Source organism: Periplaneta americana, chromosome 9, assembly GCF_040183065.1.
Source record: "Periplaneta americana isolate PAMFEO1 chromosome 9, P.americana_PAMFEO1_priV1, whole genome shotgun sequence".
Taxonomy (NCBI): domain Eukaryota; kingdom Metazoa; phylum Arthropoda; class Insecta; order Blattodea; family Blattidae; genus Periplaneta; species Periplaneta americana.
In genome coordinates this window covers 67478248-67593920 of record NC_091125.1, presented here as the reverse complement: position 1 = coordinate 67593920, position 115673 = coordinate 67478248, and the positions used below count along the sequence as shown (strand labels likewise).

At 34.1% G+C, this 115673-nt stretch overlaps 2 protein-coding genes across 2 annotated transcripts; both read right to left on the bottom strand.

Moving 5' to 3' along the window:
• Positions 1-37588: 37588 nt before the first annotated feature.
• Positions 37589-88097, bottom strand: LOC138706046 (dnaJ homolog subfamily C member 10-like). Its single transcript, XM_069834951.1, has 12 exons — positions 87982-88097; positions 87699-87861; positions 83746-83959; positions 74188-74399; positions 69971-70171; positions 68361-68579; positions 61415-61763; positions 58647-58919; positions 56286-56422; positions 52125-52264; positions 47284-47485; positions 37589-38530 (listed from the first exon to the last, which is right to left on the bottom strand). Coding segments are annotated over exons 1-12 (2346 nt in total). The 5' UTR covers positions 87984-88097; the 3' UTR covers positions 37589-38296.
• A 12703-nt stretch (positions 88098-100800) lies between these two features.
• On the bottom strand, positions 100801-114780 carry LOC138706045 (alpha-crystallin A chain-like). Its single transcript, XM_069834950.1, has 3 exons — positions 114663-114780; positions 114035-114265; positions 100801-111078 (listed from the first exon to the last, which is right to left on the bottom strand). The coding sequence occupies exons 2-3, from the start codon at positions 114263-114265 to the stop codon at positions 110755-110757; spliced, it is 555 nt and encodes a 184-aa protein (XP_069691051.1). The 5' UTR covers positions 114663-114780; the 3' UTR covers positions 100801-110754.
• Between the last annotated feature and the right edge of the window lie 893 nt (positions 114781-115673).

Below are 115673 nucleotides of genomic sequence, written 5' to 3'. Positions count from 1 at the left end.
TAAAGGCTTAATAGAGAAGAATATGAAGAGAAAATAGAGGGATATTGGGGGAAAAATAGCAAAGAAAAAATAGAGAATATAGAGGAGATTATAGAGATGAAACTAGAGAGGATAATATAGAAGAAAATAAAGGAAAAATATATGAGAAAATAGGAATAACAGACGAGAAAATACAGGGAAAGTGGAGGAGAATATAGAGGGATAATGGATGAGAAATTAAAGTGGAAATAGAAAGATAATAGAGGAGAAATATATGGGAAAATAAACGAGCAAATACAGGAAAAATAGAGGGAAATTAGAGGAGATTATAGAATGATAACACGGAGAAAATAGAGAGAAAACGGAGGGGACAATAGAGGGAAAAATAGACAAGAAACAAAGGGAAAATAGAGGAAATGATAGAGTGAAACTATACGAAAATATAAAGAGAAACTAGAGGATAAGTAGAGAGAAATAGAGGGGAAAATAGAGGAGATCAGAGCAGAAACTAGGAGGAAGGCGAGGAAAGAATAGAGGAAACTAGAAGAAAAAATAACACGAAAATAGAGAACAATACAGAGAGATAGTAGGAGAGAAAGTGGAGAGAGAGAAAATAGAGGGGAAATAGAGGGATAATAGCGGAGAAACTAGAGGGAAAATAGAAGAGAAATTGAGAGATGACAAAGGAGAAAATAGAGGCAAAAATAAGTGAAAAAATAGAGGAGAAAAGAGAAGGAACATACAATGTAATTGGAGAGAAAATAGTGGGAACATAGGTGAGAAAATAGAGGGACAATAGAGAGAAAGTAGAGGAGAAATAGAGAGATAAATAGATGTACAATTGAGCAGAATATTGAGGGATAACATAGAAGAAAATAGAGGAATAATCAGGAGAAAATAGAGGGACAGTGAAGGAAAAAAGTAGAGAGAAAGTAGAGGACAAAACAGATGGAAAATAAAGGAGATATAGGGGAATTAAAGAAAATAGAGAAACATACAGGAAAAATAGAGGAGATAATATAGAAAAATATAAGGAAAATAGAGAGAAAATAGACAAAAAAATTAGAGGATCAAATAGAGGGTGAAGAAAGGAGAAACAGAGGGTTAATAGAGTAGAACATATTGAAAAAATACAGGAAAAAATATTGGAAAAATAAAGGAGAAAATAGAGAGGAAGTAGAGGGAAGAGTAGAGGAAAAATAGAGAGAAAATATAAACAATATATAAGGATAATAGAGGGGAAAATAGAAAGGAAAATGAGGAGTAAATATAGGGATAACAGAGAATATAATAGACGGGACAATAAAGGGATAATAGAGTGGAAATAGAGAAAAATAAAGAATATAAGAGATAAATAAAAGGAAAATAAAGGCAAAATAGGGGAAAATTAGTGGAGAATGTGAGGAGAAAAGAAGAATAATCAAAAGAAAATAGAGAAATCTAATCGAGAAATGGTGGAATACTAGAGGAAAAAGTAGGGGGGGGAGGAAATGGAGGGATAAGGACGAAAAATTAGAGGGAAAATAGAGGAGAAAATATTGGGATATTAGAGCAGAAAATAGAGGGATAATAGAAGAGAAGATAAATAAAAAATAGATGAGAAGATGGAAAATAGAGCAGTAAATAGAGGGTTAATGCAGGACAAAATAGATGAAAACTGCAGTGCAAAAGAGAAGGATTATGAGGAAAATAGGGGTAAATAGAGGAGTAATAGAGCATAAAATAGGAGGAAAATTAAAGAAAACAGATGGAAAATTGAGGGAAATATTTGAGAAACTTTAGAGCAAATACAGGTAAATTAGACGAAAAAATATAAGGATAAGAGTAGAAAATAGAGAAAAATAGGATAGGATAATAGATGAGAATAGATGTTAAATAGGGGAGAAAATAGAAGGGAATTAGTGTAGAAAATTGAGGCACAGTATAAGGAAAATACTAAGTAAACTAATGGAGAAAATAGAGGAAGAACGGAGGAGAAATAGGTGAAAGTAGAGCACTTTGAGGTAAAATAGAGGAAAATTAGAGAAGAAAATAGAGAGACAGTAGAACAGAAATGGAAGAGAATTTGAGGATAAATAGAAGCGTAAACAGAGAGAATACAGAAGAGAAAATAGAGGGACAATAGAGAGATGAAATGAGATAATTGATTCAATATAGAGGTTAAATGAGGGATAATTGAAGAGAAAAGGGGGGAATATGCAGGAGAATATATGAGAAAAACAGAGGACAAACTGGATGAGAAAGTACAGAGAAAATGTGGAGAAACAATAGAGGAGAAATAGAGGAAATACAGGGATATAAATGGATAACAGAGAAGAAAATAGAGTGAAAGTAAATGAGAAAATAGAGGGATAACAGAGAAGAAAATCAAAAGAAATAGAAGAGAAAAGCGAGGGAAAATAAAGGAGAGAAAAGAGTAAATAGAAGGATAATAGAGGAAATAAAGGGGGGGGGGGGGGGGGGGGGGGGGAAGACAAAAAATAAAGGGATATTAGGTGGAGAAAACAGAGGGGAAAATAGATGGAATAGAGAGAAAGTAGAGTGATAACAGGGAGAAAAGAGAAAAAATATACCAAAAATAGATGCAAAGTAGTGCCGAAAAATAGGGGGATAGTATAAGGAAAATATTAGTGCATCTGACTGCGAAACCAAGTGTCCCGAGTTCGAATCACGGGCGGGACAAGTTACCTGGTTGAGCTTTTTCCGGGTTTTCCCTCAACCCAATAAGAGCAAATGCTGGGTAACTTTCGGTGTTGGACCTCGGACTCATTTCACCGGCATTATCACCTTCATTTCATTCAGACGCTAAATACCTGAGATGTTGATACAGCGTCGTAAATAATCCAAATAAAAAAATAAAGGAAAATAGCGGGAACTAATGCAGAAAATAGAGGAATAGAATAGCAAATGGGAGAAAGTAAAAGGAAAAAAACGAGAAACTAGAGGTAAAACAGAGGAGAAATTAGAAAGAAATAGAGGGAAAGTAGCGGAGAAAATATAAGAAATTTTGGGGAGAAATAGAGGAGAAATTAGAGGGAATATAGAAGAGAAAATAGAAGGACAACAGAAGAGAAAATATGTGGAAAATAGAGAAGGAAACACATGGACAATAGAGAAAATAGAGAGGAAAATAGAAATACAATAAAGAAAATAGAGGGAAAATAAAGGGATAAAAGGAGAAAATGGATTGAATATATAGATGACATGCGGGATAATAGAGGAGAAAATGTAGAAGAAAATAGAGGAAAACAGAAAATGGATAAGAAAGTAAAGGCAAAATATGTAGGGAAAAGAGGAGACAATAGAGGAAAAATAGAGGGGATATAAGGATAGAGAGAAGAAAATATAGGGAAAGTAAATGATAAAATAGAAGAAAATTAGAGATATAAGAGAAAATACAGGAGAAAAACGAGGGAAATAGAGAAAAAAACAGACACTAAATAGAGGACAAATAGAAGGATAATAGAGGGAGATATGAGGAAACAGAGGAGAAAATAGGATATTAGAGGAGAATAAGACCGGGAAATAGAGAATATAGAGGAAAAAATGATGGATAATAGAGGGAAAAATGGATGAGAAAATACGGCACAATAGATGAGAATATAAAGAGAAAGTAAAGGGATAATGGAGTAGAAATTAGAGGAGAAAATATTTTAAAATTAGGAGAGAATAGAGTTATAATAGAGAGAAGGTAGAGGAATAACAAAGGAGAAAATAGGGGAAAATGTAAAAAATATGAGTATAATAAAGGTGAATATACAAAGAAAATTGAGGGATAATAGAGGATAAAAACGAGAATAGAGATAATAGATAATAAAGATGAAAACAGACGAGAACATAGGGGGAAAATAAAAGGAAAGTAGCAGGGAAATAAGAGGATAAATTAGAGATGGTACAGCAAAAAAAAAAAAACAGAAGGAAAATAGAGGAGAAATTAGAAGCAAAATAGATTAGAAAATAATAGGAAATTAGAGGAGAATATAAAGGGATAATAGTGGAGAAAATAGAGAGTTATTAGAAAGAAAGTGGATGTAAATGGAGAAGAAATTGGAGGGAAGATAGTGATAATACAGGAGGAAATAGAGATAAAATAAAGGATGAAATAGAGTTAAAATTGAGGACAATAAGGATAAAATGGAGGGAGTATATATGAGAAAATAGAGGAGAAAGTAGAGGGATTATGAGAGAAAATAGAAGGAAAATAAATGAAAAAATAGACGAAACATAGACGAAGTGAGGAAATAGAGGAGAAGACAGAGAGGAAACTATAGGTATAATTGGGGAAAAATTAGAGGGAAAATAGAGGAGATATGGAGGGATAATAGGAGAGAAAGTAGAGGGAAAATAAAGGAAACAAGAGAGGTAATAGAGGAGAAAATGGAGCAGAAAGTAGAGGAAAAATATATGATAAAATAGAGCAGAAAATAGCAGCACAATAGACGGAAAATAGAGGGAAACATAAGATAAAGACCAGAAAGTAGACATAATAGAGAAATTAGAGGGAAAATAGAGGGAATGGTAGAGGAGAAAATAGATGAGATAAAGATGGAAAATAGAGTAATCATAGAGGAGAAAATATACGAAAAACAGGAGAAAATAAAGGGAAAATTGTGGGATAGTGTGGAAGAAAATTGAGGAAAGAGAGGGATTATGGAGGAAAAATAGCGGGAAAATAGAGTAATAATAGAGCAGAAAATAGACGGAAACAGACGAGTAAATTTAGAGCAAATAGAGGTAAATTAGACCATAACATAGGACAATAGGGAAGGAAATAGAGGAAAAATAGAGGGGATAAGAGGAGAAAATAGATGAATAGGGGAGAAAATAGAGAAAAAATAGACCGCAAAATGGAGGGAAAGTAGTACAGAAAACAGAGGGATAGTATGAGGGAACTAGAGAGAACTAATGGAGGATATAGAGAATAATAGAAGAAAATAGGCGAAAAGTAGAAGGATACAAGACGAAAAATTTGAGGGAAAATAGAGGTAAAATAGGGTATAAATTTAAGAAGAAAATAGATGAAAAATAGAGCACAAAATACAGGGAAAATAGAAGAAAATTTGAGGATAACTAGAGGAGAAAACAGAGAGAATATAGAAGAGAAAATAGAGGGAATATAGAAGAGAAAATAGACGAGAAAATACATGGAAAACAGAGGAGAAAATAGAAGTAAATAGAAAAGAAAATAGAGGGATAAAAAGGAGAAAATGGATTGAGTATATAGACGATAAATGAGGGATAATAGAGGGGAAAAAAGGAGAAAAATAGAAAAAAACAGAGGAGTAAATGGATGATAAAGTAGAGGAGAAAATGGAGTGGAATATAGAAGAAAAATAGAGGAGAAAATAGATGGGAATATGAAGGGATAATAGAGAAGAAAATGGAAGGGAAGTAAATGAGAAAATAGAGGAAAATTAGAAAAGGTATTAGGGGAGAAAAAGAGGAGATAGAGGTATGACAGAAAATGAAATAAAGGGAAATTTGAGGAGAATAGAGAGAAAGTAGAGGAGAATATAAAGGGAATGTAGAGGAGAAAATAGAATGGAACATAAATGGATAATAGAGAAGAAATGGGAAGGAAAATAGAGATAAATGCGAGGAAGATATACAAGGATTACAGATGAGAAAATAGAGGAATAGAGGGGAAAATTGACAAGAAGATGAAGGGAACTTAGAAAAGAAGGTAGAGGGAAAATATAGGATAAAATAATGAGGAAATTATGAACAATATAGAGGGAGAGTATGGGAGAAATTGGAGGGAAATAGAGGGTTAATAGAGGAGAAAACATACTAATACTAAGGAAGAAAATAGAGGGGAAATAGAGGAGAAATTAGAGGGAAAATAGGGGATAAAAAGAAGGGAAATTGAGGAATAATAAAGGAGATAATTCAGCAAAAATAAATGAGAAAATAGAGGGGGAAACGAGGGATAATGGAGAACATTTAAGAAAATTGGAGGGGAAAATGGACTAGGAAATAGGGGGAAAATACAGGGAAAGCAGAGGAGAAAATAGAGGGTAAAACAGAGGAATAATTGATTAGAAAGTAGTGTGACAATAGAGAAAAAATAGAGGAAAAGTAGAAGAAGAAAATAGAGGTGGTATAGAGGATAATAGTGGAGAAAATAGGAGAAAAATAGAGGAAATAGAGAGAAATTAGAGGAGGAAATAGGGGAAAATAGATTAGAATATAGAGAGACAATAAAGAAGAAAATAGAGGAGAAAATGTTGGAAAAATAGAGGGATTATAGAGGAGAAAATAGAGAGGAAGTAGAGGAAGAACAGAGGAGACAATAGACGGAAAACTCAAAACAAAATAGAAAGATAATTCAGGAGAAAATAGAAAGAAAAAAAGTATAGTGAAGGATAATGATGGAACTTGTGAAGTGGACAGACAGAATAAGAAATGAAGCTGTATTGGAAAGAGTGGGTGAAGAAAGAATGATTCTGAAACTGATCAGGAAGAGAAAAAGGAATTGGCTGAGTCACTGGATAATAGAGGGGAAATGAGGAGGAAAATAGAGAGAAGTGAGAGGAAGATATAGAAGGATTACAGAGGAGAAAATAGAGGGGAAATTGACAAGAAAATGAAGGGAAATTAGAAAAGAAGGTATAGGGAAAATATAGGAGAAAATAATGCGAAAATTAAGAATATAGAGGGAGAGTAAGGGAGAAATTGGAGAGAAAATAGAGGATTAATAGAGGAGAAAACATACGAATAATATGGAAGAAAATAGAGAATAAATGGAGAAGAAGTTAGAGGGAAAATAAGGGATAAAAGAAGGAAAATTGAGGAATAATAAAGGAGAAAATTGAGCACAAATAAATGAGAAAATAGGAGGGAAAAAGAGGGATCATGGAGAACATTTAAGGAAATTGGAGGGGAAAATAGACCAGGAAATAGGGGGAAAATACAGGGAAAGCAGACGAGAAAATAGAGCGTAAAATAGAACTATAATTGAAGAGAAAATAGAGGAGTAATTTAGCGTAAAATAATTGATTAGAAAGTAGTGTGACAATAGAGAAAAAAATACAGGAAAAGTAGAGGAGAAAACAGAGAGAAAGTGGAGAAATTACAGGGATAATTCAGAAGAAAATAGAGATAATATAGAGGATAATAGTGGAGAAAATAGAAGAAAATAGATGAGAAAATAGAGAGAAATTAGAGGAGGAAATAGGGTGAAAATAGATTAGAATATAGAGAGACAATAAAGAAGAAAATAGAAGAGAAAATATTGGAAAAATAGAGATTATAGAGGAGAAAATAGAGAGGAAGTAGAAGAATAGAGGAGATAATAGAAGGAAAACTCAAAGCAAAATAGAAAGATAATTGAGGAGAAAACAGAAAGAAAACAGGAGTATACTGAAAGATAATAATGGAACGTTGAAGTGGAGACAGAATAAGAAATGAAGCTGTGTTGGGAAGAGTGGGTGAAAAAAAGAATGATGTTGAAACTGATCAGGAAGAGAAAAAGGAATTGGTTGAGTCACTGGCTGAGAAGTAACTGCCTACTGAAGGATGCAATGGAAGTAATGGTGAACGGAGAAGAGTTCAGGGCAGAAGAAGATATCAGATGATAGACGACATTAAGATATATGGATCATATGAGGAGACAAAGAGGAAGGCAAAAAAATAGGAGATTGGAGAATGCTGGGTTTGCAGTGAAAGACCTGCCCTTGGGCAGAACACTAAATGAAATAAATGAAATAAAATCTATAAAATAGACGGAAAATAGAGGGATAATTCAGGTGAAAATAAAGGAAAAATACGGGAATATAGGGTTAAAATAAAAGGAAAATAGAGGGAAATTAGAAGAGAAAACAGAGAAATAATCGATGAGAAATTGAAATGGTGGTGAACAAGAAGTGCAAGTTGGTCCGAAGAAATGCTTTTTTGACAAAGCCATCAATGTTGTAGGAAATGTTTGCTGGAGATTCCATAAATGTTGAAGTTAAGTTTATGAGAAGTTACAGAAACACTTCTGTAAATCAGCTTAGTGTAGCCTCATGAAGTGAAGCTACGTTTATTAACTTCCAGCAAACTTACATAAGTTTCCAATGAATGTTCAATATTTATAATATGAGTACAATGTAAATTATGTGTTCTGTTTCATATGGAAACCCCAACTTTTTTTTTTTAAGTTATGTATAAGTACATACAAATTAAGGGTTTATTTATAATAACCAAGGTAAAATAAAAACAAAAATTGTCTTTGTCTAATGAAATCCTGGTTCAAAGATCTCAATTCTAACATAATATGAGTACCTAGTAGCCCCCAGGCAATAGCGACCTGATATACTAATACGAATATAAATCTATACCCATTCCAAATGACCCGACCAACAGGAAGAATTGATACCGTGTCACATTTTTTTTTTTTAAATATGCTATTCATGATGTTTTTCCATAATGCTTCATATATCGTTCTTCACTACATAAACTTATGAGCCATAAATAAACACAGCTTTAACTGTTTCTTTGTAAAGTTTATAAAATATATAAAATCACCCCATTTTACAGTAGGTAACTCCAGTATACAGTAGCACTCAGAAGTATTTTGTAGTTAAGGTTTTATGTTGTCAGTACTGTTTGCATGCAGTTACAACAACGCAAAGCACACAGCTGTGTCATTCTATGAGTAGCATCACGTTGATGTGGTTACATATCTAGGAAACAGGCAAGTTCATACAATAACAATATAAATGTATATTCCATTAGCTCATAAGTATTTTGTGGTTCGATTTGGTGGCATGGTATACATTAAATATTGGTGTTTAGGTATTTAGACAGTGCTTGTTTATTTGTAAAGACCATTGCAAGCATGCCAAAAATAAAAGGAATATTCTGTGGATGTGAGATAAGCTGTTTTAAACACTTTGAAGTGGGGAAAATCACAGTATAGCATTGCTAAAGATTTTGGTACATCACAACAACTCATAAGTGTGTGGAGTCGACGGCAAAAACAAGAAGGGTCAGTAGAGAATAAGCCAAGGTCTGGTCGTCCTCGAAAAACAACAGTGAGGAGGACAGAAAGATTTGTAAGCAGTCAGTTGCTGATCCACGAAAATCAGCTCGACAAATTAGAGATGATGTACAGCAGCACCATGGACTGAACCTACATGTCTCTACTGTGAAACGTCGCCTAGTAGCTGGTGATTTAAATAGTAGATGACTGTCACGAAAACCACTCATAAATCCAAAAAATAGGAAGGCCAGGTTAGAGTTTGCAAAAATGTATCAAACATGGAACAGTACAGACTGGTATAAGGTGTTATGGAGTGATGAGAATAAATTTAATTTATTTTCTTCTGATGGTGTGCAGTATGTACATCGACCAAAAAACCAGAGAGACAACAAAAAATACCAGGTACCGACCATTAAGAACGGTGGTGGTAGCATCATGATGTGGGGATGTTTTTCTAGAAGTGGAGTTGGTCCTCTAGTCCAAATAGAAGGGAATATGGATTGTTTCATGTATAGTGACAGTTTGGAAAAGAATATGATTCCACATGGGAGGAAGAATATACCACGTAATTGAATTTTTCAGTAGGACGATGATCCAAAACACACTTCCGATCATTTAAAAAGATTCTTTGCAGATAAAAAAAAAATCAAACTTTTGGATTGACGTGTTCATCTCATATAAGGATCAGTTCTTTGCTGCTTTATTGGAAGAATGGTCACAACTTCCACTTGAGCGATTGCAAAATCTTGTGGATTCAATGCCAAACAGATGTTCTGCTGTGATCAAAGCTCGGGTATATGCAACGAAATACCAGTACTGATTTTTTCCTCATAGTCCAGAATATTTTTGTTTTATTATTGCATACTTGGACTTAAAAATTACTTTTGATCCAGAAGAATTTTCAATTATTTTTTACGCAAAACTAAACCAAATGTATTTTCGTACTAAATGGATTAGAAATACATACTTTTCAATTATCCACTGGAATTTTTTCTATTCAATATTTATCTTTATGTAACTGTAACATATGCTTTCTACAAAATATTTTTGAGCACTACTGTATGTATGCAAATATATACATAGTTTTGAGAATGATCACATTTTTATGCGAATATATACATAATTTTAAGAATTCTCACATTTTTATGGGAATATAAGGCGCATCTCGGTTTTGAGTAGCCAATAATTGGGAAAAAATATGCACCTTATATGCGGAAATATATGGTACTTTTAATAACACTTCCTTTTATATATACTTTACTCACAAAGAAAAAATAACACTGTAAATGCATACCAGTACTACAACAGTTAAATAAAATGAGGATAGCCTATTAACAAAGCCATATCTTAATGTGATTCATAAAATTTCCACATAGTTGAGCAAGCTTTATTTATTTATTTATTTATTTATTTATTTATTTTTAAAGATATGTGATTCTTACGATATTAGTTTCTTAAACATTTTAAATCACATTTCAACAGTAGAACTCCACTAAACATGATTCCAGTAATTAATTTGCAGTCTACATTGCAACCAAATCTCTCGACCCATGCACTATTTTTATTATTATGCAGGCACAAAAGAGTATCATTATTGGTACTGTACAAGTTAAAAATAGAATCTAAAAATAAACCTGATACAGAAAGAGGAAAGGGCAATTGAATATACAGAGTGATTCACGAGGATTTCCCGTCACTTACGCAGCTTATTTCCGAAGACATTCTGAGCAAAAAATGTCATAAAAGCATGTGCCATAATCTCAATATTTACAGAGTTACATTAATTTGAAATTTTTTGTAAAATACCATTATTCTTTACTTTTAAGGGTGAAAGAATGTTACAAATGAAAAATGAAATATTCAGGAGTATCATTTCTTTAATTAGCCAGTATTCTGAAGCTAAAATTGTGTTGTGAATTCCATAGTTGCTTCGTACAGAATTTTTTTTAGATTTTTAACTGCAAAATTACATTTTTCTTACGCATTTATCACAATTGTTACAAATCATGCCACTCTTGTAAATTTTTCAAGACTGCACATTAGGATGCATAATTAAGCTGTAAAGAACCAAGTTCCTAAAGTCCTATGATTTGTAACAATTTTTTGGTAAGTACGTAAGAATAATGTAATTTTAGTTAAAAATTGAAAAACGAAATCTGTACCAAAGCAGTTAAAAACACATTTTTGCTTCAGAACATTAACCAATTATAAATAAATGATACTTCTGAATAGTTCATTCTCTATTTGTAATATTCTTTTACCCTTAAAACTAAGAAAAAAGGTATTTTACTAGCAACTTCAAATGAGTGTAACTCTGAAAATATTAAGATTAAGACACATGTTTATATGACATTTTTTGCTCAAAATGTCTTCGGAAATTAGCTCTGTAGGTGACTGTAAATCCTTGTGAATCACCCTGTATTATATTATTATTATTCTGAAACAGTCATATGCAAATGCAGACAATTCTATTGCATTACGTTTCTGAATAGATATCCCCAGTTGTAAAATAGGAAATTTTCCTTAAAATAGTTTAAAAATGTTATTTGTTTCAAACTGCTGCACCAAAGAAAGTACCATATATCCACATGAAAACTAGTATAAACAGTATATTATTTACATCAGAATTTCAAAAATGTAATTTCATGTAATAATTTTATATAAGATTACTTTCACTGAAATGCAATGAATTAAATGTGATTATAGTTGAATAAAAATTATTCAACTTTTTAGTCTAAAGAATTCATTTAAGGGGGTAGGTACAGTTTAACTCCTTAAAAAAATCGGTTTTCAATATAATTTAAAAAATATGCACCAACTATTCAAGTTTATTTTGGTAAAATAGTTATTTCAATATCTGTATTACTTTTAAGTTACGAACTTTAATGTAAGATACTTCACATGGTACTACATTGCATTAATATATATCTTGCAACTCTCTTTTCCTGCTAACTACATTTTGAAAATCCATTTACATGATAATTCTGAAACTACTTAACACAATTTTATGAATTTTTTATTGCACATTTACATACATATTATCTACAAAATTAAGCAGACTGAAGCCCCTCTGTTAGATAGTCTATAAAAAATAATTTGAACCAAAATGGCTTGAAAACTTGTTACATTTAATTTAAAGATTTAAGTTGAAAATAATATATGTTTATCTATAAATCCGATTGTGGTCAGTCTTGTAAAGCTATATTTTAGATTTAAAACGAAAGTTACTGAACACTGAAATGTTGAAATGTGGTTGAGTCGAGGAGGAAACTATATTCTGACAATGCAAGTAGCCGTAATTTTGAAAAATTAAATTATCCACTTAAATTCATGTTAGAAAATTGAGAATCATTTTAGTATATTGTAAAAAAAGATAGGATTTTCTGTATGTTCATTTCCAGGGTGCACACTAAGAAAAAAGTATATTTCATATCCTAAATTCTTCAGAGCTCGAAGCTGTACCTAACCCCCTTCATGTCAGTAAGTTTTGGCAAGGTCTGTTGCTCAGAATTACAAACTGTTGTTATATCACAACCTACAATACTGAATAAGAAAGAAAAAAAAAGCAAAAGAAGTTACCTATTCTTATAGGAGACTCAAGTATGAGGTGGGATTCAGATGTCTTAACAGGACAGCTTGATTATTGAGTCACCCAGGTAAACAACAGTATGAGGAATGTGTACAAAGAAAATCTTACCAAACACCCATCTTTGCCAATTACAAATTTTCTTAACACATATCGGTTTATAAACCTGTGTATCCTGACAGTTGGATAAGAATATCACAGGCTACTGAGTATCTTCGTTATCCCACAGAGGTCCTTTTGGCATCTATCACAACACACACTGGACTACATCAACTTTCCCGTGCCAGACCTTGGATAAAATCTTCAAAAGTTTTTAACAAAATTAAGAAGAATGTTCTCATAAACATGGTTTGAATTATGAACCAGGGATAAGTAACAATAGCAACAGGAACATGAATAGTATACATTCAGAGACTGAATTTTTTTTAAAAGGACAAGGATTTCTTCAAATGCTGATTTTAGTACGAAAAAAAAATAATTTTCATTAACACTTTTATTGCATAAATAATGTAAAGGCAAAAGTGTCCACAAACACATCATTGAAGTCCCTTCGATATCTAGGGGTAGGGCTATGCTTTCTTGACCTTGGCAATAGAAGCTGCTGTGGTAGGCATCACACTTAGGTTCCCTTTGAACCCTGTGATAGACACAGGACTCAATTTGACAGAAGACTGAATGGACTCTGGAAGTTGTTATGGGATGAAAATTCCCACATTGCTCTGAAGCTTTTCCTTCCGCAGTCTGTTGATTTACAAACATAGCCAACTTGGCCCAAGCATGCGGGTAAAGATAATATGATTGTGGATATGAGTATTTCCCCCCCTCCTCACACTTCATTATGGTTCAAAGTTATTACGTGAAGTGGAGTTCTATTGTATTTAGTCTTCAGTAGAATCATAGAATAAAATTATAATTTAAAAATTTACCTTAGTTTACTGCAAAAGCATATGAAAATCACCAGCAGCTATATAAAAAAACTGTAATACAAATGACCAGGTTAAACAAAACAGAGAACAGTAAATTGGAGAGAGTTTGCATCCAATGTTTTGTTTAGCCTATTTCACTACTTACTAGGTCATAGTTCTTTTTTATGTGCAACACAAGATGGTCTTAATATGAGCAGCTTGGTAATTCTTTTCTCTGCAGATCCCAATGTCACTAATAGTAGTGCAAGAGGATCTGGCTTGAAACACACTCAGGGTCCACAAAGTAAAGAATCCCAGCTGCATCCTTTTAATTGATCAGTCATACTTAAAATTTTAGGATGATTTTATGTTCACATACTCAGTATACAAAGATCTTTATTGCAAGTTCATTATGAAATCTGAATATATTTTTGGTTCATTATTCTATGAAATGTCATCCAATTAGTGGAACATATCTCTAAAATAAAATTGTATATTGTCATTTTTAATAACATAATATTTCTCAAAGTTTTCTTAATCCTATCATCTAAGAGTTTCTATGATATGTGACTCAAATTCATTTGTCATTTTACTGCAGTTGACAATGATATCTCTGTACTCATTTTTAGTATTCAATTCGAAAGTTACTAATTAAAATACTCATATTTTATGAAAAATACAGTGTAACATAATTGCATTTAATAAAACTTCGAATTCATCAACAAAGTTTTTATAACAGAGTCAAATATAAGAGTACTAAAAACAAGTCCATAGGTCCAGAAGAGGAAATGTGCTTATGTGGAAAGACATGCGATGAATAATGTATAGTACTTTTCATTCATGCAAAACATACATGTATCATTTTAATCTCTTACTAGAGAACTTCACTAATAATTATATTGTTGAGCAATTTTATCGGTTACTTCTACTAGTAAGTAACCGGCATTACAAGGAAATGTCACATTACCACAAAAAGTACACATAACAATTGAGGACCATTTTCACAAAACTCAACAAATGCCATTCTTCTCGAATTGAGTTTTCATGGATTCTGTCAATTGTAATGAGAGGAAAAGGATGCAGTCCTCATTATATCATAAAACTCAACATTTTCCATTGAAAAGAGTGCCTCAATGTAGAGAGTTTTCACAAAACTCAACATCTCCAAATATATTCTATAAGTTACTTATTATTTAATTATTTTGGCCACATTTGATTATATGGATATATCATTTAACATAGTCTCATTTAGTAGACAAAAATATATAAATTAGGTACCCATATGAAAGAAAATACTGTATAACGTTGTTGTTCCTGCAATAACTCCTACGTGACATAATTATCGATTTTCAGATTTTTGCTCTATTAAATAACTTAAATAGTGATACAGCAAATAATAAAATCTCCAACATGTAATTATATTTCTTTCTTTCGAAAATGTAAGAATTCACAATTTCCTATGTACCACTGCCATAGAATGAATAAATGTTTTATTTTTCTTCCCACTGAAAATTTTTATATTTTGCACACAGGAGTTATTGCAGGAACAACGATGATATATAACAAAAAATTTGCAACACTTATGCAATTTTTATCATTTGCGCATACTACGCATAGACTAACATTAACTATATAGACACAATCTGCACATAATGGAAGTTAGGGCAAAACCAGGGTATGGCCAGACCTCGGTAGCCTACTTGTGGCTATATAGATGAGCCTGAGGGTGTCTGTAGTTCGCTCTTGAAGGCTTAGCTTCTAACCAGTGACATGGAGTGGATTTGAAACCCCCTCTGAATGGTAAGTATGACTAGTCGCACCTGGAGCGAACTACAATCGAGATGGGAGGTATCTTGAAATGGCGAAGGCTCTGGATTAGGACGGAGTTCATCTGCATAGCCATAGGGAGCATTTTGCAATATTCTGCAACTTCTTTTTTCTCTCTATTACTATATAGATCTATATACTATTATTTATTCTGCACGATTTTAATTTTCAATGATTAGAAAAATAATTAAACATTTAAAGGTATGTGCATGGCTATGTTGATTTTAGTGAAATTCTTAACTTTTGTCATTTTTTTTTCAAATAAATAAGATAATAACAGTTGCACATTCTATCAATTAATGCATCTCTGAAAGAGCAGCAATGTCTATTTTTTTTTTTTTTCAGAATTACTATATCAAAGGTCTGGAGTAAACTTAAAAAACGTTTCCTGTAAAATTTTTAAATTGGCGTTTGTTGAATTTTGTGAAAACGGTCCTCAATTTGAGTTCAAATAACTTTAGCTGACACTCAGGTTATATATTCACAAGACACAAAGCAGATTATTGTTAATTAATATTTAATCGCATATTAAAATTAGATTTTCTTAATTGTTATATTTCCTATTATTCTATCCTATATCCATCACTGGTTACTTTCTATGTATAAACATTTAAAGCCGACACTAATTAATCTCATATTTAAAGACAGAGAAATTCTCTAATTTTCTCTTATTCACCAGTATCAGGTTATATATATATATTTTTATAAATTAACAAATGTAACTAGTATCATATATACAGTACATGGACACACATACACACACACACACACACACTATGCTTGCTAATAGAATCCAATCATATGTAAACAAATGCACAAGTATCTGTTGGGATGGTAGGAAAACAAGAGGCACATTCGTACTGCACTGTAGCCAACAGAATTCCTGTTTACTAACAGTGACCTACTGATATGTAAAAAGTGGCACATATTTCTGATGTATATTTGTTATTCACTAGTACTGTGTCAGTTACATTATATTTTATTCAATAGAAACCGTAATGTTCCAATTACACTTTTCTGTGTTAATGTAGTGACATTTAAGCAGATTCTTTCAAAACAGTGTTTAGTACAACTGTTCCTTTCCCACCCTGAATGCATATTTCTAGCAACTTCTCCTGCTCCAAGGTCTGTTGTCACAATAAAAGTTTTTTTAATTGGTTATTTTATGACGAAAAATATCCAAATTTATAAAAATCATTGGAGTAATCAACACCACCTTCAAACCCTTCCAAGTTCAAAAGCATATGAGGCTAAATGTATATAAAACACTAGCTTGACCAGTTCTGACTTACGGCAGTGAGGCATGGACAATCAGAAAAGCTTATGAGAAAAGGCTAATAGCAGCTGAAATGAAGTTTATGAGATGGACAGCAGGATGCTCATTGCTCGAACACCGTAAAAATGAAGACATACTAACTATTTGACATACTAAAAGAACTAAAATAGATCCTATAGTTTATTTTGTTCAACAATATAGACTTCAGTGGAAGAAACATGTCGAAAGGATGGATAGCACTAGATGGCCTAACAAATTCTTGCCTATGTACCAAGAGGAAGTCCACACCTGTGGAGTAACGGTTAGCACATCTGGCAGCGAAACCGGGTGGCCCGGGTTCGATTCCTGGTTGGGGCAAGTTACCTGGTTAAGGTTTTTTCCGGGGTTTTCCCCTCAATCCAATATGAGCAAATGCTGGGTAACTTTCGGAGCTAGACCTCAGACTCATTTCACCGCCATTATCACCTACATCTCATTCAGATGCTAAATAACCTAAGCTGTTGATAAAGTGTCGTAAAATAACCTACTAAAATAAAAAAACCAAGAGGAAGGAGATATTTGGGAAGATCACGAAAATGCTGGCATGAGACCATAATGGATCCAATAGTGTCTAAGGGTAAGTACACGGAGCAACGATAAAAGAAGCAGTGATGCTATATCAGAGAGAATTGAAGCATGCATTGTCATTGGGGTGTGCATATTGGAGTAACGATAAAAGTGACAAAAAAGAAACATTCCATTTTCTTTGCTCTTGTCGTTTATATGATCTCTGACTAAGATAATATTAATCTGTATAATGACTGGTGGTTATCAATATATTCGAATATTAATCGATTTATTATTATTTCGACATATTAAATTAATTATTACAGATATTGGCAAATTGATCAGTAGTGTTTATTCGTAATATGTTATGTGATCACAAGAACTAATCACAATACAATGAATTTATACTACCTTTGGGATGAGAAACGGGTAGAATTTGGTACATATTTAAGTTTTATTAACCTTGAACCTAGCAGCTGATATTTCCTATATATCTTCTTTCATTAAGTGGATGTATAGAATATCTTCTACTGATAAATCAAAATGTCGCTAGGTCATTTCTTTTATTGTTTATCATTGGTCCAATGTGTACGTACCCTTACATGTGAAGGACAAGATGATGATGAAGATGACAATGCTTTATCAACTGCTATGGGTGATAATGCTAGCAAAATGAGTCCAGGGTTCAACATCGAAAGTTACCCAGCATTTGTTCTTAAGAGGTTGAGGGAAAAACCCGGATAAAACCTCGACCAGATAACTTGTCCCAACCAGGATTTGAACCTGGCCCACTTGTTTCACGGTCAGGTTTGCTAATTATTATTCCACAGCAGTGCACTACAATAAATATAAATGATAAAAATGAAACATTTCTACACCTCATACACCGTAATTCAAAGCAATACGCTGAGTAGTGTGTTGTTGCTAACCCCAGATATGTTCACTCTGCTTAGTTTGGCAGCATGAAGAATTCATTCCTGAGATGGGTGCACCTGTAAGGCGAAATTCATTATTCCTAACAAAAGGATGACGAAGATCATTACTAGCAGAGTTGAATGTTTAATGCAGTGAGAAATAACGGTAAATTTTGCCTGGAGCCTTCTCACTAAGGAACAGTGTTCTTTCTCATACCATAAATCTACTTCATGAGCTTCTCAGACAAGTGCAGCTAGGTGCACACAGAATCAAATGCGACACGACATTTTGCTTTACAGTGTCTCACAATGCCTCGTGACAGCTTAACACTGTCTGTTTGTGACAACTGATGTGCTGGTTGTGTGGGTTTGGAAAACTGCACTAGCATAGAAAATGGCGTCAATGAATGAGACCATCTATATCAGAAATTCTACTGTACAGTATCTTGTAATTATTTCCTAAGGACGTCCAATATGCTTAAAAGTCTATACAATAAGTTGAAAGTGAATTAAAATTAGATTCTACTAATGTAGTACACTCGAGAGGAAGGTACTGAGGAGGATTTTGGGAGCGGTTTGTGAAAATGGTAACCGGAGGAAGAGACATAATGATGAATTAATGGCCATCTATGGTGAACTTGATATAGTATCTACGATTAGACTTAGCAGATTGAGATGGATAGGACATGTTGGTAGAATGACGATCGAAAGGAAGGCATATCAGATATTCCACAGTTAACCAGAAGGGAGAAGGAGGAGAGGAAGACCGAAGAATAGATGGTGGGATTCAGTTCAGGAAGATATGAGGAGGTGCGGAATTACTGGATGGCTACAGTTGGTGAAGGATAGAGCAGCATGGAAGAGGACATTGCAGGAGGCAAAGGCCCACTTTCGGCTGTAGAGCCATGAATGATAATGATGAATGTAGTACACAAACGTCATTTTGTATGTTTATGACTACTTCACGAGTCACAATAATGAAAAATATATTAAATTAATAATGAGTGATAGTATAGAGCAAAGAAACAGACCTACTACAAATTATTATTCGTTATTACTCACCTTGTGTTTTCATCTCATTTCCAATTTCCTCTCATATTTTAGAAACCACATTATTGTCGTGATATTGTTTCAAAGTGTGACAGTACAGAACATACGTTTCCTGTACTAAAACAACTAATTTATCTGCATCGAGCTCCATTCTGAATAATGTGCACTATACAACAATAGTATCTGTAGATGGTGGAAGAACAATAGTATCTGTAGATGGTGGAAGCATGCAATCATACATATGGCTACTCACGCATGTGCAGTACACTGCAGGCATCAGATAATCTTCTCGCAACCAAGTTCAAGCAGTCATTCAATGTTGTCTACCCATGTCTCCTCATGTCTGCTCGTGGCTGTCTCATCGCATCTGATTCTGTTTGCACCCCATCATAAGAAATCAATTGGAGACAAGTACCATCCGACAAAATGTTGTGTCGTGCCATGCCGCATCTGATTCTGTGTGCATCCGGCCTAATTGAGTAAAACAATATCAACAGAATCATGTACATCTGTTTACATTAGAATTCCAGTAAGAATAATATTTTCAGAGTGGATATTTTATAGATTATGCTCAAAAAGTGTTTAATAACTTTAGTAAAACCATAGTAATGAAACGACTGAGTTTTAAGAACATATTTTAATAATCTCACAATACAAAGATATAACTTTCTGGACTTGAAGACATGAAGCAACTTACATATTAGCACTATCGCTTTCACATTAAAGAAATATTAATTAATAAATTAACCAATGCGTAATAATTTATTACTTATCTTGTGAATTTTAAGAAACAATTACTTTCAAATTATTATGAAGGAAAAAACAAAAGAACTATAAATATAGAACAATTATTAATATTGGTATAAGCACAGCTCTTGTTCTGAATCAATCAGATTCACGTTAATGTATATTACCTCAATAGAAAATACAAATAAGATATACAGGTACTAATCATGGAACCACGTTTTTCTTATAGTCTAACGAACTTAATTTTAATGCATAAATACACCTACACTAAATTACACTAAGATTTGAGACATTTTACCAGGAGCACTCGCAACTTTTAATCTCAGTACAAAAAAAAAACAACACTTGATACTCATGATGTTAATTTTAAGAGTAACATTCCCAATGTATTATAATGAAACCAATGCACATAGAAATTATACATAGCAGTAAACATAGTATGTTTTAAAAAATTCTATATAATATATTAAAAAGTAAAAAGGTCTGATTTCTCAACAAGGGCACTTGTCTCTGCTGCTACATGTGAGTGCCTCTGGAATTCACAAATTATGTTATCAACTTAACTAAGCAGAAAAAGATAAATATTTCTCTGTACCTATGTCGCCTAGTATAAAACAGAATAATAATCACTACAACAAATGAGCCTGATTCATAAAACTTCCAATCCTTTGAGGTTAAATTTTTAATAATTTTTCTCAGTGTTTTTCCACAGTTGCAACTTCTTAAAACCACCCCACTAAACCATCCATTCTACTGAATATTCTGAGCTGTAAAAATATTTCGAGTAATAAAATATCACACAAATGCAGACGATTTTCGATAATCCACATGAGGTTAATTCACGATCCTTTTGGAAAGGGTGGGGAAAGTAACGTAATTTCCGTTTTCACTGAATTTAGGCTCTTTCTTAAGAGATTTTCGATCTAAAATCAGAAAAAATGAACAATTTTCTAAAAACAAAAAAAGATGACAAACTGTTTTTGTTAAAGTAGTGTCTTATGATATTTTTCTAAACTTGTATTTTTTGTTTTATGCACTTGATTTTGAAGTGTATTCTAGTAAATGAAACTGTCAGAGTAACTTTTACTGGGCTTTAAATAATGGTAAAAAAATTTTGTGGATAATTCGTGATTTTCGTTATTTCGCTGAAGTTCGTGCTTTAATTCGCGCGGATTATCGGGAATCGACTGTAATTCAGACATTTACGTAAAAAAATGTTATGTTCCTTTGTGAAAATGTAACAATCTGTTAGTATGGAAATTTCATTAAAAATTTAATACAACAAAAAAAAAAACAGAATACCAAAATGGTAATAACTATAGTAAATGTGATGTTCGATAACTTGTCACAGGGTTAAGACGAACAAAAATATCTGTATACAAGTCACTGAGGTCTACCAGTCTACAGGATACAGGGAAGCAGAGCTCCTGAGCTTTCAGGACTGCACTGCAACAAGATGTGGTTAATATCATATTCTGGCTTTTACTCTGGGAAAGATCCGGCACTTTATTTTATACAAAACTGAATGAATTCTAGAGTCATTCTGACAATTATAATGAAATGAAAAACACCACTTCCGGTTGTATGAAGATGAATATCATAAATAATAATTATTGTTATTACTATTATTATCATTATTATTATTATTATTATTATTATTATTATTATTATTATTATTGTTGTTGTTGTATGCATATATTTTTTATTTGGTTATTTAACGACACTGTATCAACTACTGGGTTATTTAGCATCAATGGTATTAGTGATAGTGAGATGGTATTTGGCGAGATGAGGCCGAGGATTCGCCATAGATTACCTGACATTCGCCTTTTGGTTAGGGAAAACCTCGGAAAAACCCAACCAGGTAATCAGCCTCAGCAGGAATCAAACCCATGCCCAAGCACAACTCCGGATCAGCAGACAAATGTATTACCGCCTGAATTACACCAATGGCTGTATGCATGTATGCATATATTGGTTGTAATAATGTACGTATTGGTGTGATAATGGCAGTAGCAGAGATAGTTTTGATAGTGATGGTGTTATATTATCCACTGAATAAGCAACTGTCGTAATCTGCAAAGGTACTGACACTGTTCTGGCAAAAAAATGACTGGAAATACAAAGAATCGTAGACATGTTAGCTAGCTTCTAGGATAGGACTTTTAGTGAGATGTAAATAATGTATAATATGAAATTCAGTGTTACAAACTGTTAATGATATACACTTCTTATCATTAATGTTTTCCAATGGAAGTTATGAATAGGCTATGTATATATACTTTTTGCAACAAAATAAGATTCAGATAAATATATTATACAGTCGCAAATGTTATTAAAATAATTTAATTTGCCTTTAATTTTCTCATATTATAGAATGTGAGTATATAAATATGTATTTTATTCACAGAGATTTTATTCAATTGGTTTCAATCTTAGCATTCTAAAATCAGATCAGAATACATAAATAATGTCTAACTTAAATCATTTATCTAAAAATGGCAATCGAGTGAAAGAATCTACAGTAATTCCCATGTATAGTGAAGTATTTATCTTAATTGAACACAGACAACAAAAAATCTCAATATACTCTGTATTGCAAGCATTTTCCTGCAGTGAAGATTCTTCAAATGCATAAAAAAATGTTGAACTGATATTATGATCATTTAAAATGATGCAGATCAACTAATCCCCAGTGCCACTGGACTACTACTATTATGAATATTCGGAACTGGGAAGGTCTCGAGTTAATGAACAATTTTTGCTTTGAGTATCTCTTGAAGTGACGTCATCAATTCACAGGAAGTTAAAATGATATCAGGTTTATATTTTCACCATTCTATCATTAAAATCATATCAGTGGATTTCAAACTCTAAGTACAGGAACATATTCCAGGTTTCATGCAGAACTCAAGAGAAAATCAATCCAAAAATAGGAAGTTGCGTTTTTAAGGAACCCATAAATTGAGGCAACTGTATAGGATAAAATATCTCAATTCTGTTCTCTGCAAATGTGATGTTTCTGAAATAATTTATACTATATATTTTTGGAATAAGATGTAATGTATTAATTTCATTTGCAGGTATCATATTAAAACTCAAAATCGTTTTCAGACATTGGAGTTCACACAATGTGATCTTAGTTTTGGAACTTATTTAAGGTATGCAAGTGTATGCATTCGTGTGTGTGCACGTGCATGTATGCGGGCACTCGTGTGCACGCTTGTGTGTATATGTGTTTTATGCACACATAAGAACATCTGTACAATATCAGTACTTGTCAGATTTCAGTAACAACAAAGTTGCAACTTGAATTGTTACTTACATGTAAATTTTAATTTTGTGTTTTGGAATAGGACATGTACCACTCTAGCTGACTGCTTCAGCAATGTAATAAATTAATATGTATTACAAATATGGGTCAAAGAATTCATTAATTCGAGAACAAAAGTTCTGAATTTAGAAACAAATAGACATTATGTATGGGTAAATTATGTAAAGGAGCATTTAAACCCAACATTTCATGATTATACAAAAATAACTTTTTTCCAAAGCAAACTCTTAATGTTAAACGTAAGAAAGAAAAAAAGTATTACTTTATATCGAAATTAATTTTTTTAAAAGAGTTACATATAACAATTTTTAGATCACGATTTTTCAATGCTCAATTGAAGAAATTCTGTAGCATAAAAATAGAAGAATAACTTTTTATACATTTGGGCTTTATTTTGAATAACCGAAGAATGTTTCTTGGACAACATAAATTCTTGCTAAGATATTTACTCTCTTTCTTTTAAGTCACATCACTCAGAAAACTCCAATACATACAATAATATAAAATAATGGCAGTAAACAAACACACAATGGAACCCCTATTTAAACTTTCGTAATATTAAATTTAATGTTACATGCATAGCCTCAGTAGTTGCCTACTTTACTATAAAAAATCTCATCTGTGTAGTTCCAAATCACACCATTCAGATCACAAAATACATACCGGTATGTACTTACATAAAAGTTCCTGCATATTTTGAGATTCACGATCCTACAGATCTCTTTATTGACTAAATAGTCACTGCACACATGTATCATTGCCTGTCTACGAGATATTCAAGGCCTGACAAACGAGAGAGAGTATGTTGAAAAGTATCACACTATGTCTGTTTACAAAAATCTACAATGTGGTTCATATACAATTGGTAGTTACAATGTAATTTTCAAGTATTAGAACATTACAGTTGGTATTGAAGATTTTTTATCTCACTCTCTGAAAACATTGCCGCTTTCTTGACTTGACTTCTTTTCAGATACAATAAGCAGCACACTGAGAGAAGTTTTGCAATTTAAATCACAGAAACTGAAGTATTTAGAAAAATTATCAGTTATTCATCAAAAACTCAAAATTTTTACTGCACATTACTAATGTAAAGAATTTTACCAAGAGAAAATCACTGGTATTGTTCTGACGAAATTATTAAAACTTCTATTTGACAATTGCGAAAGGAAAATTGTCAATGAGACTCATTTTTCTACAAAATTAAGGAAACACTTCTCAGTCATAAGTGTTGATTTATTTACGTGACCTTTTTGATTACTACAGCTTTCAATAACGTGGAATGTACAAAAGTAGAGTGACTTTAGAAATTAGCATTAATAGTAATTTATAGTAAAACAGAGTAAAATTAGATTTTATCCACGAATGAAAAGTTTAACACAGTGATCATTTCCACAAGCGCATAAAATCTGTTTACTCTCATGTGCTATTCAATATTTATTCCATTACTGGTATCTACACAATTGCTACAAAAGTAGAGCGACTTTCGAAATTAGCATTAATAGTAATTTATAGCAAAACAGAGTAAAATTAGATCTTATCCACGAATGAAAAGTTTAACACAGTGATCATTTCCACGAGCGCATAAAATCTGTTTACTCTCATGTGCTATAAATATTTATTCCATTACTGGTATCTACATTTAATTTTGAATTGTAGGTCTTTTCTTTGTAATGTGTTGTTTGTGAAGAAGTTATAAATTAATGAATGTATAAATTATATTATTGCTAATGTGTTGGTTGTCAAGGAGAAGGTGATTTAAAAATGTATTTCAAATTTAAATTAAAAATCTTTATTTAATTCACTAGTGTTCAATAAAGTCATTCTTTAGGTTGCTAAGGACGGTGAAATAAAGACCAGTTTAGATACCAGTCATGGATAAACATATTTTTCAATTCACAAACTTTTTTCATTGAATATAAACTTAGTTTAACCTAAATCATAATTTAAATTAATCTCCTCTTCATGCAAATGTAATGAAACTACTGGTATATTCAAGTTCACAGTTCAATCGAAACAAATCTGGTATCTGAATTGCTAATTTTAATTGGTTGTAAACAGTACCAATAATAATCATATTTGATTACATATTCATAAAGTGCATACTAATTGTGTCATTACATCCTTAAATGAGAATGTACTATGAATACATTTATTTATTTATTCATTCATTTATTTATTTACTCCTACAATATATATTTGTTCATTGTTATCTGCTAAAGAAAATTGTGGCAACCATATCCACAGCTAGAGGTTCCAACATGTACTTACTTGCTAAGATATTGTTTTGCGATCATCACACACAGGTATACACAAAAATAAGTAACTCTATAATTCGATTTATACAATTGAAGTATTTTAATTCTATTTAAACTAGTTAAACAATTTTAAATATGCTGCCACAACTCGACAATATCGTGTTAAAGACCAGATGACCTTCTACCATTTTGTTTCGATTGTTAAGTTTCATTTCGGTACAACAGAATAGCCTGAAAGAGAAAACATGAGTGGCCTTCAGTACGAATGTTTGTTTGCCTTCCCTAGTTATTCTGGCTTTGAATATCTCGCAAGCAATGATTAAGTCAAAAAGGATAGAATAATCACCCTCATTCTGGATGATTCAAAAGATTGAGTTATATTTGGTGTGAATGCTTCAGCTTTTCTAAACTATCACAAGAGTTTAAACAAAATATATTAGCTATAACACAATTACATCTAATGTTTACAGAAACACAATAAATTTCTACATCAAATGAATATAACAGACTCTACTGGACACAAAGGCCCAGATTTATATGCACTAAAGTTAATATTTTTACTTGGCATAATTTATAAACTTACAAGCCATGAACCCTTCCCTCTTGGATGCCACGTTTGTCATTCAACGATTCCCTTTGGTATCATTAACAGACTTAACCCCACATACACATCAGCATGCAGTTCCCTCAGTACATTCTCTAGTCAATGTTACTCAGTTCTCTATTGTTAGATTTCGAAGTTTTGTAAATCAGGCCTAGAAACTCTTCCAAAAGAAACCACATCCAGAGTAATGTACTCAATGCCAGTCCTAACTATCAGTGCATATAAATCCGAGCACTAAGTATATGTAAGGAAAAATGAGCCAATTTTTTCCAATAAATTCTTCACTACATCTCAGCCGCCATAATAACGTAAACAACAGTCTCAATACTTTCTTTATATCTTACAAACTTTTTTTTCCATTTATAAGTATATATTCCTTCTTACAGGGAAATGCTAAATGGAGGCTTCATTGTGCTATAACGTAGAAGAATTAACTTCACAGAGCCACAATTACTCTTAAAAAATAAAATATTAAATTAATGTCCTTGTAAGGATTGTTCTTAACATAACATATTCATGTAACAGTTTAATACACCTCTAATTAGTTCCAGCATCTTTTACACAAAAAAAAGTAAATATTTAACTATGAGAAAATGTTCTCAAAAAGGAATAAGTTGTTTTTTCTTTAATTAAAATGCATTAACGAATTAAATTTAAATTACTTTTTATTTCGATAAAACTTTCAATTTAAGTTTCTGTTATATTACCTCACAAAATATTTAATAGAATTTATCAGTGTTTAACGAATGAATGATAACATAGTGTAATATAACTTTAAGTAGGTGTTAAATGTACATAAAATGACGACCTGCTTTGTACTGGGCTGTAGGGCAGGTTATGGTCAGTCTAAAGAAGAGCATTTATCTTACCTTCCTAATGACTAAGAATAATTTCGTATGTGGGTTAGTGCAATTCTTAGAAAGAATAGAGACCTCAACAGGAATAAGTTTCATATGTGATTCTCATTCTTCAGAAGACATAATAATAAAAGTGGTCTTCTATTAACGTGAAACTGTCGAAATTCCTGGGATGAGACCGAAGTTAAAACCAGTTGCAATATTCCATTTAATTCCGAATCTCCATAAATATTTCACAAATAATTAAGTATAGGGTTTATTAATAAAGTATTCATTATTTAATCTACCTTGAATAAGAAGCAATTATTTAAAAAAACCTCTTAAATAGTTCAAAATACCTCAAAATTAACAAAATGTAAAAAAATGTCTACCACTTCTGCATAGAAAATAAAAAACCGGACAGCAAGATTTACTCTAATCAAGACTATGGAACTTCCTTCGGAAATGCATACCGAATCTAACACGTCCTTCACAAGATATTATGTGAGAGGTTAAAGATATGATTAGTGAAAAAAACTCATGTTCCAGTTAGTTATGTGGAGACATTATCTTACAATCAGAGTGGTTAGATGTCTTCACAAAAATTGGGCTAGAACCTTCTCAGATGAGGTACTGTGAAAATCATGTGATTGATAGACTGATTTTTCTTCATCACAAAACAAATCAGGACAGAAACAGAAACATTCAAGTGTGTCAAAATCATCACGAAACTATGCAAATTGGCTGATCATAACTTTGAAGTAAGCTATTAGCTATTAATAATTTTTTTATCACTGGACTGTATTTTTCCCTTGAAATATGTTGTTGTTAACTAATACTAAGTGCTTGGCAATCAATTCATTAACTCTCTGGCTCTCCAATAGGACAGTGATGTGCGTAACAAAAAGCATAACCGTTTTAATGTAGCCAACATATTTTTATGTTATGGCAGTTATATCACCTACTTCCCTTGAAATATTTGTTGCACAAACTTCCAACATAATCAACATTACTTAGATTTGTGTAACAAGATGTAGAAAAGGCTAATGCAGCTTTCCCTGCAACATTATTTCAATTATTAATTTCATAGGCTGGAGGAAACTTAAGTTTCATTTGGTATGATAAACCGCAGTTTTATGTTTATTTGTATTTGAATAGACAATTAGAACATTAAATTTTGCCTTTAAATTTCATCGACAAAATCTCATAATAATAGATTTCTCAGTCTGCTAAAAGCCAGTCTTTTAAAATAACACTTTTCAACCACTCGTTTCTACATTTCTGAACAAACGACACTTTCATGTTTTCCCATGATGCCATAATCACAACACAGACACTACCACAGCGATTAATAATCTTTAAAAGACATGACTATAATGATGTTGATGATGATGATGATGATGATGATGGTGGTGTGATGGTAGTGGTGTTGATCAGATGATGATGGTGATGATGATGATAATAATAATAATAATAATAATAATAATAATAATAATAATAATAATAATAATAATAATAATAATAATAATAATAATAATAAAGAGAAATGTGCACATTCAGGCAGAGAAGGTGAAGGTTTTACTACAGCTCAACCATTTTTGCAGAAGATATCAATGATATTGTCCTTTTAGGACACCATAAGATATGTCTTATCACACAGTCTGTTGCGTAAAAGGCACACGCAATTTTCATTTGGAGAATGAAATCATCTGACACCATAGATTTTATTATGAAGCTATGCATTGCTGTCCACATTATAAGATTATAGTTTCCATGTGTTCAAATGTTGAACGTCATGGCTTCTGTGCAATAGATATCAGGTCAGATGTTTTCTTTCTTCTTGATGCACCTCTATACGAATTCTGTGCTAGCTCTGGTAGATGGCGGGAGAAACTCGATCCTTAGATCTTCTACTAAAAAAGATTCTCTGGTTAGTACCTGTACCAGTCTCAATGATGTTGAAGGAGAGAGATAAACTGCTTGAGGTAGGTTGCTTTGACCTTTTTTAAATCTTTAAGGCTAACTTCTATAAGGTGCTTCCAAATGATTTCTATGCCACAGTTCAAGACACTGCAAGTACTTTCACTTTGAAAAGATCGAGCGTTATTTCCAGTGAAATTTTATTCCAATTTGCTATGTTATTTAGCTACTACCCTGGGTACAGTACTTCTGATCTCCTACACATATTTAGTGAAGGTTGTCCCATGTAGTTGCAGGGTAATGCAAGATAGTAAAAATGTTTAACACTTGTCAAAAGGTTTCCATTGCATTAAATGTTGTCTTTTGACGTTATTTTGCCTCTTCTTCTGAAGAACATCATCATGGTCTTCCCTTTGTTTATTGATGCTGGACTCAGTTGTCCATTTTGAAAGGTTCATTGAAAGCTTCCTGCAGCAGGTCTTGGGATTTGGATAGAATGTCCATGTCATCTGCATAAACATATACTTTTACGTTGTCCCTTTTCACTATGTTCATGGCGTCCATGCTTATTAAATTAAGAGCAGCAGGCTTACAGTGTCCCGTATCCTCTTGTAATACTCTTTGTTTGCTTTATGAGCCTGGATGTTGCCAGGTTGTCATTCACTTGGACATAATTTCTTGCCAACAGACGACTATAATGTTACTGCAATTGCTGATTAACTGCAACTGTTCATGGGCCACCTGCTATAAATTCAGAAAAACAATCTTCAATTTATTTTTCCTTTCTTGCTATTAGATAATTCAAGAGAAGCACAAAATGGAGTAAACAGAAATTTTTTAATGGAAGTACTGTTATTAATTGTACAGATTTATTTACTGGCTTTCTCGTCAGCATCGACATTGCAAATGAAGATACAAAATATATATTTAAAAAAAACTTAAAAAATCTCTGAAAATTCCTCTGACCACAGACGCCAGTTTTATCTATCTGAATACTACCTAAAAACGACCAGACTGAGTGGGAAACCACTGAAGTTGGCAACACTACACATGAGTTGCAAAATAACGGAGTTCTACATTTAAATATCTTAATTCAATGAAATGCCCCAGAGGGATCTCTTCCTGCATCATGCTCATTTGTTTTTATGTCCTCCTGCTTGCTGCCTGATGTCATGTGGTATGAAGAGTGGCACACAAGAAAGCTATGAATTGAAGTGCAGCGCAGTGGGGAATTAATTAGGTACCCTTGCAAACTTTTCTTTCTCTTCCTACAACTGCTGTTTTCTTATCTCTTATCTGTTATGACACATCTTTCTCAATCCCTTTGGAATCTAAAAATAGAACATAGGCATGAACATTATTAGAGTTTGTTTCCAGAAAAAATACAGGTTCAGTTTGCTGTGATTTTCTCAAATGTTAAGACGTCTCATTCTGTCTTGTCTATGAGTTGAGAATGAGTGAATTCGTTAAAAGCCATATTTATTGTGCTGTAGCACAGTACCATAATTATAGATTTAAAAGTGCTGGTGTTATGTATCACAGGTTTAAAAAAAATTAAGAATTAAGGTGTTTATGGATTTCTCATTGTAAGCATAGAGATGAGTTTAATCCAGACAATTCTCGTGTGTGTTCCATGCATTTTCTTCCTGGGGATTATGAACGGGATTTGAAAAATTAAATTTTAGGTTTGTCTAACAAGAAAACGATGCTCCCAAATGCTGTGCCTTCACAGTTTATTCTGAACTGGCACAGAGACACATTTACTGAGGGTCCTAGTACAATCACAAGTTAAACCACACCACAGATATTTATTCCTTACTTTCATATTAATTATACGATAATACTAAATGCTGCTTTAAGTACTTAATGTTCTCTAGAATTCAAATATAGCATACAGGTACAATATTTGAATATTTTATACTAGTATTAACATTCTGTTCGTTCTACAGGTCTCCAATCGATGAGATGTAAGACACGAAGCCAGAAACATAAGAAAACGAGCAATATCAACTCTGACTACATTATCACTAAAGAAAAGAAAGCTTGATCAATCAACTACAATGGATCCAATTGTAGATAACGAGGACAAAGAAATAGAAATTAAAGTATTACAAAAGAAAAACGCAGTTACTTTGGCGGCACTAAAAGAAAAATATGCAGCTCTTAAAAAAATTAGCACTCCGCAGTATGTCGTATCTATAAAAAGATGATGTTAAGAAAGAAGTGGATAGAAATCCTTTCGAAATGTTTCACACCAGGACAGATTCGTTGTCTTCTACGTGGAAATAAAAGAGTGAAATAGTCCTCAGAAGACATCGCAAATGTCCTTGCATTAAGAGCACTTTCTAAGAGGGCTTGTGAATATCTGAGAAAGCGAAACACCCCTTTGCCTACTCGTTCAACTTTACAAAAATGGATAAGGCATTTTGAAAGAAGTGCTCCATCTATTAAAGTGTAAGGCAGTGAATTTTGAAGGATTAGAAAAATTCGCTGTCCTTACCTTTGATGAAATTATTATTGATTCACACATTTGTTACGATATGTCAGATGATATAATACTGGGCCCCCATAGTAACATCCAAGTTGTCATGGTTCGAGGTCTGTTTTCCCAATATTTTATGATCTTAATTTAACAATAACATCAGGGCTGCTACAGGATATTATTACAAACACTGAAGCCTGTCATATTCCGTAGTTGCTGTAACATGTGATATGAGTGGAAAAAACGCGAAAGTGTGGAAAGAATTAGATGTGCATATGGAGAAAACATTTTTCTATAATCCAGTGGGTAGTTCAAGAAAAGTGTGGGTGTTTTGTGATATGCCACATCTCCTAAAACTTTTGCGCAAACTTTTCCTAGATGAAGCCTTGTTTTGCATGATGGCACTGAACTTGATAAGGAAACCATACAGGATTGTTAGGACATCAAAGTGGTGATTTGAGAATGATGCATCACATCAGTGGTGCTCATCTCAGTGTACGTCCAAATGTATGATCAGCCGCTCAGTTGTTTTCTCGGCAAACTGTTCAGACAGTAAAGTGTGTTCTAAATAAAGAAAAGGAAAGCAATTTCATTGAGCTGGTTAACGACGTTTTCGACGTGATGAATTCGAGGTTCCCCAGGACGATAAAACACCACTGAGAAGTGGATATGGACTTCTTCTCTATAGTTAAGAAAATACCTTAAAAAGGATTCTGGACATAATATCCACGTACAGGCGGGGAAAATATCAAGTTTATTGCATTTCGTTTAAATCATTGCTTAGACTTTTTGAAAACTTAAAAGGACAAAGGATTTCTTACGTGTTAACATCTAGATTAAATCAAGACTGTTTACATAACTTTTTTCCTTGTGTCCGTGGGTTCGGAGTTTTTTTTTATAACAATTCAACTCCATTTGAAGTAAGGAATCGCGTTAGGCTCCTGTTATTATCAGGAAATGCAAATGCGATTCCTTTATCTGTAAGTGCATCAGTCTCAGAAGAAATAAGTGGCCCATCTACAAGTGTTGTGGAACCCAGTGTGATAGAAGATTTAATTGGATTCGTTACAAATGCATTATGCACTGATACTGTTGAGAAGTCCCCGGGTGCAAAATGTTAGTGGAGGATACAGAACAAACAGAGCTGTTGATGGAGAGCTCATGCCAGTCGACCAGGACTGAGGACTGAGGACATCGCACAAGATGCCCTAAAATACCTTGCAGGTTATGTGGCATTCAAATGTCAAATTATTGACAAAAGATTAAGTGCCTCTAAAGAAAGCTATTCAGTTCCGTGAGAAGAGACCAGTTATTGGATCTCAATTATTTCAAAAGATGGTCTTACATGTCCCAGCGAAGAGTGGTTGGAGAAGTGTGTGCAATTTGAAATGGTGTTTGGTGTGTTTCATGAAGCGACCTTTCCAAAAAGAAAAAATGTGATGAAAACTCTGGCTTCATTAATTAAATCAAAATTCCCAGAAGTTCATGACAAAATAATTAACTCGTATGTAAGAACCAGAATGGCGGCCGGGTAGCTCAGTTGGTAGAGCAGCTGGCTACGGACTGGAAGGTCCGGGGTTCAAGCCCAGATGGTGACAGGATTTTTTCTCGTTGCCAAACTTTCAGAACGGCCCCGAGGTTCACTCAGTCTCCTATAAAATTGAGTACGGGTCTTTCCCGGGGGTAAAAGGCGGTCAGAGCGTGGTGCCGACCACACCACCTCATTCTAGTGCCGAGGTCATGGGAAGCATGGGGCTCTACCTCCATGCCCCCCAAATGCCTTCATGGCATGTTACAGGGATACCTTTACCTTTTGTAAGAATCAGAATATTTATTAGAATAAGACATCTGAATGCAAGGAGTAAGCAGCAAATAATAAAAAAATGTGCAGCTGAGAAAAGTAAGCTTTGGGTTGCTTCATCCTCAACTCATCAGACACGTAAGTTTCAGTGCCATACTTTAATCAATATAAATCCATAAGCATGTCAATTTAATGCCACTTCTTATATTTTCCTTAGAGTAAATATTCTATTACTTGATTAGTGTTTTCCTTTATTACTAAATAAATTAATGCAACTAAAAATTTCAATGACCATTTAAGGTCGAAAACATTCGTTATTCATTAAAATATGTAGTGGATTATATACCCCACATATAAGTAATAAGTTAATAGACGAAATATATCCCACAATCTCATTGTCTTTACATAAAACTAAATGTATATTATACCTACTCTAGAGCTATCTTTTTTCGTAATGCAAGAGTATTAGATGTAACTCTATAGTTTGTTTTGCCATAAGATGTACTACCAAATAAAACGCAATTAATGCTCTCATAACTTTTGAATCCCTTTCAAGTGTTTATCAAATCAGCTGGGATGGCATTAAATCTAGAAAAATGCTCACATACAATTCGCAGTCGCGAGATATTGTAGGAATAACAACACTTTGAACTATATCTCACGCACCCCATCTTTGCATGCTTCATACCGAGTGATGTCAAAGCGATGCAGCCAATGGGAGCTTCAAATGTCGAAGTGGCATACCTAAGCTGTCTATGTACAGGGTCCGGCAGAAATAATGAACACATTTTTAAGTGGAAAATATTTTAATTTCTACAACATAATCAAGATGTATTCACATAACCTGAAACTACACTTCTTAGAGATTCAGAAGCATTATTCATTTTTTGAAGACAACATCTGTTAGATGAGCATCTTCACTGTCAATGCACTGCTGTATGCGGTGGCGGAAGTTGTCCATTACCTTTCCTAATGTCTCTGGCAGTAGCCTGATTATTTCCTCCCAGATTCGCTCCTTTAGATCTTGCAGGTTCCGAGATCTGTTGACATAGACTTTCTCTTTGAGATAGCTTCAGAGGAAGAAGTCAGGGGCTGTTAGGTCTGTAGAACTAGGTGGGCATGACACAACATGCATCTTATAGAGATGAAATTTAAGATCTTCATGCAAAATCCACTGCATGCTTCTATCTGACATTTACAGAGCAATGGTGTGCTTGTTTACTGATCTGCATGGACTCCGCTGCAATGATTCCCGTATTCGTGCTACATTTTCTGCAGTGGGCACTGAACGCAGCCGACCAGGTGGAGATTTGTTTTTTTACACTTCCTTCCTCACGCCATTGTCGCACCCATCTATGAATAGCAACATGCGAAGGAGCGTAAAGTGCTCGGGTATATTCATATTCGTAAAGGTACCTAATAAGGTTGGTTTTATTGGTATTTTGCAGCCTTTGAGTGTCACGTCGATTCAACTGTTATCGAAACAATCTCTTAGTTTCCGTAATTCCGTGAGAATGAAATTCTCAACTGCACAAATGCGCTCCCTTGCTGTCCAATGCTCCATGGCTCACTAACACATTGAAACTAAATAAACTAATCTCCAAGGGCAACTGTACAGGCTAACCACACATACAGAACAATAAACAATTTCTTACAGAAAGACCATTCCTATACAGCTTAAGTAGGCATAAAAATAATCCCAATAAGGGCTATTTTTGGTATTTCCTCGCCCACAGACACTCAAGTATCTTCCACCCTTCTAAAACATTATATACTAATCAATATTATTAATTTACATGTTAGTCTAATGGTTAGCATGTCTGACCGTGAAAGAAGTGGGCATGTTGGATCAAGTTACCTAATTAAGATTTTTCCAGGGTTTTCCCTCAACCCATTAAGAGCAAATGCTGGGTAACTTTCAGTGCTGGACTCTGGACTCTTTTTGCTGGCATTATCGCCTTCATTTCACTCAGACGCTAGATCAACATTGCAGTTGATAAAGCATCGTAAAATAAACCAATTAAAAAAATTTACGTGTTACATAAGTGTGGACTCATTTCCGTTGGTTTTGACAGCTTAAAATTTAACTCTTCATGACCTCTGAGCTGTGAAGTCGTTAATGATGTCTTCAAATGAAATGCTGCAGGTAAGGTTGGACTCGATGGCAAGAAGAGCTATGTAATTCAAGGTATCCTCATTAATTCAAGACCGTAGACAGTTCTTAACATGTTTCAATGTTGAGAAAGTCCTGTATCGCTGCTGAAATATAACTAAATCAATCTCGAGAACTGCCAGGTTTTTTACAATCAAACTGTAAATATAAAACTGCAGCCCTTCAAATTTGCCACCCAGACCAGTGCCTACTGTGGCCTACTGAATAAAACAGCACTGGTCCAAGTGACTAGCAGAGCAAACAAAAAATACAACAAACTCGAAAATGTAAGTTAAAAAGTTAGCCTATTAACAAATCGTTATATGCATATATGTATATAGACCTTATTGATCATTAATGCTTGAACTGATATGTTACAGTTATGCCAATGAACAACTCAAGTAATGACATTAGTTTATTTTACTTGTTCTGAATAAAGTATAAATAATAAAAAAAATATTGAAAGAACTCTACAAAATTCTATTGCCCTACCTTCTTAGTCTTTCAGAATGAAAGAAAGGAAAATTATTAAGACACAATTCCTTTAAGGAATGGTATTCTTACATTGTATGGGAATTAAAATTAACTAGATTGGAAACTAATTTTAAATTAATTTTTGATTCTGAACAGCAAAATATAAGATTAACATTACAAGCACATAAAACAATACCACAAGCCAAATATATTTTCTACCAATGCACGGAAAAGAGTAAAACAATGGCACTGTGAAGTTATTCCACATACAGTAATACGTTTCAAAGTAACTATTGTCAATAATGCCAGGCCTCCAAACTGTTTTAAAAGCAACACAAATTAAATATTTATAGAAATGAAGAAGCTCAGTGATAAATATTTGTTCACCCTAAGTAAGTGACTGGCATTATTACCAACAGAACCATAATAATTTGTAATACATGACAAGCTTACTAAACTAACTTACACATACCCTATGAAAATGGCTAGTGTGACATCATGCCATGTCATATCCCAGGTGTTACGGGTAACAAAAATAGTGTAGGTAGTATGCCTTAAAATAATTATTAATATGAAAACAACAGAAAATAAATCAAATGCTAAAAGAAAAAAAAAAATACATCATTAGTCCAAGTTCACTTTATATAAAATAAATCAGGATGTAAATATTTTAAATCAACATAAACTCAAATTGGAATAGACCAAATAAGTACGATAAATACACTTCCGTCATTGTTCCTATGTCAAGATCTTTGGACTCTCTTCTTTACCATGGACGCCAGCGCCCTTTTTTGAGTCTTTGATAAAAGTCCTTAAATATAAATAAATTACTTACAAAGGGTAAGAAGGATTAAAAATAATTCTCAATTGATAGTATTACCGAATTTCCTGTTTATCAACCCCACAACTTTCTGTGTGACATGTTTAATGTTATTATAACACTGTCCATTCTTGAAGTCAATTATGGATATACATAAAAACTTACACAAATAATAGAATTTATTCATACCACTGCTGTCATCTAATAATCATCTTCATGTCTCTGGGCTAAATTCTTCAGAAATTGTAACATATTTCAATTTCTCACTATAAGCCCCTATTCTTCTAACATTTTACAATTTTTGGGGTACTCCTACTTCTTCCACATATAAAGGAGCTCCAAACTTCAATAGTGCCTTGACCAAAATACAAAATAAGAGAAGAAAGAAATTAAAATTCCTTTAGTCTGTTTTTGTTGTTATAGATTAAAATAGCCAATGTCATAAAGTTTCCCATTCTTTTACTATTGCCGCTCTAATGTTAATTCATAGCCCTATAAAGTATCAATGAGCTGACAAATCAAAAAGAAATTCGAATACAACCAGCTAAGAGTTATCAATCATATAGAATTATTGTATTTACTATTTCAAACTTTATTTTGTCTTTCAATCTGCATCCAGCTATACTTTTCTTAAATATCTCATCTCCACTGTAACAGAATATTAGTTTATCATGTTGGCTGCAATATGATATCATTTGGTCGGCCCAATCACTGATTTGTCATTTGTGCATGCATGGTTCTGTTCTGAATTTACTTTCATAGCTCTTGCTTAAGACAGAGGATCAGTTTGAAGACGAGTTTCAGATTGGTAAATGCCCTCATTAAGGCCAGTCATACATCAAGGGAGGTCAGGTAAAATGTTCATTTAACATGAAGAAATGACTGCTCTTGGACCGTGACTAAAAGGGAAAATTATTTAACCTTTAGTTTGTTTCATTTTCCAAATTCTAAATTTAGATATATTATGTTCCCTCCGTCGATTTTTCAGTTATTAAAATTTCAGCTCAGTGATTTAAATTGGGGCAATTAAGTCAGCTCATCACGTACATTAATTTACATAAATATTAACTCTTATTAGGTTTCAAACTTAATTATTGATATTGTATAGTTGCTATTGTATTACTTTCAGAAGCTAAAGTTCTATCTTTTTTTTTTTTTTTTAAGTAAGTACTGCGTGATGTTCATATGTTACAACGGTCATTGTGTAATCATGTCTCTGTTACTACTTAATGGATTCATTCACATGAGTTATTATTAATAAATTTTATCTTAAGCAATCTAACTCTGTGTAATTGGCCTCTTGGGGGTGTTTTTCCAGAAGCTTCCTCTATTGCATCCAATCACTCCATTATCCCCTTAGTATTTATTTCGTTGGTGCGCTATTAGATCAAACGAGATTGTGCACTGGTCATATTGTGACTGATTGTGGGGAATGACAGAGGGCAGTGGCAGTGCACTACTATTCAAATAATGTGTTTGCTTTGTTCTCCTAGAACCCAGGCTTCATTGACAAAAGAAGATTGCGGAAAAGCAATTATTCTGTAAAACGTATGTTTCTTTCATGGTTTTCTTTAAAGTTTTTATGTGATAGATAGTACAGATGACTAAAATGTGAGAGTTAATTTATTTTATTTCCCTTGAATAATCAATAGGCACAGCCAAGTTAACGATCAAGAACTTGCCTCATTTAGTGACTCCTCAATTACAAAAACTGAATGCATCTAATAAAGATACCTGAATGTAAGCAGGCATGAGCCATCTCCATAGGGTATCACATATCTTACAAACATGTTATCACAGTATAAAATGATGATGAACTATTAGAACTCATCATGGGGTAACCAAGATTGTTCATGATGCTGTTGTGACAGAACCTGTTCAGTGTGCGAGATGATATAGTCTCCTGACTGACTTGGAATCTCTTCACCATGGTAATATCGATCTGGACCATAATACAGCATCACAGTGGGATAGCCAGTCACACCAGCTCGATTGCAGAGTTGCCGGTATGCATCACAGTTCACTTTGCCGGCTTGTACTCTGCCTTCCAGTTTCTGCAGGACAACAAAGACAGACTCGCACACTAAATCACTATTAACTGAACAGCTGTATTATCGTCTTGCTATATGGAAAACCAGGGTTCAGTAACTCATGAATCTTCAAATAATAGAAAATAAATTAATAATAAATAGTATGTTCTCATCTTACAAACAATTTCAATATTAAATTGAATAACTATTTAATTAGATATTAATCCCCATCCAACTACTCGTATTAATTCTGGGGTAATTACTTTCACGCCATCAGTCATCAATCAATCATTCCATCATCAACTCATTGATATCACTCCATGTGAAATTTTCCAACATTGCTAGCCAGTACTGTACCATGGATGGATGGATGGATGGATTGGATGGATGGATGGACAGAGGGAGGGAGGGAGGGATAAATGGATGGCTGGAGGGTATTTTACTAAAAAATTACAACAGTTACTTCACAATAATGATGATAATCAGGATTCTTTTACAATAACTCATGTAAGTTAAATATACTTCATTTCAATATAGACGTTCACCAAAAATTGTTATTAGAACAATGTTTGGTCTAGCTCGAATTGTGGATATGTCTTGTGTTGGTCCTAAGATATACACTCCTCTACATCACACTGACTTGTAATCAGTGTCAAAAAAAGCTTCTAATTACACGCAATATATTTTCTAATCTGCTTAAAGTGTTCCATGAACTGAGGTAACGATTAAGAAGTAATGTTGTTACATCTTGTTGTAATCTCAAAATACAAAAATCTAATCTCACATTGTACTACAAGAGGAAGTACAAATTACAATGCTAACCACCAAGTCTGGTATTATTAGGTTTTTAATTTTCATTAAGGATACGAGATACTAATTCCCTGACGAGATTGTGGGACGTATCATATAATTAATTTCACTTATTATGCAAAAAAGTATTTTTTAATTAATTTATTTATAGTCGCTTTAATAACTACGTCATATCACCAGTAGTCATCAAAATACACTTGTGTCTGAGAAAATTTCTCGTTTTCAATCAGAAATGATTTAAATATTCACCATTATATGACTGTTTTCTTGCGAGAACCTAAACAATGAAAATATTAATAAAAATTATAAATTTGAACAGATTCTTCTAATTATTAAAAAAAATGTAATTCATGTTCCACACAGATACCTATTAGAAGTTTCATAGTTCGAAGTAAAGAAACATATGGCTTATATGTATAATATTTCTCAACTGATGAACACAAGAAACGATATTGATTGGTTGAACACTTGTTGTAATTGGTCACGACAATCCATGTTATCCAAATGGTTTTCGCTGGTGTAGATAGATAATAGGGTTTAAAAAAGGTGTGTCAGCAACTATGGCTATTTGCACCCTTATCAATAATTCTTTAAAAAACATGTTGTTGTTGTTTTCTAATGCCAGGCATTTGACAATAAAGTCATTTGACCTCTTGCACTCCAATAAATAATACCATAAGCTAAAATCCGAACACGAACTAAAAACACGTTGTAATACTAAATCAGGTACACATTCTCTGGTGTATATACAATAATGAATAGGAGTACAAATGTTATGAGCAGTAGCGAGGCGTGAAAAAAATTTTGGTAAGCTGGGCTGAAGGCATGGTGATCTAGACCGCGTTTTACGTCATTAAAAGGTAAACGAAATGCGGAAAAGCTCCTGTTTTTACTTAACTAAATTCTAAATTGATCTTGTCCCTTCTTCGAAAATGTTTGGGAAAACTCAGCTTACCCTGCCTGCCCTGACGCTTCACCACTGGTTATGAGGTGCAACAATATCAGTGTAATTAAAATCTCATTGTCCACACAATCTAGAACAGTACCAACACACTCCAGAGCTTACTGTTAAAAATTATAATTGAATGAGTTTGACACATTAAATTTTCAAACACAGTACTGTATACCTAGTATACAAAAAGGTTAATTCTGCAATAAAAGCAAAAATTATTATCCGAGTTTTCAGTTATCCATATGCATTTGTCGGGTGATTAGACCGGATAATCAAGAGTTTGCTGTAATAAATTTGTCAAATACAAGTTTTACTTACAATCTTATAACTATACCAACTGTATACTACAGGGTGTCTATGAGTCATTCCATGTCAAATCGAACACCTACGAAACATGACAACTTAATATTTGCTCCAATTTTTTTATATATATATTCTATTGATGAAATTAAATAACCCATGTGTAATTTTTTCGGGCTGACACAATTATTTAGTCATTTATTAAATGTTACATTTTCCATAAATTTGGATGCAACGTATTATGAAAATGGTTATACTGAAGATTCTATAAATCGTAGAAATTTCGTATTTATATCATTTTAAAGTGCAATAATTGCAGTATTATATACTAATTTTTAGTGTTCAATCAAAATGTAAAATGGGCCCCTTTTAGGGGGTTATATTTTTTAAATACGTTTTCATATATGAGGGACTTACTTCTAAAAAGGGGAAAAAATATCATTATATTCTTTGAAATGTTTTACGTAGAACTGCATTGGTTTTAGAACTCTATTCGAATCAGAAGTCGCTGTGCAAATAATTTACTGATGGTGTGTTCGGGTCGGAAGGCTCGAATTGAGTGAGACCGCGCGCCGGAGCATACAGCTGCGACAGCAGCAGCGAGAGTGACTAATACATTATCAGTGGTGCGGTGTTACAGATAAAACAGATAACCTCTAGTTCTAAAAGCACGTAATGTCCCTTCAACACTTAGCAGTTTCCCTTTAATTTATCTAACAATAATTCCTAAGTCTTTCGAAGTAGGTATCGTGTTGTGTTGTGTGCATGTCAAATCAAACACCTGTATACGAAATGTGACCATTTAGTATTTGCTTAAATCTTCTAAAATATGTTGTGCAGATCAAAATAAGAGGTCTGTAATTTTTTCTAGGATCATACTTTAAAATTTTACTATTTATACTCTTTTAATTATATGACAAATTCATCCACGACGCAGTATGAAAATGCTCATTGTTAAGATTCTATGCATCATAGACGTTGAATGTTGGTGCCATCTGAAATGGGAAGAAATGAGCTATTATATTAATTCTTTTAAGTATAAATTGAAATACAAATGGGGTTGTTTTAGAGGGTTACTTTTTAAACATAACTTAATATTTTTTTTTATAACAGCTTACTTTAAAAAAGCAAAAAAAAATATACGTACAATTTGTTATATTTTACATAGAACTACGTTGGTTTCAGATTGATTTCGAGTAAGAAATAACTTTAAAAATAATTTTTTGAAGATGTGTTCGCGGTGTGCCAGTGGTGCTACACATACTATATCGAGTGACAAGAATCTGATCTTGGACAAAAACATTAGAAAAACATTTCTAATATTGCTTTTAAATTTTTTACCATTAGTGAACACAAAAAACATAGCAATATTTTCCACTCAAGGTACCAACAAGCAAAAGTGGTGCGAGGTACCTTACAACTTCATTCTTTTGTTCCACTGACAAAATCTCAGGCCATGATAAAGAACTATTCCCTTCAAAGTGAGAGCAAAGTGGTGGACATTAAATAGAACTGATATTGGTTGTAGTTGATTAGTTTTAAAAGTCCAATGTTGTGTAAACTGTAGTTATTTTCACAAGTGTATATTTTACAAAAACAATATTTAAATACAGTACTGTGTTATGTGAATTACGTAAAAGAGTGATATTCTGACCGTGGAACAGTGTAAAGTGGTCACACGACTCTCATCCAGAGCTGCACCTGCACATCATCTTGCAACAGTACTTATGCAGCCCGCGATCTCAAGATGCACAGCTTGGTGAGTCATTTAATTATTCTTCAACGGCTCGAAGTAGAGTTCTGATTTTTTTAAGGGCAGTTAAAATAATTTCAAGGTATTTAAGGATTTTTTTCTGTAATTTTAAAGTAAGTCGCTGCCATTAAAACATATTTTTATACATTTAAATGTTTTTTAAAACAAAGTTAACAAGCTTATATTTTTATATTATTATGCGAAGAATAAAGTGTGTACTGTCACCTTCAAATTGAGACAAAGAGCAAATCTCTGTGATGATTATTAGTGGAGATAATCACGTTTAACAATAATGATGCGCGACCTATTTCAGAATCTTTGATAACACATATCTACTACAATAATCGATATAGACAACAATAATGAAACCCGTATTTATTTTTTCAATCCATAGAATGTGTAAAATTTGTTTTATCTAAATCGGAGACATGAAAGTCAATTCCAGGCTAAATTTGTGCGATTTGACGTGGAATGACTTCTATGACTTTTTAGAGTTGCAGAGGACTTGAAATGAAATGTTTGCAAATATGTACTATATAAGTCAGAAGCATGTACTTATGAAGTTACAGATGAAATAAGAAAACATGTGCCAGAAATAATACTTATAACTTGTGTTTCAATATATACAATTATATTAAGTGTTCAAAATCATGACCACCAACCTCGATGCAAAGAAGAAGGCATCGCAAGAGACTTCATCATGCATACCTGATGATGCCAACATTGCACCTAACATCTGCAGCTGCTGAAGTAATTCTGTCGAAGACAATCCTTTCAGTCTCAACAGTTGTTTCATAAATGAGGGCTTTCATATAGTCCAGTCATGTCAGCATCAGCTCGCTATGAGTAAGTCGCCTACCATATGAAAAGTCCAGCTCACAGGCAATGACACTCTTCCCCTCTTACACCACAAGAGGGGTGGCAGGGGTATATATATGTACACTGTTAGTATGAAAGAGATAATTTCTTACTTGACAGTATTTACTAAAAACAACACGATGGCAAGTGGTAGTGAAAACTTACAGTTTTATGTATATATTATGTTTGTTTTATTTTAATATGTATAGACTCTCTAATTTATTTTGTTGGGGTGATGGGAAGAATTACTTAACTCTTTTTTATATATTTTATACATTTATTTATGGGAAGCTGATCCATTTTTGTTGATTAAATTACCTTAGGTATAAAGGATTATTAATTATTAATACTATTAATCGCACTACTAGTTCTGGAATCAGCAGTAACTACTATTCAATCTTATCATGAAGATTAGTTATTCAAATTTTTAAGCCACAATCACGATGGAGAGAGACAATGTATGATGTATATAATTCTCATGAATACAGAAATGTCATGGGAGATGATAGCACCAAAATGATCGATGATTATAAAAACATTTTAAACTGTAGGTAGTCCAAAATTATACTAAAATATTGAATATCTAATTAGAAATTATAAAACTTCATTTTTAACCATTTTTGTTAAAGTATTACTATCGTTATTATTTAATTGTTTAAATTTCTTCTCGCATTCTGAACTTTAAGTTTGCAGACGTTCTGTGAAAAGGTCTAGTTTCAACTTTCCATCAGTAGATACATAGTTCAATGAAGTTTGTCTTCATTTTTTGTTTTTAATTTCAGTCAATTGAGCGCAATCGTTAAAAAAATGAATTCAGTATCTATCTGTTGGACTGTCATAAATGTTTCGAGTTTCTTCCAGAAAATACTGGAAAAGCCCTTTTTTTTTTTTAATCATGCAAATTTAATTGCATGTCCGCAGAAACGAACTCAGTGTTTGTCATAATATATGTAGCTGAATTTTCCACGAGTTCTTTTTTGTCAAGTGAAGTCGACTAGAAACCAAGTTTCTTTATAATCCACTGGGCAACAGAAGGCTCAGGCATCATTTTCTGTCACCACAACACCATGACGGTAATAGTTTGAAGTACAAGAAATGTTCTCGTAATATTTTGTGTCACTGTTGCACCACATACTTCTATTTCGTTCTTTGGGAGGTATTAATCGTTTTTGAGTCATATTATCATTGATTTCGATTTTAAAGAAATTTGTAATTTTTTAATGAGGTAATGGGGGGGGGGGGGGGGATTAGCAATCAGAAAACTAGCTGAGTATTCTATATTTACGAACTTAGACAAGTTCTGTGCATTTCCAATCTTAGTAAAATACAACTACCTATAAAATTAATACCTACATGAGTAAAAATGAATACATTTTATGACATGAAGTACAATCATTAAATTTACATTAATTATAATTATAATGTCTTATTCCATAATTAGCTATCATCAATATCTTTAATAGGAGCAAAAGAAAATTACTTCATCACATATTTCAAAATGGCCACCACAGTGGTCTAGTGACTAGAGCTCTGTACTTATAATTCTGTGGACTGGGTTCGTCCCCAATGTACTCTCAATTTATAACTTGTGTTGGGCAAGACCGAGGTCCATTAACATAGGGATTTTCTCTGAGAGCTCCAGTTATCCCATAGCATCCCAACAAAATCTCCATCATCAACTCATTGATGACAGCCCAGCCTCATATGGCTACGACTCTTGTCGGTAAATTGGTCTACACAACTGGCTTCATATAGATGAATGACGAAGTCAAGTAGTAGTAAAAAAAAATCAAATGTACCAGTATATTGGAGAAGAAAATTTACTTTATGTAAGCTGACATTATATTACTTATTACAAAAAAAGAAGTAGTACTATGAAGAATACCTTGAATTTGCTATTAGTAGCCAAAGGAATGACAAATTTTAATTTGTGATAGGTATTCCTTTGTGGTATATGAAGCAGAAATATGGATGTGTTACCAGGAGTTTTAAACAGAGTGCAAGCACCAACAAAAATGCGATTTTTGTAAGCAAAATATTAATATAAAAGAATATATAGAATCGGAAAGTATACAATAAGTAAAAAATTGATAGTAAAATCTTCAATATCACTGATTAGAGATATACAGTGAATCCTGTCCATAACGGAATCACATGGTACCACATTTTTTTCCATTGTGCACAGGTTTCCGTTGAGTACATATTAAGGTAAAGTAAGTCCCATTTCACATATCTACTGTGTAATGGAGTTCTTTAGAGCACATAATGTGTGAAGTTCTCCTATTGTTTTGATGAACCATATGTGCATAATAAAATATATCACATTATAACACTCTTATTACACTTTATTAAACTTCACAGAAGAAAAGGTTATCAATTAGCATTTCACTGGTTTGCGTCTTCACAAGGGAATATATTTATTTGCAAAGAATTACTGGACTCAATTGTGGCAATAATTAAGGATTGTTTTCTGAATGTAATTTAATTGTGGAAATGAGAATTATTTTCTGAACGTAATTCGTTATTCCTAATTTATCTGCTACCGCTGTAGCTTTCTGTTGGAGAATGGGTCCAGACACACTGATTTCTTTTGCCCTAGAACTTACAAATCAGTCCCAAACGATTTTATTTGTTTTTGTTCTCCATGTCTTTCAGTTTCCTCTTCACAGAACCATTTCCGCTCAGCCATTCGTTCTTCATTTCCAATTTTGATTTTAGAATTCTGTACACCCGTGTTTTTCCTATTTTAAATTTATCTACAATCTGCTTTACACTCAATTTATCTTTTTCACTTGCCTTTATCGCTTTAACTTTCGTGTTGAGATCAAGAACAACTCTCTTCTTTGTAGGCATCGTTGATTATGAATACACTAACCGACCTTACAGAGAGCAACTGCAATTTTAAAACAGGACTCTCCCTCGTTCACAATGATACAGTACCTATTCACTGCCTCTTATTTTCGCTTTCTTACACACAAAAGACACTTTTGTAGAGATTAGTAAAAATATACATTCGTAGGTATATACCGTTCTGCCACAAAGCTTTGGTGGTCCCAGTACAGGTAAAATTCCAAGGCAAAGGATTTGTTGAATGAAATGCAGGGTCATTCACTTCTCAACATTTTACAGTAATTGTCTTGCAACTTAGGGTGATTCACTATTGCATACCATTAAAATTGTCTTGCAACTTACATTGTTTCTCAATACCAAAACCTACTTCCAATCCTCAGAAAATTTAACAAGCAAAAAGTGTTAAAGGGAACATACAAAAATAAAAACACATAAAACTGAGACTCTATATTCCGTTAAATACACCCAGTATGAGTTTCCATTTCTGCATTGGACAGGTTCTGCTTAATACAGCTTATTTTATATGTATTTGAACGTAAATTTCATGGCATCATGGAATTTTTCTCTTAAGGCAAGGTTTCCATTTAGTACAGGTTCTGTTATGAACAGGTTTCACTGTATTAAACCAATGTACAAGAAAGGACAAGAAAACATGGTCAAAAAAGAACAGGTACATTTAACTAATTAAAAAGAAATAGAAAAGGAAGAAATTGAGAACTAACAAAGAAAATATATGGGTACATAAAGAACTGGTTAATAAGTTGGCTGGTTTCCAATGCAAGACACTTGACAATGAAGTCATTGACTCCTCAATTTAACCTTCACTTATCTCTTATTTAATTACAAATTGTGTACATCGATCATCATAATGATCATTCATATTTATTTATGAATAAATACATATTTAAAATAATAACAGATGTAATATATGGTACCAATGATTTTACATTCTTATCTGATAAAAATCGCACTTCAGATTTTATCCAAATTTATCGTCCACAGCTGGAACTGAGCCTGCATTTGAGTCTAGGGATAAATATGGGAAGCATTAGCTTTCTGTAAAACAACAGAGGAGATGATGATGATGATGATGATGATGATGATGATGATGATGATGATGATGATGATGATGTCATTGACTTGGAAATACAACCACCAGTCTTTCTTGGTGACCTAATAAATATTGCTCACAGGGTATACAATAATATGACAAGAGAGATTCAGGATAACACAAACTTTGGTCAAGTAACATACCTGTGCTACAATGTGGAACTCTGGTGCAAACACGACGCAGTGACCACACCACGGTGCATAGAAGTCAACCAGCCAGGGCTGCTCACTCTTCAATACCTTGTGCTCAAATGTGTCAGGTGTGAGATCCACAACAGGAGAGGGAACGAAGCTGAACAACCACTGCCTCAAAGAGTGCATGTCCCTTTGATACCCACTGTAAATACTGCAACACACAACCAATTCCAGCCATGTCAGTTGTTGACATTATTCAATGCTATGTAAGATATCTAGATTTCCAAAAAAAAAAAAAAATTAATAAAAAGTCAAGTTTCCACTATTTATAACAACAATAACAAAACAGCTATAATTCAGATGCAGACATTCCAATTGTACACCTGTCCAATTCATCTCTCTCCATTTGTCTGTTTTGTTCATCTTTCTGTCTGTCTGTCCATCCGTGCATTCATATCCCAACCATCTGTCCACTACCCTAACCAGGTATCCTTCCATTCCATATATCCCAGTCATCTAATCACATATCCCATCAATACATCCATTCATCTATTCCATTAATGCATCCATTCATCCCATCTGGTTGTTCAACTTTTAATCCAACCATTCCAATCTTGTATTTATCTATCTGTTTATCTACTCGTCCTAAAGGATTCTGATTAAGGCAGATCAACCAACAACAATTGAGTACTAGGTACTTAAACTGTTACACATATTGCTATTGTTCTTATTTCGATTTTCTAAATTAAAATTAATTCATCTTATAGTTCTTCATTGTGTTATTTTCCGGTTTTGACTTCATTGGAGACTTGAAATCAAACCACTGTATGTATAAAATGCCTCATTTCGAACATAAAGTTATACAGAATGCCTCAGGAGGAATGTAAAATACTTCAGGATAATGTAAAGTCCACCACTGTGAAGTACTGGTTAGCACGTCTGGTCATGAAACAAGCGGGCCTGAATTCAAATCCTGGTTGAAACAAGTTACCTAGTTGGGATTTTTTCTGGGGTTTTCCCTCAACCAATTAAAGCAGAATTCCTGGGTAACTTTTGGCGTTGGACCTCGGACTCATTTCACCATCATTAATTCACATATCATCATCATCAGAGACCGGAAGTTTAGGCATTATGAATCATTAAAATAGGCAGGCAAAAAGACATCATAAATAGCTAAAATAGGCAGGCAAAAAGGCATTATAAATAGCTAAAATACGCAATAAAAGGCAATTACAAAAACCTTGCACTAGACTCACAACCTTGCACTTTCCACAAAGGGATTTCGGCAGCAAGAAAAGCTTTACATAAGTCGAATGCAAACTGAGATTTTCGACTCAATGTTGCAATTACTGTTGGAAGCAAAGAAATCTTCTTCCCAGTAGCCTTGGAAAGTGCATTTTTGTGTTTGGTTGCACTGATATGTTGCGATATGAAATATTTAGCTAGCTACAACAACGTCATAATGAAAACTGAAAGAAAAATAAAAGTTAAAAATAATGTTACACTCGCACTCATTGTTGCCTTGTCAAACAAATACAAGCAATAATTAAAATGCTTACTGTTATACATTTTTGCAGGGCAGCACTCATTGTTGCAAAGAGAATGTGAACTGACTGAAAGACAATAATATACATTTGGTGAAGTCACTTTCATTGTAGTGGTTATAGAAATAAATTAAAATATACCTGCAGGCAATTTTTAATAATAAATAAATAAATAATAGATAAATAATCAAATAAAGGAAAAAAAAAGCATTTACTTTGTAAATTAGGCATTTATATTAAAAAAAGGCAGAAAAGGGCAACATAAAGCTGTGACGTTTCAATCATTAAGGTATAATTTGTACAGATTTACTTTCAAAATGAAGATAGATTTAACACATTTAAAAAGGCATTCTGCCAAAGTTCCGGTCTCTGATCATCATCATCATCCATACAACAGCCCAGGTTAAGTTCATGGTGTGGCATGCTGTACTTGTACAAGAGCGTGGCCATTTGGCTACCCAATCACTCACAGAACAGGAGTGGTAAGCACAATAAGCCTCAGGCTGCAGTGCAAGCCTTTGGGTTCCTCCTTCGTACAGGAGAGAAAAAAAAAAAAGGGGCAATGAAATTTGAGTTAACCTACAGTACATCGATTTAACCAGATATAGGCTATGTTCAAAATGTAACGGTTGCGAAATTATTGATGGGCGAACTTTTAAAGGGAAAGAGGCATTACAGACTTATTTCTATGTTTTAGAACACTGTGATATAATACATTATTGACTCTGCTGCATCTTGTGCTGTTCCAGTAAGTTTATTTTCATAATTAAGTACAAACTCAGTAAGAAAATAAAATACATGAGACAAATTACTAAGGTTGCTCTTCTTATACATTCCACGAATTGTAAATTCATATCAGGTATCGGTACTGGTTCTCTTTCCTACCTCAATGAAACACTTGGTAGCTTGCCAGTTTCAGATAACATCTGGTAAACACGGAAAAACACGTAGCTAGATGGAACCCTTCAATTAGGAAAACGTCGTCTGTATTCAACAGCAGCCAAATGCATTGCCATCACAAAACCCGTAAACAAAAAGTATGTCTGCATATTCACTATGCAAATACACAAATTAAATGTCAAGTGAACGTGTATTCAGTTGTGTTTGTTGCACTGGCGTTGTGGTGCACAAGATCTGGTGTAACACATCAAGTATAGTATACAGAACCACAAGGGGTTCCAGTAATTCTCCCTTTAATTTCTCCCCAACCGTTAGACTTCAGACCAGTGAATAGTGTGCGTAATAGTGAAATGGAGGACAGTACAGTGAAACAAGACTTAATGGCAATGAAGAAGAACATGGCAGAGCTAAGAAAGAATATGGACGAAATTCAACTGGAATACAAAATTTTAAAAACCAAATGGGATCACTTTGAGGAGGAGAAGAGGAGAAAAACTTATTTTTCGGAACAGAAGAAAAAGAGCGACAACATAGTATCGATACATATGAGAAGATATTAGGGATGTGTTGGGAGTGTTTTGGTATGGACGTGAGCAATGGACAAGTACAGGAAGCATTTAGAGTAGGAAAGAAGCAAATACAAAATTCAGAACAAGTTAGGCCAATATTAGTCAAATTTAAGAGCATGGTTATGAAGGAGAGGATTATGAAGAATAGAAGAATTCTAGGGAACACAACGATCAGAATAGGTAACAACTCGAGCTACGAAGTGAGAAGTAGAAGAAGAGTTCTAAGGCCTTTTCTTAAGGCAGCACGAAGAAATGGACAATTCGCGAGACTTATCAAGGACAAAAGTAAGATAAACAATTTGGTTTTTAGTGTAGAAGAGTGTCTAATAATGTTAAAGGATCCGACTGTAGGCTCAGAAGAAAGGGAAGGAACAGAAAAATTTTGAAAGAAAAAATCAAGAATATCGTATCTAAAGGCGAGGTTAGTGATACGAGTATGGTGAGTGTACACGAAAGCAGCAAGGCAAGTGTAAAAGTGTTAAACTCAGCGAAAATTTCCGGAAACCAGGCAGTGACGTCATCTGAAGGAGAAGTAGGAGTGACGCAAACACAGCAGAACATGGCCTCAGTGCAATTGAATGATAATAGTGAACATCAGATGGGAGCAATTCCAAAGCGGGTGAAGGAACTAAGATCCAAATCGAGGCTGACGAGAAGTAGAGTAATGCAAGTAGGAGATAGTTCAGGAAGCAGTGATGAAGGAAGAGGGGAAAACAAGGTGAAAAAACAGTATGACTTAAGGAAATAGTGTGGAGGGGAAATAAATCGTGAGAAAAGAAAACTAAGACCTAGATAAAGGAGCAATGTGGAAACGTTAGCAGTGAAAAGTGCAAATAGTTAGAGATGTGTAGTGAGGGGAAATGTGTCATACAGGCGGGGGGGGATCAAGAATTAGAAGTATAATATGTTTGGTATAAGAACAGGTGAGGAGTAGGGTTAGTGGAAAAACTGATGACGGACAAGAAGACTAGTGGAAGAATTGCAATATTAAATTAAAAATAAGTAAGACCTAAATGACTTGTATGAGAGGTATTGTAAAACAGGGAGACGGCACTGTATACTAATAATGTGAAGTGCCACCTCACCAAAAAGTATGTTATTTAAAGACAAATATATTCATTCATATTCATTCGCATTCATTCATTCATTCATTCATTCATTCATTCATATCAGGTTAAATTGATGTAGTTAACCCAAACTACATTATCCTGAAGTATTTCACATTCTTCCTGAGACACCCTGTATGTAGCACAAATAATAAAACAGCTCAAATTTCTGATACTGTCTCTACAAGCCAGTTGTTTGTGTCACAAGTAGATAAATAAAAATGAGCTTTGTTTTCTTAAAATTTCTGTCCCAAAACAAACTCACAATCAGAACAATTGACAGGGAATTTCAGGAAGTCCCGATGACTGCATGAAACGTCTACACTCGAATTAAAGTAATAAAACAAATGTACTTTCTTCAACACTTCTCTAATAGCTCCAGACAATGGTGTGACACTATCAGCATCCAGGGTTGGTGGAACTCAAAGTTTCAGGTCAAATATGGAATGTAATACATCTGAAGAGTTCTACTGGAGAAATATGTTCATTCTATAGGTAGATGATATTATACAAGCCATAAATGAATGCTTCTATTCTCATAGACAGATCCTGCTCAATCTGGAAAATGTCTACTGTTGTAAGAAATACTGAACCTTCAAAATAGAAGTTTTGAAAACATGGTTACCACTTGGTAGAAATCTGAATTTAGCCATAATTATACAAATGATTGTATATAAGACGTCCTGCATGCATTCTATCATTCCTATGAATCAAAGATAAGTCATACTTACGCAATAGTTGACAGTCCCTGACCACCAAAAGGATACAGTCTGATGGTAGGGTAGGTTCGAACTCCTTGTTGCCTACAAAGAGAAGCCTCAGCTTCACAATCTACAGCACCAATGTTCATGTTTGGCATACCGGACACCATCTGCACAAAAATCACAAGCCACTATGATAAAATAAACAAAAGAGTGTAGAAATTCCTCAATTAATGGTACCATTAATAATATTTTATTGCAGTTCCATTTTTCATTCAGTCTCATCTGTTTATTAAGTTACTTTCTTTTGAAGAAAGAAGAAATAAATAACTATGCTGTCTGTAAGTCCCAAAACTTTGTAATTGACGATCTCAGTTTTACAAAACTTAGTATAGACATGTTCTAGACAGACATATGTCTTCTTTCAAATTTCTGCATGTTCAGATATGAAAGAAACAATTTAAATATGCTGAACACATCTTTTGTGGTAGATGTTTCATTTTGACAGTGCACAGGTAGCATGATCATGATTTCTTTAAATAGAAACTGGAAATAAATGGCTGAACAGGGAAGTTATAAATTGTATTTGAGTTTTTTTAACTCTTTGCTGCATATGAATACCAAAGTTTTACATCGAGAGGTCATAAACCCCTAGCATAACCCCTCAATCTGAAGGATCAAAGTTTCTGAAGTGGTTATTCGTCTTAGGTTGGCTGTCTTATTACATATATGGTGCGCGGTAAAAAGGGCTTAAGTCAGAAACTGGTGGTTGAGTTATGACCTCCATTTGAATACAAAAAACCTACTTCTTCAGATGTAGAGGTCTACACCTGTGGAGTAACGGTTAGTGCATCTGGCCGCGAAACCAGGTGGCCCGGGTTCGATTCCCGGTCAGGGTGATTTACCTGGTTGAGGTTTTTTCCGGGGTTTTCCCTCAACCCAATATCAGTAAACGCTGGGTAACTTTCGGTGCTGGACCCCGGACTCATTTCACCGGCATTATCACTTTCATCTCATTCAGATGCTAAATAACCTAAGCCTAAAGCATCGTAAAATAACCCACTAAAATAAAAATTGATGTAGAGCACCAGATTTCTAGCTCATCATAATGCTATTGGTACTCATTACAAACTTTGCTTTTGTTCTACTGAAAACTTGCAATGTATGACTTATTTCCTTTCTACCTAGCACCATAGATTTATTCACTTATCTTGAGTGCAAGCCATAATTAAGACTACTCATATTTAACTAACATAGAGAAGCAGAACAAGATTTCATATACGATAACAGGGTTGCAAAGAGTAATGCAGTGCTTTACACAACCTCTCACACTCAAATCCCATCCTCACCTATCAGTGGCGCAACCTGTTTTTAACAAATGAGGCTCTGGGCACCGAATCACAGAGGTATTAACTTTTCCATCAAAAATGGAGAAATGCTGACCTGCCATGACATGCATAAGCATCTCCTAAGTGGTCAAGAGGGGATATGGTTAGTAAAGTTGTCTAACAATCCTTCCAATTAGATCATATGGACCCGCTAACCAACAGGCAGGTGTAGTCTTCCAAACAGTTTGCAATTGTGTGTAGGTGATATAACTGCCATAACATAAAAATATGCTACCTACATTAAAATGGTTATACTTTTTGCTACATCACTTTCCTATATTGGAGAGCATGCAGAAAAGGTGAGTGCAATATCTACACAGATGGGTCTACTATCGATAACAACTCAGGATCAGGAGTTGCGTGTGCGTTATTCTCATTTTATCAACCAGCAGGATACCATACAACAAATTTTGATGCGGAAATAACGGCTATTCATATTTCACTCCAACACCTACTATACAGAATAGATAAATTTCAAAATGCTGTCATACTCTCTGATTCTAAAGCAGCATTATACGCAACAAATTCGTATAAAATGATGTCAATCCAAATTAAAGAATGTCACAAAATGATTCAACAACTTCAAAAAACTACAGAAAAGAATTCAATTGTAATGGATACCTGCACATTGCGGAACTGCTGGAAATTATGCTGATATTCTTAGCAAAAAAAGGCTCCAATTTAATTCAGAATATAAATAAAAGGCTACCTTTTGAATCCATGAAAAGACTAATTAAAAACAAATATAAAATCAAGCAAAACCAAGCACTATGTAACAAAGTCGAAGATAAAAAATGGAACTTTTAATAAAAAAAAAAAAAAAAAAAAAAAAAAAAACCAGAAATTATTCCAGAAATCTCACGTAAAACTGCAGTAGCAAAATTCAGACTGCTTACAGAACATGATTATTTGGCCAAACACTTGCATAAAATAGGAATTTACACGAATCCTAATTGTCCTCTATGCCACAAAGAAGAAGAAATGACTGCAGAACATCTACAAACTTGTGAAGTTATACCTGTTGGATTCACCACAGAGAAATATTAGAGAGCACGTGCTAATGGCTTCATTGCCAAAGCCCAGCATTGGATAACAACAACAACATAGCGGAAGAGATGATAATGGGAAATATCAGTAATACAGTAGAAGAAAATAGCAATAACAATAAAGATAGAAATATGGTAGAAGTGAACATTGCGGAAATGAATGAACCAGGATCATGGAAAGTGGTAATGGATGAAATGAGGGAAAGAATGGATATGCTATTATGAGTGTCTAGAAACCTAGTAAAGAGTGAAGGGGAATAGGTTAATATACCGTAGTAGTAAAATGAGAAAATGAGAGTTAATAATGTCAAGCAAGAGCAGCAGAATGGACAGATTTGGTATAAGAGTCTGCATGCGAGTGAAATGCCATGTGCCAAACGATTACGATTTGTTTGAGTAATGTAAATTGAGTTGATAGCTGAAAACAAAAATGGTATTAGAATTGCAGGATAGAGATAACTGATTAATTTAATAACAGTAACAGAGGAGATATGAAGTAGAATATGAGAAGAAAAAGAAATGAAATGGTAGGAAAATGTAATGGAGAGTTATGGTGTAACCTAAATACAGGAATGTGAAGGTATGCCATAATAGCTATAGATGCTGTTTGACTAATAAATATCATATCATATATCGGACAGCAAGAGAGTTAATGGCTTTACTGGCAAGAATTCAGCATTAGTTAACAACAAAACATACGATAACAAACATTCTATTTTGCGAAGTTTATCAAACTGAAGCTTAACTTCCAAACACACTAATAGAATGTTCAATACAGAATCCCCTCAGAAGTTGAAATCTTAACTGACCCAAAAGGCTGGATACAGCTTGAAAGTACAAGAGATGTTGTGAAATTGATTCCACACTTGGAAATGGAAAGGCATATGAATAAGAAAGTAATTATTAATTTAAATATTTTTATTCATCTCTATTTACTGCAGGATCATAATTTTGATGATGTCATCTCAATGTTGGTACCTTACAAACAATATTCGTGTGAATATAAAGTCTGTTAATTTCCCAGGGTTATAGAAATATATATTTCATGAGCCATCATTCAGCCATTTCTAGGGTGTTCCTACTAAATTTTAAGGCATTTTTCTTAATTTCCATCAAAAGTCAGAAAAGAAAAACACATATTGTATAATTCAGAAACACATGAAAAATAGAAAATATGGATAGATGTAACATTCTGGAAGAGATTTTGTTTGAAGACGACTCACAGCAAAGGAAACATATTTGAGTAATAATGAATGAATGACTGACAAACCAACTGACTGACCAATCTAATCTAACTTACAATTAAACCATAATTACAAATAAGTTACTTCTATAGAATAAGTTTGGCCAAGCATTTGCATAGAATTGGAATATACGTGTCCCTAACTGTCCATTGTGCAACTCAAATCAAGAAATGGATTCAGAACACCTCAAAATCTGTGCGTCAGTGGCTGACCATGACAATATCTTTGAGAAATATTGGAGTGCAAGAGGTCAAATGACTTTATTGTCAAACGCCTGGCATTAGAAAACAACAACAACTTTTATAGAATAAAGCGAACAAAATCACACATTGCAAATGAGGTACTAAATTCCACCTAAAACTTGATTCATCGATACACTGATGTAAACAGATGGTATTAGTTTTATGATGAAACAAACCAAACAAATTTAAAAAGAAACTAGTCTAAAGGGATTCTGTCCAAAATCAATTTTCACTTTGTTAAAGTAATTAGCTCGCTATATTTGGAACCAACCTTAGCAAGTTTTCTCCATTCTGGAGCCAACTGTTGACATGGTCCACACCATGGTGCAAAGAAATCAACCATCCACAATTCACTTGGAGACTTCTGGCCAACAGTTGAATAAAACGTCTCTTCTGTCAACTTCATCACTGCAATGAAAATACAAAATTCTCGTTTGCAATGAATTCCAAACACTCCAAATTTCTCCCGTCACAATATTACAACATGTGCCAATTCTATTATATTGGACTGAATTGAATGTTACATCACATAAAGATACCTTAATGACAACTAACTACACGTAAGTATCTATATGAGCATCAGGCAGATAGAATAATTTACAGGGGAGGGGCTTAAAAACCCCTTCTACAGTAGAACTTCAATTATCATCACTGACTAGTGTCACTTATACAAACTGTTATTTTTACTTATGCATAAACTAGCATATGTATTACTGATGATGACTAACAAACACATGATCTACAGTATCACTAGCCATGTACCCAAGTGATCTGTAACGCTACTAATAAAATGGTCAAACAAATTCACATATGACACAGGTAAATCATAGTTATCAGTAGGGAACAGAATTTTAGGTAAATCAACTTCTTTTTCGTACATACACAGGTACTCATGAAATGGTTCGAAGTTCTTTCCTATATGTTTAACACCTATTTTTATTTTTATTTCACAAATTTTCCAATGTTTTGTATTCCAATATATATTTCAGAATATTATGTCGGAAAAAAATAACCACCAGCGTCGAAATGGGGACCCGTCTGTCTAAGGTATATAACCTGTTTAAATATAACACTTTTAACAGTTTAACCTATATAGTTTCAAGATACCTATATAGTTTCAAGATAAAGGTTTACATTAGTCCCCTAACTGCCCATTGTGCAACTCAAACCAAGAAATGGATTCGGAACACCTCAAAATCTGTGCTTCATTGGCTGGTCATGATAATATCTTTGAAAAATATTGGAGTGCGAGAGGTCAAATGACTTTATCGTCAAATGCCTGGCATTAGAAAACAACAACATAAAGGTTCTACAAGAAATATAATCAATTACAGTAAAACTTGGTTTTAACACTTCTGTTTTTAAGGAACAAGTTAAAAAGTCCTGGCAGAATTCATAAAAACAATGTACATGACTCCTGCTTCTAAGGAACTCCATTTAAAGGAAAATCACACTTTTAAGGATTATACATTTGAATATACACATAATGAAGTTCTCCCAGCTAGGTCTTATGGACCCACAGACCAACGACAGGTGAGACTCCATTCTTATCGACACTAGCAGCAAAACATTGCAATTTATAATATGCATCAATATCTTGACTGAAAGTAAGCTTGTAGAAATGTTATTGTGTATTTGCATATGAAAATTCTAAATTTAATTATAGTACAGTACTTAAAAATAAGTCATTGTGATTTTGTGAAAATATCATATTGTACTCTATGTTTATTAAATTTTATTGTTAATATAAAAAAATAAAGTCATCCTCATTATAAACAGGGTAGCAGGAGATTAAGGCTCCCACCTGTACAAACAACTGGCAAAGGGATCAGTCCTATGTGCCACCACCTTTCCCTCCAAGAAAATATACCTGGTATTCATGTCTGTTAGGATTACTAAAGGCCATAATAGGGCCAGAAGGATTAGATCAACAGAGAAAATTCATGACCACATCAGGAATTGAACCTGCAACTTTCTGGCTTGGAGCATAACATCTTAGCTATGATGCTATAGCATGCCCCCTTATTGTTAATGCATTTGCTAGTAGTAAATTTAACGAGTGTTAGGGGTGTTTCAATTCCCAATCTCAGCCATCATTAAAACAAGAAATAATTAGATCCCAACAGATTCGTTAAAAAAAAAAAAAAATGTTTCACTGTAAATATGTTTCGTTAATTTGGTCAAAGCGATTGTGAAAGATGATTCATCTTATACAATATTATTCAAAGACATGATCTACGAGAAACTGCATTTATACATAAATGGATTGAACTTTCAGAATGAAATATCACTTTAACAGGGGGCTTAAATTATAGTTTCATGACCATCACAGCTTTCAGGAGCAATCGAATTTCTATTTCACATAAAACTGTAACGACCATTGTTGACAATTTATTTAAAAAGGAGGCTTTAAAACTGCTAAATATTAATACAGATCATGGACAAATTTTATATTTTTAGTCTAATGGGAATGTATACAATGAAATAATATAAAACAAAACTAAGAATTAGCAAGAGTAAAAACAGTATTCTCATACACCATTCTCTGTAATATTTTATTTCGACAACAATTTTTGGAAAATATTTTAAGTATAAGCTGATTTTATTTGCAATATATAACATAATTAATTACCTGCAGGATTAAGGAAGTCCTGAAGAAAATCAACAAGGGAGGTTGCAGTATGGTCTCCATGAAATTGCTGTTTTTCTGTGTGGTTGTACAAAATAGTAGTTGGATAAGATCGGATATTGTGTTCACGGCAAAGAGTAGCATGAATTGTGCAGTCAATTGTTCCGAAGTTTATTGTTGAATCAAAATGTCTTGATGCCTTCCGCAATTCAGGCAGCAATCGAAGGCAAGGAGGACACCATGGTGCATAGAAATCCACCAGCCAAGCTCCCCTCTCTGAAGACAGAAAACAGATACTTCATTATTATTTTATGAGTAGAATCCTGCATTTGGTTATCTAAAGCCTCCTAGCAGCCTGCAACAATGTAGGTATATATGGAGTATAGCTTGACATCATCCAACGCTACTTAGTTCAGGACTGCTGCTCAGTGAACATAATATGAAAACAAAACACAATTAGGTGGTTGGAAATGAGTGCTACAATAGAATAATTTAGTAGTGAGCACGTCATTAGGAAAGAAGAACATGTATTTTATCACACAGAAGGAGAAATTTTTCATTTGAAACATTTAATATGTTTACAGTCATTAATTGTAATTTGTAGAGATTCATAAAGTACACACTCACAATCTGTTTTATTTTAAGTTTGTGCTAAAATTTATATTTTTTAATTTGTTAATTCCAAACTTTAATTAGATCTAAAATATCTAGATGCGTTTTATTTATTGTAAAAACCAGGGGTAGACAAATTCCGGGTGCCAGGTAGCCATGGGGACTAAAAATTGTATGCGGAGTCTGAATTGTTTATTGAATTCAGAATTTTTTAAGACTTTGATTTCTTTTATATCACTACAACTAATACATAATGTTAACCAAAGCGGTTATAGGAAGAAATTCGAATGTGCTTTTTAAACTAATATCATTACATTTGTTACGCATCTCAAGATATTGTCCTACATAGCTTCAGAGCGTCTCTGAGTGTTTTTTTTTTCTTTGCAATGCATACATATTTAATATTGTTTAATATACTTCAGTAAATGTATTTGTATCTTAGCTCGAATGGTTTCCTCAGTGTATGTCTGGAAGAAATGTGATGGCTCCTAAAAGTAAAGGGGCTGGCTCCTGTTTTTTTTTTTTTTTTTTAGTTTTGTCCATCCCTAGTAAAAATTAACTTTATTGCATATAAGCTGCCTTTAAATATACTATATACTTCGTCATTGTTGTTATTAAATCCAAGTGATATTCCTATTGTTCACAGACTTACACACACAAATAAACAGACATAGATACACTGTACTGGTGCATGAGGGACGACTCCCTGGTTCACTGAAGCATGACCTGTTGACTTGCAACTACCTCAGCATACAAATCTATATAGATTATTCAATAATTAGTGGCAACAATGTTTGTATGTGGAGCTATCAGCAATAAACGATGCAAGTTGATAACAATGAGAAAGAAGAGCATCTGATGTGTGTTATCTGTGAGTTTGAAGACAATAATCTCATTTATAAAATATTTGTAGTGAGTTTCATTTGTAGACTGTTATCTGTAGCATTCTAAAATGTTTAGCAAATACGAACAAAGATGCTTCATTGAAATTCAGATTGCAGTACCAGTAGTATGTCTTTCTTTGAAAGTCTGACTTTGATGGTTAGGACTAATTGAATTTCTTAGTTTCATACCATGTTACCTCTGACTGAGGTTCTGGCTGGTATGTACTTCCTATTATTAGGCAGTACATCTCACTTGATGATATGTGCCAGAGAAAGAACAACTGTTTCTATATATCTTATGTCCGATTAGTAAATACATATGTTATTAGTCAGCAATGTGTGCAATGGAGAGGAAAAGAAACTGGCCCTGACTTAGTTGCCTCATGAGTCACTTATGGTGTCACTTATGACATTCCAATCTGTCTTCGGACAGTTTACTAAACAAACATATCAAGTTGTGAAGAAAACTGCCTGTAATGTTTTGAAAATGCCTGTAAATTCCCTATTAGGGGACAGAAAAGCCCTGAAGTGTGTCATATATGCTCCATGTTCAATTCTAAATGGGAGCTTCTGACACATCTGTATATCCATGAGGTATCATCACGGAGCAAGTTTAATCCTCAAGACGTAGATAAACGATGCAGATCATGTCTGTTATTGACACAGAGTATTGTTCTTTTGTTTTGTCAACAAATTAATGCAGCCATGTATTAGAAACAAGAAATCAAGAAGTAAATGTCATCCATGTTATTATTACAACCAAACGTCATTTAATTTTTTTAATAATTCTTAAGAGTGAAATGAATGTTACAACAGAATATTACAAATGTATTCTTGAAACTTACTTCCACACAGGAGTTATAATTGGAGAGCAGTATCTTTATCATATTGATCATTGTGTGAATTTCTGGCCAAATGACTACAATTCCAGCAATTTCCAATGTTTTAAAAAATGGACATAATTAAAAAATTAAATACTAAGCGCTAAACTCAAGACAATCGAAAGTATCACAAATTACTGGATCAGTAAAATCGTCTCTCTTTAGTTATCCTTTGCAAACAAATCTATGATGTGAATGTAAAAAAATAAGTATTGGACGCTGCCATTCAAAACTGAACATAGGGTATTGCAAATGTGATTTAGCTACTTTATAAAGGATAACCTATTCAGTTGGACCCACATAAAATTATTTCTAATTTTTATAGTGAAAAATTTCAACTTGTACAAATAACTAGACAACTTAATTAATTTTATAAAACTGGCATAACTCTTACCATGGTTGCTTTGCAAGAGATCAGGAAACTCTGGTGGAGCCAATACCCTAATATTGGGAGCAGCACTGCTGTCTCTAGCAAAATTGGCAACATCATGAGCAGTTTCTCTACCATGATGCACTTCATGACCTCCACCCACTTTGAACACTGCAAAGAGTGGATAGCGGGCAATATGCAGAGTCTGGCACAATGCAGCCCATCGACCACAGTGCAATTTTCCCAGTCGCATATCAGGCAAGAGAGCAGGCAACTTCTTCAGTTCTAACTCCATATCATCTGTTGCTTCACCTATATAAAAGTATACTACCCAAGGAAATGGAGAACCCATCTTCAGTTCATTTCTCATGTCCTGAAAAATCAATTACATAAAACATTTTAACATTTAATCTAAGGACGGCTGCCAGTATATCAGTGTTTTTCAACTAATGGTTTTGAAATCTATTCTGGTTTACAGAAAGATCCAAAAAGAATGGAGATATTGTTTGAATGTATAAGAAAGACACCTTCGAAACACACTGCTTGTGTGAATTTATACAGCTCAAAGGACCTCAATTTACAGACGGTTGGGTAGATTTAAAAGCATACTCTCATGACGCAATATTATTCACAGACTATTAATAGGTTCACATCGTTACATACATACCCCTTATTTAATCAATCTTCTTAATGTATCCAGCAGTTTGCTGACAACATAAAGTCCACTATAGTTCACTGTAGTCTATTCAGTTGTTGTTTTTCACGAGAAATGAGGATACCCTTTATTTAAGATACATTAGATTCTTTATAGGGGTCTGTTCGCAAGAATCCAGCCATTTGATATTCAGGAAAAAGTAGTCTGCCTAAAATAATGGAGTCTTAGTCACCTTCTGAGTACTCCCCTTGGAGCCTCACACATTTATCCCATCATTTCTTTTACTTTTAAAACAGTTTTCAAGTCTTCTTTCAATATCACCTGCAGCTGTCTCATCATTAGAGACGAGAATTCCATGTAAATGCATGTTTTTATAAGAATACAGGACATAGCTGAAACTTAGTACTTATCCATTTCATTACTTTCCGGTTCAAAATATGCGTACTTTTTTCGTGAATATTTGCATGTTTTGCCCTTTTTGGGATAAAAACATACATAATGCATATTTAAGCAATTTTTAGCTTAATAATTCATGTAATATACATTATATTCAGTTTAAATTCATGTTTGAATGATTTTGAGTGGACACCTCAGTTTCTCGATTTTTATGTCCCTTATTTTAGCTTCAAGAATCAGGAATGAAGAAGAAAAAGAAAAAACTAAATAAAATAAAAATGAAATAAAATGTTAAGATTTTCACAATAAGATGTTAGAGAACCTTTCCCTGGACGGAAATTCGCTTTTACAACATATTACCCACGATCCTCTATAGATTGTGTGTCATAAATGGATTTATTACGTTGGATATTTTGAGAATAGTAGAGAGGAAATATGGAGAGTTCAAGGAAACTGGTGACAAATAATTTAAGTCAAATGCACCCTCTTTCAGAGAGGTTGTAAATTCTCTCCCTTTTTCAATACTAGTAGCAATTAGTTAGATTCTTCTAAAACTGGAATCATTCGTTAAACTGTCTTTGCAGTGTGTGTGTGAACCTCGTAAGTGGTTAATGTGTTTGTTTATTCTGTTTGCGTGTGTTAATGTGGTTCTAATACGTTTCCAATTAAAAGTTTTAAAAGTGTACTCCTTGTACAATAGATTAAAGGAAAGGCTTTTATTTCATCAAATGGAGATGTTGTATTCTGCAGTTGTTGCAGTAAAGAGGTAAGCATTGTTATTCTGTTTCCGAATATTTTCTATGACAGTAAAAAATTACAAAATTTCTTTAAAATAATTAATTAAATCGTATCTAAGTAAGCGTAAGGTATATGATAATTTCAGATAAAATGTACTAAAAAATTTCAAGTCGACCAGCATGTTGCATCTGCTTCACATATTGTAAAAATGTAGAAAAGGAAAGAATCTGCAAAGAATTCCATAAATCCCCCAGTTATGCCCGTGGGAAATTGGGTGTAACGATGAAAAACAAACTGGACAGGATCATAAATGCGAACCCGGACTACGGATTCTTTCGTTCAGCAAAGGTTATTTGTGGAGAAAACTTGAATGAAGAATTTGACCTGACACTGTCACAAATATGTTCATTCAAGTTTGCACCCGTAACTTCTTGTGATGTAGAGAGGTCATTCTCTGCCTACAAAACATAGTGACTGACAACCTCACAGAAACCAATTTGAAAATGTTGTTAGTTGTTAACTATGCAAAAAAAAACGAAGTGAAATAAGACATTTGGAACAATAATGAAAATGCATATTTTAATGTATTTTTTGCTTGATTGTGCATGTTTCATAGTTTGATAGTGCATGAATGCATGGATATTTTGGAATTTTATAGTGCATGAAATTCTCGTCTCTACTCATCACATTAGCCTTAATTTCATCCATGATCTACGAATTCCTCCCATTCAATGACGATTTTAGCTTTGGGTAAAGTCAGGAGTCGGGCTATAATGAGGCTAACAGACCTGGATGATGCAATGTTTTGACCAAAAAAAAAAAAAGCGCAAGAAGTGAAGAATGAATGGATAGGAGAATTTTCATTAAATTTGCTCCCACAAGTTTCATCCAAAAATCCTTTGTCAAAATGTTTAAAACAGCAGCCCGTGAAATCTCCAATTATTTTCTACTTCTTGCACTGTCAATCACTGATTCTCGTTGATTGCAGCCCACATGATTTCAACAATTTTTGTGTTCTGCTTGCTGTAGTCCTTTCAGCATATACCTGGTCATATTTAAAGTGTCAGTATTACAATTTTATCTAGTATATTATTTTAATGTACCGAAGTACATATGATATTTCTATGCACCTCAGCACATGTGTGGACTTCGGTCCTACGTTCATAGACATCTATGACGTAGTGCAGAGGGCGGCCACTAGAGGGAACCCAAGAGTTGGAGCTTAATCTGAGACGCCGGGGTTGTATCCGGTGTGGCTTAGTGGATAAAGCATTAGCACGTAGAGCTGAAAACCCGGGTTCAAATCCCGGCGCCGGAGAGAATTTTTCTCCATTCCATTACTCTTTCATCGTAATTTTATCTAGGCTTCGTTAACTGAATCATCCCCGAAAGTCATTTTAATAATTCGAATAGTTTCTATGGACGAATATCCAATGTGGAAGCAAAACTTGATGCAGATTCGCTGATCCACTCACTCAGTTATTGTGAATGTGACAGTCACGCAGTACACAAGCTCACTCACTGCTGACCGAATAGCCTATGAGAGAGTGACTTTTCATGTATGTGCAGTAAGATTCTCTCTAACTGCCTGCCAAGTTATATCAAGACTGCACACCTCTCGAGATATTCAAAATAGCTGGTTACTTTCCTACATACCTCGTAAAGTTGCAAAATATGATGGACACAGTACCAATAACTTACATGTGCATATTGCATCAAATTCCACCATGTCCAGACAAGATTGATGAGAAATAAATAAATAAAAATAAATACGTGCATATCATCATCATCATCATCATATCCCTAAACTTGGAGAGAATGAACCACATACAACCTCTGAAGTTGCTGGGACACTTTCTGTTTAAACATAACCCTTTTGAGATACTAATGGGTTTGCTTTACTTCAGAGAGGTATAGACTCTACCACAGAGCAGCAAAGACACTTTTATTTACCTCAATAAATTTATTACAAATAATAAGAAAAAGAGCTCATTTTCAATCAAATCTATTAACATACTGAGATACACTACCACCAGCACCATCATTATCCTTGGATACATTATTACCAACAAAACTATATAGCCCAATCCTGAGCGAGTGAAGTTATTACAAAATTTTCCACATCCTACTGACATGTCACTTCTTTAACATGCTGTCAGAGATTTGTTCTCAGAAAAGATCCAACTTCTCTGAATCTCCTATAGAAGAAAATCCTCTTGAAGACCTATCTACATATCACTAACGTTTCTGTCCAATGTCAGAGCCCTTAAATTGTCGTTATTTACCCCGAATTTATGAGCAGATGAGTCTGCTCATAGATTTTGCTACTGCTGAAAAGCATAAAACACTTATTTCATCAGAGACTAACCAGAATGCATCACAAGCAGTGGGAGAATTGTTGGAATATCAGAGAAGAACTGGAGTACCCAGAGAAAACCAATGTTGCCTGCTTGCCCAACGCAAGTTACTGCATAAATTCAGAGCAGAGTGGGATTTGAATCAGGCTCCAAGCTTAGAAAACCAGTGCTATAGCACTGAGCCACTGTGTTGGTTACATATTTGCAATGTACAGATAAATAAAAAGATGTAAGTGTCTTCAAGTTTGATTAAAATATGAAGGCAAAAGAATTTAGTACAATTATCTGAATACTGTTAAATTTTGCTTCTCCATATTATATTCTAGCAGACTACCTATGTACAGTCGCTCCACAAAAGATTAAGCACACTCTTGATAATGTATATCACAGAGTCCTGACACTGCGTTCACATGAGCACATTTTCAAGTAAGTTTTGACTGCCTCCGCGGTCTGTTGGTCAGCATGCTGGCTTCCAGATCAGGAGGTCCCGGGTTCGATTCCCGGGCTAGGCTCTCGGTGAATTTTTCTTGAAGAAGAGGAATTCCCTTGGTGTCTAGAGTCTGGAAATTTGTATGAATGTGAGTGTGATTGTGAGTGTGCCGGGTTAATATAAATTAACCAATCATCACAATATAAAAAAAGTACATCAGGACTGTCGCTGGGCAGTAACCTGAACACACGTTTCAGCATCACATTGTTGACAAGTAACTCCATCTGTTAGCACAACCGTAAAGCATCTAATTGGTGCTATAGAGTTACCAACAACGAAAAAAAAAAAAAAAAAAAAAAAGTAAGTTTACATGTTAACCAGATTCTTATTCGGATATGGAAGAAAGAGAAAGGACAAGTTGGAGAGCTGCATGGTAGCTACAGGGTTAGCTCTATGAACACCAACAGGTGTTTATCCTTTTAAGCCAGTACGAAGTCCCCTACTAAATACAGCAACAAATCTGCATACTGAATTCAAAACATTAATTAGAACGAAAAATATTAATAAAGAAGGTTCTACAGTACTGATTGTAATTGATCAGTGACAACTGGAGACTGGTGTAGGTTCAAATTTTATTATTATTATTTTTATTATTTAGCTCATACCACGTTGTTATGAGAGACATGGATATTGTTGGCGATCTGATCTTGGTAAGTGCTTTACGCTTCCGATTTCAGTAAATTTCCTTACAATCCTTGTCACTGTTGTATGTGGAATTAGATTGTGACCTGGATACATATCATTAAATAAATTCGCCGCCTCTCAATGAGATCGTTGCCTGTCTCCATAGCTAAGCATAATTAAAATTAGAATTCTTTCCCTTTCGCTCAACATCAGATAGAATTATTTAACACACTACATGTGAGATTCAATCCCTTAAATAAGATGTTCCTGTATCAATAAACATAATTCCATGGATATAAAAAAGAGGACAGTCAAATCACAGTAAACAAAAGAAGCATTTTACTTGTATTCCATGGATATAAAGAAAGGAGAGTCAAATCACAGTAAACAGAACAAGAATTTTACTTGTATTCCATGGATATAAAAAAGGACAGTCAAATCACAGTAAATAGAAGAAGCATTTTACTTGTATTCCATGGATATAAAGAAAGGACAGTCAAATCACAGTAAAAAAAAAAGTGTTTTACTCGTATTATCCGTTAAACCTACACTTTTCTGTTTCCTTGATTTAGCAACAATAAATTTGTACAGAAGTATCTAGTGTGGGTACTATTGAAAAGCTCTTAATGAGCATTATTCGAAAATATAAAAATATATTGGGCATTTCGATTAAAATAAGAGAGTTAGAGTTACTTCCAGTTAAACCGGAAGTAGAAAAAACTCGGTAATACCATTATCGAGTTCTTAATATACTGCTATCCCCAAACACAGAGTTTCAAGTCACTGAACCACATGCTTCAAAAGTTATTTAGTGGTGCAGAACTTTTAACTAACTCTGTATAGATAAACGATTACGGACAAAAGAATACGGAAATTTAAATATGTCATTCTTTTAAGTTCAAGGGTAAGGGGGAGGGGGAGGGTTTAACCCAGTAACCATCCCTCTTGCGTACGTCCCTGGGTTCACTGTTTTTAAATGTTATTCAAACATTCCATTAGAAAACACAAAAACATTTTTCATAATAAACAGTAAAGAATTAAACATTAATTAACTTTTCGCAAAATATTATCTTTAAACACATTAACCATAAACGTCATCTATGAAATGGAAAAGAAAAATAACAGACTGGAATCGAACTCGCAATCTTCAGATTTGTTGCCCTATGCCTTAACCATCTACGCTAAACTTTCACATGTGTATCATACTACTAAACGTTGACGGATATGCCTAATTAAAAGTGATGTGTGAATTTTTTAATATAAGTGATTAAAATGAGTTACCGTAATTTAAAGATTCATCAATTAAATTCAACCATTTCGATCTCCACAACGATGTAATAAAGTTATTATTTTCCATACGGTGTGAACTGATCGAGATGGTATAACACATGCACAGATGTGTCCAAGAGATACTTGAAAATATTAGGTGTTCAATCTTTTTTGGAGCAACTGTACTTTGGGCTTTGATCTCACGGAATATAAAGCCATCTGTTAAATTTCTTAAAATGTTCACCATAGAGGGGGAAAAAATGCACTCACTCCAGTTAGTATTACAGTCCACCAATATTCAAATACATAATAGTGATGCAAATGATTCTCATAAACAACTATAGTTTATAGATTAGCTGTATAACACACACACACATACACTCTCTCACACACACACATGCACACACATTCTCTCTCTCATTTTTATCTAACTTTACCTACTTCATAACCTTCTTCGTCCAACATGGAGGGTTCAGGCAGAAAGGATAGAACTTCCTTTGCAATTTCTTTAGCATCTGTGCCTGAAATTCTGTGTGTTACACCATCTGGATGCTCTTCCAGTGGCTCCCAATAAACTAAATCACTGTCTGTTACACCAAACTTCTTGCACAGTTCTTCATTATTCTCACAGTCAATCTGACCTACCATAGTCAAACCTTCCTGTAAAAGTAACAAAATAGTTTCTTACATAAGAAGCTACATTTTTTAAGTTTAATTTAAATTTAAATAATTTATAGTGGTAGGGCAGTTTCCTTTTTTGATTTCTTAAATGCTGCAATCTTCAAAAGTTTGCTGTTTTCCATTTCTTTACTTTAGTTGACTGCTCTTGTCATCAGAAATGTCCATAGTAATGAGACTTTTCTTGCAGGTACATCTGCAGTCGATTAAAATGTTGATCAACTGATATACTTATCTACAAACCAGGAAACTTTATCAGGAAAGAAAAGATAGTAATTTTTTTCCTGACTTAAGTTTCTTTCTGGACCAGGACGAAGAAATCCAACAAATATACTAGTTGCCATACATTAATGCAAACCTTCGATCATCAAAGCACTACTTAATAAGGAAGCACATATCAATATTTGACCATAAACGTTTACATACATACATCACTCAAAAGTGACAGAAAATACTTTCGGCATCTTCAGATACTGTATCATACCTTACCATTTATTTTCTGTATTTCGTCACTCTTAGAATCATTTAGAAATACTTTTGAGTCCAGAAAAGCTTTCTGTGCCTTGAATCAACATTTTTACCTGTTACATTTTTTCACATATACAGAGTGAACCATAAGTAATGTCATTAATTTCAGGGGTTATTCTTTGAGACATTTCAAAACAAAGAAAATTAATACAATTTTGCTCGATTTTGTTTCCTTTTCGAGATAAAAATTGTTTTATATGAAACATTTCATAGCGTGCTTTGGGAAAGCCATTGATTGAATTACCAATATACTCAGCCAATTTAAGAGAGAAGTGTATTATGATAACAAAAGCTTGAAAGAATTTTAGTTTTGTCCTTTAAATGTGCAGAAATTTGATCTGAACAAATATAACTTTTCATTCTGAAAAGGAATTTTAAAATATTACATTTGTTTGGATAAAATTTCTGCACACTTATTTATTAACATAATACACTACTGTCTTAAATTGACTGTGCATATTGGGAATTAAATCAATGGCTTTTCCAAAACACGTTATGAAATTTTCATATAAAACAATTTTTATCTAGAAAAGAAAGCAAAAACGAGCAAAATTGTATTAAACTTTTTTGTTTGAAATGTCTCAAAGAATAACCCCTGAAATTAATGACATTACTTACAGTTCACCCTGTATATCTCTATAAATACATAATAACATAATTCTATTTTGTCTGTACTAGCTATATCTCTATAATGATCTGGTGTATGCTGGCAGTGCATTTAAATCTAACTTTACTTTATAAATGTGTGTACGATATTAATGCCATAGAATTACTAACTTTTTACACCTCACAACATTAATACAAATTAAATTAAACAGCTGTTACATGTACTATGATTACGTTACCAGCATGGCCGCAAGCTTAAGCTTCGTGTCAGAATCCAGGCAACCACCATCATTTCCTCTGCAGATTGCCAGCAACCATGGTGCACTTCCACGATCATTCTCCCATAATCCCTTATCAACATTTATTACTTTTGCAGGAAGACGTGACAATATAAAACGCAGCATATCACCATCATTGCGATCTCCAGTGTATTTCTCCCTCTGTTGGAACAAATATCGTGCTTTCACTTTCATTGCAATGCAGTTTCATCTTAAACAATGTTTATAAATAGCAAATAGTATTATTTAACACCTTTATTTTTCAAGTATGATGTATTGTACTAAGACATGTACACAAATAGTGTGGGTGGATGAATGGGTGAGTAAGTGAGTGAGTGAGCGAGTGAGTGAGCAGCAAGTGTTTTAAAGAGAGAGCAGGAGAGGGAGGGAGGACTGGAAGAGGAAGAGGGAAAAAGAGAAAGAAGGACGAGTGAGAGAAAGGAAGAGATAGGGAGAGGGGATGTGAAAGGGAAGGGAAGGCAGGTGGAGAGAAGAAGAGGGGAGGGAGAGAAAGAGAATGTGTGCGTGTGTATGAGTATGTCAAAGAGTAGGTGCATATGGAGTGTGAGTGCCTGTGAGTATATATCAAAGAGTGTATGCGTGTCTCTGTGAGGAGGAGTGTCAGAGAGAGTTATCACTAAGGAGCGGATTCCTATGTAATTAAATATTTTTCTTGTGTGTGATAAAACACAATTAACAAAGTTAAAAATTCCGAATGTCAAGTTTCAAGTTTAAAACCCGAATTTTATTTCACATAAAAACACATATTTTCACAAAAAATTTATGTAAATACATATTTTCAGGAAATCTATTATAAACACATAAATCTTGGAGTTTTTTTACTTAATTTTTTACAAGAACTTTTAAATATTTTAATTATTAATTTAATTAATTATATCACTCAGAAATACGTTATCTTTTTAAGAATTCTTGGTTGCTTCGTGTTTCTATGGGCTGTGTGGTGTATCCATGATCCATTTTTGTAATAGTATCGCCTCAAGTTCTGAGAACTGCTAGGCAGCATATCAGTGTTGTTATATGAGAATAAATTAACATGGACAAGAAGGAGAGATTTTGCAACACATAATTAGGAATGTTTATTGTTGCTGAAGATGATTTCATTCCACGCTTTGTTTGTGAAACACAACAAATCTCTCGCCTCTCATTCATGCCTATGAAGTGAGGAAATACATCTTGTTGCGATTCCCCGTTATCGGACCATAAGCATAAGCTGCATAGTGTAGACGTGGTGGCGTCATTATAGGAAGCTTTTATCTGACATTGTCAGTCAGTAGCTAGAAACTTTTTTTACGTTAAGACGTGTGTATATTAGCCTCTTAAGATGCCTAAAATCAAATCGAGTTTAAGATCGCGTCTGCAGCAATATGTAGATGAATTTAAAAACATTTTTACTACCAACGGAAAAGTGTTATTTTGCCATCCATGTGGTAAATCAGTAAGTGCAGATCCGAGCTCTCAGGTAACCCAACATTTGTATGGAAACAAACAAATTGCTGCTGCTTCACGTGTGCATTCACGGCAAAACAGTGGATATAAAAAAATATGTGAAGTTACTCAAGTATCGGAGGGTGTGGCTGTAGGTGAAATTGACGGTGTTTGTGTTTGTGACATTCCTCTCTTTAAATATGCATGTCTGACGTCCTGTGATGTGGAAAGATCATTTTCACAGTATAAGTCGTTGTTCAGAGATAATCGGCATGCATTTGTGATGGAGAATTTGGAGATGACCTTTGTTGTTTACCACAATTCTCGGCCAACTACTAGCACTCAAGAATGGTTGGTGAGTACCTAGTAACATTTTTTTTTTTTCAAGCTAACAAGGGAAGTATCACACCCCACATGCCGAAACTTACCTCGAAACTTTGGTGACATAACCGATGTGCTACGAGAAGATCACGTGCAAAACATTAACTGTCTGTTTCCACTGCAAGGCCCCAAAATCGAAGCTGGAATCCTTCTGTGGCCAGACGATAACGCAGCGCAGCTGGACATCCCTGCCTCACTGGCGAGCAGAGTGGAGTGCACGTGTGAAATGGAGTAAACTCTCTCGCGTCCCATCTTCTCAATGAAGTATAAACAAGAGACAGAAGTGACTGGCATCGATTGAATGTTGAAAACACAATTCTTTTCGGCACCATGCACAACGAATAAACACTTCATTGTCACACTGATCTTGAATATCATTAAAGTTATCTCGTGACCTTTCCTGTCGCCTGCTCTTCCTTATTGCAGTGTTTGATTCGCATTCCTTCCGTTGGTATTCCATCCTTGCGAGACCTATAACCCTGTAGTTGTCCGCTTGTATTACTGACCTTGACTCACGTACGTCTGTTCGCTGCTGATTGCCACCCACCGCTCCACTGGCTTGCACACAGGAAGTGCTGTCCATTCCAACTAGTAGCGACTAGTATCCACTTCCCTATTACTTACATGCAAAATTCCGGGGTTTATTTCGGGGCCTTGCAGTGGAAACAGGCAACTAATATTTTTCACGTGGCCTTCTCATAGTACATCAGTTATGTTACCAAAGTTTCGAGGCAAGTTTCGGCATGCTGGGTGTGATACTTCCCTTGTAAGTAAGGTATTTTTGTCATATTTAAAAATTTTTTTTTTTCATTTTTAGCAAATATTTTCGTACTTTTTAGCACATAAAAAAATAAATATATTCAAATTTTTTAGCATATAAAAATCCGTTCCCTAGTTATCACAGTGTATGCAAGTGTCTATCAAAATATGAGGAGAGGGAGGGAGGAAAAGAGGGAGAGCAAAAAAAAAAAAAAAAAGAGTTTGTGTGCACACACACATGCTGGGGTGGAGGATTAGTATGTATGGGAGGGGAGGTATGAACATCTATAAAATTAAGATAGGAGAATTAAAACTGTCAATACTTTCATGAAAAATCGCAATGCCACATTTTAGAATGAAATGCCTGTCTAAATATTTACACAGATTTAATATTTTAATTTTTCAGACACAAGTTAAGATAATGTTTAGTGTACAACATGCCAAATTACATTCAGATCATCATCTGAATTTCAAATAGACCAATAGTGACAAATAAAGGAATAAAGTGTCTGCTGGATTACGGACAGTTAAAGCAAGGTAAGCTAGAGGGAAAAAATGTTAAGTCAACTACTCAGGTCATTGAAAACAAAAACCAATAGTTTTCATAAAAGTTACATTATCTTTTTTTAGATGGTGTGGGCGTGTATAGACCAGAAGCTCTGAGCATGCACGGTATGTCATAACAACTTAGAAAATTCAGGCGGCCCAAATTTTGTTTCTGGGTCTGTACATAACAATGTCACAAAGTCTACATATGCACCAATAATGTACAGAAATTAGACTGAAGAATACAACCTATAAATTACAGAAAACTTAAAAAGTATCATTTGTTTCTATGTTTGCTTTCTATGCCACTTAATTTGGAAAGTGCTACAGTCAGAAGAACTCTGGAAACTTACCTCCAGACTGAAAGTCTTAATACTTTTCGAACATACATTAGGGCAGGGAATTTGCCTATGGTTTTAGGTTTGTACACCAGTAAGTCTTTGCGTGTATAGGGCCATTTACAGAGAGAGTGACTCAGACCATCAGCATGAAAAATTAACGATTTTGTCTAGTGAGGTAAAACCAGTACCAAACTCCAATGTTTTAACATATGTATTGTGAAGCAGTCATGGACTATAATCTAATGTTTAAGTCTCACAAACTTCTATCAGCTTCACAGGCCTAGTCTTCAGCATAGAAAGTTATAAAAGCTACAATGCCAATCTTTATAGATTCTGAAAATGTTTTCCAAGACTTTTTCTAGCAACTGTAATATTACTAGCAAAAATTCATTGCAACTGAGGAATATTACTTTGAAAGTGATTGTGAATAGGCACATACAACTGTGCCATCAGTGTTCACCACAGCTGTAGTCCATAAAATCATTAATTCCACCACATACACTGTTATAAATAAAAGAGGAATACTTGTAATACTAAAAGAATTTCATCACTGATTTTTCACTTCCCATTTTTTTAATTAAGAAAAACTTCAAGTAGAACACAACTGTATTACTTTAGATATAAGTTCAGATGTTGCTTAGATATTATGTATAATATTATGAACAAATAAAATACTTATAGATTTCATGGAAACACTAGACTTACAGCAGGGTAAACAAAGAGAGATGGATAGCTTCTGATGTCCTCCTGGCGACAAAGAACCCAGTCTTCCTCACAGTTCACAGCACCTATTCTGATCACACCTTCCAATTCTCGTGCTAACCGACGCCACGCAGGAGCCAATTCATGGCAGTGTGAGCACATGGGAGAGTAGAAATTGATGAACCACAACGAACGGGAGTTGAGAACACTTTGATCTGTAATGTAAAACCATTCCAGTTCTATATAGTTAGTAATAAAAATGCGTTTATTTCATATGGTTTACTTGCAATAAGTATGCATACACTTCAATAGCCAACAATACTAAACAGTAAAATAGTATAAATGCCTTGCAAAAATACTAACAATAATAATTTTATTTATTTAAAGAATTAAGATGTAATTTACAGTATACACATCTTTCTGTGTCTAAAGTGTTATCTTTCTTTTCCACTCGACCTTATCAATCCCGTCCAATACTTCTAGTCCACTTTCCAGGTGGATACTATTCAACACCTTTCTGGGTAATCTTTCCTCTTGCATTCTTCTCACGTATCAATATTAATTCAATTGTTTACACTTCACATAATCCAGCACAGAACTGTTGATTTTAATTTTATTGCTTATAACTGTATTTCCAATTTTAAATGTATTACTGATCACCTTAAAAAATCTATTTTCATTGACAGTAGTTTTGATTTTAAATTTTTACATAAAGATTAATTTTTCGTCCTACAGAATTTATCTATTATGGTAACAATGGTTAATAGAGGAGAAAAATTCTCTCTGGGGTAGGGGATCGAACCCAGGTTCTTGGTTCTACGTATCAAGCGTTTTAACCACTGAGCTACGCCAAAGTTCAATCCACAGCACCAGATCGAATCCCTCTCCTCTAGTGTTTTTCCCTTTGTGGCCTGACTCCATGTTCGACATATATGTTGACATATATTAAGTCAACTCCATTATACAAGGAGCGCACTCAATTGAGTGATTTGGTGGCCACGATTCCACAGTATACGTACTGTTGGGTGAATATCTACAGTATGTAAAGATTAATTTTTGGTCCTACAGAAATTATTTGTTATGGTAACAATGGTTACACTCCGGTGCTGTGGACTGAACTTTGGAGTAACTCAATGGTTAGAGTGATTGGTACATAGAACCAAGGACCCGGGTTCGATCCCCGGCACTGAAGCGAATTTTTTTTCTCCTCTAATAACCATTGTTTAAATTTTTATTTAATTTTCATGTTTCAGCCCCATATGCAACAGTACTTCTCACTACTGAATTATGAATTTGCACTTTATTTTCTCTGTTATATTTCAATCTCACAAAATACCATTTAGCATTGCTATTACTGTATTGCTCTAACTTTTTTATTCTTATCATCATATTCTCGTCTACCTTCTTCATCAATTCGAACCACCCCCAAATACTCAAATTCTTCATATCCCTTTATACAACTTATCTGATCTTCCACTCTTAAATTCTCAGTATCTGTTTACATACCACACAAAATATCTTGTCTAAATTTACTTTCAAACCCCATTCATTACATCCTTCCAACAATTTTCTCAACATAAATCCCATGTCTCCATAATGCTACACAAATGTCACCTGATTGACAGCAAATAACAATGTACATAATCAAGGCTTTAAAGATCTTATGGTGGCTCACCAGTTAAGCAAAAATTTCAATAGTGAGCATGGTCGAACTACAGAAAGAAGTATTTTTATTTCTGAAAATTTTCATCCAATTTCATAATACCTATAGATATAACTTAAATAACATGGGTGACATGCAGCAACCTTGATGAAGGATTTAACTCTAACTTTCTCTGATATAAATTTTCCATTCATACTTTGGATGCAATGTCTTTTTATTATCTATTATCAATTTTCATATTATCATCTAAAGTTTCCCACAATTTTTTTAGTGTTACAGTGTCATGGGCATTTTCTAGATTGACAAATGTAAAGTGAACCCGTTATCTCGTCATCATCATCATCATCATCATCATCATCATCATCATCATCATAATGGTAATGAAAATCGTAATTAACCAATAATAACAATAATCAAGAGGTATATTTACAAGGGTGATTCAGTAAGTCCTCTGTGTTGCCTCATACTCAGTTCTTATCAACCTTCTTAAAAACATGAAAAGGGGGGAGCTGCCTTTAAATAAAATAGTTAAAATCTGGCATCCTTGACCAAAGACGTTATATACTGTAGTAGCCTATACTAAACTCACATGGAGCACTGGTGTTCTGTCCAAAATTGAAACCGGTCTGTGCATGTTTACACTGCCATGTTATTAGTACAGAACCAGTAGCGGTAAACACGATAGTGTCATGCTTGGGTTTTGTTTTGACTTGGGTGTTTTTTTTTTTTGTGAACACTGTGAAAGTAATGTAAATTGATATGTTAATAATATGAATTTTCATGAAGTCTACTATAATACATATCTTCCATTTTAATGTGTAAATCTATAAGTCATCATCAGGCAGAATTTACTTAAAATCATCATTTCAAGAATCAGGAGGTATGTTGTTATCTTTTCAAACTGGATTGAAGTGCTTATTTAAAATTATTTTACATTTGTGAGTTGTCTATGTTGTCATTTGCACAGCAATTTTTGTTGTTGTTTTGTTTTGCACATATTCCTAGTGTATTATTTTTCACTGGGGGTTATAAATGTATATAGTTGACCTATAAATAACCCTTTTATATTTTGCCAGATATAACTTATTTAAAAAAGCAAGGAATGCTATCTTTTTTTTAGTATGTTATTTTGCGATAGTGTATCAACATCTTAGGTTATTTAGTGTCTGAATGAAATGAAGATGATAATGCCAGTGAAATGAGTCCGGAGTCCAGCATTGATAGTTACCCCGCATTTGCTCATATTAGCGTACTGATATTATGTGTCTGCTTTCCATCAACATGGCAGCAAGCGCAGCATTCAATTTGTCCCGGTTTCCTTGTTCTGCACAGCTGGGACTGTAGGGGCTTGTCCTTGACAGCATAAGACTTTTCTAATTATTGTATCAGAAGTTATTCTACTTGAATGTGTGTCAATAGGATGACGCAGATGCTGATTGAAAAACGAAGAAAATTCGTCTGTTATTATATGGTTACTAATGAAGGGACGAGGCTGTAATTTTAATATCAACAGTAACGACGTTCTATTTCTAATAGTTAAGCTATAGTTAAGGCGAGTCCCTAAAGGGTTAATGCGTCAGGATGTAAATAACATATATAATATGCTTTGACAACAGTATGTAGGCCTAAGTGTAAGTATAGCTATGGTATACAGCAATGTGAAGGTACACCATTACTTGTATGTTTTTTGATGACATTAAACATATCATAATATATATATAATATATTATATATCTGTTCCATAAGTTTTACCTATGGACGTCACTTTTTGCATGAATCCATGTATGTGAAATTTAACTGTATAAACTTACAGCATCTACATAATAATCACAATAAAGTCAAAGTATAGAGCAAAATAATTTTTTAAATCACAACATATCTGATGTAAACAAAAATAACCATTCATAATTGGACCTTACGTGTCCATGTTTAGTACTATAATGTTCACACAAATGCTTGCAGATATTTATGTTCCTGTCATTTGGAATAAATGAGTTAATTTGTTTCTTTGGCCAGTTAGATCTTCTTCCTGTTGCTGTATGCACACTGACTTCACATAGCATATGTTGAAAAGGAACCTCACCAATAATATGATGATGTGGATCATGCGGATGCATAAACTTAACAGCTGTGTCCCTTTCAATAATATTTACTGCTTCTGCAAATTCTATGTACCAATGTGAATCATGTACAAAGTAACATACGAGTCTGCACACCAACTGTAAGCATTACACTTGTCTTTTAAATCATATTGTGAAATGATGCTGAAATGTTCATCAGCACTTAACCTTTCCGGACCTGTTTTATTTATTGATATGGGCAAAATTTGATGTAACTTAGAAAGCATGTTGGAAATATTCAGATTGTCAATTAATATAGATAAACACAATATAATATTTGTTATTCAGTCAAATAACAAATCAATGTAAAATAATGACTTATATTATATGGTCATTAAGTTTTATATACATGAGCAACAAATTGCAAACGTTTTCGCCCATTCAGGCATCTTCAGGCACAATTATACAATATCTCAATATCAAACTATGTAGCTATTACATTGGTGGTAGATAAACTGTTTAAGATTAATGGTGTACAAAACATCTCCATAATTAAAATGTAATATTACAAGTCATAAATTAAAATAATGTTAAAAACCACGTAGTGTTGTAATTAAACTTCATAATATTCTGTGGAACTCTTGTTCAGTAGAGTCCAATAAGTGATGAATTATGTCTGAAATATATATATAAATACGAAATAGAAATAGGAAATTATCAAACGTAAAAGTGTAATCGGAATTGGATTGGATAAGTATCCAATATTACATTTTAATTATGGAGATGTTTTGTACACCATTAATCTTAAACAGTTTATCTACCACCAATGTAATAGCTACATAGTTTGATATTGAGATATTGTATAATTGTGCCTGAAGATGCCTGAATGGGCGAAAACGTTTGCAATTTGTAGCTCATGTATATAAAACTTAATGACCATATAATATAAGTCATTATTTTACATTGATTTGTCATTTGACTGAGTAACAAATATTATATTGTGTTTATCTATAAAATTTGATGTAGACTGTGAGTACCAGGAATTGTAATAACCTGCTGGAATTGTTCATTCAGTTGAAGACATAAGTCCATCATGTCATTTTTTGGTACAAAGACAAGTTCAATTTCTTTAATTGTTTCCCTACAGAAGTTACAGATGGCTAGGGCAGGAGTTGTTGTTTTCTAATGCCAGGCATTTGACAATAAAGTCATTTGGCCTCTTGCACTCCAATATTTCTCAAAGATATTGTCATGGTCAGCCACTGAAGCACAGATTTTGAGGTGTTCCGAATTCATTTCTTGATTGTTAAATGGCAAGTTGTAGCCGATTTAAGTGAACACCATATTTGAACGTTTTGGTGGCTACTTCATCCACACACAACCCCCACACCTGCTGTTGGTCAACGGGTCTACTAGACCTAGTTGGGAGATCTTGTTGATCACCAGCTTTCCCTCCTTAAGCCACTGGAGGACAATTTTAGTGCCATAGCAGGTCAGCACTAGGAACAGAAAGGTAGAAAGTGTAGGAAGGAAAGTGAAATGAACCCCTAGGCCTCGAATGCTCTAATACCATCGGGGTCGAAGAGAGTAAGAGTTCAGTCAGAGGACTGGATAGGAAAGGGTAAAGAGGGAATTAGTTGAATAGAGAAAAATTATACCAAATTCAGTCATTAACTCATCTAGCTGACCAGTGCTAATTGATGAGTAGCCCCTCATCAGTAGAAGTTATCTGAGTTTTAAGGAGCCTTTGCAAATTAGCTTTTGTAGTAAGCAATTTTAAAGTTCTATCAATACCATCACATGATGACTTAACATGACTAGTGGTAAAAAATGACCATTTTCCAGTTCAATTATAAAAGTCTTGGCTATGATAACACAGGTTTAAGAAATTCTTGTAATTCTTGCACTCTGCAGCACAACCATCAGTAAAGTATTCAGTGTTTATTAAATTTAGCAGAAGATTTTTCGGAAATTGTAATATAATTTGTTGTATCTTATATACTTATTTACTTACAAATGGCTTTTAAGGAACCCACAAGTTCATTGCCCCCTCACATAAACCCGCCATCGGTCCCTATCCTGTGCAAGACTAATCCAGTCTCTATCATCATATCCCACCTCCCTCAAATCCATTTTAATATTATCCTCTTATCTATGTCTCAGCCTCCCCAAAGGTCTTTTTCCCTCCGGTCTCCCAACTAACAATCTATATGCATTTCTGGGTTCGCCCATACGTGCTACATGCCCTGCCCATCTCAAACGTCTGGATTTAATGTTCCTAATTATGTCAGGTGAAGAATACAATGCATAACTTTCTCCATTCTCCTGTAACTTCATACCTCTTAGCCCCAAATATTTTCCTAAGAACCTTATTCTCAAACACCCTTAATCTCTATTCCTCTCTCATAGTGAGAGTCCAAGTTTCACAACCATACAGAACAACCGATAATATAACTGTTTTATAAATTCTAACTTTCAGAATTTTTGACAGCAGACTAGATGACAAAAGCTTCTCAAGTGAATAATAACAGGCATTTCCCATATTTATTCTGCGTTTAATTTCCTCCCGAATGTCATTTATATTTGCTACTGTTGCTCCAAGATATTTGAATTTTTCCACCTCTTCGAAAGATAAATCTCCAATTTTTATGTTTCCATTTCGTACAATATTCTGGTCATGAGACATAATCATATACTTTGTCTTTTCGGGATTTACTTCCAAATCTATGGTTTTACTTGCTTCAAGTAAAATTTCCGTGTTTTCCCTAATCGTTTGTGGATTTTCTCCTAACAGTTGTATCTTATATACCATACATAAGTCATGGTTTACATCAATGATCTGTTATGTTATTATTGTATATTATATATCACTGCCACGGGATGTATATCCAATTGTAGTGTTAATAAATATACATACACTATACATTTGCTAATTGTTCAAGTAAATTAGATCTTAAGTAAATAAATTTCAATAAATATAATTATTATACTAGCTTTATAAAACTATACTGTGAAGATCTAAATGAATATTGAACAAAATAAAGAAAGAATCAAGGCTCTGCTTTTCATTCTTCGCTTTTTATGTCTACTTTTGTTCCACTCTGTACTCATCAATATCACAGTCACTGAGTGCAAACACATGAACTTCAATAGACTGTAACCCATAAACACAACATCTAAATAGTCTAAAATGTTTACTGATTTCTATACTAGTATAAATGTCGCAGATCTTTTTGGCACTTGTGAGGAAAGAAAAAGTTAGCAAGCGAGCTTTTATAGGGATAGTCCTCTGCAGGGGTGGGTCAAGCAATGGGTTGGGGTAGACGGGGGAGGAGCAATGACACAAAACAAAAGTATGATCAGTTGCTTAGAAGTAGGTGAGATGCCGCCGATATTTTTTAAGCTAAAATATAGCAGGGGATGAACAAGAGAGATCATTCTCAATTTATACAACTTTATGAAGAAATGAGTCAAAAATAAGATACAGAGAGTAGCAGAGGGAAACATCTCTCTAACAAAGGTGAAAAGGATTTTGCCTGAACAGAAATAACATGGAGATGAAGAAATATCAATGAGTGCATTAGGAAAAAAACGGTAGATAGCAAAAGACCGCTACTAATATTGATGACTCTGAGAAATGCGTGATATAACAAACAATTCACGGATTCTATCTTTTGCACAAAATTTCTCCAGCAATTTCGAAGTTATTACCCGTTCTACATGAAATTACCCATCATTGATTTGGGGGGGGGGGGGGCACTAGTTTAAAGAGTATTTTAAGAGAATTAGAGTTCAAGTGCAAGAAGATGGGGAAAACAGAAATGTACTAATCGAGAGACAAAGAATATCATCTCTATCAGTCATAAAATTTAGAGAGAAAGGTGATCCATCATCTACGGGGAAGATAACTATTGTAACTTTATTGTTACGACAATAAAAGTCACTTTCTACAATTTAATTCTACTCCCGTCAACAATGGGATTTCCACTCCACACCATAACACAGTATTCGTTATTGCACTCCACAGACGACAATGACAATTTACTTGGATTATTGAGAACAACAATGAACTGTTAATCTTTAACTAATGTTCACAGAGCACTATTTACAAATCAGAACTGTCAGTTCTCAGTTCACAGTTCGTTTTCCTTGGCTAATTTCTTCTAGCTCAGTCACTCGAGTTCACAGTATCTCGAACCCCAGACCTTCAGAGACAGTCCACTGAACTTCGAACTCAGGTCCCCCAACTGCGGTCCACTGCACTCGAACTCAGGGCTTCGGATGCTCACACAGCTGCGGACACACTCAAGTCAAACTCCGGTCTCGAAGCTGGCTTCACTGCTACACAAGACTGGCTGGCTTGCTGTCCAACGATTACAACAACGACTGCACAAGTTCACTCGCGTGTCGTAATTTATAACCAAACCATAGCTACGAGAATGTACGATTTCGCGAACAATCTTCAGATACCGAGAGGATGACGCCTATCCAGACTTCTCTGGATTTCTCCCCTCAGTCACCAGCTGCTTACTTCCTCCTCACCCTTCATCACGTCCGCGCCTCCACCTCGCGCCCCCTCTTACGTCTGTCCCCTCCAGACCCGAGAGGCCGCAACCTTCTTCACCGCATTTTCTCGTGCACCCCCGACCTCTGTGAGACGCGATCGACTCCCGACTGTCACACTATATACGTAGAAGTCACAATAATAAGAGGATAGGATGGAGATTATAATAACAAATTACAATGAAAGCAGTAGTGATAGTGTAGTGGAAAAAAAGTCCCAACAACAACAATAAATGCACTATGAAGAGAAGGCATAGGCCTATTTCACTGTTGACAGTGATTCGTCTGTCGGATAGGGATGTTAAGCCTGGCGGCCCCCTTGGTGCTATTTGACAGGAGTACGCTACGTGTTGGTACCGGGTTTCCCCTTCTCTCTTCCTCAGCATTATCCTCACTCATTTCCTACAGTACACTTACACGAACACTTGCACATACACTCACTCTAGTACACGACATAATTTTTCACAGATACACATCATGCATACCATGCCCCACCGAAGTGGTGTGCAACTTGAAAAATGGGTCACAGTCCTGTCATCTATCCACAGTATGCGGAACCCGAATCACGCAAGTGAAGTGGGTAGGCATTAGATCCACACACAATAAATGCACAGTCTGTAATGTTTCATTAGATTTGGTGTTCATGACTTATTGGCAGTACAGGTCTATTTACACGAGTTCTGAGTGTACTTCTACTGTCATGGCGATTGGCAGGCGGGTATCAGTTGGGGGCTGTAGCAGATTGTAAGACAACTTACAAGATGGATAGTGACTCGCTTCTTTGCTTAACATTTAAAATTTCAGGGGCCAAAAAGATCTGCGATACTTATACACATGCAACTCATGACAAAATACCATAACAATTGCTGTCGGTGGGTGACATGGCCTGGTTGAATTAACATGGAACGACCCATTAATCTTCATGTACAAAAAAAAGTATAATATCACTTTCGCCACCAAATAATAGTTTTAAAATAGACTTTTATATATATACACATATTTTCAATCTGTTTCATCATAAAGACAACAAGAAGGCTAGTCATAAGTAATTCCAAACTATCAAATCCAGAATACGATTAAAAAAGAGAATACAAACAAATTACAATTTTAAATAAGTTCACACACTGAACTTAGCTCAATTTTGTCAACATAATAATGTAATCACTAATCTTGCTTTTCCTAAGACAAAAACTAGAGTTAGTGTAAAAATGCTTGATTTCCACTTGAGTTCCGATATATGCAAGAAGTATTACATTACATTACACTAATACTTACCAAAATCAGCCTTATTAAGAGTGACAATCTCTGGATCATCGTCGTAAATACCAAAATTGTCATGGTAATAGCTCCAGGAATGGTAGTTCTGTTTGTAGGTAGTCTTGGTATCTTCCTCTCCGTAAAGGTCGTATTTTTTGCGGGACTCAGCATCTTTCAGAACTTCATATGCCTTAGTGAGACGTATAAATGTAGCATGTGCATCTGGATCAGCCTGCAACATTATACAAAACTTTTATTTCTTTTTGAACTGTTTACCAGTCATTTAATTTCAAATCCTTGTAATTTCTAGATTTAAGTTCGCATTTTTACTTAATAATCTCACACAAGGCCAGACTATCCAAAACATTTTGTATACAAAGGAGAACTACTAACTTCTTTATTATTTTGCACAGACCTACATAAACATATCAAAAATATATTATATATTCCTAGACTTATGGTGCAGACTTGTAAGCAAGATATTAGCAAGGGCAGCATTTTCTATTACGTAATGTGTGTATCTGTGTTCATAAACACATCTAAAAGTTCCTGTTTGTATGTGACAAATCACGAAAAAGTTTAGATTACTAATGTTCAAATTGATCATCTCTCTGTCCTACACAGTACTAGTAACACCAGTTCATTCACTCCCACACTCTTTCAAGAATGCTGAATGTGGTATGAATGGTATTGCAGACTTCGAAAAGAATCATCTGCTCTTCCAAAAGGTTTGAAAAAGTGAGGCTATTTGCATACCTCCAATAGAAAATGTCAATGAGATTGTTCTGTTGCACAGAGATCATGAAATAAGACCTTAGTTGTCGATACATCTTTCATCCATTGATTTTGTATGGCATTCAACAGGGAGGTAGATAATTTGATTATTTTCTGTAATGAATACTCGAAATAAATCTCATCTAAATTCAGTAAAATTCTCAGAGGCAACAACGTACTTCATAATGGTAATTAAGTGCAACTTAGGAAAAGCAACTGCTCAACATATGCTGCAGTGCCTAAATTTAAATTATACAGAATTCGAAGTAAACTTAACTTCATGGAATTGAACTTGGGATAAGTAAGAACTCAAAATATAAACGATTATGATCCTTACATTAATGGTTGTCTATCAGCAGGTGAGATGTACTGCATGATAAATAATAGATGCACACATCAAACAGAATTTCAATCAGAGGAGAATAACGCCATTACTAGTAACAATTACTTTTTCGAAGTAATGCTCGGTAATAGTGTCATTATTTAAATAAGTTAAAGTAACTATAACTGTAATGAAGTTAGTTTTATCAGTAATTAAATAAGAAAATAGTTTTACTACTGTATTTTTGTCCTTTGTAATATATTTTGTGGTAAAGCTTTCAAACAGTGTAATACTAGCTTTAAGTTATTTGTAATAAAAATGTCAAAAGTTATTTCGATCATTTCATCAATTAGTACATTATTAACGTGTTTTCTCGCTTGCTCTAGCCCCCTTCATATCCATTCAGTTCATTCAGGTGTGGCAACTACAAAGAATTCCTACACAGGCCAGTTCCAAGTAATAATGTTCCATCAGCTAATTGACAGTAATGCAGAATGCTGTCCCAGTCTGCGTATGGAACCATGCATGAATTTGTCCATACGCCAGCATATGATCGCTCGCCACCATCAACAGATTTTGTTAGGCAGAGGTTGAAGTGGGACCGATCTTCATTCATCACTAAAATCATATTCATGACAAATCAGTAATACATTATAGATAGTTCACAGCAACAGAACCAGTCTCAACAATAATACACAGGCCTTCAGATTTCACCCAAAATATTAACTCGAGATATGACCAGAGATGTTAAAGCGAGTATAAATTTCATTAATTCATGTAAATGACGCTATATAAAGATTCATCTTTATGGACGAGGAAAGCTTAGTAAAGACAATTCGTTTTGGTTGTCTATAGTTGAGTTTCTGAGATTTCGAAAAGTTTAACAACCAGTTCAATTAAAGAAAGAAGCAAAAAGGACAACCTGGGCAACGCTGAGTGCTTTCAGTTAGTAAATTATAAACATAGGTAGTACAATAGGCCTAAGGCTGCAGACCCAATGTGGGGGGGAAAAAAAAGTAAGTTACCGGTAACCTATATCAAGTAGTTTGTAGAATAAAAGTAATGTACTACAAAAAATACTTTGTTGTTTCAGGCTTAAGGTTAAGAGTATAAAATATCTAGAGTGTTTAGAAAGAAAAATACTGTTCCACTAGCAGCACAGATAGCCACTGGTTTACACTCCTATTAAATATTTACTTACAAATGGCTTTTAAAAAACCCGGAGGTTCATTGTTGCCCTCATATAAGCCCGCCACTGGTCCCTATCCAGAGCAAGATTAATCCAGTCCCTAGCATCATATCCCACCTCTCTCAAATCAATTTTTATATTATCCTCCCATCTACGTTTCGGCCTTCCCAAAAGTCTTATTCCCTCAAGTCTTCCAACTAATACTCTATATGTATTTCTGGATTCGCCTATACATGCTACATGCTGTGCCCAACTCAAACGTCTGGATTTAATTCTCTTAATTATGTTAGGTGAAGAATACAATGCATGGAGTTCTGCATTGTGTAACTTTCTCCGTTCTCCTGTAACTTCATTCCTCTTAGTCCCAAATATTTTCCTGAGCACCTTATTCTCGAACACCCTAAACCTCTATTCCTCTTTCAAAATGAGAATTCAAGTTTCACAACCATACAGAACAACCGGTAATGTACTTAACTGTTTTATAAATTCTAACTTTCACTTTTTTTAAAGCAGACTAGATGACAAAAGCTTCTCAACTAAATAATTTCCCATATTTATTCTGTGTTTAATTTCCTCCCGAGTATCATTTGTATTTGTTACTGCTGCTCCAAGGTATTTGAATTTTTCCACCTTTTCAAAGCATAAATTTCAAATTTTTATATTTTCATTTCGTACAGACCCAGAAACAAAATTTGGGTCACCTGAATTTTTCAAGTTCCAGTATTGTTTTGAATTTATTTATTCCCTGTACAATCTAGTACAGATTATAGGCTCATCATTAGATACAAACACAAAATACAAACGCAAAATACAAACATACACACACAAAATAAGATTTCTAGTATGAATTTAATTTTTACATTCTTTTTTCCAAAGAATATTAAAACTACCAAGAGACAATAAATAACAAGATAGGCTATAATACATTTTCAGTTTACAAGACATTAAATAAATAGATTAACATAGATTAGGTAAAAACGAGATAACTTAGGCCTACACAATGAGATTATATTAAACATGTTTATCATCTGAGGTGATTTATTTGGAGAGCGATTGAATCTTTAAGGACCAAGAGACTTATCTTAGTTATTCTGTACATTGTATTCTGCTTATTGTACTAGGTTCTGATCACGAGACATAAGTCAAACCATATATCTAGGCCTATTGTTTTTTTCGGGATTTACTTCCAAACATATTTCCTTACTTGCTTTAAGTAAAATAGTTTGTGGATTTTCTCCTAACATATTCAAGCCATCCGCGTAAACAAGCAACTGATGTAATATGCTTAATAGACCTATAGGTATTCTACTAAACCATTTAGGTAGTGTAGTTTTGTTAAGGTTAGGCTAGTTTTCTGAACCATCTTTAAATATGGAACGGAACATTTTATGGTAGCAGAATACTCCAGAAGAGAGATCAAATCTACCATCAAGATAATGACAGTAACCTAAGTTGGCTATATTATACGCATTATAATGTTGATATTGGTTAGGACGTTAACATGTTGCTACATTATAGGCTACAATTTCACTTTCCAATACGAAACAATCATAATGTGAGTTCAACATTATGATTCCACATAACCTAATCCTATCACTAAATGCAACCAGTTTAATGCACATTTATAATCTTTAGAAGTTTGGATAAACTTCAGTCTCTAGATTCCTTACTTCTAAACTAACATACCTGGTTCTTGTCAGGATGCAATGTAACTGCCAATTTTTTAAATGCCTTTCTTATTTCTCTATTGTTTGCTGTTTTCGAAATTCCCAGTAATTCATAATAATCCTCGCCAACAGAAAATGTGAAGCATAGAATAACTACTGATAAAAGGACTTCGAAAATTATCCTGAAATAAATAAATAACAATTTTTAGGTTAAACACATAGGCCTACGTAAATTTATGTTTATGGGATAACTGTTTATGTACAATATATTTACACTTAAACAGTAAATAAATAAATCGTACATGGTATAACTGAGGAAAAAATACACTTGAAAATGTTTTACTTCACAATATCACAGACACACATATGTCATTCAATAACTTCCGGTCTCAGCATAACTCCCACACCGCCATTGCAGGAGCAAAACATGTGATGGGCCAGAACAGATAATTACTCAAAACAAATCGGAACACTTCTACTAATTAAACAGCAATTAACATAAACAGATTGTCTATAGTTTATAATTTACTCCTTGTAACATTGCTAAAATACAATCTACAAATTAGGAACAAATTTTGATATCAATGAAATAAAATATCGAATTTAAAATTACCGCTAAAAATAAAATACCCTATCACAAATGGAAGCGTAGATGTATGGAACACTACTGTGTACGGAAGTGCTGGGGAAGCTCATCTGTCTGCCACATGTTGTATGATGTAATAATTAGGATTACCATCAGTCTCAGAATACAGGGCTGTGCCCAAAGAGTTGTAGGTTCACAACTGCCAAAACTTCGCTGTAAGAGGTTACTAAACCTTACAGCTGAGGAGTCGGACTTTTCCTCCATTTAATCTGAACCATTGTCACTACTGAGACATCTGTCATACTGGTTCGGATCCCAAGCAGCAGACTTTTACGATACAAGGATACAAAAATTGATCCCACGGTATGACAAATGTCTCAATTCCAGTGGGGAACATGTTGAAAAATAGCATAACAATTACTGTATCTGTTTCAATAAATCTTTCCATGAAATTATGCTTTTTTTCTGTAAACGACCCAAGGGAAAATCACTTTCTGGACGACCTCGTAATTGCGGTAGAGTGGCCAAAATTTGTATAAGCACTAGTTTTGACATTATGAACATGATGGAAGAAAAAAATTTAACTTTTTTATCTGCTCCAATCAGAATGTTTACTTGTAAGTTAAATTAAAATGTTCATATATTTTTTTTCTAATTAACTCACTATGGATACATACATTCAGGATCCATGAACATTTTAATTTTTTTAATCTGTTATGGTTTTTTGCGATTTCCCAACACTTATTTTGAACGTGTCCCCTTTTGGAAATCGATGACAGATTTATGCTATGAACTGTTGCATTACCTAGTTACAAAATTTTCACGATTGCATACGAGGAAGTTTATTAATGGAAAAATATACTGACAAGCCATGGGCATTATTTGTAGTTTTTGAAAATGATGCTACGCGATTCCTTAGATTTTGCCCTTAGGCCTACTATTATTCTAATTACCTACTGTTTTTTGTAGTAGGAATATACTGTTACTATCTGTAGAATTTCCCCAGAATATTATTCCAAAACTCATTACTGTACCAAGTGGAAGTACGCGAAGTATATTGTTTTTAAAGTATTGATATTTACTATCTCTTGCATAGATCTAATATCAAAACATGTTGAATTTAGTTTGGGGATAATTTCTTTAATATGATTTTTCCAATTTAACACATTATAGAGTTTTAATCCAAGCAATTTGGTTGTTGTTGTTGTTTCTATTAGAGGCTTATTATTATTGCGCTTGAAATTTGCGAAGTTAAATTTGTACAGGATTTAAATTGGATTATTAATTAGTTTTGTTACAATTTAATACTAATTTATTGGCTGAGAACCAATCATATTTTCAGAAGAACTGCCTCTGTTGGGGATTGGATTGTGTTGAAGTTATTGGCTGTAATTACTGTATTGTGTCATCTGCAAATAATATGGGATGATCTAGATCTAGGGAACCTAATTTTAATCCTTGTGGAATTCCATTGTTAATAGTTCCCCATGTCGAGGAAGATTTTCATAATGGTATTGATTTCGACTATTTCCCATCTATGAGATATTAGTGAAACCACTGGTGTGCAACACCTGTAATTCCATAGTAATCTAATTTGTCTAGTAGCATTTTATGATTTATACAGTCAAATGCTTTGGATAAATCACAGAAAATCCTTCCAACTTGGAATATTTTATTAATTGTCTCCAGAATTTTGCCAATTGAACTCAATGTTGCATTTTCCGTGGATTTAATTTTCCTGAATCCAAACTGTTCTGGAATTAAAATGTATCTTTCAGGATGATGATAATAATCTTTTACACATTATTTTTTCAAAGATTTTGGAGAAAACTAGTAGAAGTGATATCGGACTGCAATTTTCTTGAGACTTTTTTTTTAGTTGGTTATTTAACAATGCTGTATCAACTATTAGGTTATTTAGCATCAATGGGATTGGTGATAGCAAGATGGTATTTGGCGAGATGAGGTCGAGGATTCGCCATAGATTACCTGGCATTCACCTTACGGTTGGGAAAACCTCGGAAAAAACCCAACCAGGTAATCAGCCCAAGCAGAGATCAAACCCACACCCGAGCACAACTTCAGACTGGCAGGCAAGCGCCTTAACTGATACTTACAAGCCATAATATCAAGCAATTTCCCATCATTCACTTTAAATTCTAGAATCTTACTTGCCATTTCACTTCCCTATTATCACCATATTTCAAAACATTTTTTTTTACTTTTCTTCAGCAACTGCTAATCATCATAGACATTCGGCACAAAGAACATGCAGGAATTGAAGCACTTTTCCAAATTTCTTATAATTTTTTTGCTACCTTACTTGAAATAAAATGTTCACCTGGTTCTTGCTTCCGCTCCCCTTCAGCTGCTGAGATCTTCTGGAGTTCATAAAATCTCCTCTGCTCTCGTCCCAATCGATTAACCATCTTTTCTTCTATTTCATTATGTAAAAGACACGACAAATGAGCAAAGTAAACTGCTACACTGCAAGGCACTCTCAGCACTGTACTGCTGGCTGGACAAATTTCATCATTGAGTTATCTTCTGAAAACCGCACCAATTCCACAACTCTTATAAATAAAGTAATAGTACAGTACCACCTCCCGAACTCTCGTAAGCTATTAGAAGGTAAGTCAACAATAAATATAAAGTCAAAATTAAATATAAAAAAACCAAAGATTTAATCATTTTTATTTAAATTGAGATTTGGTGAAAATTTATCCTACGTGAATAAGTTTTTGTGTGCTTCAATACAATGACATTTTGTAACTTTTTAGTCCTATACAAAATAAATATTTGAAAAATTTTTTTCGATCCATCCTAGTGTATAGTCAGCACGCAAAACCTTCCAGTCTAAAAAAATAGTACCATCTTCCCTCAAATAATATGCAATATCCTATCATATATTTTAAAAGATGAAATAATGCTTCAAAGACACTTGGGTATTTCAGATTTAATAATTAACATTAAGTTTTCAAAATGTTATCATTTCTTTTTTTTTTTTTTTTTAGATTTTCTTAAAACATTACTTTCCTTAAAATTAAATTGTCCCTTTTATCGGGTTCTTGTTTACCCTAAAAACTAGTGCCATACAAAATAACATTTCATCCACTAATTTCTCCACAGCTCCTGTCCTCCCCCATCCCCCAAACACCCACAATCTCGAGGACTGTGGGTCTGTATCTTCACCCAATCTTAGATTTTCTCCGATAAAATTTCTAAGCATATTGTTCAAGGATGCTTTACACAATGAAAATGTTCTACTTACATATATGAGTCATTCCACGTCAAATCGCACAAATTTGGCCTGGAATTGACTTTCATGTCTCCGATTTAGATAAAACAAATTTTACACATTCTATGGATTGAAAAAATAAATACGGGTTTTATTATTGTTGTCTATATCGATTATTGTAGTAGATATGTGTTATCAAAGATTCTGAAATAGGTCTCGCATCATTATTGTTAAACGTGATTATCTCCACTAATAATCATCACAGAGATTTGCTCTTTGTATCAATTTGAAGGTGACAGTACACACTTTATTCTTCGCATAATAATATAAAAATATAAGTTTGTTAACTTTGTTTTAAAAAACATTTAAATGTATAAAAATATGTTTTAATGGCAGCGACTTACTTTAAAATTACAGAAAAAAATCATTAAATACCTTGAAATTATTTTAACCGCCCTTAAAAAAATCAGAACTCTACTTCGAGCCGTTGAAGAATAATTAAATGACTCACCAAGCTGCGTGTCTTGAGGTCGCGGGCTGCATAAGTACTGTTGCAAGATGATGTGCAGGTGCAGCTCCGGATGAGAGTCGTGTGACCACTTTACACTGTTCCACGGTCAGAATATCACTTTTTTACGTAATTTACATAACACAGTACTGTATTTAAATATTGTTTTTGTAAAATATACACTTGTGAAAATAACTACAGTTTACACAACATTGGACTTTTAAAACTAATCAACTACAACCAATATCAATTCTATTTAATGTCCACCACTTTGCTCTCACTTTGAAGGGAATAGTTCTTTATCACGGCCTGAGATTTTGTCAGTGGAATAAAAGAATGAAGTTGTAAGGTACCTCGCACCACTTTTGCTTGTTGGTACCTTGAGTAGAAAATATTGCTATGTTTTTTGTGTTCACTAATGGTAAAAAATTTAAAAGCAATATTAGAAATGTTTTTCTCAGCCCAGTTATACAGTTTCCTTGGTGTTACAATAGGATCTATACCAGGATGAAGACTAGCTTTCATAGCAAGCCGCTTAACGGTACCGCCAATGCCATCACAAGGCCCTTTTCCATGTGATGTAGCAAAAAAATGCCACTCAGCACAAATCCCAAACTCATCTTCGTGGTGACATACGTTGGAAAAATTTGTTTTATTCTTGTATTGGGCACTCGATCCATCGGACATGTACACTATTTTGTTTAGAAATTCCAATTCCTGCTTCAAAAAATGTATTAATTTGGTCTGAAAAAGCTGTACAACACTGGTATCATGTTTTAAATGTTCTGAAATGGCAACAAAATTCTTATGTTTAATTTCATTATTCTTTTTGTAGTACGCGACAAAAGGATAGATTGTGGCCTGATGATTGTTCCAGTGGATTCCCTGTACCGAATCTTGGACAACAAAAGCATAATTTTTTGAAAAATCACATATCAATATGCACTCTCCAGACACTAGTTTTTCTTTGTACTCTCTTAAAAACAAATTTTGCTGCTGGGCTATAAACATGTGAGGCAATAAGTTTAATAGTTTGTTGGACAATTTAGCTAGGAAGTCCTCAACTGATGATAGCAGTGTTTCTAAATTTGTTCGATACACTTGACCCATTGTCTATAGGTAATTTCTTCTACAGACTGTTCATCAAAGAGTTGCCGTAAATACTGTGTTATTTTTTCAGTTCCCGGGCAAGCATCACATTTCTTTAAATAACAGTTGGATGATGGAGGATTGCAGATTATTTGTGACAGACAGTCTTTATAATTAGTGAGAACGGGTTCTGAATTTGCAGTGAGATGAGAAACGTTAATTCCATCCAGCATTAATTTAACATTTTCATGATGAGCACAGACACAAACTGAGTGTGTTCCACTTGTTCCCGGGAGTACACATTCCTTTGGTCTCAGTTCGCAAAATTTTGAAAACCATATTTTGATGTCTGGATATTGCTCTTTGAAACACTGGTATGTTTCCTTAAGATTACATAGTATTAATCTTTTCTGTTTGTGAACTCTATTTCCATCTTCTTTAACTGAAACAGTTGGGGTTGCTGGAGAGTGCCTTGCAACCTATTAATACTCTTTCACACCCCTTCAACATGCTCGCCTTACCAAGGTCCAAGGTCAGATTCTTGTTACTCTATACAGTATGCGTAGCACCACTGGCGCACCGCGAACACATCTTCAAAAAATTATTTTTAAAGTTATTTCTTACTCGAAATCAATCTGAAACCAACGTAGTTCTATGTAAAATATAATAGATTGTACGTATATTTTTTTGCGTTTTTAAAGTAAGCTGTTATAAAAAAATATTAAGTTATGTTTAAAAAGTGGCCCTCTAAAACAACCTCATTTGTATTTCAACTTATACTTAAAAGAATTAATATAATAGTTCATTTCTTCCCATTTCAGATGGTACCAACACTCAACGTCTATGATGCATAGAATCTTAACAATGAGCATTTTCATACTGCATCGTGGATGAATTTATCATATAATTAAAAAAGGATAAATAGTAAAATTTTAAAGTATGTTCCCAGAAAAAATTACAGACCTCTTATTTTGATCTGCACAACATATTTTAGAAGATTTAAGCAAATACTAAATGGTCACGTTTTGTATACAGGTGTTTGATTTGACATGCACACAACACGATACCTACTTCGAAAGACTTAGGAATTATTGTTAGATAAATTAGAGGGAAACTGCTAAGTGTTGAAAGGACATTACGTGCTTTTAGAACTAGAGGTTATCTGTTTATTTACGTAAAGTAACACTGCACCAATGATAATGTATTACTCACTCTCGCTGCTGCTGTCGCAGCTGTATGCTCCGGCGTGCGGTCTCACTCAATCCGACCTGAACACACCATCAGTAAATTATTTGCACAGCGACTTCTGATTCGAATAGAGTTCTAAAACCAACGCAGTTCTACGTAAAACATTTCAAAGAATATAATGATATTTTTTCCCCTTTTTAGAAGTCCCTGATATATTAAAATGTATTTAAAAAATATAACCCCCTAAAAGGGGCCCATTTTATATTTTCATTGAACACTAAAAATTAGTATATAATACTGCAATTATTGCACTTTAAAATGATATAAATACGAAATTTCTACGATTTATAGAATCTTCAATATAACCATTTTCATAATACATTGCATCCAAATTTATGGAAAATGTAACATTTAATGAATGACTAAATAATTGTGTCAGCCCGAAAAAATTACACATGGGTTATTTAATTTCATCAATAGAATATATAAAAAAAAAAATTGGAGCAAATATTAAGTTGTCATGTTTCGTAGGTGTTCGATTTGACATGGAATGACTCATATGTTAATACCTGCATATTAAAGGAACTGAAAATAGTAGGAGTACTGGTACTATCTTCATATACATCATGATTTTTTTCCCCAGTAGCCATTATTATGAAAAAATAAGTCTCAGCTTTAAAATATATATATATATATATTAAAAATATATATTTTTTTGTAGAAGTAAGGAAATGTAGGCAACATGCAAAATATTTTTCCATCGAAATATGCATTTTGTATACCAGTACACAATGAAATGCAAGTAAAACTGCAGATGAATGCATAATCAAATCATCATACCAATACCAAACAGCAAATGTGCAAAATTGTTCTTTTTCATCAAAATGCATTTTCTGAATGTGTGGTTGGTAGTTTAATGTGCCAGAAAGCTACATATATGTAAAATCATTTTATTCAGAATTATTTGCAAAACTTGAAACATATAAGATGATATAAAACCTGATTTTTCTTGTCACTTCAAACAATAAAATGTTTAGGCTAAGATCTTGCACTTGTGAACCATCTGTCATCACTGATTAATATTTCTCATAAAGAACAACACTATTTCAGAAAAAAAAATTCAACTCTTTTTTTTTTTTTAAATTTATTGTACACATAAGTATCAAATTACATATCAGTCTGAGGGATTACATTTATATGGTCCTCTATTGAGGTTATATTTGTACAGCTGGCACCAGTGTTTTTGGCGTTTGTCCTAGAGTATAGTGCCCAGTTTGTGAGCATGTTGCTTGTGCAGCTGAGAATGGTACCACTTCCTATACACGTCACATAGCCATTTACCAAATAGTTGTCAGACTGACTATGGTAAAGGTAAGGCACTAGCACTTAATGTTCCCATTACTTATTTCATATGCCAAAAACGGTGACGCGAACTGTAATAAACATGTTTCAGCCTTATTTTATCAGTCTAAAATTGTGCTGGGATGCATAAAATATGTCGAGATATTCTGATCTCTTTTAACTTTATGAATGAAACATTTATGACATAACACACAAATAAATATATGATTCACCAGTCTTAATGGGTCAAGTCATATAGGCAACATTCTTAAATTAATTAACTTTGCAATACTGTGGAATCTTGAGGAAATGCAGTGGCATATACTGGTTTAAGGGTCTGGGCTACCACTGACCCTATTATTACACAACATATATTTTAAATCCCTATAATAAAATTCCTTACTTATTTATAAGTGAATTCCAGACGTCTTGATTGGGACGAAAATACGTTGATGACTTCGTCTTTGAAATTGCAGTTGGGCCACTTGCGAAGTTTCTGTAGAAATGACTTTTCAATGGACATCAGTGCCAAGCCAGATAAACGTTCTTGTGTATGAGTTGATCTACAGTAGGATTTTATTCTCTTCAACGCAGAAAATGTTCTTTCTACCGATGCTGACATAGCTGGTATTGTCACAATTAACGTTGCCAATTTAAGGACTTCAGGAATAACTTGGTTCAGCTGGTTTTCATATATGGCAGATAATATTTCATGGATAAGTTTGTTCGAAAAATCAAAGACTTCTGCTGAATATATTACACTTAATTCATTTTTCAAACGTACTTGATCAAAGTGACTGTTATAGGACTGAAATAATTTGTTTAGAGCCTCATTCGAGAAGTTTTCTCTATAAGCAGACAATTTTTGAGAATCTAGAAGATGCGTGAACTGAAGCTTTCCATAATCAGAAAATCTGTCAGTAATTTCCATGTGCATACGATCTAGTATGCTGTAGTACAGCTGCCTGTATTTCAGTTCATCATCTCCTTGTCTTTGCTTTAATGGTGGCTCCATTGTATTGGCTGAAGAATTTTCATTTTCCATATGGACGGAAACCCACTACATCTGAACTCGGATATAGTATTTTTTAACTTTGATACCTCTTGCAAGCAGTATGCTATGTCTAGACTTTTTGTCTGAAGAATATTGTAGAGCACATCTGTATGTGCGAACACTCTAGCATAAACTTCAAGAAGAAATATATTCTGAAAATGTGTGAAAAAATACAAATATCCTTGAGCCTGCACAATTACATCATCATCCCAGTTTTCTTCAGAGTCATTACAAATGATATTTTCAAAGAAAGCAGTCAGTTGTTCTCTGTATTCCTTTACTGTATTTACAAGTCGAGATGTAAAATTCCATCTAGCCCTTCAGTACTCGCGTGGATTACAATAGTTATCCACTGATATTTAATCCTGTATTACGTCACCGCCTGCAGCACTGTGTAGCTGAGCGTCAATGCAATTTCTCGTCACAGTCTAAGTGAGGCATTACTGGTGTTTAGACGTATTTGTCGCAACGCTTTGGAAAGTTATACGGAGTTTTATCAAGTTATACGCAGTTTTTCCGAGTGGATTACCATTGTAATCCACGCGAGTACTGACGTCAGTTTCTTGCTCAGGTAAGTGAAATAGTTTTTATATGGTTATGAGTGATGCAATGCAGGAACTTTATGAAAAAAGTGTGTGATATCGTTCCATCCTCTTTGTAGTTGGCTCCAATGGGTACGGAAAATACAAGCAATATTTGCAAGTGGCTAGATGAAGATCTGGATGTTGGCATTGAAAATGAAAGTGATGATGAAAGCAACAAAGAAGATCTTTTGAATGAAGTTCACGATTCTAATTCAGAACAAGACAATGAGGAGGAGGATGATGATTATGGTGATGGTGATGAAAGACTAATGTCTATAAATGATGGAAACTGCTATACGGGAAGAGACAACACTACAATTTGGCAGGAAGAACCAGTATCTCTACGAGGGAGAAGAAGAGCACAAAATATAGTGATTCATTTACCGGGCCCTAAAAGAGCTGCAAAAAATGCGCGGACACACACAGAGTGTTTTCACTGCTTTATTGATCAGACAATAATCAATGTAATAGTAAGGTGTACTAATATTTATATTGAAAAAGTGAAGCGTAATTACGGACGTGACAGAGATTGCAAATTAACAAATGACGTTGAAATTCGAGCACTCTTAGGTATTTTGTATCTTGCCGGTGCTTTGAAATCGGGAAGACTGAACGTAAGAGAACTATGGGATAAAAATGGAACAGGTATAGAGTCAATTTACCTGACTATGACCTACAATAGATTCCAATTTTTGTTACGATGTCTACGCTTTGATAACATTCATGACAGGCAGGAAAGGAAAGAAATTGATAAACTGGCTGCTGTACGTGAAGTGTTCGAGTTATTTGTTCAGAATTCACAAAGGTGCTACATTCCAAGCGAATATGTAACTATGGACGAGCAGTTGGTTGCATTCAGAGGACGATGTCCCATGAAAGTGTATATACCTACTAAACCAGCAAAATATGGGATCAAAATTTTTGCTATGGTGGATGTGAAAACATATTACACTCATAACTTGGAAATTTATGCTGGTATTCAACCAGATGGTCCATTTCACCAAAGTAACAGTGCACATGCAGTGGTGAAGAGGCTGGTTCATCCCATCAAAGGAACAGGAAGAAATGTGACCACCGATAACTGGTTCACGAGCATACCTCTGTGTTTAGATCTTCTAGAAAATGACAAAATTACACTTGTAGGAACCTTGAAAAAAAACAAAAGAGAAATCCCTCCTCATTTCACAACTACTCAGGGAAGTTAACAGTACATTGTTTGGATTCAATGAAAACTGCACAATTATTTCGTATGTACCAAAGAAAAACAAAACAGTGTTAGCATTATCAACCATGCATTATGATAAGGCAATGGATGAGGAAACAGGAGGAAGCCAGAAGCCTGAAATAATATCTTTTTATAATAGAACTAAATGTGCTGTGGATGTCCTGGACCAGTTATGCTCAGCCTATGATGTAAGCAGAAATTCACGCCGCTGGCCTCTGACTATTTTCTTTGACTTACCAAACATAGCAGGTGTCAATGCTCTTGTTGTTTATTCTGCAAACAAACAAAAAATTCTACGGAAAAACTTCCTAAAAACCCTTGCTCTGGACATAATGAAGCCACTAATTTCCGAGCGTATCACCCAACAGACAATTCCAAGAGAAATAAAGAGAAGAGGAGAGCAACTGTTAGGCATTCCACAAACAGGTCAAGAAGAAGGAACACGGCCAGAAGGTATTGGTGGGTGCTACATGTGTGGTAGAACAAGAAACAAGAGCACAAGACAATCTTGTTCCCAGTGCTTGAAGAGAATTTGTCCTACTCATTCAGATGTAATTTGTTTGAACTGTGTAGAAGAAATGCATAGGCCTACTCAGATAATTGAATCAGATGTAGATTAGACTCACGTGTGTAAAGTGTGAAATGCAAACATAAACATGAAAGTGCATCAATATCCTTCTTACAATACACAAAAACATCTGTAAAATATTACAAGTGAAGTGAGAATGATTGTTACATCCCTGAATTTTTTCATTGCTACACCCCTGAGTGAGGTATTCGGTTATCAAATATGACGTAAGTAAGGTCAGCAGTAGTGAACTTGCGTTTCCCGTGGGAGAGATTAAGAGAGATCAAGAGTTCAGATGACCTTCAAACATCGAGTGAGCAACAATGCTAGATAACCTACATAATTATGATGATAGTGAACTAACTCATAACTATGATGCAACAATAAATTATGACTCAAAGACACGATCAGTGTTGAAATATTATGCAAACATGTCACTTGAGTGCAATTTGTGTACTATCCATTTCATTATTAATATTTATATTTAATACGTTCCGTACCATATCTATTCTTATTACTGTAATAACTGAAAACAATATATTTCTTAACATTTAAATCTAATTCCAATGTTTAAACCTTGTCTGTAAACAAAAACAAATGTGGATTACCATTGTAATCCAGGTGAGTACTGGCGTTACGGAATTTAACGCGAGTAACGAAGGGCTAGTTGGTGCTACTTTTGGGAGTTTCTTGTTCATAAATTCTTTGAGTTTTTCTGATCTTTTAGGAGATGATGAGAAAAATGCAGCTAAACCCGACAGTGATTTGAAAAAAAAATGCAGTATTCTGGAATGGATGAAGTAGTTTGTTGCAAAACTAAATTGAGAACATGGCTGTAACAATGAACAAATAGTGCTTGAAGATACTTTTCTTGAACTTTTGTTTTTAGGCCATTAATATTTCCCGCCATAACTGAAGCACCATCGTATGCCTGTGCAATTAACTTATTGCCGACATTGTATTCTGCTGTAACACCTTCCACATGCTGAAACAAAGCAGCAGCAGTTTTGCCCGAACTGACGTTTGTGAATCCTATAAACCGTTCTTGAACATTGGCAGTACTGTCGACGTATCTTAAAATAGTGGACAATTGACTCTGATTAGAGCAGTCACTTGTTTCATCAACAACAATGGCCATAAAAGGTGCTTCTTCTATTTCAGATTTTATGTTCTTTATCATAACCCCACTTATAGCAAATGTTAAGTGATTCTGAATTGCAGGAGAAGTACCACGAAATACTGTTGAACCCACAAGATGATTGGCCAGTATATGGTCAAATTCACTTAAGGAACTTAAATATTCAATATAATTTCCTCTATTGTCTGATTCTACACTCTCGTTATGACCCCGAAAAGCGAATTCTTGTTTTCCTAGAAAGCAGACTGCGTTAATAAGACACAGTAAAATCTCCCGATTTCTTTTCACAAGAGCATTGTGTTGGTTGATGTGTAGAGTTTTTTGCTTATCTAGCTGTAAATCAATTCTTGTCTTCCCAAAGTTTGCAAAGTTCATGCTACTACAAATACGAGTTTTTGATTTGTCGTGATTTAGGACTGCCGTTCGAAGGGAGTTCATATTAGAAAACCTCTCTTTTGACCACACATTAGTTTCGCGGCTAAATAACAAACATGCCCAGCAAAATAGTTTAGACAGTTTAGAACTACCACACAACCAATTCCATTTAATATATGATGTTGAAGTGAAATGGCGTGTGTACTCACGCTGTTTTTCTTTTCCGTCCATGGACAAATTTAACTCAGGAGTTGGTCTTTCCATTTTCACAATTTCAACTTTCTCGTTGTATTTACGACGGTTAAAAGGCACTTTTACTAAACCTTCATTTTCAACACAAACCTCTCCAGAAACTTGCTCTGCCATATTTTTCACAATATCACTTAATTGGGAAATTAAAAACTTAATAGGCCTAATTCACAATTAATATAACTCTTAGACACTCGAACAAATACAGATTTAAAATACTGCACTGCAAGAACACAATCACATTCATGAGCTGGCGTACTAAGCGTATTGTTGCTTCGCGCCTGCGAAGAAACCGATCACGAGAGCGGCAACTCGCCCGGCCTACACTGCACGAAGGAAACAGGTGGGAGAGGGGGACGGGCAGTTGTGCAAAGGACAGCGTGCGGGGAACGGTCAAGGCTACCATTCGTAGGAGCGGTTTCTCCAGCGATGCCGCCTTGACAACTTGTTTCTTTTCGAGAGCAGAGAGCGCATATAAATCTAACAGTTACTTTAATTTTAATTACTATGATAAAACTAATAATACAAAATTATTACATTATGTTATATCATAAACTTTTTCTTTTGTAATTTCCTTGGGCTACCGCCAGTAGCTCCGGTAGTCCGCAAAATACGCCCCTGAGGAAATGCAGATACATGGTAGGTATATAAAACATGCATTTTGTATGTATATAATTTTGCTGCCTCTTTCTGTAAATTATCTACAGATTCTATAAACTACAGTAATTTTACATGATACTGTAAATAATATTCGTAGATCCTTAGTAGGATGGAAATATACCCACTTCTATTTACAGATCTCTGGTACTGGTACTAAGTACTCTGATAACATACAGTATTCTTTTTTTTCCTCCCCGATACATCATTACTAAGTATATAACACAGTAACAAGTAATGAATTTAGAAATAAGAGAAGGCAGTACCAGTAGGTAGACACTCTTATGAAATACTTGTAAGTGAATTTCAATTTGTCATTTTATCTATCATACATTATTTCCAGCATGTGATCTATCAATAAAGTTTCCAGCAGTGGCGAAGCTAAGAAGTAAATACTGGGTAGGCTGAAAAAATATCCTTATCTTATATTTTTATACAGCAGGTCCAGGCATCGATTCTTTTTGATTGCTAAAGTATCAATTACTTGTTCCTTGAAACTCTGATCAACTGCAAGTTGTTTAACCATTTTCTTTTCAATGGTGATTGTACTAAAAGAACTTAATTTCGGAATATGTATTTATATGTCTTTCTCGCGTTCAATTCTATTGTACCTGGTTTACATGTTTCGACCTGTTATTGGTCTTCTTCAGAACAGGTCGAAACATGTAAACCAGATATGACAGAATTTAAGGCGAGAAAGACATATAAATACATATTCCGAAGTGATATAGTGTTAAAAGTTGTGTAATCAAGATGTATAATGAACTTAATCTTTCATTCTTCATTGAATTATGAAGATAATTTTTTTTTTATCCTTTTCAAATGTGCTCATACTCCTTTCGAAGGAAGCTGTAGTAACAGTGAATGCGAAGACCAACTAGATAAGTCGTGTTACCTGTTTATAGATGGTTTGAAGATAATTGCTAATTATGAAGTTCAGGAGGTCTGCTGGGAGTAAATGCTTTTCTTCATCTACATAAATCTTCTTTAATTCATTTTCCAATCGTTCTTTGTTGAAAAATGGATTTGTGGACAGAAAGTTATTTAATTTCATAACAGGAAAATGTAGTTTAAATCTTACAAAGCTATTTTGATCTAGCAATTCAACACATTTTATCTTTTCAACATCTCCAAAACAAGTTTCCATTTGTACAGTCATTTGGACTTGACGTAACTTTAAAGTTGGAAGAGCACTGCAAATGATCACATATAAGCTGTTCTTGTCTGGAGAAAATTTCTAACAATAATTCAAGGTAATTTCTTTTGTTGTCGGAACTTTCATCTTCAAGCTCTTGCTTACGTCAGAAACAACTTCGATAAGTCTCTCGATTACAAATCTATTTTGTTTCACAATTTCATTATATTTATTGGCTTGAAGCTTGGCTCCTTTAGATATTGCATGTTCAATTCTTCCACGATCTAACAAGAGAAAACTCTCTTCACTATAAAGATGCCTTCTTGAACTCTGATGTTTCTCGGCTTTTTTTATCACAGACCTCCATAAGATGATCACCATTCATTTTCACCCCCAAACGGAATACAAGTATATTAATATAACTTATTTGTCTCAGAGCACGCTGTTATCCAAGGATATTTCTCATACCATGAGAACTGAAATATTCTATTTTGTTTTCCTCCAGCTGCTATTTTAATATGCAAATGTGTTGTCGATTTCCTATCTTTATAAGCACATTTTGTTTCATACATCCAACTTGAAAACAGTTTCTCTTTTAATTCAACAAATAATGACTTCAATGATCTCTCAGTCTGAGCAATTTTACACACAATTAGTAGTAACACACACATACATGCACTTTTGATTAAAATACTGCTCAACAATGCAGCATATTCACAGGAGACCAATATAGTACTGCATATTATATATGTATTGAGGCTAGCCATCTTTCCTATAGAGCTGTAATACCGAATTGATACCCCCCTCCCCTCCCCGGCCTCCCGACAAGCTTTCAAGTGGCACTGCCTACGAGGAAGCTTGTGCCACAAGCCTCTCGCACAGAACTATCCATCCTGGAATGACTGCGAACAGTAAATTTAACATATGGAAGGATCAGAATGAAACCAAGTGTTATGATACACTGTTATTAAGAATTTGTACTGTTACTAGGCATAATGACTAATTTTTTGGGTAGGCTAAGCCTCTTAAGAGTTTCGCCACTGGTTGCCAGTGGTTGAGTGGATAGTTGCTAATATTTCGAGAAAATGTAAATTAACATCTTCCTGGAATCTACTATCTACTGTTTAAGAAATGAACCTAAATGAAATGGAAAACATTATCCCTAATGAAGATGACTAGCACATTTGAATCTCGATGAGCAACACACTGCCAGTAAATTTTGTCTACAGCGCTTTCATTAAAGGAAAATGGTGGTTTTACGAATTAAGGATAACAATGGGAACACAAAATTACTTGTAATATAAATTTCTATGAGATTAAAATCAATTTCTCAGTCATGCATTTTACTCGAAATCCATTCACAAAATCTACTCCTATATGCTGGATCACCCAGTTTAGGCCTAAGTTCTTGCACCACAATAACTTTATTCAGTTTTACCTTAAGCAACTTTGTAGTCTCTCATACAGAAATGTAAGAAATTCCTATTTGCTGAGAAAGGCACCGAAGTGATTTTTTGGCAAATTTTCCAACTGATTTCCAATGTCATCCAGAGTTTCTCCTGTGAGCACTGTACGTAAGTCTTCTTTTTGTTTAATTGAACACTTCCCGTTTTATGAAATTTATTAACCAAGTTATTAATCGTAGTAAGACCTTGGACTCAAACACTCTCCTGAAATAATTTCCTGACAGCAAGAGCAGATTCAGTATACATTTGAATCATAAATGCGCATTCATTGAGTAATAGAATAATTAGGCCTATTACTTTCCATTTCACCTTTCCTTTCCTAACAGACCATATACAATTACCAACAAACACGTATGCTTAGGATCCATTCTTGTAAGAGAATGCTGCCTCACCAATCCATATATCCATTAGGCAGGACTCTCCTCCAGCCAAAATGTCACCTAAGGCCAAGCTAACCTTGCACTGGAGTTCCACCGTGCTCACATTTCACATATAATCTGCTCAGCCAGTATTTTATTTATGGTAATGTTGCTTTCAACTGCAGAGGTTATACATTTTCTTACTTTCCAAGGAAATTTTTAACAACTTACTGACCTGATCTTTCTCCCTCAAGATTCACAGTTTGCTTTCGTACTACCTATTAACTTTTTGTTATATTTTATCTTTCGTTATTTTGAAAATTAATCTCATTATCGTGTAATACAAGATAGAGTATTTTCATCTAAATCTAAACAGACTATGCTATTATTTCAATCAATTTTCTTCCATTCAGAAATTAGAGCTGCATCATTCTGAACTTTAGCACTAAATTACAAACACTTAATTATCATTACAACTAGGACAAAGCTACACAAATATTTATGAAAAGAGTATTTCTTTAAAATTACGTTAAGATATAAATGTATTTGCGTATTTGGCTTCTAGTCGAGTCATGTTTACCATAGACAAAATAAAAATTGAGTGCTGATACCAATTTCACACTGAAATAAGGGTGGAAAGTTGCTATGAAAGTGGGGGGCCAGCAGAGAGGTATGGGGAGACAGAATTGCTACATCGAGGTGGAAGGGGTAGGTGGCAGGGAGGAGTGGAACATCTCATGTTCGTGTCTTTCCTTACTTATCACAGAGAAAAGATGAGTTCTCGTAAGGTCGAATCAGTGACAGGTTATGTTAGGTTAGATTAGTTTAAGCTTTTAGTATGCCTTGCATATAGTACATTCATAATTGTCTAAGAATGTCACTACCATACTTTACAAGAGCACGGTCATTCAGCTATAAGTATCATTCACAGAACAGGAATAGTAAGCACAATAAGCCTCAGGCTGCAGTGTAAGCTTTCGGGTCCCTCCTCCGTAAAAAGATAAAAAAAAAAAACAAATTCTTCTCTCTCAGGCTATCCCATAATGACTCTGATGGGGGGAAGGGTTCTTGCTATCAGTCTTCCTTTGGTAATGCTATTATAAAGATTTACCGTAAAAAATATATGTAGAGGTGCTTAATAATATGGTAATATGGTCTAGCTCCTGGAACATAAAAAAATTTTTGAAGAATATGAACAAATAAGGGAAGATGTAAGAAATATTATTTGCCATTCATGTTCATTTTATTACTGGTACGAAAAGAAATTGAAAGTATTGTAAGCTGGTATGGACTGATGGGGGAGGATGCCAGGGATTGTCTCCCATGGAGAATCCGGTGACCCCTACTGAAAAGATATTAATTTATCCCTGTCAACGACAACATTTTTCCCCTTCAGGTACCTAGCTAAATTATAGTTTCTGTACTTTACATGTTATTAACGCAATACATACAGTAACTACGATTTTCTTCTTTTCTTTTAATATGGGTTGGCCAACATTGTTCATTATTATGGACAATATTTTTATCGATAATTAAAAATTTAATGTTGCCTCAACCCTGTAGAAAATGTTCAATTTGCATCCTGATTGTAAGGGGTTGTAGTGTGTTTCAAATATTCTCTCCTACCCAACTTTCAACCTCATCTTCCCGTGGTAGGCCTACACTTTTTCAACTAACAAGGCAGTAAAACTCAAATCATAATGGAGTAATTATTACTGTCGGACCGAGTGGTTATGTCGCAGAGTCGACAAAAAGGGGGAAGTCACGTGACAGCTATTACTTTACAGAACCCCTTTTCTTTAAATTATTTTTAAAAATTTTATAATATTACGTAGACATCCAATTCCGAACAGCAAATATTTCAGGAAAGAGCATAAATCCTAGCCAGTACGTAGTCTTTACAGAGACGCCAGCAGATACAGGTGGGGGGAATCGAGATGTGACATAACCACTCAGTAGGATAGTATATTCATCATAAAGAAAATTCTATTTAAAAATATGACCTTCTATTTCAAAATATGACCTTAAGATTTCAAGGTGGCAACACCATTATTGTTCTATCCAGCTTTATGTCATAGAGAAGACAACTTCTTTCTGGTCACAAATAACAGACAGATGCATTAATTTATTTGCCAAAATGGACCACCTGAACTAAAAATCGTGAAGAGTAATGATAACTAGATGTTGGTGGTAACTAATAGTTATAATGGTAAAACATAAGAAAACTAGTTTGATTCTGTGTTGTGAGCTCGAATTAAATAAAACATGAACATTTTAGACTGTTGGTACTGGTAGTTGTAAGTTGTAGCAATAACTCTTAAATAAGACAAATTTAATTTCCAAATTCCTGGTAAAAGATTTGACTGACATCTGATCTACGTTATTCCATGATCAAATGAAACTGGAATAATTTTGCAAATATTCACGCTGCACAAATTATACATACCTATAGGCTATATCCTGACTTAGTTGTCTCTGAATGATAATAGCACACAGGTAGACCTACTTCTGAAGATTTTGGAAGTGGGAATCGTTCAATTTATCAGGGACTTTTTTTTTTTTTTTTGAGCTCAAGTTGAAAACGTAGGCTAAGGATTTTATAGCAGAAGAATAGTTGTAAAATGTAGTGAATTACATTTTAAATTAGAGAGAGTGTGGTAATGAATGTGAATATGTGGTGGTTTCTAGTGAAAAAAGGAAACATATGATATGTCCTGTGAAATATGCATAATTTGTATTAATGGAATAAGCACTAAAACAGTAAAACAGAACAAATAATAACAAAATAAACACACAGCTTTCGTAATGGAACTTCGTTTTTTTATATCCGCCATTACAGAAGCTTAGCTCGTCACAGACCAGTATTGACGTTACCAAAAACAATCACTACCAGTGGCGGCTCGTGGGTATTGAATTAAGGGGGGCTGCATAGAAAAATAAACCATGCAACTTACTTTATTTAAAGATTAGTTCCATGAGCCTTGTCTAGTAGGTTGCAAACTTTTGAATCATCATCTTATTAAAATCCAATATGTCGTTTAACATAATATTTACAATGGAAAACATAGCTAATGCGGTCAGTCTCTCTTCTCTCATCGTATTTCTAAGATAGGATTTTACTCTCTTCAAACACGAAAAGCAACGTTCTGGTTCTGGTCATTGGTATGGTGATAGCTATGCGTAGTAGTTTCACAACTTCTGAAAATGAGGCCTGCAAGTTCTCAGATAGAAGAAACTGCAAGAGCTTGACTGCGTCACTGATATTTCTCAATTCTTGTCTCTGATACAACACAGTGAGTTCCGTTTTTAGTTTGTCTTTATCGAACATTGGAAAGAGCTTCACACATACATTTAGGTCATTTTCAGGAAATGGGCTTTTGTAGCATTCAAATTTTTCTTGACACAGAAGAGAAGATAATATCAGATGATCTATGAACTGGAATTGGGTGTTAGCTTGTGTGATAATGAGGTTACACACTTTCTTGGCTGCCGCAACCCTTGTCTGAATCCCTTCGCCTTACAACGCTTTTTAGAATTTTCATTTTCACAGATCTCACTGCTCAACTGTGCACTATTATGTATTGTCTGTATGGCATTAACAAAGCTTGATATGCAGAATCAGCCTCGGTAGCAGGTTCGATTCCGGCCCAGGTCGATGGCATTTAAGTGTGTTTAAATGAGACAGGCTCATGTCAGTAGATTTACAGGCATTTAAAAGAATCCTGTGGGACAAAATTCCAGCACACCAGCGACGCTTATATAACCTCTGCAATTGCGAGTGTTGTTAAATAAACCATAATTTCATTTTCTTATATGCAGATTTGAACCTTAGAAATATCTAACTGGCGATGTTGTAGTCACTGTTACAGATTCGTATATGCAAGGATCGTTGCTTACGAGATTACACAAGCTGGTGCATAGCACGATCGAGAGTAGGTCTCTGTGAGTCATGACAATTTCTGCTGCTAGGTTCGCCTCGCTGCCCTAAGAAATGATGAATAGTACCATTACAAAGCATTGTGTATCGTGAAAATAGTTCGATTAATTGTGCATTACTGATTGAGTACGAATATTATAAATATGCCAAGCATATTACAGTGTTATTTGAAGTTTGTTCAGCTAAGTTATATTCGAAAATTGTCTTTGTTTTGCTATGTGAATAACTCAGTACCAACAGGTAGTATCTTTATAGCTTGCTTTTTAAATTACATATTGTCTGTCTTAGTTTTCCAATAAGCTGATTTTGTTTCCGAATTGTCCTAATAATTTTTTTACGTTGTGATGTAATGGCTTTGGGAATTTTTTTACTTTCAATTGAGCACTGTGTGGCTATAGCTTTTTATGTGCTTCATAGATTTCTTCAATCGAAACATTTGCTTCATTGAAAGCTGATGTACTATGTTCAACATTGGGTTTATTTTTCTTAGCAGGATGGATGTTATTCACCACTTCTGTTATCCTTCTTTTGTTGCATCTACTTATGTTTGAAACATTTTGTTTATGTTTTGGAAAATCATCAAAGACGGATGGTAAAACATCAGGAAGCAAACGTTTTAATATTGTGCTAATGCTAAAATCAGCTTCTTTCAAATGTCTGCTGCAGACACGCGATTTCTTGTTTGGCGTCCAAAGAGTCCTTGGTTTGTTCACATCGCGAGAAATGGCTACACACCACTTCTTTCTTAGTCCATCTTGTGGAAAACAATGAAACGAAAAATCACATTCTTTATTCTGGTTCGATTTGCACAATGGCACACAGCAGTAAACCATTTCAATCACACAAATTACAGGCTAACTTCCTAATTTAATAAATGCTAATTCAAAATATATTTACACGCACTAAAATACTACAGCGTTTACTATTACTATGCTCAATAGATTAATCAGTAGACCTATAGAAATGTTTTCACCACTGCAAAAAAAAAATCGCGCAATAATTATACTTCTGAGTTATTGTGACGTTCGCATTTTTTTAAAAAAGAGAGGGAAAAGTTAGGCCTTTTTGCAAATGCTTAATTATGAATTCAAGGAAATTAAAGATAATGCAGTACCTTAATTAGTTGCAATATCTTATTTAATAACAATATTAATAATATTAGGTGAAAAGGGTAGGCTATAGTGCATATATGTAAGATGTCAAGTTAATTTATTTCCGGAAATGTTTGGTGTATGAACTGAAGTACAGAGCAGACAGTCCCTCAGTTTATATGTAATATGTTTTAATATCAAGAATGACAGCCTTTTATTGTAATATAATTGAGGAGTAGAAGTTTGGAAATTACGTCTATTGTCCATAAAATATTGTACGAAGCACTTAATAAACAATGGTGAGTCCTTTAAATGTCCCAAATGTCAATGTCATTTAAGTGTTCTGCTATGAATATTTAGGGCAGAACAGCGCTCCGAGCGGCGGAATTGGCATTACGAGGGAACCACTTCAGACTCGTTTTTCAAGCGCTATGCGCCAGCTTGTGTAATCTCATAAGCAACGGCAAGGATACAAAAAGCCTAAACCAAAGCTAACCTAATGTAAAGTAACAAAATATAACATAAATTCCCATGTAGGCTAGACTAGCGCGAAACTTTCGTAATGTCATGCTAGGCTATGTTGGTAAAACTGAAGAAACAGTTGAAGGTATGTAAGTGGAGACGAAGGGAAATACCTATTCACTAGTTTAGCCAAAATGCCAAAGTTTCACCAAGATTTGTTCACGTTTCTGACAATTTTAAATCCTAAATACAGCTAAAAGCTTACACGTAGTTAGTAAAACATTTTTCGACCCAAGGATGGTAGAGTAGGGGAATTTTTTTCAATCTCAGCACTAAAAGAAATCTTTAGGCTAGATTTAATTAGTTCAGCCCAATAAATTTTGGATTTTACTTTTTAAATTAATTTCTTGGGTAGAATTATTCAGTGGCAAAATAACAGTAGGACTTAATGATATTTTTCAAGTTTCATGAAGGCTATCTCCAATGACTCTCTTGCTCATAGTTATAATAATGCTCTAATAACTCTTATAAAAAACGGACAGTGTCAAGGTTGGAACTTTGTAATACAAAAGCATTCATGTGGGTTGCATAGTTTGCCTCAATTTGTTGTATAATACTATATAATTTTATATTCATTGTTTTCTGAGGTTCTCTACAACAGCTTATGCAGAATGTATCAAAATTTCTGATTACTGTGAACTTATGGTCTCTAATATCGGTATGTAGGCCTAATATATGGATTACACAAGAAATAGATAGCTCAATTTTATGAAAACTGTCCTACTTTTAGTGTATGATTTTTTAGATAAACAAGGTTACAATTCATTACTGTTCCATCTTTTCTTGATTCTCAGAACCTTTTACAGCTGGTGCCTTTGTTTGAGTTATTGCAACAACGCGTTCATTGCCAGAAGATGGAGGTAGAGCCTTCTTTGGTGCAGTGATTGTAAGAACTCCATCAGAAGACAGTGATGATTTAACTGACTCAGTTTCACATTCTGCAGGCAGCTTGTAACGGCGCTTGAATTCGCGTGTCACAAATCCATGCTCATCCAAACGCTCACCATGCTTCCCCTCAACAACAACAAAGTTGTCTACAGTTTTCACTGTGATTTCCTCAGGAGTAAAATGCTGTACATCCAAATTTACCTGCAACAATAAAACTTATTGATAAATTTGATCATAATGTTTATACTCGTATTATAACAAAAATAAGGCCTTGGGGTGATATTCCCATTTTTTAGGAGCTATATTCTTGAAGATGATCACTTTAGCATCCACTTTTTGTACAATGTAGTTAAAATGAGCTGCTCCGTTGAGTTTAAAATCCAAAATAATACCCAAAAATTTGGCTTGTAGTTGTGATATGTCCTTTCTTCTCTAAGATAATGTGTTCACATTTGTCGAAGATAATTTGTAAATCCAGAACATTTAATTCGTTGTAAAGTAATTGTATATCCTTCAAATGCTAGTTGATGTTTTTCTCAAAATGCTGTAGTGAATATTTTGCATATATCACAATTTGTCGACAAACACTAGAACTTATGAGTTTATGTAATTCAGTTCACTTATGAAGCAATACAGTATATAAGTATGTTAAAAAGAAAAGGACAGAGAGTATCCTTGAGGAAGCCCTTGTCTCATATATCTCTTATAGTTGTTGAATCTTGTATGTAGCTGTACAGTAGTGACAAAAAAAACCGGACCGACCCTTGTAGCTGATTTCAGAGCCTTGTTCACTCCAGAGCACAATAGACTGGTAACTAAGACTTTCGTGGTTCGATCCTGCCTGGAAAGGAAACTTTTATTTTATTCCTTATTCAAATTTATTCCCAATACTTTTCGATTGCAGCGATATTTTACTACTTAATTAACTTATTATTCCCAGAACATGAATTTTACCAGCAATCGAAAAATATTGGGAATAAATTTGAATAAGGAACAAAAAAAAAAGTTTCCTTCCCAGGCAGGATTCGAACCATGAAAGTTTTAGTTACCAGTCTATCGTGCTCTGGAGTGAACAAGGCTCTGAAATCAGCTACAAGGATCGGTCTGGTTTTTTTTTGACACTATTGTACATAGCTTTCAAACATAAGCGAGTCCACACCTGTGGAGTAACGGTCAGCGTATATGGCCACAAAACCAGGTGGCCCAGGTTCGAATCCCGGTTGGGGCAAGTTACCTGGTTGAGGTTTTTTCCGGGGTTTTCCCTCAACCCAATACGAGCAAATGCTGGGTAACTTTCGGTGCTGGACCCCAGACTCATTTCACCGGCATTATCACCTTCATTTCATTCAGACGCTAAATAACTTAGATGTTGATACAGCGTCGTAAAATAACCCAATAAACATAAGCGTATATATAGACTATGCTGATGAAATTAAATGGAATATCCAGCTGCTGCAATTTGGTTATTAGCAGGCTATGTGAAAGATCTATATTTTCTTCTTTTGCGACACAGCAATGTGTGCTTTGGTTGCTAAGGTTAAAATATTGGTCATCCCATGGGATCCCTTCATAAACCGTAGCTTTCTAAATAAATATCAAACTATTAGCTAATATTTTCTAAAAAAAAAATGTAAGAACACTGCTGAGCACAATATATCTGTAGTCTTGTGCATTCACTTCCTATTTACTGGGTTTAAGAATAGACACTACATAAAATTCTCGGAAAAATAGTAGTACTGATATAATATGTAAAACTATTAAGCTAATTAATACTTGTAAATGTTGATTTGATATGTGTTGGATCATGGCATGTGAAATAATGACTGGTGAATTGCCTTATGGTTGGAGAAAACCTCGGAAAAATCTCAACCAGGTAATCAGACCAAACGGGGATCTAACCCAAGCCCAAGTGCAGCTCTGGATCAGCAGGCTAGCGAGTCTGCGTCTGCCAACTGAGCTACACTGGTGACTCTACAAAAAAATACCAGTATGCAGTACATAGCAATTAGATGTTTAATTTACAAATCTAAACAATTATTCATCAATTGAGCTATAAAATATACTGCATAGCGAGTAAGTCAATTCAATTTAAAAGCATAAACAATTCAATCAGGTGAGATTAATTATCATGCAATGAAATGTTAAAATGTAAAACTGTCTAATTCACAAATACATTAATTACCAGTTTAGGGTATTACATTATCAAAAGTTACAATTATATTCATTGCGCATGCGCCTTACGTAGGGAATAGAGCAGGCAACCAATAATGCAATGCAACCAACACAGATTATTAGTTCTTGTCAACAGTGCAAGCAGACAATGAACTAAACTGAAGTAGATTCACTGAAAAAATATATTGACTAAACTACGAAATTGAATTAATAAACGAACAATTAAATAAACTTAATTGAAATTACGCAAAGAGATAGAGACTCTACTCCAAATAATAAAGCTTATACAGTATAGGCTACCATCTGAATGTTGAATCAACACAAAGAACTGCAGACTCTTTACAAATTGTTTACCTAACTGAGTAGATCTGTGTTCTTTAGACAAATCCATAAAAAATTAGGCCATAACTGAACGCATAATTTCAACAATTTAAACCTGGACTACCAACAATAGCTAAACATATTGAAAGACTAGAAGCAAATATCCGAAAATACTTTCAAGTTGCAGATACAGCATTCATTACGATGGATTATGAAACAAATTTTATTTCAAATATACCACAATTTTTCTTCTAATTGTAGGAAAAGTCATATAGGAATAATTTAGAATAATTATTATTATATTATTATATTATCATCATTATCACCATCACCACCATCATCATTATTATTATCACCATCATCATCATCGTGTTGCTGAAGTACCGTAATGATTTATTTTATTTAACTGAACCAACTGTAACTCCTGAAACCAAGCAATAAGTAACTCACTTTTTGTTAAATTTAACTTTCCATTGGTTGTATGCGGACTATTATTTTTAAGAGATAGGGAATTAAATATAAATTCTGATTGTCCATATATTCACCTATTATTTCATTAATGTGGTTTCGAAAGATTAAATTGTATGTAATTAGACACCACGGTGACTGCAAGTCCGAGATTTGTCTATCCCTGAATAAAAAACATTAATGGTGACTTCTTTACCTTAAAGTTCTCTTTATCATTCTTGACATTAGACACTCCGCTTCCACGAGATATTTGGTGTCTCCAAGGGCGGTAGTATCCAACTCTTATGGGATCATGCATCGAATGATGTGGATGTAGGCCTAATAGGTCGTCGTTTAAGACTCCCAGACCAAAGTTTTGATCAAAGAGTCGAAGAGGCTGACGAAATTCAGGCAAAAGATTCTCAATTTCGAATGGAAGGAGAGACATCTGAAATAATAATAATAATAATAATAATAATAATAATAATAATAATAACCATTTTTACCTAGAAAAAGAAGAAAAAACGAGCAAAATGATATTATATCTTTTTGTTCGAAATATCTCAAAGACTAACCCCCTGAAATTAATAACATTACTTTGTTCACTCTGTATAAATGAAATACAGAGTTGATTTTATGTTGCATTTTTACATCATAAAAATCTGCCCCGATAATCTTGGCGAATGTCCAATTTCCTTGTTATTTAATGACAAATTTACCTTTATTAAGACTGACTACTTGCTCCATGTACAGTATTTATATTAATCCACATTAGGCTAGTTAATTACATATTGTGTCAGATTGTTCGTAGTTAGGGCTGAATATAAATAACCACCATTGCTCACCTCTTGTTATACTTGGGCCGAAAGGACTCAAAGGACTGTTGAACAAATAGTATTGGTAACTACAACGTCCAATACAGAACACTGCAAGGCGTCTCTCGCAACCCGGCTTCCCTTTGTAGACAGTTTTCCTCTGCCCTCCCCTGAGCGGTCGAACTAACAATTCAAGCATGGTATTGGCTACTCAAAAGACAGAGGCTTGAGGGGTGTCCAAAATATCAAATATGTAACCTGCTTTTAAAAGAGCTTATGTCCGTATTTTATGTATATACAGAGTGAACCGAAAGTAATGTCATTAATTTCAAAGAGGTATTCTTTTAGTTATTTCAAACAAAAAAGTTTAATACAATGTTGCTCATTTTCTCTTCCCTTTCGAGAAAAAACAATTATTTTATATGGAACATTTCATAGCGTGTTTTGGGAAATCCGTTGATTTAATTCCCAGTATAGGCTACTCAGTCAGTTTAAGAGAGCAGTGTATTACTTATGATATTAAATGACTGAAATAATTTTATTTTTGTCCTTTAAATGTGCAGAAATTTGATCTGAACAAATGTAACATTTTAAAATTACTTTTCAGAACGAAAAGTTGCCATTTCTTCAGATCAAATTTTTGCACATTTAAAGGATAAAAATAAAATTATTTCAATCGTTTATTGTCATAATATATTGCTCTCTTAAATTAAGTGAGCATACATACATACATACATACATACATACATACATACATACATACAGACATACATACATACATGTGTTCTCCCCATGGGCAGGTCTTTCACTGCAAACTCAGCATTCTCCAGTCTTTCCTATTTTTTGCCTTTCTCTTAGTCTCCGCATATGATCCACATATCTTAGGCTAATGTCGTCTATCATCTGATTATGTTTGCAGTTTCTCTTGGAAAGAATAAATGCGGTAGCTTCCCGTTACTTTCTGCACACCACTATCTCTTTCGCATCTTAATAGATCCCAGAGGGCCCCAGCGTGGAGGTGAGGAGAGTGGATTTGACTAA

What these genes read in the sequence shown, in the direction of transcription:
- LOC138706046 (XM_069834951.1), bottom strand. An exon ending in TCTTAATAAGGCTGATTTTG is followed by an intron (nt 74,400 to 83,745) that starts GTAAGTATTAGT and finishes TTTACATTACAG; the next exon opens with ATCAAAGTGTTCTCAACTCC. An exon ending in CTCTCTTTGTTTACCCTGCT is followed by an intron (nt 70,172 to 74,187) that starts GTAAGTCTAGTG and finishes TTGTTCCAACAG; the next exon opens with AGGGAGAAATACACTGGAGA.
- LOC138706045 (XM_069834950.1), bottom strand. Translation starts at nt 114,265, where the DNA reads ATGTCTCTCCTTCCATTCGAAATTGAGAATCTTTTGCCTGAATTTCGT. An exon ending in ATGATAAAGAGAACTTTAAG is followed by an intron (nt 111,079 to 114,034) that starts GTAAAGAAGTCA and finishes TTATTGTTGCAG; the next exon opens with GTAAATTTGGATGTACAGCA.